Source organism: Micromys minutus (genome assembly GCF_963924665.1).
Source record: "Micromys minutus genome assembly, chromosome: 2".
Taxonomy (NCBI): Eukaryota; Metazoa; Chordata; class Mammalia; order Rodentia; family Muridae; genus Micromys; species Micromys minutus.
Genome location: NC_137971.1, coordinates 16587453 through 16729537, shown reverse-complemented (window position 1 = coordinate 16729537; position 142085 = coordinate 16587453). Strand labels below are relative to the sequence as shown.

The window sequence follows — 142085 nt, the reverse complement described above, 5'->3', positions numbered from 1 at the left end:
TGTCTGAAGTTCCTGATGCTGTGACAGACTATAACCTGACATGTTAGTCCAACTACACCTTTCCCTCTCCAAGTTGCTTTTGTTAAGGCATTTTATTACTGTGTGTGTGTGTGTGTGTGTGTGAGAGAGAGAGAGAGAGAGAGAGAGAGAGAGTGAGTGTGTGTGAAAAGACTAGTGTGCGTAGTTTCTGTCCTATCATGTGGGCTCCCAGGATTGAAGTCAGGTTATTCATCTTGGTGGCAAGTGCTTTTACCCCGAGTCCTCTCACTGGCCCTACCACTGAAGTTTAAATGATTTACCTAGATCATAGGCTTTTATTTGGCAAGTCTGGAAATAGTTGGCTTTCAGACTCCAAGTCTGGGAGCTTTCTGTTGTCTTCCCAGGATACTGACTCAAAGGTCACATCGTGCCTCTAAACGTACAGAATCATTACTTGTCAATGAGATTTTTCTGCATGAAATCCATGCCCTCCTGCTGCTTCAAGGCTGGCCGACATCCTTTGTAATGGTTTTATTTTTCTCTACTTTCTGGCTAAGCAGTTCAGATTCAGCCTCACCTGCTTCGGATGCTGTCTGTCTAAACGCCTCTCGGTTGTCTGGAATAGTTTCTCTTGTGCTGTATGTTTCTCTGATAATCTCCACACGCACCCCTCCTGGTTATTGCTCACATTTCAACACACTAGGCCTAGCCCACATGGACTCTCTCTCTTCCTCTAACAGCCTCTCTATTGGCTCTGTCTTTCTACGCGGCTTTCTCTACATTCTTCGGTTCTGCAGAGCTGTCACCAAAACCCACAACAACCATATACATCAGAATTAGATTCAGTTGCAAGTGACAGGAGACTTGTGACCTTTGGAGCCTCTGTTGCCCAGGCTCCAGCTGACTTGCTGGTCCTTAACGTGCATTTTCCCTCCTTGCTCAAGACAGTTCCAGACTTGTCTTGTGTTCACGTAAGTCTTATGTTCTGGCATGCTCTGCCACCAGGAAGAAGGATATGCTCTCTCTTTAAGAAGGAAATACCTTCTCTTGCACAGTTAGTGCAGGGGAAGAAACGGAGCAGCAGGTGTGGAGCAAAGGTCTGAGAATTCCTAAGGCCTCACCACAGAACATATCATAGCCCACCAACTAGCCATTTTCTTCTGGGGTATTTACCCAAGACTCATAGGAATGTGACCCCCAACCCCCAAGGACTTGTACATGAATAAAGCAGAATTATCCAAAACACTACCCAAGAACGGTTAAGATAAATGTCTGTCCACTGATGCATGAATAAATAGAATGTTTCCTATGCAAACAGTGCCTCCTTTGTGTACTGGCTAGTTTTGTGTGTTAACTAGACACAAGCTAGAATCATCAGAGAGGAAACGAGCCTCAGTCAAGAAAAGGCCTCCATGAGGTTCAGCTGTAAGGCATTTTCTTAATTAGTGATCAGTGGGGGAGGGCCCAGCCCATTGTGGGTGGTGCCATCCCTGAGTTGGTGATCCTGGGTTCTATAAGAAAGGCTAAGAAAACCACGGGAAGCAAGTCACTAAGCAACACTTCTCCATGGCCTCTGCATCAGCTCCTGCCTCCAGGATCCTGCCCTGTTTGAATTTCTGTCCTGACTTCCTTCAATAATGAACAGCAATGTGGAAGTGTGAGCCAAATAAACCCGTTTCTCCCCAACTTGCTTTTCGGTCACGGAGTTTCATTGCAACAATAGAAACCCAGATTAAGACAATGAGTAACAACAAAGAAATTAACTGCAGGCAACAATGTGGGTGATCCTGAAAGACATAGTGAGAAAAGGAGTCAGACAGGGGAAGGCTTAGTGCATGACTTTATTTACCAGAAGTACTCAATATAAGCAAGTCTGTAAAGCCAGAATGTGGACTAGTGTTATCTAGGACTTGGGGTGTTGGGGACTGGAGAATGATAGATATAGGATCCAGCACTTCTTCTGTAGGTGATAGAAATGGTCTAGGATTGTGCTGATAGTTATCTAACTCTCTGACTATGATAAAAGCATAATTTGTTTTGAGACATTCTCTGACCTGTAATCCTCCTGCCTAATCTTCCCAAGGGCTAGGATTTTAGGCATGTGCTACCATGCCTGGTATGCCTTTCTACAATCACGTTTGTTTAAGTGGCTGAATTGTATGGGAATTCTATTTCAATGAACTTCTTAGAAGAATAAATCTCACAGTTTCCACCTATAACCCATGGGCTTGAGTTTGGTCACATGGCCATGCCTACATGCAAGGAAAGCAGATAAATACAGTCATGGTACTATATGGTACAGGCTAAAAGTCAGAGATTCTATCATGAGGGAGGGAGCAGATATTGCAAAACATTCCCCATCTCCTTTCATCCTTGGTCAGATCTGATACCATGCCCATATATACTTCTACCCACAGAGGACCACTCCATCAAGTTGTCAGGAACAGGACACTTGGCATTAGGGAAGATGGCCTGCCTCAGCATCTGTACTTGGACGAACCAGCTCTGTACGTCCAAGTATCCACTTCATTTGGAAGTCATTTTCCTGTTTTTAATTCTATGCTTTTTGTTTTGTTTTGTTTTTATAGAAGGCAGAAACTTCTTTTCTTTCTTTCTTTTTTTTTCCTTCTGCACTTCTGTTTTGCTTCTGATTGGTTTCAAGAACTAAAGGTGAATCTGAAATGCTTGTCGCAGGCTGGCATCTGCCGTTACTGCTGGCCTGTTTGTGTCCCTCAGTTATGATATAAGGAGGTTCTTCAGGACTTTGTATCTGGATTCCTAGCTCCCAGCCTATGCGTAACATGTTACAAATATGTTGAAAGCAGTAAAAACCAGTGAACTTAATATGTAAATATGTATATTACCCTTAACACTAATTCTTTAAAATATTCTTACACACCTTTTCCTCTACACACTCCATGTTCACTAGTCTCAATGTGCTCCGTGTGTGACATCCTGGTTTTCTGTTTTGTTTTTCCATCCAGCTCGAGCTCCATGGCTTTCAAGACTCTCTCTAAACAGCTTGCTCCTCTCCAGATAGCAGTCCCCAACACTCCACCCCCACACCGCCTGTGTCAGACTATCTCTGTTTCCACAGTGGCTTTGTATAAACTGTGGAATGCTGTGTGTGGCAGCTTTGCGTCTTCTTAATGTGGGGGCGAGATGTTTTCTCTTGTTCTTCCGGGATGTCAGTTGGATCTGTTGAAATTTGAAGGTGCCATCTTGCCCTCTATAGCAGCTTCTCCGGGAAAATGGCACCAGCTGTTGCCAGTCAAAACCACTTGGCACCATTCCAGTCCCCAAACCCTCTGTGTATTCTGTCTGGAGGTATCCGCTGGTGTCCCTTACCCTACCCGTCAAGACTACTGACTTGTTCTGAATCAGCCTTGCCTAGACCATGGCAACAGCCTCCCACCTGTCTTGTGTCCAGGGTTCCACTCCCATCTGCTGTACCACGTTCCCTGAACATCTTTCCACAGTGCAGACCCTTACCTCTTCACCCTCCCAAGTCCAGAATCCTTAACCTGGCAGGGGCCTTCCAGGGCCTGAACTGTGCTGCCTTTTTACCATCAGACCAGACTCCCCTGCAATAGCCATACCTCTCGCAAGCCTCTAAAATCCTTGTGTGAGTTCAGATTGCTCGTCCCTCTCCAGACACCTATATATGTAAAAAAAAAAAAAACTCAAGTACTATTTTCTGAAAACTTGCCCTATCACTTTTCTGGTCACTGTCCTTGCCTGTCATGTCCACGGCACTCTTGGGCATAGTCCACAGATCCCAGCCACTGCTGTTGTCACTGCTTTATCCGACTCCCTCAATTATGATGTAAGGTGCTTCAGGACATTGTTTCTGCATTCCTAGCTCCCAGCTAGGCATGTGACAAATGCTGGTGTTGAAAGCAATTAAAACAGTGATATTTTGACTTCCTCCCTCCCAATTTTGTCCCTTTGATTTCTTTTTGTTGTCTAATGCTATATATTGCTTTTTATTATATTTAGGGATGCACCTTGCATTCCTGATCTCTCCAATACTTTTAACATGAATGGGTGTTGTATTTTGTCAAAGGCTTTTTCAGTATTTGATGAGATGATTATGTGTTTTTTTTCCTTTGAGTTTGCTTATATAGTGGATGACATTGATGGATTTTCATATATTGAACCATACCTGCATTCCTGAGATGAAGCCATAGAGCCAAATAGAGAATTCTCAACAGAGGAATCTCAAATGGCTAGAAAGCACTTTAAAAAATGTTCAACATCCTTAGTCATCAGGGAAATGCAAATCAAAACGACCCTGAGATTCCATCTCACACCAGCCAGAATGGCTTAAGATCAAAAACTCAGGTGACAGCAGATGCTGGCAAAGATGTGGAGAAAGAGGAACACTCCTCTACTGTTTGTGGGGTTGTAAGCTGGTACAACCACTCTGGAAATCAGTCTGGCGGTTTCTGAGAAAATTGGAAATAGTTCTACCTGAGGACCCAGCTATACCACTCCTGGGCAGATAACCAAAAGATGCTTCAACATATAACAAGGATACATGCTGCACTATCTACATAGCAGCCTTATTTATAATAACCAGAAGCTGGAAACAACCCAGATGTCCCTCAACAGAAAAATTCTGAATACAGAAAATGTGGTACATATACACAATGGAGTACTATGCAGTGATTAGAAACGATGACTTAATGAAATTTGCAGGCACTAGAAAATATCATCCTGAGTGAGGTAACACAGGCATAAAATAACACACATGGTTTGTACTCACTAATAAGTACTAATAAGTATAATTAGCCCCAAAGCCCACAATGCTCATAATACAAACCACAGAAAATATGGAGTATAGAAGGAAGAGTAGCGTGTGGATGCGTCATCCCTGCATCGAGGGGGGAACAGGACGCCTGTGGGAGGTGGAGGGATAGGGGGGGCAGGGAGGAAGGAAGGAGGGGGAAATAGGAGTGGCAGCATCAGGATCTGGAGGAGATGCGAAAGAGGTACAGAGGGTCAAGAAATTGAACAAAGATATGTAGCAGGCGAGAGGAGGAACTGAGGATAGCCACCAGAGGGTCCCAGACACCAAGAAAACCTGAGGCTCCCAGGACCCATGCGCAGAGAAGGGGAGATAGATCCCACAGAGACCTCCTCCAGCAGATAGGCATGGCCCCCGGGTTGAGGGGTGTGGACACCCACCCATCTCAAAGTTTTTAACCCAGAAATGTTCCTGTCCCAAGGAAGAACAGAAAAAAAAAAAAAAAAAAAGGAACAGAGACTGAAGGAACTGTCCCACCTGGGGATCCATCAAGTCTGCCGACATGCAACCTGACACTATTGCTTTGGTCAAGGGGTGCTTGCTCACAGGAACCTAGTGTGGTGGGTCCTAAGGAAGTCTGGCCAGCAACTGAGCAATGCAGATGTGGATGCTTGGAGCCAGCCCTCAGATGGAGCTCAGGGAACCTGATGGAGGGCTGGCGGAAGGACTTGGAGGAGCAGAGGCTTGTTGCAACCCTACTGGAAGAACATCGGCTGGCCTGACCACCCAGTTTTCCCTGAGTCTAGACCACCAACCAAGGAGAGTACCTGGAGGAATTCATGGCTCCAAACACATATGTAGCAGAGGATGGCCTTGCCCAACAGCAATGGGAGGGGAGGCCCTTGGTACTGGGGAGACTTGATGCCCCAGCATAGGGGGATGATGGAGCTGTGGGGTGGGGGAGTGTGGGTGGGGGAACACTCTCATATAGGCGAGGGGGAGGGGGGCTGTGGAGCTGGTGGAGGGGTAACCAGGAAGTGGGGTATTATGGGTTGGGGGTTTGTGGAGGAAGTAACTGGGAAGTGGGGTCTCATTTGAAATGTAAACGAATGGAATGATTAATTAAAAAAAAGAAAAGAAAATCAATAAAAAGAAGGAGCTTCTTCTTGCCTTACGTCAAGTTCTGTTGGCTTTAGAGTAGAATGGGAAATGGCCATGCAGGATTTAGAATCCGAGGTTCTTCCACATGCCTCCACTAACCCTCCTTCCAAGGTTGTGGCCTTTGGATTGGTGGCATGTGGCCTCAGACTGCTGTCTAGCCAATAGACAGCTTGTGGGCTGTGGACTCTGAATCTGTGTACCAGGCTTGCCTAATTTGCAAATAGTCTGTACTGCGGTAATCTTCTCTGCCAGGAATAGAGTGCTTCTTTCTGACTTTGGGGTAAGGAACGTGATGTGTGTTTGCCGATTTGACTCACAGAAGCTCTCAGGGTACCAGGCAGAAGGTTAATGGGAAACCAGGACCACGGCTCTCAATGATCTGGCCCTTTGAGCGGGTAGGGGCCATTGTCTGCCAGACTCTGAGCTGTCCTGTTAACTAAAGCAGGTAAATGGATCTTTTTGGTTCTAAGATGATGTTTATTGGGTATTTTAATGTCTCTGGAGCAGAGATGTGTTTTTCAATAGTTGCCTGCCTCTGCTCAGAGAAATGCAGTTTTCTAGTAAGAATGTATAAAACAGAGATCCAAATTGTCTAGAACCCTCTGTGGTTAGGGGATGGATTAAAGAGCCATGAGGGTCATCAGTATAGACCACTAGCAGTTTCTAAAGCGTCCTGGCCTCTAAGGCGGGGCGATCCCTACAAGTCATATTGGATTTGGTTTATAAGCTTAGAGTATCTGAGAGTGTGTGGATCCCAAGGAAACTAAGGACTCAGGAGCAGCACACAGCAGCGCCGGACATCTCCAAAGGAGACTTGGAGGGGACATGTCCCTTCCATCTGACTGAACACAGCAGAGCTGGTTCAGGCCTCATATTGATGATATTCAATTCTTTAAAATAAGATAACTAACGTCAGCTGAATGTGGTAGCATGCATCTTTAATCCCAACACCCGGAAAGCTGAGGCAGAAGAATCATATATTTGGGACAAGCCTGGACTTTATGTTAATACACACACACATGCATGCAAGTACACACACCGGGGTGGGGATGGAGAGACCCAGGTGACACTGTGTGACCTTATCTCCAAGTTATTTTTGATTGGTGAATGAAGATGCCAACAGCCAATAGCTGGACAGACAAGACATAGACGGGGGGGGGGGGGGTGGTAGGGTTTTTGGGCTTGGGGGTTGGAAGAGAACCATGAGGGAGGGAGAAGAGGTGGAGGAGGAAGGAGAAGCTGCCATGGGATAGGGCGGTCATGCAAATGTAGCCTTAGGGGGCTGGCCAATTGGAGTTAAGAGCAGCTCAGATGAACTTGGTAAATAATAATTTGGGGTTATTGATAGGATAATTTGGGGTTGTCAATAGGAAAGCGGATTCTAATAACACAGAGGGTAGATATCTTCCCAGCTGTGGTGCTGATTAAGACTTATTGTAAAAAATAAAGAGTGTGTGTGTGTTTTATCTGGGAACAGAAGGATCAAGGTGGGGTAGAAACCCCAGACTGGGATTAAAAGTTTCTACAACAGAGAAGACCAGTGTCTCCTGACTTGTTTGAGAAGGTCCATGGATGGATCTCTGGAAGTTCATTTGATAGATTGGGACCAGTCCTCTTGGCTGTGTGGATAAAATGGTTTCCTCTCTAGTGGGCTGGATGGTAGAGTGAGAAGCCCGCAGGCTTTCTTGTCAGAGGCTGGGTTTAAGCCCGAGATCTGGGTAAACGGGATCAGCTCCTTGTGATAGACCCACACCTCCCTGTGGGAGAATACTTTCAGAATCTCTTGAAGGTATCATGATGTGTCACAGGATGTTCTTTGCAGCTAAGAGATGCTGTAAAATTATATAATAAAAGTAACTATATATAACTTCATAGTTATCCCTGACTCACAGTCAGAGAGCCTGTTGTCGAACTGCTCTGCCATTGCTTCTTTGTTCTGTTGCGATGCTTTTTCATGAGCAATCAGGGTAGACAGAAACTAAGAAGCCAAGGCTCCTGAACGAAAGGAGAAAGGACAACAGGAGAGAGTCAGCTCAGGACAGCAGAGTGCGAGGGATGGAACTCAAGTCAGAGAAAGACGAGAGTTCAAGGCAGGAGGGAGGTAAAGTTCTGGGCCATGAGAGATGTCCACCGGGAGTTTTATAGAAGTTTAGTTTTGCAATATGCGTGGTTGTTCTTCCTTTCCATATGCTCAAGGATCTTCAGTGAAAATCTCTACTGCACGCATGTACGAGCACACACACACACACACACACACACACACACACACACACACCACATGCTTGCACATGGGAGACTAGAGGTCTTTCTTAGGTATATTTCTTGGGTTCTATTCAACTTGTTTTTTGAAATAAGGTCTCCCACTGGCCTAAAACTCAGTAACTTAGGTTAGACTGGCTGGCCAGCTAGTTTGAGGAATCTACATGATTCTGCCTCCCCAGAATTGCTATTACAATCCTATCACTACATCTGGCTTTTTTTTTTTAAACAATGCAACCTGACCACAGTTATCCCTCCCAACTTATCCAGTCCCCCCTCTCTCCCAAATTCACTCCTCCTCCATTTCCTTTCAGAAAAGAGCAGTCCTTCCAGGGACATCAAGGGAACATGGCATGACAGGCTGTAATAAGACTAGTCCCCAACACCTATATCAAGGCTGGGCGAGGCAACCCAGGAGGAGGAAAAGGGTCCCAAGAGCACGTGCAAGAGTCAGAGACACCCCGTCCCCACTCTTCTGAGTTCTCCAAAAACACCAAGCTAACAACCATAAGATGTTTGCAGAGGATCCGGTGCAGAGCCTTGCTGGTTCATGACTGTCACGTCTGTGAACCCCTATGAGTCCTGCGGGCCATGTTCTCCTTGTGTCTTCAAACCCTCCAGCTCTTACAGTCCTTTCCTTTCTACGGGGTTCCCTGATGTCCAAGAGGGACCCTATGAAGACTCTATGGTGACCTTTGATTTGGTCTCTCACTCTCTCCCTCTCCCTTCCCCTCTCTCTTTAATACAACTGGTTTCATAATATGGGTTTTTGAGTTCAAACTCAGGTCCCTACGCTTGCATTAGGAGCATTTTACCAATTGGGCTATCTACTTTTTGATACTTTGAAGCACATTTTGTGCTTTAAGGGAAAAAAAATGTATCAAAATCATGTATATACCACAAAATAAATGTGATTAAAGAAAACTTTAATTTAAAGATTGATTAGCAAAAAAGAGAAAGGCTTTGTGCCTGTTCATTTTTTTTTTCTGAGATGGGGTCTCTCTAATAAAGCCCTGACTGTCCTAGAACTCACTCTGTAGACCAGGCTGGCCTAGAACTCAGAGATCCACCTGCTTCTGCCTCCTGGGTGCTGGGATTAAAGGTGTGAGCCACCATACCCCGATGAATAAGTATTTTGTTTGCATATCAATGGTGAGGTCTAGTTAAAACAAATAAAGCACTTGGTCTCAGGAAACCCAGTAGGCTGATTCCAAATGTCCAAGTACATGGGAAGAGAAGAATCTTTGTGAAAAGAGGCAAAATTCCCAGGAGCTGCAAAAAAAAAACAAGGAGGGTAGGAGGAAGGTAAGAGTTACTTAATATCAGGCACAATCTAGCCTGGCATGGTACTTTTGGGATAATCCCAAATCCCAGCATTCAGAGGGGAGTGGAGTAGGAAGGGTGGGGACGGGAGGATCAGGAGTTCAAGGTCATTGTTTTCCACCTCACTCACCAGTTTGAAGCCTAGTGAGCGGTGTGAGAACCTATCACAACAAATACATGCCAAGCCACAGTGAGCATCCGCTCCCGAGGGAGCTGTTCTGAAATCACCGCTAAAGCTAACGTGCCTCAGGTCCACACTTTACACACACTGAGACGCACCATTTCTGGGACATTTGTGGACATTCCGCTCTACTATCTTTCTGCTCCCGTACACACATAGTCCCTCACCCCGACCCCACCAACAGCACATCAGATGCTCCTTCACTGACATAGCATCATCATCCGGAACCAGTAACTTTCATTAGGGCTCTCTGTGGGTGTGGCGCATTCCATGGTTCTGGGTAATGTGGGTACCATATAGAACATTCTCACTATCCTAAAAGTCCCGTCTTTCCTCTAGCCACAGCCAAGGACCTTTTCTCTGTCTCCAGGGCATTGTTATTTCTTGTCAGTACCAAATAGTATCCGGTTCTTGGGATGTCCACTCATATACTAGAGAACAGCTTGGCTGCTCTTACATTTTCACAGTTATATACTGGAGTTGCTATAAGTGTACACATGTTGTTTGTTTGTTGGGGTGGGGGTATGGTCCTGTAAGTGCAGGCATGCCCATGGAGGCCAGAGAAGGCATCAGACTCCCCGAAGCTGGAGGTACAACTGTTGGGGTGCTGGGAACAGAACTGAGGTTCTCTGAAAGAACTGTGTGTGCTTTTCACCGAGACATCCTCTGGCCTTGTGTGCATGTGTGGTTTTGGTCTAGCTATAGCTTCAAATTTCTTGAGTAAAGGCAAGGTCAGCAATGCTCAGTTGTATGATGGTGCGTTGTAAGAAACTGTTAAGCTGTCTCTAGGGTGGCTGTATGATTGATTCTGTCTGCATCTCCCTTGGTGTGTGTGTTCCAGATTTCCTTGTTTCTAACCTGTGAGCCAGAACTCACTGTTGCGTTAAATCATCATCATCATCATCATCATCATCATCATTTTTTTAAAGGAAATGGTTCCATACCACATGGTACCAGCAGGCTATTCTCACATCTGTAGACTCTCTGACCCTTTGCTCTAAAATCTCTCCACCTGACTTGCTAAGTTCCCGTGGTGAGCCCTGCCATGCCAGCCCCACGCATCCCAATTCTGAGGCAGCCTTGGTGTGTCAGCCACTGTACCTTTCTCTGGAACTCAGATGAGTCACCTCGTGAAGGAAAACATGATACAAACTTCGTTTAGAATCAGTGGGTAACTCAATTGCTGGGCACAACTACTGACCTCCTAATCAGTAAGCCATACTAAATTAAATTCTCTGATGGTGGATCTAACGGGGGGGGCGGGGGGGGCTCTAGTTCATTTACATCTGTTACCTCAGGCTCTCTCTCTGTCTCCAAAGCCACAAGTCTCTTTTCCCTCCTCTCTTACCTCTTCTGACCTGGAAGTCCCACGTACCACCCAGTGATTAGTCCTTGCCACAACTCACCTAATCCTAGCTCATATTTCTTTGATGAGTTGTGATATGAAACACCTTCTCAGTGCTTTGCATGCTGTGTGTCTTTGGGGGTTGAGATCTCTGTTTAGCTCTTAAGCCCCATATTTAACATCCATTTTAATTTGTTTCCTTTCTTTCTTTCTTTCTTTTTTTTTTTTTTTAATTTTTGAGACAAAGTTTCTCTGGCTGCCCTGGAACTCACTCTGAAGACCAGGCTGGCCTCGAACTCAGAGATCCACCTGCCTCTGCCTCCCGGAGTGCTAGGATTAAAGGCATGAGCCACCACTACCCATCTCCGTTTCAATTTCAAATTGAGTTTCAAGAGTTGAATGTTTGAGGTGATCATTCTTTATGAGACGTGTCCTCGGAGAACATTTTCTCCAGTCGGTGGCTTGTCCTTTCATTCTCCTGCCTTAGCTCCGTCTTTACAGGGCCTCTCGTTTCCAGTGCTGCCGGAGTGGTCAGGTCTGCCTGTTGGATTTTGACCCAGTTGGTGGCAGCTGCTGCACTGACCTCATCTCAGCCACCATTGCTGTTCTCCTGCGTGGTCGCTGTTCTCTCGGCAAGGTGCCGGCGTTTGTCTCTTGCCCCCGGTTCCACCCCTGTGTCTGTCAAGAGGGCCCAGTCACGAACGTCTGCGCCTTAGTCCTAGATGTAGTTTAACTTCTAAGAACGTTCTTTTGGGCCACAATGGCTGCAGACAGATGGAGGAGCAGGGTGAGCTCTGGGCCAGGGGATTACCACTGGAGTCTGCTATTTATCTTCTTGTAGATTACAGGCCAAAGAAAGGAATTTTTTTTTTTTTTTGAGACTTGAGATAAAGTCAAACATACAAAAAAAAACTATTGTTGGGGTGAGAATTTATTTTGTGAATGTGACACAAACCACACAAATGCTTCTAAGTGAGACCAGGACAATGTGTGTAGGCCATTAGATTAACTTCTCTGTTGAAACAACGACAGAAACTATTCTGTTTCTATTTCCAAAGCCACAGAAGAGCTTGCGCGGCTACTTGTAGGCGATGTCCGATGAGGGCCCCGTGCGTCTGATGTCAGTTGTTCTTGGGGCCTGGCTTATAGAGCAGGTGAGGAACATAGACATGCCGCCTGTGTCCCGAACGCTTTGAAGATCTAGATGTTTAAACTGAAACAAATGCCCAGTGCTTTTAGTGAATGATGCTTCTGGCCTAGGCACACCTAACATAAAGAGAGTGTTTCTAGAAAAAGGAAACGATTACTTTGATTTGCGTGATTAAAAGGGTAAACTCTTATCTAGGAATGAGGCACAGCTTGTAAGGTGGTGGCAAATTGAAAAGCCCGGTGGCAACAGGCTTGATATCAAGGTCCTTTGGCTCCACCAGAGTCTTTAGGGAAAACTTCTGCAGAATGGTGGTGAAGAACAGGAACAGCTCCATACGGGCCAGACTCTCGCCCACACAGGACCGCTTCCCTGGAAGGAGAACACACCGCATTAGCTCTCTTTATGTGCAAATGAAACCTGAACACCACAGAAAATACTCATCAGAACCCCTGGGAGCACTCAAGGGGCCAGAGATGGGCCAGCGGTAACGATCACTGGTTGTTCTTGAGGACCCAGGTTCCCAGCACCAACATGGTGGCTCACAAACAGCCCCAACTCCTGTTGAAGGGGACCTGATGCTTTCTTCTGGCCCCTGCATGCACATATATACCCATATACACAAAATGAAAAAAAATTGAAAACTTTTTTAAACACTGAAGAAATATTCATCTTCAGTGCACTTCCCTGGGGTTATCTGAAGGAGTTAGCAAGGCGGTGAAGCTGGCACTTGTGTCTTTTTCATGATAGTGTGGGACTGAGTGACACCTAGACCTGGCTCTATAAAGACCTGGTTAAGCAAATTCTATGAGTCTATTACGCAATGCAACTGGAAGGTTTTCGTGGAAGATTATTTACTGTCTTTTATCGCAGCATACTGTGCAAAAGCAGATTATTACAGAATAAGCCACGTTTTGTAATAATAAAAACCCTCAACCTGTGCATTACATATAGCATGGTACTGTTTGAGGTATCTGTGGTAAGAGTGGGTGATTATCTCGATAATGGGAAATTGCAGGTAGTTTTACTTCCCTTTCTTCTTCTAGTTTATGGAATTTTTATTTTGGATATTTATTATTATTGTAGTTGGAAACCACGCATATTAAACTTGCTGATTTGTTGTGTATTGATTTATTCTTGCAGGCCTACAGATCAAACCTGGGGTCTTACAAACTAAAGACAACTGGTTTATCACTACAGCTCCTCAAACTGCTTATGATAATCACATAAACACACAGACCCACATTGAGAAGGAATGAAGGCTGATAAGGCCAAGTGGTTTTTATGACTTTCCAGTAAACATGGCTGGAGGCCAAATTTGGAGAAGATGATGACTTTTTTTTGATGGACTCTGGCTCTGAGAATCATAAAATTAATATTATTAGTAATAATAACAGTTAAATGAAGACATTTTTATCTTGGGATATTTTAGAAAAGTTAATATTACAAAGGAAAATCAGCAGACAAGATTTGCAGCAGTGAGTTTCTTCATTGCCAGGCTATAGGTGACATCGGAATTTAATTAATGTCTGTTTTCTGTAAAAATTTGCATTCTTGGCCACAAAATAGCTTTTGGGTGACTTAGCTGATGTGACTGGTATATAGACTTAAATGTCTCTAGACTTGGGAAGTTAGGACAGTTTGATCATCAGTGGGTCACTTAAGACCTAATTCAATGAAGCCTGAAACGTGCATATTTACCAAGGGAGAAAGGAACAAAGTAGTCTGTTTTCTTGAAGCAGCCATTTTTATCCAGAAAATGTCCTGGGTCAAACTTCTCTGGGTTGGGAAACTCCTTTTGATCCAACAAGATGGAGGACAGTAACGGGAATACAGCAGTGCCCTGGAACCAAGAGATGGAGAACCAGAGGTGCTCTGCGTCGAGTTAGCTGTTAAATCTGAGTAACTCGGATTTAGCAGAAAGTACTCATGTGCTTCCCGGACGACTGTCTCGGGTTACAACTGCTACACACTTACCTATCATGACGGTTCTTTTTGGTTAGAGTGGCAGCTGCTGAAAATCGGAGGCAGAGGCTCACAGTGAACACACATTGGAGCTTTAGCCTCAATTGGCTTGTTTGCTTTCCTCCCGCCCCCAGGCTTCTCCCCCTCCCCCCTTCTCCCCCTCTCTCTCCCTCTCCTTCTCCCTCTCTCGCCCTCTCTCAAGCAGCTAGAAAGAGGATCTTAAAGTCCACCCCACAGTACCACACCTACTCCAACAGGGCCACACCTTCTAATAGTGCCAGACCCTGTGCCCAGCGTATACAAACCATCACAATGGGGTAATAAAAACAGGCCTTGTAGGATTTTTGTGATGCTTAGATTCTAGCCTCTTAGACTGTGGGTTTCAGAGCCACAGAGAGTCATGAGCGTGAGTGTCCTAGTTAGTTTTTTGTCAACTTGTCACCTGAATAGAGCTCGGCTGAGAAAGTACTCCAGTCAGACTGGCCTGTAAGCAAGTCTATGGGGCATTTTCTTGAATAATGATTGATGTGGAGAGGCTCAGCCCACTGTGGAAGCTCCGCCCTTGGACAGGTGGTCCTGGCGTGTGTAAGAAAGTAAACTGGACAAGCCATGAGGAGCAAGCCAGTAAGCAGTGTTCCTTCATGGTTTCAGTCTCTGCCTCGAGTTCCTGCCTTAGCTTCCCTCAATGGAGTGTGACCTGGGATATGTAAGCTAACTGTCAATAAACTCTTTCCTCCCCTAATTCCTTTCGGTCACAGTGTTACCGAAGCAATATAAAGCAAGCTGCCAGGGTGGCGAATGTACAGGAGCTAGCAACAGTATCGAGTTTCTGAACACACAAGGACCAAAAAATGTAATCAGAATCCAACACGTAAGGAATCTGGGGTATTTCTGGTGCTCCCTGCATGGGTGGCATCCTGTGGCTTCACTGCAGTCTTGTTCTGAACATCACGTGTGCCCCACACTGTCACACCACACAACTCCAGAGAACACGTCCTGAAACACCTCAGCTGAGATGCAAGATCGCTGCATGCTACGGCCTGCAGTCCTTCCGCACACACAGCTTTCCTGCGCTCTTAGAAACGATGTTTTAACTATGGAAAACAAAGACTTTTCAGGTTTCTGCCTTGTTTTCCTTCCGCCTGCAAGTCTAAAATTAATGTATCCTTAAATTGTGTTAGAAAGGATGGCTGGTTTTAAAAATTGCTGTTTGAGTCACCGACTTGGGTGCCATTAGGAAACTGCTAAAGCGGTTTTGGTTTCAAATTAGGGAAGGATTTTTAATAACTTCTGAAGTAGCAGTAAACATTCTCCTGCTTCTTTGTGCTGAACATTGATGCGAAGTGGTACGCTCAGCATTGACAGTTAGAAGATCAAAATACCAGTGAACTCTGAAAGTCACCAGAGATGCTCTCCCACCTACAGGACCAAATACACAACTCACATCTCATTTTTCATGTAAGACTAAAAAGTACGCCGAGCTCACTAGTGGCCAAATGTGGCCGTCTTTAATACATTGTAAAATTATACGTATAGCAAAATGGTTTTAAGTACATGTGTGATTTATCACCCGAAAATGTTTCCATGTGTATACTTATCTTAGCAAAGGTCAAAGGTTCCCTTGGTAGAGAAGGGGTGTGAGTGGGGAATGTTCAAGCAACTGCAGCTAGAGGGCAAAATGCTAATGGTGGCCACTGTTTATACTGGAAGCCTCGAATCTGCCCTGCACTGTGCTGAGCTATTTATAAACCTCATTTAACTTTCATGCCAACGGAGCGCCGAGGATGGTTTTTTGGCTCACGTTATCTAAACAGGGAAGCTGAGGATCAGAAAGGAGACATGCTTGCTTGTGGCAAGCAGCGCAGCTGGAACCTGGATCAGGCTCTGTCTGGAGCACCCAGCTTGGCCAAAATCTAGCTCTTTCTACTTTTACCTCCAGTTTCCTTCAGCGTTTGTGCAAGAATTGGAAATGACGTTGCAGTGCGAAACTGAGCAGAAGACTGTAAAGTAAAAATGTTTCTCTCTTGTTCCCTTAAATTATTATTGACATTTACTGTAAAGGTAGCTTTTTTTTTCTGCCTGATGTAATTGTCATCTCGGAGGCTTACTGCTGAAGAAGCTCACCCTTTCTAGCTTTTTCTGAGCTCGGGTTGGCTGGTTCAACTCTGCTGTTCTGGCTCAAACTCCTCTCCAAGCTCACTGACTCAGTTTGGCTCCTCTCAGCTTCTCACTGAATTGCTTTGCACAGCCTCCCTTTATTCTCCCAGTGTTGATCTTAAATAGCTTTTCTCCCCAGAGTTGGGCGTGCCCTATCTCTGACTCATTTTGTCAAACTTTTCTCTGATTTGTCACTTTGCCCCTTAGACTCATATTTTGGGACTGAACTTAGGGCCAGTCTGCCTTCCTGCCAGATCACAGACCTAGAAGGTCCATGGGTATGATCAGAGCAGCCATGTTGCTGGGTTAAAATTCCTCGACAGTGTATCTGTTTGTTTCCATCCTCCTGCTGTAGTGTGCACATGGTGGTCAGAGGGTAGCTCTTTCCTTCCACCGTGTGTGTTCCAGGACCGAACTCAGGTCATCACTTGGCGGCAAGCATCTTTACCTGCTGAGCCATCCCACTGGTCCCTCCCCACCTCCTGTACGGATTCTTCACTGGCTTCTAGCTTGATATGGTCACTGTTACCAGATTATAGTCATCCTCTGGGAGACACCTTATGAAATGGAAATGGGCTTGGCCCACTGTTTCCACAGAGAACCTGTGGTATTCTGTAGCTTGTGCAATATTCTACTTTATAGAAACAGCAGATTTTAAATGTCCATGGTTAGTGAGCATCTTTAAAAAGTCTCAAACTAAGTATGTAACTAAGGCTGGCCTTGAACTCCTGATCCTCCTGTCTCTGTCTGCCAAATACTGGGGCTATAAGTGTCTGCCTCAACATCTTGCTTTTAAATATATACATTTATCTTAATCTATTATATAAAATAATAATTATTAATAACTAATTCATATCAAAATTGGAATCTGTTAGTTGGTTCCGGAAAATCTATTGTTATTTTTATTAATATATTATATTATATCTATTTTATTATATTAGTATAAATATATTAAAATAATAATCTAAGCATGTAACTTTATTTGTAAGGTAAATTTTTCAAGCCTAATACTGAATAAGTCTTTTGGTTTATTAAAAATTATATAAGAAATTCTTATTTTCAGGAAAATCTAAACAAATCAAAGGTCTTAGCAGTAAGGATGCTGTTCTGGAGCAGTGACCTTTGGCGCTGCGGTCACCCAGCCTTCTTCAGAGGTTTCCTTCGGTACTGTACCAGCAAGAATGCCTCTGGCAGTTCCTCCACAGTCTGGACTACACAGTGAGTTCAAGGTCAGCCAAGGCTACGTAGTGAAACCTTGTCTCCAAAGAAACATCCCATCAGCATACTACAATAAGTTAAAACATGAATCCTTATCATTTTAATTTTTAGTCTATTCCATTCTGTGGGTGTATTCTATATGCTATTCACCCTAATAATCGTACATAAAAATAAATAAAGTATACAAATAAATTTTTAAACTGTGGATTTGTGTTTTATTTATTATTTATTTATTGCTCAAACAGGTTTTTCTCTGTGTAGCCCTGGCTGTTCTGGAACTCACTGTGTAGATCAGGCTGGGCTCAAACTCAGAGATCCGCGACTAAAGGTGTGGCCACCACCGCCTAGCTCCTATAATTTATTTTAAATATTTAAAAATTTTTTCATATCAGAATTGAATTCTCTTAGTTTGGATCCAAGGGAATATATGGTTATTTTTAGGTGTTAATATAAATACATCTCATGCATGTAATATAAACATGTAATTTTATTTGTAGATAACTTATTTTCCTAGTCTAATGCAGAATAAGTGTTTTGACTAAAAATTGTATAGTTTAGCATTCTATACTTGAAAATACCTTTAAGTCTTTAAACTTTTGCAAGCTTTCTGCTTACCCCTGAGTACTTTCACCTTGTAACTTTTCTTTTCTTTTTTTTTTTTTTTAATGAAGGTTTTCTTAGCTAGACTTGCAGTGAACACCTGTCTTCGCAGCACACCAAGGATTAAGGCCGAAGGATTGAAAGATGGCAACAGGTTAGGCAGTGTAGTGAGGACTCGTTCTATTAAAACATAAGGAAAGACCCAGTGCCCTCCTGCCTTTGCCCACTAGTGCTGGGTTACACATGTGTGCTGTGCCTGGCTTTAAACATGGCTGTCGGGATTTGAACTCAGGTCCTTGCGCTTGCACACCAAGTGCCCTCCCTCACCCACTGAGCCCCTTAGTTTTTCCTGTGATGTATATCCTGGTTTTAACTACCGAAGTGTTCCTGCTCAAGGTCCAGTCGCATGTCAGCTGACTAGACAGGAAGGGTTCGAGTTTGGCAGTGTCTTTTGTCACATTTGGTATCTTTTCTATGCCTTATGGTCCACTGAACCCTTTAGATGTAAACGCAGAAGGCTTACTGCATCCCTGACTGAGGACAGCAATCGCTTGGCAGCAACTGAAAACTGGGATTAAAGGCGATGATTTGCTCAACTTGGAGCCATGGCACCTTCACAGTGAGGCCCTTTTTAAAACTCACCTTGAAAACTCAGGCGAGCTTCTACGCTGCAGGCTCTGCTCATTTAACGCGTGTGACATGAATGCAGGAAGGGGCCTGGAGAGCTTCAGGCTTCCCACATTCTACAAGGCCCTTGACAAGGCCCAGAAGTAACAGAGTATCCGTGGCTCTTTGTGTTCTTTTGGTGACTCTAACCTGTTTCTCTTCCAGCCCCAGAACTGAGAGCCATTGCTCAACTCTCTGCAGGTACCATGGTATCCCCTCCCTGCCCATCACCTTTCCAAACACAACTAACCTTGGGGATGACGTACTGTCTGAATTTTGTGTCCTGGACCACGGCATGGGGCAGACTGGAAGGAAGAAGAGTGATGTATCTCTGAATCTCATGTAACACAGCATCAGTGTAGGGCAGCTTCACCTTGTCCTTCATGCTGGGGGGTTGGTGGCGTCCAATCACACGATCAAGTTCTTCATGAACTTTGGCTGCAGAGACATGGTGTGGGCTCCTCAGGCCTATATCCTCGGGAGACCTGGGAATACTTGCAAGGAGTGATGGAAAGTGGCCCAGAGAAGGCTTTGGTAGGGGGTGAAAGGGTTTGGGGAGTTCAAAGGGGTACTGCTAGGCAGCCCTGTTTTCCTGCAAATCCCAAAGATGTGGCTGTGGAAACAAAGGCTGGGGCAGGAATGTGCACTACTGTCATTGTGGTCCTCACTGATCACGTGATTCCCAGCAACTCAGCCACAGAGGGGAGATGTTTGATCCTTATGCTGCTGGGCGGGGCTTTATCACCATCTCTCACTTTCCCATACCTGCTGTGGGGACGGCAACTGTATCTCATTGGGAAGTAAATACTGACTTCCTACCGCTTGCACTCTCAGAAATGGCTTGAGGGTGGTATCCTTTGAATTTTACTTTAAATTCATGATTAAGACCCAACTGATGATCTATAAGTGAGTGGTTGCTGTAGGAGGGAGAATTTCCTTCAGCAGTGTAGCGGCTGGTAGGCCACCCAGTCTCCTGTTCCCTCGCCTGTTCCCGGATCAAAGGAGTGGGAAGCGGGAGAAGTAAATCGGATCTACGTATATTGTATACATGCATGTAAAATAAACAGGATCGATATACATTGTATACATGCATGTAAAATAAACAGGATCGATATACATTGTATACATGCATGTAAAGGCATAATGAAATCCATCATTATATGTAATTAGTATATGCTAAGAAAAAGAAAAAGAAAAAGAAGAATTCCATCAGAGCTAAGAATCCCCCATGAGGGGTTTGGTGCATTTTCAAGTTTCGAAATAGAAGCCCAGAAGATGAGAGAAGTCGTGTGCAATCACACAGCCCAGTGTTGGGCAGGTCCGAGAGTGGCTTCAGCACGGAACATGTGACATCTTTTGCTCAGTTACAGCTCCATTTTTGCCTCTTTTTCTGACAGGTGAGGTTGAGAATCATAAGTTCTATTTTTGAATTTTAATGAGAGTCTTTTCATTCCTAAACGCCTCTCTTCCTTAGCAGCACCACGGGACATACTTCTGTTCCTCAAAGGCAAGGCCCTTCTCAGGAGGCAGGGCAGCCCTCACCCCCTTCCCCTCCCAGGGTACCTTGCACCTCAGGATGCTTCACAAGGAGCAGAAGCCCGAATCTCAGGGTGGTGCTGGTTGTCTCGGTGCCGGCCGTGAACAAGTTAGACCCACAGATAGCCAAGTTCTCCAGATCGAAGTCAGACTTGAGATTGTGCTTCTCCTGCAGGCGCATGGGATTATGGGCTCCGTGAGCTAAAGAGGAGGCAACCGATTCCTCAAACCCCACACAAGAGGCCACTCCTTACACGGTCCCTTTCAGATCCTGTGCTATTGGAATAGAGCGGTAAGTCCTGAAGCTGGATCTTCTGGGCTCGAATCTCAGGTTAGCCAAGACACAGTCCTGTGGCCAGGCCCTGTTACTTGGCATCTCTCCCCTTAGCCTCCTAAGGCTAAGGCAGAGGTTGGAGAGTCAATGGGCAGGAAGTTCTCAGAACAATGCCCCACATACGCAAACACTTGGTGAATGATAAACTCCGGTGCAGTATTTAATGAAAGAGACTAGTTTGATAAGCTCTGAGCCTAGCGCAGGGAGGTCCCTGGCACGTGACTGGCCGGCTTCCCTTCTGCCCAGCTCCGCGGCTCTTCTGTAACACCCGCCATTGTTAGTAGCGCGTCTTTGCTCTGAGGCTGGCCTCAAACCCTGAGATTTACCCACCTTTGCCTGGTGGGTGCTGAGATTAAAGGTGTGTACGCCACACCTTGACGGTTTTCTTTTTCCCAGAGATTATGGTCCCCTAACGTTCATCGGAATGACTAGGCCCTTGTGGGGACCCTAGTAACTGAAATAAGCATAAATACCTTGACTAGGTCAGGGGACTCAGGGGAATGGAAGTACAGCATCCTCTCCTCAGACATTTTTTCTAGGGAACCTGGTTAGACATGTCATCCCTCCCGGGAAGTAGAACTTATTGTGGAAATATGTGCTCTCAGGATAGAGTCAACTGGTGTTTTCCTCTTACCCATGTAGCTGGCTAGGGGACTCTATTTGTTTTTCTTTGAGTCGGGGGTTTCCCTGTATAGTCTTGGCAGCCCCGGGAACTTACTTTGTAGACCAGGCTTGGCCTCTAACTCAGAGATTCACCTGCCTCTGCCTCCCAACTGTTTGGCTTAGCTGAGGGACTCTTAACGTGGACAGTGCTAAGTTTCAGAGCTCTGGTTTTCAGAGATCTGGAGCTCTAGATGTGACTATGGGACCATACTGTTCTCTCCAGTCCCATTGTTTCCGGTTCAGTAGCGGTCCAAGTACAAATGCTACCAAACAGCCATTATTGGGTATTCCTGACATCACTTATGGTTTATTTAGAGTGATTTTGTTTCAAGTCCTTTATCTAGCGATCCATACAGTACCAGAATCACAACTGCCTTCATGTGTGACTACTTTCTTGCATATTCACGAGAGCTAAAATACATAAAGAGGTCTCTCCTCCCATCCCCACCTCCCGGGACCCTGTACCTCCTCAATCTTGCTGAGGAAACAGTCGATGTAGTCCCGAGGGTTGGCAGGGTCCAGGGACTCCTGGTGCTCCTTCACTTTCTCTAGAATGAAATTTTTAACATCATCAAGTCTTTTTGTGAATTCTTTATGCTTTCCAGGAATATACCTCATGAAGGTTGGCCATAGGTTGTACATCTAAAAACGAAAGCAAGCAAACACAAAAAAAAAAGTTGTCAGTAATTCACGTATGAGGGGTGTTGTGGCTAGAAAATAGGAGAGGAGGGTAAGCAACATGCAAAGAGGACTGTCTTTCTCATCTGTGCCTTGTCCGACCTCTGCTCCACCTCAGAGTTGGGGAGTGGAAACGTACCGAGTGGCTGTCGATGGAAGAGACTGAGAAAGCCCTTCTGGGATCCCTCCCTCCTTTCTGTCTTTAGTTTGCAGCTCAGGGCATCAAATCCGTGGCCTTACAAACATTAGGCAAGAATCCACGACTGAGCCACATTCCCAACAGACCAGCTGGAGCAAGCAGAGAGGGCAAACTTCCCCAGTGGCTCGCTAGATGCTACTCATTTACCCTGCAAATGTGGATGGAAGGATGCTATTGTTCATAGGTTAAGGGAACCCAGAGCCTGTGACTGCACAGGAGGCGTCCGGGAGACCAGTGAGGACCGTGACAAACACAGGTAGAACCCAGGTCTTACCTGACACCATATGGAGTTCACTTGGTGGAAATTTTTATTTAAAAGATCCATGAGCTTGAGGAATGTCTTGTCGTTGTATTGGAATCGCTCGTTGAAAAGGACGGAGCAGATCACATTGCAGGGAGCACAGGCCAGGATGAAGGTGGGGTCAAAGGGCTGAGCTGGTGGGGGAAAGAATTTCAACGCTGACACTTGACGGCAGTGCTAAGGATTGAACTCAGGGCCTTGCTCATGCCAGTCAGGTCTCTGTCACTGAGCTACAGTTCCAGCGCCTTAACAACAAGCATTCTAGTGATCCTAAATTAGGATTTCAAGAACTGACCTCTTTTCAAGTATTTACGTATAGCTTATTCCTCTAAACTTCCTTTATTGGGATGTAAGCATCTTCTAGTCATCTTAATTAACACACATATATTATCATATACAGTGCATATGCTGTTAGTATGTTCCATTGATCTGTGCAAATCACAGATTTCTCCTGTGTCATTAAAATCTTTTTTGTGATGCTATGTAATTTTATTTTATTTTTTCATTTTTTAAATTAGGTATTCCCTGTATTTACATTTGAAATGTTATCCCCTTCTCCCACCCAGCTCCCACCCCCCCTTCCTCCACTTGTCTTCACAAAGGTGCACTCTATTCTGATCTCCCTCTCCACCTCAGTGCCTTGGCATTCCCCTACATTGGGAAAACATGCCCTCCCTGGACCCAAGGCCTCTTCTCACATTGATGCCAGACACGGCTATCTTTAGCTACATATGCAACTGGAGCCATTAAAATCTTTCTATTGGGTTTGATTCGCAGCCTGATTTTTTTTTTAATAATGAAAATGCAGCTTCAAAAAATGTACTGATTTGTCCAGATGTACACCTAGTGAAGTACCTTGGGTTGGAATGTGGCTCCACCTGAGGTACTGCAGAACCCCAACCCACAGCCTTGGGGACGATGTTCCTGTTCTGGATGGTAGGCCTTGGGCCAAGGGACCCCCCCCACCTCAGGGAGGAGCAAGGATCAGGGCCAGGCTGTAGGTCTTACCTTCTGTTCTGTGTAACTCCTCCACGAGGCAGAGGGCTTCCTCCTGAACCCTCTCCTCAATGCTTCTCTTCCCCATCCCAAAGTTCTTCAGTGTCATGAGGGAGAAGCGTCGCATGAGTTTCCACCTCTCTCCGTTACTAAAAACAATCCCTGAGCAGAAAAAAAAAAAAAAAAAAAAAAACCAGAACAGCTCGTGTCTTGTATCACAGAAACCAACCTCCAAATGGCCTTCTCTCGCCTGGCCTGACTGTGTCTGGACTCCTGCCTGTGAGGCTCCTCTCAGGCCTCTGCTGCTCTCTTCATACCTTCCAAACCAGCACCCCCCTGGGTGACTCTTGCACATGACTAAATCCAGCTCCCAACATGAGGTACAACCATGGCTGCCTCTGGATCATAGCTTCTCTGTGCTCTCACAGAGCTTCCCAGAAGATTTCACCTCAGTGATGCTGGTCTCCTCCTCTTCCTCCTCCTCTTCTTTTCTTCATCACTTTTTAAGTTATTGTTTTGTTTTTATTTTACAATTCCAGCTATTGTCCCCTCTTCCTAGTTTCCCCTCCCACAGTTCCTCATTCCATTCCTCCCCCCCCAAGGCCTCCCCCTTTCCTGGGGCCTCTGGTGCAGACCAAGCAGTCCTCTGTTATATGTGTGCCAGGGTCCCAATCACTGCTAATTTCTTAGCTCCAGCTAACCGGCACCAACTGTTCTAGTAACACAAAGGCTTCACTTTCGAAGTTCTGGGATCTTGTTAACCACAGCTGATTCCTCAGCCAACTAATGGCAACTAATTCTGTTGATCAAAAGAGTAAACTAAAAGATCTGAGCGTTTGCTTCTAGCAACGATATAAATGTTTAAAGGGCAAAGGGGTAAGGAAAACATTGAGGTGGTAATTACCAGGAAATACTTCGACAGTTTGATAAGTTATAGATACACTGTAGCAACCTGCAGCAGTACTATATTTGTTCAAAGGCAACAGAAAGCCAGTTAGAATTTCAGCAGATACTCCACTGAGCAAAATATAATTCACTGAATTGCTCCCTTCCCTTAAAATACTTTGGTAAGCTAACCCCCAGTATCAGTGAATGTGACCTGACTTGGACAGGGTCTTTACAGAGCTAATCAAGATAAAATGAGGTCACTGGATAGTCCCTAACCCAATGTGACACACACACACACACACACCATGTCACATGAACATGAACACAGAGTAACCTAGGTGACGTAAAGAACACAGAGAACACAGGTGACGTAGCTACAAGCCAAAGTGTATCAAAGATTGCCAGAAAAATCAGCAGGAGCTGGGGGCAGGGATGAAATGGATGCTCTTCCACGCTCCTAATCTCTACTATGGGACAAGGTTGTTTTGTTTTAAACCATCCAAATTATTGGTGCTTCGTTATGGCAGAAGTAGGGAACTGAGACACAAGGGAAAGAAAAGCACTAACTAATGGCAGGTTTGTCAGGTTTGTCTTCAGAATACCGAAGGTAGGAGAAGGAAGAGCTCACCGTTTTCTTCCCGCTGCACACAGGTAAGGGGCAGTCGGGAAGTTTATAGAAAAACTGCAAGCTGATTTTTCTCAGACTTGCAAAACCTGCACATTTTAGGTCAGTGCCTTTCCCCTGCCTCAGCTCAATCCAGCCACCTGCTCCCACCTCCAGTCGAAACTTAACAGAGAAGCCCAGAAGCTCCTGAGCTGGAACTGATTTGAGTTTCTTCCCTGGAGGACTGGCTTTCATGGTACCTGAAGGCACCTTCCAAAGAAGGGAGACAATCAACAGTATACCCGTCTATGTGGGAACCATCACAGCGAACATGGAATGATACCCCTAAGGATGCGGTAGCGGCATACATAACTGTATAGTGGCCAACAGCTCTCTAATTGGACTAAGACCTACCTCTTCAGCAAGAGGGAGCTCATGAGTGGTACCAGAAAGCTACCTACTCCCCAGGGCTGGAGAAATCATGGCTGTTGGGGGAGAACCTACACCTGGCATTTTGCTAAATCATCATAATCCCTAAAAAGCAATCTCAACATTTGTGCTGAAACCCACGGATAAGTGTAGTTATCAACCCTCATCAAGGACACTTCTTCGCACCAGACAGAGACCATTACAGAGCCACAACCAATTAAGTATAGAGTTGTGAAGCCCAGTCCTACCTGATGTACCCACAACACAATTCTGAACCTAAACCTCAGGGATGATTTCAAAGAGTGGGTGGAACCAGGAGTTTTCTGTGAGATTGTGTCTCCAGGAATGTCAGAAGTCACACTCACAACGTTTTAGCAATGTGGCTGAGAAACACAACCAGAACAGGTGTCCCTGTGATAGCATCAGTGAACATGCTAACATGGATGGGGGGGTCGGGGGTGGGCATGGGGACCACGAGGCCTCAAGACTGCATAAAGAACTACAGGCAACTAAGGAATGCAGAAAACAGAAGAAATAATCTTCCCCTCAAAAAACATTTTGGGTTATCCAGTATCAAGTGGTCAGCCTGGAAAATGGATATTAACAAATAACATTATTCAGACTGAGGGGGTTATATTTATTTAGGAACACATACACACGCACACACAAATACACATGCGCGCACACACACACAACAAATGACTGTAACAATTAATGAGAAAAGGGTCCATGAATTTTTAAGAGAGTAAGACGTATATGGCAGACTTCGGAGGGAGGAAGGGAAGGGAGAAATGATGTAGTTTTATTATAGTCTCAAAGAAAATGAAGAATATTAACAGAGACGGACACAAACAGCCAATGCAATCAACTTGTTTTGTCCAAAGGGTGGCTTGGCTGCTGCTTTATTTGGACGGATGTACTTTGATCTTGAGAGAGGGTGGCCCAAAACTCAATCCCTTCGTACAACCACCATCCAGTATCATTATATGTCGCTAGGGAATCGTAATACACTTTGAAAAGAATCATTGCTCTTTATCTGGGACTCGAAGTTTATCATTTTAAATGACTCAAGAGAGACTCTTGGCTCTTCTTTTATTGTACAACACTCAGTCCATATAAAGCTTTGTGTAGCACATGCCTAAGTCTTGAAATACACTGAGATAAACTCTCTGAGACTTCGAATGTGACTGGGATTGTCATGGCGACTCACAGGCTGATCTCCATCCTCCCTTCTTCTCCACTGTCCACGTTGTTGCTTAGCTCATGGTACCTGCCCGTTCTAGACCTTGTTAGCTGCCGCTACCACTCCCCCCTCCCCATGGGAAGTGACACTCCAAGTACTGCTTCTCTCCAGTTCCAGATCCCTGAGTAACAGCTCCTGCTATAAAAGCGCCTCATATGGGTTTTAGCTCAGCCATGTTCACAGAATTAATTTACAGGTAACTTAGGCTGACTTGATGTTCATCTCAGAGGCACTGTACAAATATGTAGTAAATAAAATTATGTCCTGGTCTTCATCCTTGTCTGTTGAAGTAAATAATAAAAAGGAGGCCGTATGGTCTTATCGCCCCCGCAGTCTCAATCCGAGGACGCCGCTCTAGTGTGGAGCCGACCACACGGACTCCATCAGACAGTTCGCAAGCTGTACTCTCCCCACGATTCCTTTCCCAGGAGGTTCGTTCCGCCCACCCTGCTGCTTCTGTCCTGGGTGGATGCAACTGCCCCGGCCTGGTCCTTTCCACTGCCGCCCAGCACAAACATTACTCTCAAACCTGATAGCTTTTTATGGTTGTTTTATGTACTAAATTCTTGGTCCACAAATGCTCTACACAATATGATTATATCCAATGGGCAAAGATACAAACTGCCCTTCTACATGAGATTAAAAGACCAATAAAATCCCTTTAAAATATTCATAGCTACCTAACACCAATTAAGTCCACCAGGATCCAGCTCATCCTTCTCCAGCTCCATCTTGATTTCTCTTTTTTCTCTCCACCCCCTCTTCCGTTTTCCTACCTTTTCTCCACCTACCTCTCCACTGTCCAATCATGTATCACCTTAACATCAATCTTACACTTTTTTTTTTCTTTTAGGAGTTTCTGAATCCCATGTGTTTTCTGGGTATAAGAAGCCTTTGTTTTACTCACTGTAGATATTCTAGATCATGCCCTAGTTTATGCTAATGAACTAATTCAGTGTGAGCCCTGAATAGTTCCAAGATGAGGGAGTTGAAAAGGTTATGTCACTTGGTTTTGACCTTGGGAGGATGCAGGGGATAGAGGAAGCTCTGGGGATAGAGTTAAGACCGGAGACTCATGAGCTGGAAAGCCGGCTCAGTTATTGACGTGCTTACCCCACAAGCATGAGAATCGGGACCCTGAACTAGTCCCAGTACATCCCAGCAGCAATGCACACCTCTGATTCCAGCACAGGAGTGGGAGGAGGCAGAGACAGGAGGATTCCTGGGGCTTGCAGACTGGTCTCATCTAGCCAATTAGCAAGCGCCAGGTTCAACGAAAGATGCCGTCTCAAAATATAAAGTAAAAAGCAAGGATGACAGAGGACTGCTACACACACACATACACAGACACACAAACACACACACACACACATACACACACACACAAACACATGCACACAAACACATACACACAGACACATACACACACACAAACACATACACACAAACACATACATACACATAAACACATACACACACAAACACATACACACAGACACATACACACAGACACATACATACACACAAACACATACACACATAAACACAGACATACACATACATACAAACACAAACAAAAACACCAACACATGAAAACACACACAAACACATACGTACACACACATGCACGCACACACACAACTCATGTAATGAAATTTCAGGCTACAGTCTGGACACCAAGGCTACCGTGAGCTTCCCAATGTGCTTCGTTTTTTAAACTCTCTGCATTTGTGATCCTCTAAGATCCTTCTGAGAAGTCTTCTCACTATGTAACGAAACCATGCCTAGCACCTTTCTAAGTTCTATGAACTATTGTACAAACAATTAAACCAAAAGCAGTCATGGTTTAGCTAGTTGATAGGAAGTACCAGTAACCTGACACTTCTAAGGGTCTGTCTGGCATTTGTAGCGAGGTCAGTCTTGTTGGGAACTATGCCTGTCACCTGAGGTATCTGTAATGACTCTGGGTCACTTGCGTTGGAATCCCATCCCAGCGTTGCAAGCATGTGGTTAGTTGCTATGTGCAAACCAGACATGGAACAAGTTAGTGATCAGATGTCTTTCCCCTAAATATCCAGGCATCAATGGAAGCTAACCTGAGTTTTGGTTTGAAACATACCATGTCCCTTCTGGCTATCGTCGACAATGGGCAGAGGTCCTCTCCCAAGGAACTCATCTCCTTGATTGAGTAGCGCTTCCTTCACCACATCATAGCCATGTAGGACCACAGTAGGCCAGGATCCAAAGTACAGAGTGTAAACAGGCCCATACTCTTTGGCCAGCTGGAAGGAGACAGAAGCACTTGTGTAAATGGTGTTGTGAAATCTCTGTATTGGAAGCTTGTAACTGAGTTTTGCACAGGCCTTGGCCTTTGCTCCATGAGTCACATTTTAGGAATTTAACCCTAAGTATCCTGTCTACTCTATTTCTTCATTTGTACACGCAACCTTGGTCAGGTTTTAGTGAGCAAGGGCTGCTGCAGACACCAGGCACCCTAGGAGCCACTGTAGAATTTGAAATCTATTAGAAGGGAGAGGAAAGAAACAGTCACATTTGGGGTAGTCTATATCCAACACACACTCTATCCATGAATGAAAATGTCCTTATGTAGTACAGGACATGTGGACATGGCGGATGTGCAATGACTGTACACAGTGAATTGTTTTTTTTTAAAAAAGGAACAGCCAAATGATAGCCAGTTCTATGGTATTGATAAAGAATGTGGTATTGGACACCAAAGAAGAGCTTAATAAAACAACATAGTGAAAGATCTAAAAGGTGGCACCACTTATATTAAATGAAAAATGTAGTATACACACGGAAGAAAACATTTTTTTTTTCTCGGTCAGAAAGAAGAATGGAGCTATGTCATTGTAGGAAAACTAATGCAACTGGAAATAGTCATAGTAAAGTTAATTGAGGCTGGAAACCATGTCTGTGGCTCTGACCTACATTTCTATCCCCCCAACAAACTTATAGAAAGCTCGTGTGCATATATACATATATCTATTTATTATATATATGATATATGTATGATCTGTGTACAAATATGTGGGGGACTGCATATTCCAGAGCATATGTGTGGAGGTCAGAGGACAGTCTTGTTTGAGGCAGAGTCTCTTTGTCATTTGCCACAGTACTGTATCTGCCAGGCTATCTAAACCACAAGCTTCTGGGGAGTCACCTTTCCACCCTCCATCTCACTGTAGGAATATGGCGGTTACAGACGCACACCACTGTGCTCCGTATAAGTGGTTCTAAGCATCTGAACTCTGGTCCTCAAGTTTGCTTTGCAAGCCCTTCACCACAAAAGCTTTTCCTCGGCCCCAACAAGCAGATATTTAAATGTGCATTTGTGTTTCAAAAATTCGTTTAAAAGCTTGAGCCTGCTTTCTTTCATTGGTGAGCTCCGCATTTATACAGACACATAAAATCTTATGTGTGCAGATGACATTAAAGAAATGAAACTGCTCACGGAGATAAGGGGGATTAGTGGGCTGGGGAGGAGAGAGAAAGAGAACAGTGAGGTATGGGAGGAGTGTGTTCAAAGTGTATTATATACCTGCATAGAAATGACCTCCTATGACCCAGTATAGTAAAACAGTTTTGTTGGCTGGTTGGTTGGTTGGTTGGTTTTTGTGGTGGTTTGAATGTGCTTGGCCCATGGGAAAGTGGCACTATTAGGAGGTGTGTCCTTATTGAAGGAAGAGTGTCACTGTGTAGGCTGGCTTTGAAGTCTCCTATGCTCAGGCTCTGCCCAATGCTGGAGCACACCCCCTCCTGGCTGCCTGTGGAAGACAGTCTCCTTCTGGCTGCCTTTGTGTCAAGATAGAACTCGTGGCTCCTCCAGCACCATGACGGCCTGCAAGCTGCCATGCTTTCTGCTTTGATGATAATGGACTTGACTTCTGAAACTGTAAGCCAACCCCAATGAAATGCCTTTTTTAAGAGTTGCCTTGGTCATGGTATCTCTTTGCATCAATAAAATCCTAACTAAGACAGTTGCATTGTTGTTTGTGATTCTTGTTTCTAAGAGGCTCACAGGAGTTACAACTCCTTCATTGTTCTCCTCTGGCTCCCTGGGATTTCTCTTTTGTTCTTTTCCTTTCTGTTCTCCTTTACCCATAACTCCACTCACCTCCCAGCTTCCTTTCAAACGGTGTTCTGACATCTTATAGCATTCCTTTGTATTCCCAAAGATGAAGTTTACCTGCTGTAGAGAGTCCTGCTGTACTGTAGAGGGCCAGCCTGTCTAGCCTTCCTCTCCTAACCCCTCTTTGAGGTGATGACTCTTCTTTGTAGCTTCCAGAGATTATGGAGGGGATGGAAAGTTTCCATCTGCACCCACATCAGCGGCTGCTGACTCACCTGAACCTGTGCCCATGTGCATAGTTTTCTATAAACAACTCACCATGCTGAGGACAGGCAACTTCCCAACATGTGCACTGGGTTCTCATTTTTGAAGCAATAGTGCAAAATACAGTGTCTCACAGCAAAGCTATAAAAAGTTGTCAAATCTGCTATCTTGACCCCCCCTCCATTCCTTCCTGTAACCTCAACACAAACCCTTACACTACTGTACTGAAAACATCTTTCCTAAAGCTCCCTTAAGAGTTTTATTTCACTGTCTCATTTGATTGGGCCAGCCACTGGTGTTGACATGGTTAAACATAGTTCATTATTGTATCCTTCCTTTGGGTTTCAGGACACCCCACTCCTTGGTGGATATTTTACCTCGCTGGCTCCTCCTGTTTAGTTCTCCTGAGACTTCTGTCTGGCTGACCCTATTGTAGAGATTATGCTCCAGTCTCCCCATTCCCATATGATCTTATCCAAATTCATGGCTTTAAGTACATTCTGTCTCCCGAATTTTAAAAATGTAAATTTGGGCTCATCCCACAACATTTAAGTTTCATATATATTAAATTGTCTGCCAATCATATTGACTACAATCACTAGTAGGCTTTTGAAAAGCATCACTAAGACTGAGCTTTTCATATTTTCTACCTTCCTAATATCAAACAAACAAACAAACAAACAAACCAAACGCCTGATCTCATGGTCCATCTTATTTTGTAGCAACCTGCAGAGCTGAAACTTAGCAACCATTCTTAGTATTTTATCTTGGACCTCTCAACAAGCCTGTGAACAGACCCTGTTGCTGTCTCCCAGATATAGTTGGATCTAGCCACCTCTCCTAACATCCTCTGTTAGCTCAAGACACCGCCATCTCCCCTAGATTACTGCTACACAGGTACCCTGCCTCTTTTTAAGCATATTTACAATCTACCCCTACCTACAAGTCCACAGAGCTCTGTAGTTAAAACATAGGATGTATTACAGCACTCCATCTAAAGCCTCTGATGTCCTAACATTCTTCCAACAGCCCTCACAAAATCACGACACCCACTTTTCTGACTTTAGCACTATGGCTGACTCCTGCTCGTTTTCTGCACTTACCTCCTTAATACGCCTGGACTCTGCTAAGCACCCTTTGTTACGGAGTACTGGACTTTGTTCATTTCGTGCAGAATACACTTTTCTCGGGTTAACTTTATGGCTTTAACTGCCCTATTTGGCAATTTCTTACACAGCTAGGCATATGATCCAGCAATCGTGTGTCCCTGGTACCTCCAAAGTGCTGGTAACTTAGGACAACACAAAAACCCACACATGGATGTTTATAGCCGTTCTATGTGTAGTTGCCAAGGGTGAATGAATACACAGACTGTGATGAGTCAGACAGAAATAATTGCTAAGCCATGGCAGACAAGGAGGACGTCTTAGATGCTTATTATTAAGCAGAAGAAAACAACTGGAAAAGGTTTCCTGGTGTGTGACTCATCTATATGACATTTTAGAAAATGCACAACTGGAGACAGTAGGAGAGCCGTGGTTGCCAAGGCAACACAGGGAGTTCTAGGACAGTGAAACTATTCTGACATTTTACGGGCAGACACATACTGCTATACATGTGTCCAAGTCCAGAGAGAGCAAACGGTCAGCACTCAAATGTAAACTTTGAACTCTGGATGATAATGATTAATTGATTCCTCATTTATAAAAACAAACAAGCACATTCCACCTGTGTGGGCTGTAAACAGGCGATTCTGTGCATGGGCAGGAGCGGGGACAGTCTTTGTATCTAGGGTTCAATGACATCATACAACTCACTGTTAGAGTGGGACTAGGTGCATTCTCTGTTGAGGCTAGAGAAGGCAGCTCAGTTAAGGCAAAGCAATCGGAAGGCAGGGAACAGAGCCAGACACAGCTCCTGCTGGTAAGTCTGTTACATGTGTGCAGGGAACACACTGGTTGGTGGTTCAGTCTCAGTGAGGCCCTAGGGACCCAGATAAATTGATTCTGTAAGTTTTTGGTTTTTTTTTTTTTTTTTTTCGTTTGGTTGGTTTGTTTTGTGGTGTTCTTGACCTCTCTGGCTCCTTCAATCCTTCCTCCCCCTCTTCCACAAGATTCTCCAAGCTCCACCCAATGTTTGTCTGTGGGTCTCCGCATCAGCTGCTGGGTGAAGCCCCTTAGGTGACAGTTACATCAGGCTTCTGTCTGCAACTGTAGCAGAGTAGGACTGATAGAGCCAGGGATGGGCTCTCCCTAGTCCTACTGTAACTTGATCTGCCAGGGCAGGTTGCTATCCATGGGTGGTCTCCCCTTCTCTGAGGAGAAAGAGAGGGGAGGCTGGAGGGAGGGGCTAGGAGGGGGAGGGGCAGTTGCCATTGGATTGTGAAGGAAATTAATTAATGAATGAAAAAAGTCATCTACCAATCTCTGAGGGGAGGGGTAAAGTTGGGCCAGTATGATGACTGTGTTAGATCTTTGGTGGAAAGAAGAAACAAGGCCTTCAAGGTACATCCTAGCTTCCACACGAGTCCTTGGCATGTGCTCTCAAGCCCAGAAACACACATCCATGGACTCAGAAACTAAGTGAATGTAATAAAATATAGTTTTAAAAGTAAAGGATATCAAAGGTTTGCTTCTTCCTTTCTCTGCACTGCTGTTGGCTATAGCAAACGTGGTTTCATTCGGTCTCAGTCGCCCTTATTAAAACAATCCAGTCAAAGGGGGGGGATTTTTATATCATTGGGCATTAATATTCTCAGGATCAGAAAAGCATCTTGTCATAAAATATGGACTAATCTGTTCATCTAATAAATTCTTGAGTTCAAAGGTTTATAATCAGAGAAATTTTTATGCAGTTTCTCCATCTTGAAGAATGTATTGTCACACAGTGAACTTATGGAGAAAGGTTATCACTACAACTACAGCCAGGGCAGCCAAGCTGTGCTGTTCCAGGAGAGTGTTAGGGAGGGGAGAGGGGAGAGGGAAAGGGAAGAGAACCTCTTTAGAAGGAGAGTTTAGTATAAAATACTAATGTACATATTTACGTTTGCCGAGCTTGCCTTTTGGTGTTACATACTAATGGGGCTGGCCTTTCATTTCAAATATGTTCTGATCCAGAATCTTCTTGCTTAGAAGCTAACTAATTATCTCCAGGTAGGCGGAGGTCCCTCACTATATGTTCTGAAGGGATCCCGCTCTAAAAAGATGGGACTATTTGCATTTCTATAATACCAAAAAAAAAAAAAAAAAAAAAAAAAAGAACTCCTCCAGAGAGACTGTGTGATAAGCCTATGTGAGCAGGCAGTGGGAAAGCCAGTCTGAGCAGAACCGAGAGATGAATGCTTAACCTGAAAACAAATGCCCTAGGAAAGAAGCGCCTTACCTTGGAAAGGGATGCAGGGATGTCCTTGAGATTCAGTTGCAGTATATTCCCAATAATGGGAAGTGGGGTTGGGCCCGGGGGCAGTCTCCCCCCATGGCGCATTTTTGTCCACACTGAAAGGAGGCTGAGGCAAGTCACAAAAACCAGGAGAGCAAGTGTAGTGAGTCCCAGCAGCTCCATTGCAGCCCTGGGACGTTAATCATGGTTGCCTGTTGCAAGCAAAGTTTAAGAGGAGGGCTGGAGTGTGGAGGGGGGGATGGTAGGTGGGCGTTCCCTGCTGGGCAAAGGCTGCTCAGAGTTTTGGACTTAGGGAAAAATCAAAACAAAACAGAATGGGGTTGGTTTTGTTTGCTAAAGCCTGAGATCAAGAAGGGCTACTGCCTTTCCTTTTACTCAGAAAACCTTCTTTTTCTTTGTATATATAGGATGTGTGTGTATGTGTGTGTATGTATGCAGATGTACACTTTGTGTGTGTACATATGCACATGTGCACTTTGTGTGTGTGTGTGTGTGTGTGTGTGTGTGTGTGTGTGTGTGTAGGACAGAGGATAATCCTTGGATGTTGGTTCTAGCTCCCACCTTGAGTTACATTCTTTATTGTTTGCCTTTGCATATGCTAAGCTATCTGGCACTTGAACTTGTGATTCATCTGCCCTCCTCCTCCCATCTGGCTAACTGAACACCAGGATCACAGATGCACACCACCACACCCAGTTTTACATAGTTGCGGGGATTCAAACTCGGGTCCCGATTGTGCAGGGAATGCTTCTCCCTTGAGCCACCTCTCTAGCTCTTGTATTTTCTAAGACTCTCTACTGCATATCCTTCTCAGCATTGAGAGCTCATTACACACAAAGCTGTACAATATGTATGTGTCATAGGTTTCTAAGACCATGAAGTAATTACATTCATAGAAATAAGAAGCTAAGCTGCGTGCTCTGAGATGGTGTGGAAGTGTTCTCCTTGGCAAACAGGTCTTTTGCTTCCATTACCATGTAATTGAACAAAATGTGGAATATTCCATTTGTCCTTAAGAAGAGATGACATCCTGACCTGTGCTACAGGGTAGAGGGAGATACAAAGGGAAGATTCTTGCGTGATTCTACTTGTATGGGGTATCTCGAATGGGCAAACTACTGTGCTTGGGGAGTGGATACGAGAGGTTACTGTGGGTTGGGAGGAGGAGGGACTGGCAAGCTATTGAGTCATAGGTACAGAGTTTCTGTTTGGATGCTGGAAAGCTTCTGAAAATATTGATACCATTAGTGATTCATAGATAGTTCGTGTACATAATGCTACTGAATTATACACTATAAACATGGCAAAAATGGTCCCTTTTTCTTTAGATGAGGTTTTGCTATGTGGACTTGGCTGCTTGAACTTGTAGTAATCCTCCTGCCTCAGACTCCTGAACAATGGGACTACCACTACATGTCATCATACCGGGCTAAAATGGCAAAACTTATGTTAAATTTTACAACACTAAAAAAGTGTTAATAGTTGAAAAGTTACTTTGTTTTTATTTGTACCTAAAGCAGTCAATCTCTGTTGAGGGCCAGGTTGGCCTTGAACTCACCCTCAGTTGTAGGCTTCTGAGCATTGGGATTGCAAGCATGCCGCACACTATGCTTAGCTCTTTAAAGTAGTAAATCCTCTGGTGCTTCTTCCAGTGGACGGTTGCTTCGTGGTCTAATCTACTGATTTTAAAAATCTCAAGGTAAGTCCGCTGCAGACATAGAAGGCAAATGCAGACAGCAGTCGAATCTCGGTTAAATGGTTTCATCTTGGCTCATGCCAGCTCTGTACTGCCCAAAGCAGATGCTTATTTCCGCCCTGTGGACGAACTTATCTTGGTTTTGTTTTTTATTGAAACAGGTGAATCCACAGAGTGGTAAGGCGCTTTAAAATTAACAATCTATCGAGCCTTTGCTTTGTTTCCGAATTTTCTTTCTAGCCTTTGGAGGAACTCAGCAAGGTGTGACAAGATTTAGGAGGCCCTCCGGGATCTCTGCTGCCCTTCCCTCCTGACCCTGCCTTTGGGGCACCTAAGATGAGTGACCTGCAGAGTGTTTCCATGGAATTGCTTTCTGTTCATCAAAGGAGCTGGTGCTAGGATTTTCATAGCATCTGCTCCTTCTTCATGCAAAAGAAACTACAGCCAGAGATATATCTTAAATATCACACACTTTGTTCTTTTATAATGACTAGCAGTATCTAAAATAGACATTACATTAAAACTTAGAATGCTTTCGTGACTCTTAAAGGAAATGCCACACTCATTTCTCTCGATGAAGGCAACCAATAAACTACTTTTATATGTATAGATTAGCCTGCTTGAATATTTGATATAGTGGGACTCTTACAGTACATGCCTTCCACTCAGCATGCCTTCAAGAACCATCCGTGCTGCAGCATGTCACTGTGCCATTCCTTTTCATGACATGACAATGGTCTGTCTGGTCATCCATCATGGGATCTTGAATAGATATTTGGAAGCGGACTCTCTGGGTCATATTTAACATTCTGAGGAACCGTCAAAAAGTATTCCAAAGTAAATTACAACCTGCCAGCGATGTATAAGGATTCTAATTTCTTGCCATCGTTTCTTATTGTCATTATACAGCAGCCTACTATGCTTCTCTAAATATGAGTCACACTGTATTACTGTATTTCTGTTGCTGGGATAAAACGCCATGATCAAAGGCAACTTGGGGAGGGAAGTTTGTTTCATCTTATGACTTGTAGTCCATCTTCCAGGGAATTCAGGGCAGGACCTTGGAGGTAGGAGCTGATGTCCTGGAGAAGCCATGGAGCAATGCTGCCGTGGGCTTGCTTGCCTTGCTTGCTCAACTCATTTTCTTATAGCATCCAGGACCACTAGCTCCGGGGTAGAGCTGCCCAATGAACTGGGCCCTCCCACATCTACCATCCATCAACAAAATGTACCACAGGCCAATTATTGGGGATACTTTTACAATTGAGTTTCCTTTTTCCAAAATTATTTTATCAAGTTCACATAAAAATAGCCAGTGCAGACACTAAAACACTTAAAACGTTGGCTTTATGAGCATTTGCCTATAGGCATGCAAGTGCACACCTGTACAGTGTCCACAAAGGCCAGCAGAGTGACACGTCCCCTGGAACTGGAGTTACAAAGGGTCGTGAGCTGCTGTGTCAGTGTTAGGAACCAAACCCCAGTCCTCTGGAAGAGCTCTTAACCACGGAGCCATTTCTCCAGCCCCAGTACTGAACATGATACACACTCTTAGTGCACATTCTCTTACACACTCTTAGTGCACATTCTCTGTGTTCCTAGAGATCCATGGGTTGAGATAGTTTTGTCAACCCAATGCAATAAGCTTGCGGTACATGGACTGGTTTTTCACCTTTCTAACACTAGGTTCTTGCTGCTTAGTTGGTTTTTACCTTAAAGAGTTCACTCTCCCATGAGACTGCTGAGTTCTAAGAGAGCAGAGATTGTCTTGCTGGGTTGACCGTTGGCCTATTAACTTTACATCTAGCTTTCCGGACATACACCAGGTTATTCTTTAAGTGTTTGTTGAAATTTAACTTCATGATCAAACTGTTTCTTCTGTTGTGTAAGGAGGATTGCTGTCTCCATTAAAAAGTTTTTTTGGGGGGTCACCTCACAGTAATTATTTATGCTCATTTCTTACTAAAGGCTGCCCCTTGGGGTACTAACACTTGTGCTGGGTTGAGCATGTGGACTGACTACAGCTTTTGTATGGTCTTGAGGGAAAACCGCTTGCCAGAGGTGGAGATGCAGCCAGGGGAAAATGAGGTGACATCTGGTGGAACTGTCCAACAAAGACATAACTCAAATTCAAGAGGTAAGGCTAAACAGAACTTGGGGAATCAAATACCCAGTTTCTCTGAATTTCCCTTATATGCCTGAATTGCAATTCGGTTTAATAGAGCTATTAAGATGCAAATCCTGGCTTACCAGTAAGTGGAGAAATTTTCGAGGGAAAACCAGGTCAAACAATTCTGTTTTCTGTTCATGCACCACACACTTATTTTGTATAGACTGTCCCCAGGAAGGGCATGTGATCTGCGGAAGGGGACTTTTTCAGCCAACGTAACTATACTACCAGAGCAGGAAGGCTTCTTACCTGAACACTATATCTACAATGACCAATTTTTATGCTATTCAGTTCCATTTGGTTCATATAATGGAAGAGCGCTGCTTCTCCAGGCTCCAAAAGGCTCGTTTCTGCAGTCAGCTGTTTTGACTAACTCTTCTAGAGAGCACTTCTTCCTAGGCCTACATAGGGCGGAGAAAGCCAACCCATGGGTCACTACTTAACATGCTAATCAATCACTCATCCCTTTTCCTGTCCTTTATGTAGACTACACAGCCCTCTGAAAGCTTTCCTAGTCGATGCGTGATTGGACAGTGGAGAGGTAGGCAGAGAAAAGGTAGGAAAACGGAAGAGGAACAGAGATTGGAGATCAAGATGGAGCTGGAGAAAGCAGATTTAGATCCTGGTGGCTTTAGTCGGACATAGGTATTGTAAGGGTTTCTATAGGTCATTTTATTTCATATAGAAGGGCAGTTTGTGTCTTTGTCTTTTGGATATAATCTCATGGTATAGCAGGTTTGTGGATTGAGATTGTAATATATAAACCTATATGAAAAGCTATCGAACCTCGGAGTAATGTTTGTGATGAGCGGTGGAGGGAAGAAAGTACCGGAGCGGTAACCATCACCCAGGACAGAAGCACCAGGGTGGGCAGAGTGAATCGCCTGGGAAGGGAATCTCGTGGAGAGTGTAGCTCGTGGACCCAGTGAGAGTGTGTGTGTTCAGCTCCAAATAGAGCAGCACCCGCCAAGTGAGACGGTGGGGGCAGATACAGAGATAAGCAGTCCATTTATAATATTTACTGCAACACCCCTACTCTCCTAACCCAATCAGTGAGCCAGGTTAAGGGCCGTGGTAACAACCCTGGATCTACGGTATAGCTCCAATTGTTGCCTTGCACCTTGTTATTTATGTGATTTTGGGGTCAAGTGATGTTTGCAAACCCCAGCTGCAGGATGACAGCAGAACCTCCTAAGGCTGTGAGGATTCCAGAGAGAAAGCCTGCAGATGAGGACATGTGCTAGTAAGCAGAAACAGTTATCAATAGGGGCTCGCAGTGAGAAGGCTCTCATGTCTACAGGTACTGTAGAGGTGAGGGGATCCAGGACATTGCATTTTAAATGTAACATGACTTTCCTATTGTCTCAAACACGTCACATTATCACTGTTCTCATCTGGCTGCCTTCCAGTCATTCTTTGAAACTTGCCTCAGATCACACATCGCTTCCCAGAAGCCACCAGATCCTACCGCTGTTCACTGAGCCTGCTGTGCGACTCGCCGTTAGATGTGTACTTATTTTCTTATAAACCATCTCACCCCATCACCATGGATGCATGCGGTTTTTGTTGCTTTAGCAACACAGTAGGTGTCTAATAAATACTTACATGTGACTACATTTTTGAAGGTTAAAAAAAAAAACAGAAACTAGAAAAAAATATATTTAAAGAAATAACAGAAGAGACAGGTAGTATTTCCAAAGAAACATGGTTATCACAGTCCCTCCTGTGCTATAACAGTATCTGAAACTGGGTAATTTATAATCGATATAAATTGGCTCTTGGTAATAGGGACTAGGGAGTTCCAAGACTGAGGGGACAGCACTTGGCTGACTTCTACCTGTATGTCAGCAAACTCCCATCACTTTGCATGTGCTAGGCTAAGGATACTTCAAATTTCTGAGTGCTATTTTCTTTTAAAATTCCATCTTTATATCATTTCCTGCCTTGAGTTTTGCCTTCTGCAGCTAGAAGGAGCAATGTGGCTGTTCCAAGAACACACACTGAAATGTCCTCAAGTAGGCTGGGGAGTAGTTATCGCTGGAGTTCCTACTCTGCATGTGCTAGGCTCTGGGCTCAATCCCCTGCATGACAAAGAAAGGAAGTGATGTCTTCCCTACATCTTTGAGAAGGACCTTAAGACTTCTCTTCCAGAACAGCCTGCCACACAGTGGCTTTCTCTTCAGCTCAGAGTGATAACTTCCACTCAAGCTCCCCGAAGTTAGTTCCTATTTCTGCACCGTCCCCTCCCCAGAGCAGTCTCCGCCATCCTGTCTGTGCGGAAATCCACTTCCCTACAGTTCTCGCAAGAACAATCTTGGAGTTCTGTTCACGGCAACCGAGCTGCTCCAGGCCGCCTCTCCAAATGCCTCAACTCACTCAATCCAAAACGACGTCCGTGTCTGAAGATGTTTATTACAGCAACACTCCAACTCCTTTGCAACCAGTTCCTTCTCTTTGTTTGTCTTGAGTTGTTCCAAAAGAACACTGTCACCTGGGAAATTAATGGCAAAACAGCAATCTCTCACAATTCTGGAGGCTGGAAATCAAAATTGAGGACAACACCAGAACATGTTTCTTGCTGTCATCTCGCAGCAGAAAGCAGAATGTAAAAACAGTAAGAGGAAAAGGGAAGGAGGAAGGAATGCAAGCACACAAACAGAACTGAAATCCCCCTAAAGAATGAACTCACTCTTCCATTCACTGCGCTGTCTCCATGCTTCGTCTCTTCTCTGGGCTCTTAGAGATACTGCTGGACTAGAGGCTGTTCTTTTTAAAAAATCATTTTAAAAATGATTTATTTATTATATACAAGTACACTGTAGCTGTATTCAGACACACCAGAAGAGGGCATCAGATCTCATTACAGATGGTTGTGAGCCACCATGTGGTTGCTGGGATTTGAACTCAGGACCTCCGGAAGAGCAGTCAGTGCTCTTAACCACTGAGCCATCTCTCCAGCCCCTAGAGGCTGCTGGTAACACATGCTTTTTGAAGAACATACTCAAACCATAGCACACAGTAAAAACAAGAAAAGTGTCATTGTGAGTTATGATGTGTAACTAAAGGACACCAGGAGTGAGAAATTGACTGTTCTAAATGGTTACACGAAGACAAGAGAGCAGGAGAAGACTGAAGACTGAGATGCTAGCCTGGGTTACTGGAAGGTCCCTTGAGGTTGTGGCCAATGTTTAAATCTACTTATCTTGCACCTTGGCTCCTGAAGACAAATAGCAGTGTGTTTTATTTCCAGATGCCCTGCAACAATGAGTAGACCATTTAGAAGTGGCTGGTAATTTTCCATGATGGTTTTCTAAGTCTTCCTTCATATGGACTTAAACTCAGCTTTGAAGTCCCTTTGTTAGACTCTATTTCCTGCACTTCATATTCATCTCTTTGTTTTCATGAGACAAACTGATCAAGCCTCAAGGATCAAACACCATCTCAGCAGCTAGAACTACATATGGTCCCCGGGCAACAAGATAGCCATGGTCACTGCCTTTATAGAGCCTAAGTTTACGTGATGATAAACCTGAGGCAGGGTGACTATTCATAGGGTAAATGGAAAATGCTAGGTCTGAGCACAGTTCAGGGTGAACTCTCTGAAGTGATCAAGGATTATTAGGAGTTGGCAAAGGAGAGCTGTTGCCACGAGAGGGGAGAAGTAGGCCAGGACGGAACACTGCAAAGGGAAATAGAAGACACGTTCACAGACCCTGGAGGAGAGTAGCTGGAAGGGACCGAAGATTATAAAGCTCCTGGGCCACATATACTGAATTAGTCATTTTAAAGTAGGAGCCACAACTGATAATTCACACTTTCTTACAGGAGTGGGCAGAACGCACCTTATTACCAAAACCTATAGGATGATGAGTTCAAATTAGTAGCTACAGCTCCCTGGTCTGTGGCAGCTAATGTGGGATAGTATGGTGGAGTCCCAGAAGCCAACTAAAGGGGACTCCTTCCTGCGAGCTCAATAGCACCGTAGCAACTGTCTCCCTGCGAGATGTTCCCCATGAGAATGTAGGTCCAATCCCGACTCTGGTGACTCTGAATTAATGAAGTTAGTTATGCCATGATACTGCCCCTCACAATGTACACAAGCTGCCTCACGCCTTCTTTACTGTAAATCTGTTTTCCTTCTAGGAAGACTGTAAGGGGCACAATGCCCATCTTCCTTCTTCTATCCTTGTTCCCGATTTATCCCACAAACAGTAACAAATTTGATAACAAATTCTAAAAGTTAGGGAAAGTGGAAAAATTTCAAATATAAATTTGAAAAAATTATACCTAATAGGCATTATTTTGGAAAAAGTACAAACCTCTACTAAGCTCAATTAGCAAACACACTGGCCCTCTAGTTGAAATGGGCAAGACAGCCTTGGAGCACATTACAGCAACAGAAAAGTAAGATGTGAAGAAAACAAAACATACACAATCACTGATAGGAAAATAATTTTATTTAGGTTTTTTAAAAAAGTTAACTTTCACATATAAATTTAGACTTAAAGATTACAGTGTATATTTACCAAAAGGAACGTCCCTGAAGGATGGTCAGGTTTAGTTCACTGAGTGGGCACAGGGAAGCTCACTCCATAAGGAGCTCAAGTGGAAGTGCTTTCTTTAATCTTTCACATGGCGCTTCCCTGTCCCTTACCAGGGCCTATGTCTGGTAAGAAAACCCACAACCATCACTTTGGGGCAACAGTATTTCACTACATGGGAGTAAGAAACATCTCTAGGAATGAAAGCACAAAGCTCAATGATCCAGATATCCCACAACAATCATTATTTATCTGCAGCAACAATAGAACAGGAGTATTTGTATAGTTCAAAAATTCTTATAAGGGCCAAAGAACACAAAATCTGTTTAAAGGTAATTTCTATAATTAAATGAGAAAAATGATTTTCTCCATATTACAAATGCCTCTACACTGTAAGACCTAGGGTAAAAAACCCATTCAAATCTGGGCTCTCCTTTCTAAATAAAATGTTTGGCACAATCCTTTAGCTGCTGTGAGATCAACAGCTGAGAGGTTTCAGGAAGTGGCTCCATTAACTTTGTGTGGCTTCCACACAGTATACACAAGAGCTGTCAACAAGCCGGTCAGACTCAGGTCTACCTGTGCAGCAGATATTCCAGGAAAGTTAATGTGATGGGCAAAAAGATCTGGATGAGGCAGATCTATAGCCACAGGCTAACTTAGTCATCTTCTCATGGAAAACAAATTCAATGGTGGCCCAGGACGTCAAAAGAATTCTGGTTTCCTAGATAAGGTGAAAGTTGGAAAAGCAACTTTGATATCTGCATCCCAGGGTAAGAGGAGATAAAGATGACTAAGGATGCCGTCTGGGTCACTTGGTTCTGCACTTTGGAAACTACTTTAAGGAGAATCAATGTGTTAGTGACCATGGCAGTCCTAGAACCTTGGCCTTTAGACAGAAGTGCTGGGGTGAGTGAATGGGCCCCAAATCCAGTTTTAAAAACAAAAACTTCCTGCAATTATGATATAATACTGTGCAGTGAATTAGGAATTGCACACTGCTCCTATGTCTGGTTAAAGCCTTGTCCCAGCTTTGGTCAGCCAAGAGGTGACATCTAAGCAGTTGTCTGTAGCTAAAACCTGACACTCACACATGGGCTGGGGCAGTGAGGCTGATGACAAACAGAGGAAACACGGGCCCACAGCTTTGGTGCAGTGCAGGCTTTATCTCCCTTCAACTTCAGCTGCTTTCTCTATCTCAGAGTCTACTAATGCAACATATGAGTGACTGGGAATCTCTGCAAGGAACCTCTGGTTGGGTGGCAAAGTGCGTGTCCCTGCAGGCCACCAACCTGACTATAGAAAAACAGAAAGGTACAATTGTATCAAGTAAATGGTTGTTCAACTGGAAGATGATTTCCTAGGAACCCAGAGGTCTGGATGTTAATGACAAGGAGGAATGCTGGGACTAGGCTTTAGAGAGTCTGGGTCCCAAGCATCTCACGACACTTGTCTTCTTTAACTTTACTTTTTTTGAAGGTCCTCTCTCTGGCCTCCTAGTTCTTGAATGTCTGAGCACACATGTCCCCAGGGACCAATGTAAACATTATTCAATAGACCTCAGCTTTTAAAAAACACAGCTTGTTATATAGTGTTTGACATTCCAGTGCAGGCAGTATCTTAGCATCAGACTTCCCTCATTCATCAGTACCGGTTTACAAAAGAAATCAGACAGGATACTTGATAAAACTGTGGCTGCAGAGACCATCTGAGTGCCAGACAGCTGGGTCTATCCTGTAGTCATCTGGCAAACCAGGACTATGACAAGAGAATCACAACAGACCACAAATTCCCTGTGAATCTTAGGAGTCCATATAACCAGTTCCCACTTAGTCCCTTGGGTCGCATCTTGATATGGGAGAATATTTCCACCTCTTGCATCAACCTGTGTTCTCCTTGTTTTGGATGGGGCTCTCTCCAGAGGGTTCAAGAGTCTCCTCGGGGGGAAGGGAGCCTTCTCTTCCAGTCCTAACATCAGAGTACTTCAAAGCACAAGAGGAGTCCACAAACATGTTAGGGATGTTGCTGCCAAAGTAGATCTTACTGTTGGAAGCAATGGCCTGGTACTTCTTGAGCTCCAGATATTCTGGGGTCAATTTGTGCTGTGTAGGGCAAACAAGAGTATAAGAATTAGAACCGTTTGGTGCAACAGTCATCTCTTTATCCCGAAGTCTGTTTCTCCAGTTGCTCTCCTGAGTAACATGACTCAACTTGGAATATTTGCCAGTGACCCTATTTCATTTTGGAATGTGTCTATCCTATGAACAACTAAGTTCTTGACTAAAATTCTTTACCAAACTCCTGTCTTAATGTAGGATAAGCCCTATTTTTAAAAAATTAGATTAGCAATCAAATGACATAGTAATTCTTTTGTAGCTTACAAAGTAGTTTACATGCATTTTCTATTTCATGTAGCTCAACTTAACCAGGAAATGACACAGAATTTCTGATTCTCTTGAGAGAGGTATACAATTCAACTAATTAGTGTTAGGGTTTCCAAGGAAAAGCCTAGGTTCACAACTGTTTAACCAGGTGTGTTAGTGACAATTTTTCAACCAAATTTGAAAATTAGAGTATGTGTAGAAATCACCTAAGCTGGCATCTTGCCTTTACCCAGAAGTTGGCTGTTTAAACCATCTGTGAAAGTATGGATGCCTGTCAACCAGCAGAACTTCAGCCAACAGCTAATGTTTGAAAAAGGGCCCCACATATATCAGGCTGGCCTCAAACTTGCTATGTAGCAGAGCTAGAACTTGGAATATTCCTGTTTTTACCACCAGATTACTGGAATTCTAGACATTTGTCACCACACCCAGGTTTATGTGGTGTTAGAGACCAAACTGAGGACTAGCCATGCACTCTATCAATTGACCTATACGATCAGCCTCTCTATCAGTATTTTATGTCAACATTTTCAACCACCCAGTGTAGGTGCTGGTCAGTGAACTCTGACCCCGAGAGCACAGCAAGCACTCCCGACCACCAACTTGTACGGTAGATATGAACAGTTCCCATGCTGCTTTCACCTGACAGAATTCCACTCTCTTTTCCTGAAGTCAAATTTGTTTCTAAATTTATAGTATGGAAATGTGTGTGTGAGAAGATATTAAATTAAGTAGTACGGGCGTGCAGCAGGAACGAACAGGGATACAAATGTACCATAATACACGGACAACCTTCAACGGTAGAGAAGTATCTCACCCCAGAAACTGCAAGACTGTCTCTGAAAGCAAACAATACTCTTAAGTTCAGCCTCTATCCTGAAAAGCTATCTGGAAGCTGTTCTAACTCAGTTTTCCTCTTTTCCTGTCACTTTTCAAGAGATCTTCAACTTTTCAGAGCCCCTCCTTATAGGACAAATGAATGGTTTTATGGCATTTGACCTGTGCTCGTGCATCTGCTGGTCTCTACTCCTTACTTTTATAAGAAAACAATGTTCCCTCCCTAACAATGGGTATCAATATGTCCTGCTACATAAGTGGTTGAAGACAGGTCGGCTACTACTCTTCCCTGACATTGAATACAACTACTTCTACCACACTAGAGCCCATGAAATGGAGTGCACACCAGAAACAGTTAGTAGGGAAGGGATGAAGAGCGGTCACCTTGTTTGAGGTGGCGTATTTGTGTGCAGCATAATACTCAGCATCTGCTTTCGCCTTCTCTCGGGCCAGGAATGCAGCATCTAGCAAATGAAACCATAATAGCATGTTTGAAATGAAAGAGCATGGCTGCTCTATCCCCTCATTTGGATAAGATCATCTTTTTACTGCTCAATAGTTCAATTGTTTGCCTCATTTAAGTTACAACTTTAAGAATTATAAAAAAACTCAATCCTCAGGACAGCTCCTTTTTAAAGGAGATTAAAATTCATCACTGTTAGACAACAGCTTTTCGAGTGACTCATTCTCTGCTCTAAGTGGTTTCTTAGTCCTCTGCCTCCCTCCAACTTCCCATCACCTACAGCCTTACCCTCCACCCAGGCAGGGGTCAGGCAAAACAACCATAGGCATAATCTAGACTCAATTAACACAGAGATAAGAAAAAGCTATATATAAGCACAAAGACTGTGATCTAGAAACATTTGCATTAGCATATGCTAGGCCCTGGCTCAATAACAGACGGATCACTGTGTGATTACAGAGTTTTAGATTTTTCATTACAACTGGACCGTCAATTTGTTGTATTGCTGTTTCCATGTGACAAACTGGTGGTGGTGAAGTTTATTATTTTGAACATTAAAAATTATGTGTGTTTAATTTATATACTTAAATTGTGTGTGTATGAGAGAGTGAGAAAGAGAAACAGAGAGTAGGGGAGGGAAATAGAAGGGAAGAGAGAGAGAGAGAGAGAGAGAGAGAGAGAGAGAGAGAGAGAGAGAGAGAGAGAAGAGGAGAGAAGAGAAGAGAAGAGAAGAGAAGAGACTGATTGATTGATTGATTATACCCAAGAGACAGTGACCCTAAAGACAAGAAGAAGGTATTTGATCATCTGGAGCTGTCGTTGGAGGCAGTTGAGGACTGTCTAACATGGGTTCTTAGAACCGAAGTCAGATTCTCTATAAAAACAGTATGTATTCCTAACACTGAGTTATCTCCCCTGCCCTTACCATGTACATGCCTAAAGCTTTTCCTTTCATTTTATTTCATGTATATATGAGTATTTTACCTGCCATGGGTCTCTCTGTGCATCATGTGTATAGAGAGGATGTTAGGTCCCTGGGACTGAAATTATAGACAGTTATGAACTATCACGTGGGTCTGCAGACTGAACCTGATCTGGAAGAGTAGCCAGCGTTCTTAGTCACTGAGCCATCTCTCTAGACACTTATTTTGTTTTGACAAAAGATTCTAAGGAATTCTTATACTTTATCAGAAAATAAAGTGAGAACTAAAACAACCCATTGTAGCAAAGGGAACAAAAAGCTGAGCTACCTGTCACAGACTAAAGAGAACTAGATCATATAGGTTTTGTTGCTTGCTTGCTTGTTGTTTGTCTAGAGCATCAGGGTAGCTACCATCCTTCAGACCAGCATGTCCTATGGCTTTCCCCTACAAGACAATCTAGAACTGGTCCTGAAGCAGAGAGGCAGTCAGGACATTCAGAAGTTCAACCTTTCCCTGTTGTACCTTCAATCTCAGAAATGCGTTTTTCAGTTTCTTTCTCCATCACTTTCTGTTGAAACCGGATTTTTGCTACTTGTGCAATCTTCTCTGCTTCTACAATAAACAACAGAGAGAAACACACTTAGAGTCATCAGTACATGGTGTAACATTAATTACAAGTGGCTTTATGGCTAACTGGTTTTATCTGTTCTAGAAAACTCGAGAGGAAGGGAATTTCCTTCTTTCTTTACTGTCCTATTTTGGTAGTGCAAGCTTTGTGGGAAGAAGGTCACAAAAGGTTAAGTTTCAGTCTTTCATGAGACTACAAACAATGGTTCACAGGCGAACAGTAAAGATCCGTACAAAAGTGAAGCAATACAAGCTCATGGCAACACAGGACAATGGCATATAGTGGCAAAAGAAAAACAGAATAAGGGAAATTAAACCAAAAAGACATTTTTGTAGGAAATAATGGACATGATCTGGTAGGGATATACCATGAAGCATACAGGAAATGACATAGGGATAAATGAGAAAGAAAAAAAAACAAACCCTATACAGAGAGAGTGCACAGTCAGTCAACAAGAAAAGACAGTAAAGAACCTGTGATTTGAGTGGCAGGCTAAACTGTTTAGTTTTAATATCTTCAGGATCTACTATTAAGGGGCCATCAAGAATATGATATAAGGAAAATAATAAAAAGAAGGAAATGGGATCAAATGTTCATAGTGAACACAGTAGCTGTCACATCCAAGTGCTCACAGGAAAAAATAAACACCTTTTAGTAAACATCTGTCCAAACCAAAGGTCCCTGGACCAAACAAGCAAGGTTCTAATTACACTTGAAATTCTATCACCATAATTCTTAAAACAACATCTTAATTTTCCTTTTCAGACAAAGATTATGAGGGCTATGGGCCTCTATGGTCACAAGTTTCTCATCTGAAGATTTAACCAAATACAGATAGAAAATAGTCAGAAACCGTAAACTGTGTACTGAACCAAATATTTTTCTTGTCATAATCTCCTGAACGCTACAGTATAACAACTGTTTGCTAAGAACTTTCATTTAATGAGAACGTGGCCTGGAGGTGGTGTAGACCGTATGGGAGAGCACACCTAAGTCAGAGGAGACACATGCCATTTTCTATAATGCACTAAACCACCACCGTATGAAACCCCCAAGGCTCTAAGAGATACTTTAGCATATTTATCTCTGGCTTCTGGGGCAAAAGAGAATTTTTCCAAATACTTTCTTTTTTCAGAAGGCAGTATATCCTTTATAAATTACCCCAGAACTCAAAAGAGTGAAATCAATCTGTATTATACTAGCTTAAGACTAGACTGTGATACTCCCCCCACTCCGCAATTCACAGGAAGACACTAAAGAACAACAGCATGACCAGACTTGGGGGTTCCAGACAAGTGAGAGCAGACAAATGAGAACATTCCTTTAAGGTATACCCTAAGCTGTCATGTAAAACAATCAATTTGCTTTAAAATGCACAGTGAGTTCATAAGCAAGAATGAAAGCCCCCAGGAGGCACAGAAGAGAAAGAGGAGGATTGTATGGCAGCAGCTCTGGGCTGCTCATCTCACAAGAGAGGCATGAGGGCAATGCTCCAAACGGGCCCAGGGAAGGCTTTGTACGTGACTTCTGAATCAAATCAAGACCTCCAGAGGCTACAACTCTAGAGAGCCTGGACTAAAGAACTCTACCTGGTGCCTGACGAGAGCTGGAGAACAAGTCATTTCAAAAGCAGAAGAATAAGGACCCAAGAGAACAAACAACCAGTGCAGTCGCATGCTTACAGCCACGCTCAGGAGGCCAGACAACAATGTAAATTCAGTGTGGTGCGGAACTGTGAGCTCTAGTACCATCCGAGGATGAAATGACAGCACTTTTGACCAAGGAAGACTGAAAAAACTTTGCCTATACTAGAAAAACAAAACAAGAACACAACCAATTAGCAGAAAAAAAGTAAACTGTCTGAAGCAGAGGGAAAGATTACTTACCACTTTTAAATGAAAGCAAATGTTCACTACAGGAGTCCTTAGCAATGATGGGATAAGTGGCAGGCGAGAGGATAAGAGAACATGGGGACAAAGACAAAGCAACTATGGCATGTGACACTGGAGAAGGTGGGTGAGAATTAAAGCTTTCAAAGTATAATTCAAAAAAAGGACAGAAAAAATGATTAACTTTAGATTTTACTGAGTCAGATACACAACATTTCACAAGTAATAACTAGTTGTGCATTCCAGACACAGAATGTAAAACTTCCAGTCAAGTAAAAGAAATAAAATGAATAAAGATAATTCACAATGGAAAAAAGAAGTAGAGAAAAAATACATGGTAAATGGCACACAATTGAGTGACAACAAATCTCAATACAGTAGCAACTACAATAAATATAAAAAGACTAAAACTCACCAGTTAAAAGACAGATTCTCACATTGGATAAGATAACAAAATCCAGCTATATGCTGTTTATAAGAGACACACCTAAAACATAATGACATAGAAAAGTTGAAAGTAAAAGAATGAAAAGATACACCAAGAAAACAGCCAAGAGAACACAGCTACGTTATGAGGCATAACCACAGAGCTGTCATTAGACAGCGTGGATCTTATGCCACACAATATGTTCAGGGGTAAAGAATTTATTATAAACCAGTAACTAATCTCCTGAGAAATTAACAATCCTGAATATAAATATCCTTCATGATATAGACTCTATGAGTACTACAGAACTTTAACACCATGTTCTCAGTAAACTGATAGTACCAGAAGACAAAATGAGAACACAGAAGATGCAATCAATCAGCACAGAAACCTGCATCCAACAAAGACAATATATATACACATGGGGCATTTACAGAAGAGGACTACAGAGCAAATTTCAATACACAACTTGATGACCCATACAACAAATGTTATCTTCTGACTATAATTGACACTTAAAAGAGTCAATAATTTAAAAAAGTAGATTCTCAAAACTCACTGAGCCAAAAACTGAAAAAAAAAAAACATAACTCATGGATTAATGATGAAATTATAATGGAAATATCTTTAAAAGAAAACTAAATACATTTAAGCAAAAGAAGAACCACTAAACAAATTACCCAAGACCAACACAGTACTTAGGAGAAAATATATATTCCTATATGCTTCCACTAAAAAACCAGAGCAAAACAAAATGAAAGAACCCCAAACAAAACAAAACAAAAAAAAAAAAAAAAAGAAAAGAAAAAAGGAAAAACTTAATGTCAATGTTTTTAGACATCTAATTCTAGAATTTGTTTCTTAAAAAAACTGTTGAGTAAATTCACAGTGCAGAAAGAAGGAAAAAAAAATCATTAAAATAACACTGAAAAGCAAGCCAAAATCAAACACTGTTCTCCAAAAAATAATCAATAAAATCAAAACTGATCCAACAAAAAGAATGTACAAACAACAACAGCAGTGTAAGGAAAGGGTGGGGACGGCAGATGTTTCAAAGCTACAGTGAAGGCTACAGATCCATGTCCCCATTTGAGGTGTTATATAAAGTAGACAATTTTCAACAAGAATAAAATTACTAAGTCTTAAAAAGAATTTAATAGTAAACATGTGCAATAGAGAAACAAAATCAGGTCAGACATTACCAACGTACAAGCAAACGAAACAGCACAAACCATAGTAAAGCACAATGTTTTATGGGTTCCATGAAACCCATGGAAAGGAAACAATACGCATCATACACAAACATTCTGGGAAATAAACGCTCTCAGGTCATTCTGTGGTTGGAAGAAACATGGCACACAACAGACAGTAAATCCCAACACCAAACAAAATACAAATAAGCAAAATATGGTAAGTGTCTCTATAAGAAAACTGTACCAGCTGATCTCATACAAAAGTAAAAAATTCTTAGTAAGCCTTACAAGAGATTATGTGAACCTTTTACATAGTGACTAAGTAGGTTTAATAGAGTAACACAAAGATAATCCAGTAATATAACATCTAACAATACAATCTACCATATTAGTAGCTTAACAATCAGCTCCATATATACAGAAGACAGTTTAGTTTCAGTCATTCTTACTAAGGGCCCTTGGCAAGCAAAGGGCAGAAGGAGACGTCATTAAACAGCAGACACTAAGACAGCAGTTGTTACTGGAACTATAGCAGCAAAATGCCCACTCTGCTCCTCTCGGAGGCCAAGCTTAGAGTGTGAGACAGGAAGAAATGAAAGGTGTGATTTTTTATGCAGAAAAAAATAGACTTACTGATATCTAAAAACAATAGGACTGGTTCTCAGAAAAACCCAGAACACCACTCTGGATACTAGCATTTTCAGTACCATTGCTAACTAAAAACCATTGGATATCTATACAAAAGCAATAGTGAGCTAAAAAAAGTTTCTTTGTAGAAGAGTGTACTTATTACAGAAACAAAAAAATTTTTAAAGAGCTACACAGGAATAAACTGCTTTCTTTTTTTGCTTTTTGAGGTAGAGTTTTTCTGTAGATTTGTCTGTTCTGGAACTTACTCTGTAGAGCAGGCTGGCCTTGCCTCCCCAATATCAGGACTAAAACTGTTCATCACTACACCAGGTACTAATGGAATGGATTTCTATTAAATATCAGGGACTTAAGAATACTTTTTTTTCCAGTTTTCAAGTGTGTGTGGGCACACACGTGCAGACCACATGCATGCGGGTGTGGGCACACACCACATGCATGCGGGTGTACAGCACAGCGAGGATGAGGTGACACCAGGTGTCACCTTTGACTCTTCCATTTCATTTGTTAAGGTGAGGTCTTCTCAATGAAACCAGAGCTTGTCTATGAAGTCTTGCTGCCAGCTTGCTCTGGGGAGCCCATCTATGCCTAGTGAGGCTGAAAATACAGGGGGGGTCACCAAGCCCACACTCCCATGTTTTTATGTGTTTCTGGTTTACACAACTGCTTACACTTTACACCCTGAATCAGCTCTTTAATCTTCAATAATAATACTTCTTAAAATTTCTCATAAATAGAAGAGATTTGAAAGACTTGGTATCATAAATATTTCTACTCTCTCCAAATCATTGTACATTCAATGTAGTTCCAACAGAAATCCTGGCAATATTTTACAGAAGTGAGCTGGTCCTTATAGTCCCTGGCTGAATATAGGGTCTAGTTAGTCCAGGCTAATTTCAGAATAATTAAGAATAGTTAACAAGTACAGCCAAGAAGAACAGCCAAGGAAAAAAATCTAGCAGCAAGAAGTAACAGGGAAGACAGAGCAGAGTTAAAACAAAACAGAGATCTTAGCATCAGAACAAATGACATGCAATATTTCCCTACATAACATGAATGGCGTTCAGAAAGAGAAAGCAATGAACTAACTACTCAATAGTCTGAGATAACTGGGTTGACATTTGGAAGAAGTAAAGCCAAATCTCTGTCACATTAATATTAATGTAAGTCCTTGTGAATGAAAGTCCCCCCCCACACACACACACATACAACCCAGAACTTTAAACATTTAGAATACATGGTACTGGTGGAGGCAAAAAACTGGTCAACAAAATAAGGCACAAACCACCAGATGTGTGATGAACTAGACTATGTGAAAATCAATTATCTGTATTTCGAAGAGACCTCAATTCAAAGACATGTCACTAATCAAGAAAAGATCATTTGTAAAGCATTCTGGGAAGGGTCAGCACTCAGCAAATACAAAGAACACCATTGCAAAAGCCTTCAGAGAACTGGCATAAGGCACTCAAAGGCAGTAAACCTTAAAGGGTTTACTTTAATCCTTAAATCCAATAAACAATTACCAGTAATCTAGGATATTAAAGTTGAAACTATGTGATCCTCTGTCCATCACCAACTGGCATGCACATTTGAAGTCTGGCAACTCCAAGGGGTAAGAAGGACACAGAGAAAGGAGAACTCATCACGGAGTACAAAACCCAGAACTCAAACTCTGCTGAAGACAGCTGAGTTGGAAGAAGAACCAGGGAGGCAGCAGGAGAAACATGAACACACCCATACACTGGACTCAGCAATTGTGCCCCAAGGGGTGTTTTCTACAACACCGCTTCTCAGTACCCTACCCCAAAGTACCTTTTCCTTGAATTTCAATCTATTAAAAACCAACAGATTACAAACTATATTTTTTAAAAAAAACTGTTAGAACTGGACCTCTCAGAGCTCCCAGGGACTAAGCTACCAACCAAAGAGCATACATGGGCTCCCTCTACATATGTAGCAGAGGACTGCCCTATCTGGCCTCAGGGGAGGGGGTGCACTTGGTCCCATGAAACTCTGATGTGCCAGAGAAGGGAGATGCTAGAGAGATGAGGTGAGAGTGGGTGACTGAGTCAGGGAGTACCCTCTCAGAGGCAAAGGAGGGGGGGAAGGGGTAGATGTTGTGGAGAGGAAACTGGGAAGGGGGATAACATTTGAAAGGTAAATAAAATAATTAATAAAGTAAAACATAAAAAATTAACAGTGTGAAAATGCTCTCAGGAATTGGACAGTTTCATTACGGCTTAGGAAACAGCTGGTACAGGCCTGTCCCACCCCCTCCGCTGAGTCATGCTGCTTTAGTAAACTCCTGCACGTGTGCACAGAAGCACTGAAAAGGTGGTCAACACACAGTGGTCCTGTAGTAAGACCACACTAGAAAGTAACTCTCCAGCAGGAGTTCACCGGATGAATGGATTCCTGCTCAGAGTGAAATTATACCATAAACTGAAAATGGGCTAGGCTACATTTCATTACCTACTGGCTTCACTTACTTTAAAGGTTTAAGGACATTTGAATGTACAATAAAGGTTCCAGAATTCTCCACTACACATAATGCTGTCTTATGTCTCCTCTCTATTCAACATGAAATTGATGATGAACAGGACAAAGTCACAATACCTATAGTCAGAGCCATTCATTTCACAAATAAATCCAAGTACCTATGACAGCCCTTTTCCTCTCTGTCTCAGCTTCTTTCTCCACAACCTTTTGTTTCTGTGCAGCTATAAGAAGTTTTGTCTTCTCTGCCTCCCTGTGAAGTAAAACATACAAATCAGAAAAGGTTCTGACTTTCCCTTCTTCCCTGCTTTGTGGTCCTGGGATACAGTGACATGCAGTTTGGGAGTGTAACTCAAGCTTATCCTGTACATGTCTCTTCTGAATAAAGAGGGAAAGGAGGGATAAGGGGGCAGTGAGACATGGAGGGAGGAAGGAGAGAACCCATGACTTGTCTATTAGCAGAAACAATCATATCAAAAGTTTAAGAAACCTTCCTGATCCTTAAAAAAATTATGTCTATTAGCAGCTCAGATTCATAATCTACCTCTCAGCTTGACACTTCATGTTTTATAGTTCTAAAGAATAGCTCTACAATCAAACAGAAAAGAAAACTCTGCACAACAAAGACAGACTAGAAACAAAGGACTAAGGGTTATTATAATTACAGAGCAGAATTATTATCCCCTTGGATACTGAATCAATACACTTGCTATATTATATTCATATTCTCTCTCTCTCCTTCTGTGTGTGTGTGTGTGTGTGTGTGTGTGTGTGTGTGTGTGTGTGCACTCAGCCCTGTGTATATTGGATCAGCACTCTGCCATGAGTAACATCCCCATCCTTCATCTACTGTAGCCTGATTTTTGTAGTTATTTTTCATTTAGTATCTCTTATTTTCTTCCAAACAGCCAAAATTTCTAAACTTGTTTATTCTTTTCATATGCACTCTATATGAATATTGCTATTTCAAAATTTTAAGTATCATCATAAAGAGACCCTCTAAAACACTTAGAAACTAATTCCATGTCAGGCAGGTAACTTCTTTCTTTCCAGTTCTGAACATATTAAAAGAAAAAGACTTAGGAGTCAACTCAAACTCAGGCAAAACCTCCCTACAATTATCACAAAATAATAAAAAGAGTCCCTAAGCTTTATAGCAACTAAATATCTACTCATTAAAAAAAGATTTTTTCCCCTTTAAAAATTAAAAAAATTTTAATATGGGTGTTTTGCCTGAGTGCTTGTCTATGCAGTGTGTTTGCAGTGGCCATGGAGGCCAGAAGAGGGCACTGAATTCCCTGGGACTTACCTATTCTTATTGTTATAATAAGGTTTATTAAAAAGGACATTCTTTTCAACATTAACAGGCTTCTCTGCTTTATTAATATTTCATTCAAGGCTCTATCTATACATAGGTCATAGCTCCTTATATCTCCAACAATCATTTCACATCAAACTGCATCTTTGAGCACTGCTTTGGAAATGTCCATACATAAAGAGAAATCTAGTAAGAATTTACTGGAAATTAAGATACAAAAGGTAATATTACTAAAGTACAGAAAACAGCCATCCCAGATTAAGCATCTTCCATCTTTCCCCTAGACTGTTATACCAATATGTAAACAGTTCTAAATAGAAATATTAGGACCCCATGAGTGTTACTCACATTAACTCAAAATTTCTTCTTATGGCTTCTGGGATTTTGGGTTTTGTAACACGCACAGCCTAAAAAAAAAAAAAAAAGGCGAAAAGCCAAAATATATATGAAAAATAAGTATTCAAACTAGGCCTGGTAGTATACACATATCTAATCTAAGCACTAAGAAGATAACAGCCGGAGGACTGGGAGGAGTTCAGGGTCAGTTTGGACTTCACGGGAAGACTTACCTAAGAATAACAAAACTCCAAACAGAGGGTAACAACAAGGGAAGCCCTTAAACCACGCCCGCCTTCTAAAGGAGAGCTCCTAGGATGACTCTCTTTAAGTAACAATTGTAACACAGTCCCACTGACTTACACAAGGATCCCACTGGCAGGCAAAACTACCCAGTCTGTTGTCATACCAAGAGTCAAAGATGAACAAACAGCTATGTTTACTGAAATGGTGCCCAGCCCAAGAGAAAACCACCTTATTCCTGAAAGAAATCAAACTGGGAAAGTTCCTCTTAGAAAATAGTTTACAAGCCTCTGTGGTTGGAGAGTTTTGCTTGCCATTGCAAATTTGCAAACCAAAGAAGAAAAGTTAGTCAAAGGAACAAGGTTCAAAGGTAAAATTATGTTAAAAGCAAATAAAAGTCCCAGGCCAATGTGTACAACTAAATTCTGTGTCCAGCAAGCCAATGATCACTTCCTAAAGTTACAATCTGTTAGTAGTACATATAAAAGCGGCCCAAAGCTTTAGGACAGTGGTTCTCAACCTACAGGTCACAACTCCTTTGGGGGCTGCCTATCCTTTGAGTCTCACAGGGGTCATACATTTCCTACATTATGATTCGTAACAGTAGCAAAATTACAGTTATGAAGTAGCAATGAAAGAATTTTATGGTGGCATCACTACAACATGAAGCACTGTATTCAGGAGTTAGGAAGGTTGAGAACCTCTGCTTCAGAAAACTAGCACTCAGAGCTTGCATTCTTTCTTTCTAAAGTTCATTCAGAACAACACTTATCTGTATTTGTACATTTTCTTTACTGATACTTTGTTGTTTAATCACAGTGGACTTTGGCATAATTATCTATTTGGAATCTGTTGCTTTTGAAGGCTTGACTTTCCTACACTAAGGACTTATCTCTGGAAGCTTTAGCATTTGCTAACCAAACATCCTGCACCTACTATTGATACTGTATACACATAACTCATGATTTGATCTCTCTTTGAAAACTGGCTAAATGTTTAACTAACAAAGCCTTTAAGCACATGAATCTTATATTTTTTAATGTTCGAAACAAATTTTAATTTTTAAAAAGACATTTTTACATGCATTTTGTGTGTACATGTAGGCAGAAGTCTGAGGAAAACTTTTAAGCAACACAGCATTTTCTATATGAAAGAAAAGAATCAAATCTGTAGGCAATACCAAGGACTATCTTACTAGTATGAGCATCTAGAGCATCAATCACAGTGGGACAGAGTAAGGCTCTGTGGGACAACATCAAACATCAAAGTAAAGCCTGTGAGGTCATAAGGACAGTCCAGTGGCAAATTCAGGAATCAAAAATTTAGAAGCAGAACTTATGAGATAACAGGTTTCACAGTGTGAACACCAGACACAAAAGAACTTCCATTCTGGATGACTATGATTCACAGAAGCATAGGTAATCTATATTTAAGGACTTGTCCACTATCTTTTCAGCCATATAAAAAGATAAAATAAGAATACCTTGTGTGTGTGTGTGTGTGTGTGTGTGTGTGTGTAGTAATTGTACAAATAATTGGTTTCATTGAGACTTTCGTAGTGGACCTGTTAGAAGAATTTGATGTTTGAGGCGGAAGCTTGCCAATCTTGGGAGACATCATACGCAGTATAGCAGATACAATGAGTTAATTGAACCATAAGATACTTAAAGAAAAAAAGGACAATGTATCAAAGAAATGACTAATAAACACATACACAAGGGTGCACATGTGTATGCATGTATGTACATACAGTGGCAGGAATGGTGAAGCAGCTGATGAATGAATTTACCTGCTTTAAACTCAAGTCAGAATATAACTCATTCTGTTAAATAACACAGAAAGCAACCATAACCATTTTCACTATTCTATCTTGCCACCATATAATTTTCCAGAAGAAAAACGGGCACATAATGACAGGAAAAGGAAACAAGAATTGCCGATTACTTGGCAACAGAAATATTCACCAGGAATCCACTCTGTACCAACTGCTGTTTTCTCTAAACACTGGACACAGTAGTGAACAACAAAGCAAGACTGCTATTGTGGAATTAAAAATTTTAGAGACAAGAAACAAACAAACAAAAAAGGGAATGAGGGTGCTTTCCCGGGAAGGTGAACAACATTTGAAATGTAAATCAATTAAAAAATGACCAAGAAAATTTCAAGTAATTTTGAGTACAACTAGGATGACCTGAAGACCAGGGAATCACTAAGTCTGGAGGAAAAATAAACCAAGACTTTGACATAACTATATTAATTAAAAAAAACTAATGTAAAACTTATTACAGACAGTAAATTCAACAAGGTTATAGATATTTTAAGTTTCATTTAAGATATAAACTTTTCCCCTGCATCAAAAATTCTAAAAGAAACAAAAAATGGTGAGATCAAGTAAACCCATAACTATACTTTATAAATTATACACCAATTTAGGTAACTGATAGTTTAAAAATATCAATAATAATGGCAGAAATATTAGAGGGCATTATTTTTATATGCATAATATACCTAAGTTTTAAAATTCAGTAAAAAGTTAAGTGAGCACAACAAACCTGAAGGTCTCAAAGTGCATTCCAAATATTGTAAGAAAAAAGTATTTTGATAAAAAGACAAAATTAATAAAAACAACACATTTCAAAGCTACAGTAATTTTACATAATTTTTAAAAATAAAAAGTAAATAGAAATAATTTCAAAAGATCGTTGCTGCTGGCAGAAAATGAAGTAGAAAAGGGGGAAGGACCCTCCCCCCCAAAACCCAGAAGATCACGCAGTTGGGATAGGGAGGAATTGAAGCCCTACCTCATAATTAATGCTAAAACACATTTCACATGGATCAAAGACTTCTAAGAATATTAGTATAAAGTAATGATTTCTTAATGTTACCTAAGTTAGCCTTACACAATGTAAGAAGCCACTAAAATGCTGTAAGACTTATCTTTTTGCAGCAGACAATTACAGAGAGCTACAATTGGTCAAAAGGCAAAGAGAAACTTATCATGGGGTGTCCAGGCCCAATTGATACACTTACAAAGTAATTCCTACACCCAAGGTTCAGGGAACATGCAGAAAAGGCGGGCAGAAAGATTGTAGAAGACAGAGGACCAAGAAGTCTGCTATGAGAATAAAGTATGGTATCCAACTTCTTCGCTTTTGCACAGAAATAAAAGGTATACCACAGGGATAGAAGTCACCCACATACCAGCTAACATTCATCTAACTCCAACTCTAGGGACTCTGATGCCCTATTCTGGCCTCTGAGGGCACCAGGCACAAACACGGTGTAGACAAACATGCAGAGAAAACGCCCATACATATTAAAACACAACAAGAAAAGCAAAGCACAGCAAATCACCTAATCAACAACTGTTTGGCTAATTAACTGAACAGACTGCTCTATAACACATCCACCAACAAATAGAGAAAATACATTGAGACACTCTACACCCTTAGCATAGTGCTCCAAGTCATAACCTTCTTGTTAGAATTCCTTTATCAATGTATTATCCTTAATAAACAGATATCAACACAAAAGAAGTCAAATAACCAATATTTAAAAGATTTTAAAGACTCTCAGAAACTCTTAGGCCTTATAAACATTTTAGAAAAATAGATGGTTATAAAACTGACATACAAGAACTATTATGTTTTCTATAAACCAATAACAAACTTCTCAAGAAAAAAAATTGGGAGAGGGAGCATGGGATAACATTTATAACAGAATAAAACAACACAAAACAAAATTAGGGATAAACCTAACAAGAAAACGAAAACTTGGTGACACACTAAAGAAAGTAACTAAAAACCACTAGCAGGTGGAGAGGACCCCCCCCCCCCCCCCATGGACTGGGAGAAAAGAACATTGTGGAAATGGCTGTATCACTAAATCAATCCACAGACTTAAATCAGTGCCTCAATTTCATATGGAAGAATTATCTCCCATCCTGCCACCAATAGCCGAAGGAATTAGTAGTAGAAACAATGATGTTCAGATGTTCAGTTTGTGTATAAAAATATCCAGAATTTATGCAGAACCACTATACATCAGTCGGTTAAAAAAAATTACCAGAAAACGGGCAAAGGATATGAAGCAACCACTAGCAGAAGACAACCATTAAAAAATATCAAAAGATGTTTGACTTCATTAATAACCAAAGAAATGCAGATCAAAAAGAAAAGGCTTCCCATGTCTCTCTCTGGGGAAAGCCAGCATGTACCTCACTGTGTCCAATGCTAGTGATGCCAGAGTGGCATTGATTCTAAGCACGTACATGCGCAGTCTCTTTAAAAGACAGTTTGTTTATAAGGAGAACACATCACAGTTCATAATACTAATGTTGATTAATAAATAGCTGGGAACAAGGAAATGTTGAAATAATATGAAAAAAGGGAATTCTAAGAGCTACTGAGATTTTAGCTGCATCTGAGTTAACACATGCCTGGCATGAAATACTTTTCTCCTTTTTTTCATAAAATTTAATGAAAATTTCCAGATTTATCTAAAATCTTAATGGAATCAAAGTATTTCGGTATGCTTTCTTGAAACAGCCTCTTACTCCTACAAACACTCTTCTAGCAATTACCTGTCAACTAACACCCTTGACACTATTTTGTTTAGAACTGTTGTTTAACTCTTATATCTGAACTCCTTTTTTGTGATGCTATTGAAGGCATGATATACTTTTATATTGACTAATAACCATTATTGTGTTTGAAAATAACTCATGGTTGGTAGAAATAAGAACTTAGTTCCTCTATCTTCCTAAAATGCCACAAGAAAACACCACTCAGCATGCGTCCATCTCTGCACGGACACACGGACAACTGACCACAGTGAATTGGTTTTAAGTAATCAAATAACCAGTCACATAAAAGCATCCAACTGGAAACTCTGGAAGCTTCCCCAGAAAGCTTAGGAAGTAGCTTACCTGGATAGTGAGACCTGGGGCCATGGTGTTTAAATCTTTTTGCAGGGCCTGCTTCAGGTTTTCATCTATTTGATCTGTTTTTGGAGCCAAGAACAACAAATCTTATCATATTTGGTTATTTTTAATTAACGCCAAAACTAAACCAGTCAGGAGACCTTGATTCCAGTCTTACTCTTTCACAGAGCTTAAGCAACTTGATAAATTAAGTATATATCATGTAGAAATGAGGCGAATGCAAAGCATTTTTTGAGAAATGACCTACTAAGAAAGATGACAAACAGCCATTCTAAGTTCACCCTCGAAATGTTTACTTAGTGAGTTCAATTTAACTTTGCGTCAATGTTTATTGACTAACTTAACTTATACTTTTACTAGATTAGTAATTATTGACTAAAGCAGTTTTTTGAATAAATGAAGGAGGTGAGCCATTAGTTTCTTAATGTCTTTTTCCTTTAATAGCTCAGATTGGTCTAAACTTACAATCGTCCTGCCTTAGCTTTCTAGGTGCTAGGATTATAGATGTACTACCACATCTAGCCTATGTATAATCATTTTCATAATTTTTAAAATTAATCTTTACACAAATAACTAGATGTCATTTCTGTTGGTTACCACCTTACTATCACTTTGAACTTAAAAAAAAAAAAAAAAAGAATTTAAGTACAGGCAGTGTGGTGCATACCTTTAATCGTACCACTTGGGAGGCAGAGGCAAGTGGATCTCTGAGTTCAAGGCCAGCCTGGTCCACAGAGCGAGTTCCAGGTCAGCTAAGCCTATAGAGAGGCAAGACTTTGAAGAACAGATTAATTAGACCATAAGAAGCTATCACTTTACTTCATCTCCCAATGGGTGAATTCTTAATCACCGCAAGGGTAGTTTCACTACTACCAAAGAAAGCAACTGTGATGTGACAAGTGCAGTAGCTGTCAGTCATCAAAAGCAAGCAACTGGTTTAATTACATTTTACTTATATTCTGTGTTATTGGCTCTCCTTCCACTGTGTGGAGTCCGGAGTCTGGGGACTGAACTGAGGTCATCAGGCTTGATGGCGAGCACCTTTACTCCCTGAGCAAACTTGTCAGTCCCTCAATTGGTGAATAAATTGGTTAACCATTTCTAAACCCCATTCTGAGAAATAAACTACAATTCCATGAAGAAATGAACACCAAAGGCAATAAAGGTGATTCCTTGGTTATAACTTACATAATCTCAACTGAAAACTTTTACAGAAGAAAGGTAACACAGCAGGCCTGAGACTGTGGCCCTTTGTACTTGGAAGTTTGAGTCTGGACAGAACTCTCACACTATGACAGGGCTGATAAAAGTGCCATGCTATGCCTGTTTATACAAAGGAGTTTGTACTGAACACTCTATCCTTAGAAAGCCTAGAAGTTTGTTTCGTGGTTGGCAGAGGGTGTCTAACTGATCAACCCCCAGTGAAATTTTGAGTGACTAATGAGCTTGCCCGGCAGTCAACGATGCACATGTGCTCACAGGCTGCTACTAAGGGAATTAGGCACACCCTGTGACTCCACAATGAGATGATTCTTAGAAGCCATGTGCTGTTTCTTTTTAAACTCACACTATACCTTTTACTTCGGCTGGTTTTTATCCTTATCCTTTTTATGTAATAATCTTAGTTGTGAATACAATTACACGCCAGGTCTTGACTGTTCTAACACATCCTGAGTCCCAATTGCATGCAAGCAGATCCTGAGGAACAGCTCTGTCTTGGTTCTACTTCTGTGATAGAACACCATGACCAAAAAGCAACTTGAGGAGGAAAGGGTTATTTCATCTCACAAAGTACAGTCCATCATGAAGGAAATCAAGGCAGGGCAAAAACAAGGAAGCAGTAATGGAAGCAGAGGCGACAGTGAAACACTGCTCAGGGCGTGCTCACCCTGCTTTTCTATAGCTTCCAGGAACACAGTTAGCTATACCTTCCACATCAATCATCAAGCAAGAAAAGACTCCATAGGCTTACTCACAGGCCAATCTTGTGGGGTCATTTTCATTATTGAGGCTCCTTTTCCCAAATGACTCTAGCTTACGTCAAACTATACAACTAGTCAGCAGACTCCCAAATATATCTTTAATAAGCTAGCAAAATAAAAATAGAATATAGCACATGAATAATGATTTTCTAACTCCTACCAAACTGTATAACTTCACTGAAGTATCACTTCAGTGGGGGCATGGTGGTGCATATGTTTAATCCTAGCACTTGGGAGGTAGAGGCAGACTGGTCCCTGTAAGTTTGAGGTCAGTCTGGGCTAGATAATAAGATAATGTTTCAGGGGAGAGAGAGCATCACAAGACGAAAAAAAGACCTTCAAAGATACTTGACCTATTAAAAATACAGAAAAATGCTCAAGTGGCCCAAGGCTTACTAATATTACAGCATCAATACTTAAGTTAACTAATTCTAATTGTTAAATGTCTACTTATATATTTAAAACAAATTAACACTTACCAAACAATTCTATGTAAACTTCTTGAAGTGTGTGGGCACTGCAAAACTGGTTCAGCTCATGGTGGATTTTATTGAAGATTAAAGTCTTGTCATAGTCTGCAGTATAGTTCCTCACAATGTCAAACACTGAAGGAGAATAAAAATCCATGTTTGTTTCACCCAACAATGACCCAACTATCTTTCTGTTCACCAATGAAAGGTGGTGTATTATCCATGAGGAAAAGAATCTACACAATAGTGAAAACAAAGCATGACTCACAGACCTTACATTCCTGGGCTCCATTTACCATATTTCCTTACATTCATAACATTAACAGAAGAGCCCAAATTCCACACTAAGGAAAGGACAGGTGCCCAGCACCAAGGCAGGGATGGGAGTCAGTCAGATGTATACTCAGGCAGCAGCAGCATGAAGATGAACTGAGAAGCAGGGAGAAGCAAAACAAAACTCCAGTCAAGAGAGAAGACAGACTGAAGAACGGCAGGAGTTAACGGGAGCTGCTGCAATACACACACACACACACACACACACACACACGCAAGTTCATGTAAAAGTTAAATGTGCATATTTAATTTTTAAAAGGTGGTTTTTACTTGAACAGACTCAATGGAGACCAGTATGGAAACTTTTAACTATTACAGGACTTAGCCCGAAGGACTCCCTGTCAATATCCGTGCTTATTGCTGTGCCATTCACAGCAGTCAGACTATGGATGTAACCTAGGTGTCCATCAACAGATATATGGATTTTTAAAGTGTAGTAGATATACACTATGGAGCTTTATGTTAACGGTAAATTAAAATGAAATGACATTTTCATGACGAATGGAACTGGAAACATTGTGTTAAAAGACCTAAACCAGATTCAGAGAGAAAAACACTACATTTTTTCTCTCATACTAGGTTAATATTATGTATATCATAAAACTAGAAAGAAGATCATAAGAGGTGAAGGAGAGATCTAAGGAAGGGGAGAAAGGTAAGAGTAACAAAATATACATGACATGAAAGAAGGGAGGGTTCTCTAGAAGGAGGGAACCAGCTGGAGGAGACAGGGCAGTCGGGAGGAGAGCCATGAGGGATGGGAGGTAATGAAAATAAAGTATAATGACATGGATAAAAATGACATAATAAAATCAGTTACTTTAAACGCTAACTAAAAAATTCTTAAGCAGTTTTTAAATGCTTAAATTTTTAAAAGACTCTGGGATAGCAGGGGAGGAGCTAACATTACTAGAGTGGACTGTACATTAGGCAATTTATACACATTGGCGTTTAATTACCTCCATACTCTCCTCATTTTCCATCTTAGGAAATTAAGAACCAGAACTTTCAGAAATACCCCTAAAGGTAACATACCATACACTGTGTCAGAACCTGTGTTCTTACTATAAAACATGCTGCTTTCTATATTTGTCTTCATATTCAAACATTCCCTCAACTGGTCTTCCTACATAGAATATTAGATACAACTGGATTCTAGATCATAGTTCATAGAACATTTGTTGATAAATAACTGCTAAATATATGGCCTCATCATCTTCCAAAGGCGCCACTGATCTAAGACTCCTGTCTATCTCTAGGGACAGCTTTTCTCCTTTTCAATTCTAAATCATAGTTATTCCATTGGTTTACGATCAGAAAACAGTCAGTCACTCGTCTGTTGCACTCTGTGAGGGTTCCAAGATCCTTTGGAGACACTGAAAGTCAACAAATGTCTAAGTCTCTTCTATTAAACTGAGCAGTATCGGCATATAAACTGCACATACTCCTGTTTACTTTGCCATGTCTAAGTGATTATACAATATCAAATATAATTACCATGTAAATAGTCACTACACTGAACAGTTTGTGGAATAATGGCAGAGAAAAACCCACACATGTTTAGTACAGATTCAGATTTTCCCCTCAATGTTTGATATGTGCTTGGTTGGACCTGTGGATGTATTAGCCACAGATACAGAGGGCTGACTGTAGACAAGAAACCATGAGGAAAACACCATAAAAACATCATTCAAAAACCACTTGAAAATAATATACTTGCAGCTCTTTGATCTGAAATCTTTCTACTATCTGTCTAAGTGATATGGCCCTTTATTTCAATATATGTTTCCCCTTTCTATTATGTCTTCTCAGCACAATGAAAACACCTTAAAGGTGGAGGCTACCATCTTCATTTTTCTGATGCTCTTGCAAAACACAAGGCATTGATTTACTTGGCATGCCAATTTGTTAACAAGGATGAAGACCAGATTTCTTCAAAATTTTGCAATTAAATTTTCGTGTGTTCATGTGCTACACACACACATACTCGAGGACACAAATTAATCTCAGGTACATCCTGAGGTCCTTCATTAATTAGGGTAGAGTAGCTGGTCTCTGCCTCAACACTGGAGTTCCAAGTGCACACCACTATACTAAGCTCATGGGCATTTATGATTAAATTCTGGTCCCCAAGCTTGCACAACAAATGTTTTACAGACAGAGGCATCTCCCTCTACAGCCCAAACTGTTTTTAAATAGCATGTATCCATTTTGTCTCTAAGGTGTTAATCTTTTAGAAAGAAAATGCTTCCTTATACTACAAACTTTCAGACTGCTTTGCAAGTTATGGCAAATCACAACTAGAAAATGACAAATGAGTGTGTCTCAAGAAAATTAATCAATTAAAGATCTTTAGGATACAGAGAAATTCTTCCCCAACAAACTGGATACAATACCATTTTCTTTTTCTAGAAACATTTGCTTTCAGAAACAGTAAATTTAAGGAGGAGTAGTTCATTAGGTCCTGAAAACTATTTCTGTCCAGAACTTGTGGGCCGTTTGTACCTCTATCTCCTCAGAAATGAAAACCTTTCATGATCATTTTCCTAGAGTCATCAGTAATCACTGAGGGAGTAAAACTTTAAAGTACCTTCTCTCCTTCCTCAGTTGTAAATACCCGGGTTAAAAATTATAGAAACACAGTAGACAGTTAACATTACCTGCATAAGGGGCCAACATATTAACCACTTCTATTCGATCAATATAGATCATGACTCCACCACTTTAAAAAAAGAAAAAGGAAAGTGTGAGCCAAAACCACAATATAAATAATAAAGTACGACAAAGAAGTTACAGATAGACCTAGGGAGAACTTGACATAGTAGTTTAAAAATAAGAGAGCTTGGTCCCCTTTAAAATGCATCTCTCCCTCTATAGGTGTCAAAGATGCCTTTGTAAATTTGTAAAAGCAACACTTAAAGTCATTTAAACTAGGTAATTAAAAAACTGCCTTGTACTTCACATTCCTCACTTGATACAATTTAATACAGTAAGTATATTTTAGTGACATACCAGCCTTGTTTCCTTTCTTGGCCTCAACCTTTTTAGAACAACAATTCTTAGAGTCCTTTGGACCAAAAGTGTAATTAGGAACTTCATTAGAAACATAACTCCTATTAAAGACCTACTTACTGACTCAGAAACTCTCAGATGTCATTTAACATTATAAGGAGAAGAAGTGAAACGATTTTTTTTAAAGTAATTCTTTACTGGACATCAATTCAGAGCCAAGTTCTGGGCCATATACACAAATTCTAATTTACAGTAATTCTAACATAGGTCTTATTCCCTGATAAGAGAGTTAAGCCTGGAGAAGCTAATGGAGGTATGGGGAGGGCAAAGGCTATGTGGAGCCTATACTTTCTGCTTCACTTTCTTGTCAATTAAAATAGCAACATGGAGTGATAATGCTAAAACACGATCAGTCTGCTAGCTCTGAAATTCTGTTTCAGTAATGCCCTCAGATGGAATGCTCTAACCTGCAGCTTCCTGAAAATAACTCACAGCACACAAGTTTTTGTTGCTATCATGTCTATACAGTAGTGTCTTAGTCGGGCATGGTAACATATACCTATAATTTTAGTGTTTTGGAAGCAGAGGCAGTAGGGTTATTTCAAGTTGATGCCAGCCTAGTCTACATACGAAGTCTTAGGCCAGTCAGGGCCATATAAGAGTCTGTCTGATTCAAACAAAACAAAACAAAACAAAACAAAACAAAACAAAACAAAACACAAACAAATTGTACAGGTCAATGAGTCACGAAGGAGGAACCTTACCTTGTTCCACAAGGCACATTTTTAACTTCATCCGTTTGTAGAGTTGTCTGGAAAGAAAAAAATAGTTCATCAAAATTTATCTTTAAAAACAAAAGAAAACAGTAATAACCCCCCCTCCCCAGCAGGCCAGGTCTAATGTTGAATGACTTTAATCCCAGCACCCTGGAGGGCAGAGACAAGTGGATCTCTGTGAATTCAAGGTCAATCTGGTCTACATAGTAAGCTCTAAAACTACGTAAAAAGACTTTGTCTCAAAAACAAATGAAACAAATAAACAAACAACAAAACACACACAGCTGATGGCAGGGAACAATCTCTGGAGAGCTGCTGCCAGTAAGTACAAGAGAGCCCTGCCATGATCTTAAGCCTCCAAAGATCAGCTTAAGATTAAGTTAGCCATTTCTCTATATATCTAGAAAACCTGAGCACTACATGTCTTCTAACAAAGACCGGACTAAAAAAGCACTAGGAATATTCAATGCCCAGTCTACTAGGAGGCTGGAAAGTTTTTCTTAAGTATCTTATTTGTTGAGAGTTGACCTGAGATCACAAACTACACACCTCACTTTCAGGAGACACTATGACTAAGGTCTGTGTTCTGAACTTTGAGTCCTGGCTATTACTGTTTACAATGATGATAAGTGAATATTTTTCCACACAAGTACTTTATGAACCAAAGTGATCCTTGAACTCGACTGCACAGCTAGTCACTGTTTGCTTCAGGACCTAGTGCTCTCTCACAGGTTTTGTTTAGTTTGCCTTTAATACGAGTGCCAACCCCACCACTGCTTCCTTCTAGTGAACCAATAATCTGGCTCTTAAGGGCTGTGCCATATCTCACCTTTCTTTGTAACCTAAGGTTTCAAACAGGTTAGCAGTATATTCCGGGACACATTATACATACACAAAATATGGTCCCTGTTATCTAAATATCACAATCTAGCATAGGAAACAAAATTCTTACAAAGAAACAAATCAGTGGGTATATTGAACTCTTGGGTATTAAGCTACAAGGAATGAAATACTAGTCTTAAAAGCTCTCTTAGATAGTTCATCAATTAAAAGTACTCAACACTCTTCCAAAGGCCTGGTTTGGTGTCTAACCTACATACAGTGGCTCACACTGACAGTAACTCCCATTTCAGAGCATTCAACTCCTTTTCTGGCCTCTGCAGACACTTCAGCATGAAGTTCACATACAGACAAGTAGGCACACATGAATACCCAAATTATAAACTAAAAAATTTAGAAGATCTCTAAAATTAAGTATTAATAGGCAGATCTAGAAGAGAAGAACTTAAGAGAAACATCTTAAGTTTAATTAATGTCCTATTCAAATACACACAGCAAAGACAAAAGTATACACATAAATTAGACTTGCTTGCCTAAGTCAGAAGGCACTATTCAGATGAGTGGCAAATTCTGGGGAAAAAGATACAGTATTATTAGGCTGAGGGCCTAGAATATTTGCTGATCAGTTTATGCGATCTTTAATCCATCTTATATACAATCATAAAATGAGTCTTTAAAAAATATTGTCAGACTGGGAGTGGTCATGCAAACCTATAATCCCAGCTATGTGAGAGGCTGAAATGGGAGGAGTGCAAGCTCCACACTAACTTGGGAAACACAAAAGATGTAGGCTCAGTGGTGGAGACTTGCCAAGTCTCAAAGCTCTGAGTTTAAGCCCTAGGGTTGATCTCTTAGCACTGGAACGGAAAATGCGTTTTCCTTAATTCCTCTGATCATGTAATGCAGGTGTTATTCAGCTTACTGAGTGAGGGGCAAGAAAACCAGCTAGCAAGCTAGAGAAGTGACTTGTCTAGGGAAACAGAAACTGGAAGACTGATCTTGGAGACAGCAAAGGAAGGAGGTGATCATTGGCTCAACACAGAATTCCAGCACAGAAAGAATAAAATGTAATTCTTCAGTTGAGAGATCAGCATGATGGTAATATTAGAGATAATTCTGGATAAAGTGAGGGGAGAAGGCTGATACATGAGTTCAGTATATTTTATCTTTTAAAGCATCAAACTAAGGCAATTTTCACTATTCTTTATCAACTTTCAAATCAAGAACAACTAGGAATTAAACAATAACCTCTTCAATTTAATATCCTATATTCTGCTATACACCCAATTATTTTCCAAACATGAGAGATCTATGTTGGCACACATGTGCACTCAGCCTTAAGGAGACTGTGCTGCGAGCTTGGCTCTAGCCTGTACTGAAGAACAAATGCTAGGGCAGCTTTGGCTACACAGTGACTGTAGGTTTTAATATAATTTCTCTAAGCAATGATTTGTCTCTGTACTTATATATGGTATTTCCCATTAATGAATATTAGTCCCTTCAAGTATTATGTTAAATCATTTGTTTAAATAGAATTGCGGCCTCTAATGTGCCCCAAATTCCAAAACATAAATTTATGGGTCTGTTCTTAAGAAAAGTTTCTTAGAAGGTTTTGTTAATGTACTTTCTGCCTAGAATGCTACTTTTTTTTTTTTTTACATAAAAAGACATTTCTATTTTGTTACACTGCCTCTAACATTTAATTTTTAATTAATAATCTAGACAGAAAATTATGATAGTTTATATTGAAATCTTTTTATTCATTTCACTTATTTCTGATGATTACACAGTATATTTGCTATGTATATATAGTTAAAGATCTATTTACTATTATTGCTTATATCTACTTTATGTTACTGCTGTACTATGCTGCTTTACAGTGAGCTTGGCTTTGAACAAGATCTAAGAAAGAGCCCAGTCTCTCAGTCTGATGATGCCACTGTTGATTTTGTTACTATCAAGAACTGTTGCTGAGCTACGGTCCAAAGAGAGAGACACTGGGATGAGCCTAAAACAGACCAGCAAGACATAGGAAGCACAGGAGGGAGGAGACATCATCATCAACCAAGACATAAACGAATACAAAGTACTAGCCAATGGATACATTTGTCACACTAACCCACTTAGAAAAATTAACATAAAATAATTGTTCTATGGGAAGAGGTTTTAAAACCTAAAACATTTCCCTGTTTTCATTTGTTTAAAACTGCATCAATTCATTCTATTATTTAATGTGTTAATTGTATTGCTATACATACAATATGTTTAAAAAAAAAAAAAAGTGGCTTCAAAAGTCTGAGTAAGCTATGGGAAGCCAATCTGGAAATCATTGTGACTAGGAAAAGAACAGTGTTCACATGTTTCACTTCAATATGCAAAATCCTTCCCTAAGCCATTAAAAAGGGACCACAAAGAAACCTAGGAGAACTCATGATTCATAGTTACTCTCACTTAGCAGACCAAGTTAAAGACTAAAATGATAATATTAATAATACTGACTTCTCCCATTTCCTGAAAATTCTGCAGATTTTAAATAAAACTGAATTCAAAGATTTATGATCCCACTGAGTTTACAAAATTAGTTAGAGCCCAATTCTATTTTGCAACCTTGTTATATCAAAGTATATTTATTAAGTATGGCATATGGCCAAGAAACTTTTTGCAAGAACCAGATTCTTATTTCAAACATTCTGAAGTGTTGTCAAAGTACCACATTCATTCAGGTTTTTCAGAGATTTGTGTTTAATGTACTAAGCAAAAACGTGAGGCTGCAAAGCTGTGTATAAAACTTAATTCATGTTAACAGCAGGCTGGGAGCCTGCATCTATAGAAGCCAAACAGTTCTAAACCAAGTAATCACTGATTTGTATTCCTAACTGTGTCCTTAATTCTTATTTTGTTTTGGCTTCAGTAACAGAAAACCTGCTAATACCATTAAAAAGATGGCAAATTCAGTCTTGACAAGCGACCTAATCCACACTTTCATTTCAAGGCAAGGTGGTTTGAAGTTATTACATGTGCTGTGACAGTTGGTACTATGAACTTTCACTCCACATATGAGTAAATACCAACATTTGCTTAAGCAATAAGGAAATTCATCTCCACCCACAAGTGTGGTAACTCCTGTCACACCTGTCTATCTGGAATCCCTAGGAATCACTCACCTGCACAGATCTGAATGTTGTAATGAACGGCAACATGATATGATAGCCTGGTCCACTGGGGCTAGTTAGCAAAGCTCCTCCCCTGCAAAAAATATGTTTCAGTTGACAAAACTGTTATGATCTCTTTTCAATTTAAAACGCTATAATAAACATTCACTATTACTCATGTTACTGACCTACTACCCTCACAACAGTTAGTCAACAACTGCTACCTAAAACATCCATCACGTTGAAAATGTGACAATTCATCAAAGTCCACTGCCAATATTGCACCCTGTTTCATAAGCTCCACCAACCACACCTCTGGGTCTCTAGCACTGCTCTTGGGTTCAGAAGATCCTCTCTGGTCTTTAGCTTTCCGATAAATACTTATGGAAAAATTCTAATGACTCTTAATTAAGATACTTAATTGCACATAACAAGAGACAAGTCAAAATAATACATTTAATCACCAAGTTTAAAAAAAGAAGAAAAACAAACTTTCAAGGAAGAAGAAACTTTCTGAGGTCCATGGTTCTTTCAACACATGAGTAAAATTCTGGGAACATGGTTTCTGTATAAAGGTAACAAAACCTAGCATGCATGGAAAGGCAGACAGCAGAAGGGTTGAGTTTACAGCCAAGAGATGGGTCTGTTTATCAAACTCTGAAATACATGAACTAAGAAAATACCCCCTGCAAATACAACAAAAAGTCCGATTTTACACAACAAATAGTAAATTCACACAACACTGATCCTTGTCCTGAATATATGAATAGGTCTGAAAGTCATAATAAAAAGATGAAACATTTCATATTCACATTTGTGGAATGGTATCTCGGTATGTTCTCTTCGTGGTTTTTCTTGTCACAAAGACAACAACAAACTGGATGGAAATGTGTTCTAGGCTGGCATTTCTTATGCTAGAACTCCATCTGTTAAGACACAGCACCAAAATTGTGTATTTTCTAGGATTCTGGATGGATCTAAAAGTAGAAATACCAGTTTAGGGGGCATGATGGAAATACTCAAAAATCTGCTAGTTTCAGAATAAACCATTATCCCAGGTTCTCCACAAACTGGCTTCTCTTACCAGTCTATATCATGAGGAGCTGGTGGTAATTTATAACGAATAGCTATGGCAAATCAAGTGGACGGCAACTGAGTCCACAGTCTTCCTCACCTTGACTTGAAAAAAAAGTAAGAAAGGTGGTTTTTGTCTCTTAAGCTTTAGGAATATGATACTGCCGTGGTCATTAAGACTTTGGGGGACACAACCAGACAATGGGAAGTTTTTAATGAAGAAAAAAAAAAACTTATTGTTGGGGGGAACTGCCATAAATAAGACCAGAGATCCCAAAAAAGAATTTCACATTGGCAAACTAAACACCTGTACAGTTGTACGGACGATAAGCAGTCATCTGGTTTGCAGTGACTACTTCTGTACGCCCTAAGGTGTCTTCACTTCTGCACAGAATGAACTTGTCACTAAACTGCCAGACACCAGAAAGGTGCCCCGCCAAAGGTTAACTCCCAGCAGCTGGGATGAAACCACTTCCCAGGGCTGGAAGCGTTCCCTTGACGCCGCGGAAAAGAGCAACTTCCCAGACTCCACGGTGACCATTGGACTCTTTCTCCGGGTCTAGAACCATCGCTGGCTGCACAGGGCGGCGCTCACCTGTAGTACACGGCCAGGTGTCCTTCCTCGATCTTGTGGATGGAGGCGTAGAGGAGGATCGCCACCAACCCCACCACTGCAGCCACCAGAAGCCGGGCTTGAGTCATATTCATCCTTGTTCCTCCTGGGCATGGGGAGAAGAGGAACCTCAGTCCCTTGACTGACAGGCCGGTCCCCACCCAGTGAGGAGCCCGCGTACGGTCGCGGGCTGAGGCGGGAAGCCCCGCGCTCTGGCCCCTGGCTCTCACTCTCAGCTAGAGCTCCCCACGCCAACCCCCTGCACCGGCGCCCCCGGCTCAGCGTACGTCGTGACACCCCTTCCCCGGCTCCCCAAGCGGAAGGTCCCGACTGAGGACGGCCTTGGTCACAGGCACCCGGAGAATCGCGACCCCTGAGCTTGGTCTCACCGGTCAGTGACGCATCGCCCCCGCCCGCACGTGCAGCCGCCACCCGGCCCCACCAACTGCTGCCAACAGCCGGCCCCGCCCACCTGTCCGGCACTGCGGCTGCGCGGGGACGCACGCGACGCAGCCCCCGCCCGCGACTCGCTAGACGGTGCGCGGGCGGGACAAAATTGGACCGGGCGCGCGCACAGCATAGGGTTTCTAAATCCCCAGACCAGGACTAAGTCGCCTGGGGTGGGCATGCTAGTGCACACAACCAGCCCTTCAGTGTAGGAATTGTCCCTTCAACTTTTTGTGGTTTGTACCTAGTCTAGGCAACTACATACTCTGCACTAAGGAAGACCAATCTCAAGGAATGAGGGATTTGATTCAGAAGAGAAAGCTATTCGACCAGCATTAATCGTTCAGATTTGCGTTGCATATTTATTTTGTGCCAGAACGCTACACCCGAAGGTTTTCTGAAAGCCACCCAGAAACAGGATCAGAATGATACACATATGTTGAATGTGGGGGTCGCAGTTGTCTTCAGGAGGCCAAAACGAACAGTGAACGCTTGATTTTTCATGATGCCGATATGGTTGAAAGGAGTTGTATGGCAGGCTAGGCTAGAACCAAATTTACCAAGTCTGGGATCCAGTTTTCTGCTGATAGAGTAAATGGATGGTAAGAAGACAGCGACTTCATTTATGGGTGTTAAGCCTGAATGTATGTGTGCCTGGTGCCCTCAGCAGTCACAAGAGGGCATCAGACACCCTGAAACTGGAGTTACAGACTGTTGTGAGCTGCCACATGGGTGATGAAATGGAACCAGGGTCTCCAGGAAGAGCAGCCAGTGCTATTAACCTTTTCTCACTGTGTTTTAACATTCCACACCACGTGGACCTGGTGAGATGGCTCAGAGGGTAGAGGAGTTTGTGGACATCCCGGTGACTTCACTTGAGCCTAGATGCCACACAGAAGTGAAAAGCAGAGAACTGACTGACTCCACAAGTTGTCCTCTGATCTCCACACGCAAAGACCCATGCTCCACATCACAAGCCAACACACACAATAATTATCATAAAAGGTTTAGGGGATAAACACATACCACGTTCATGTATTACAAAACAAAAATGATAAGGGAAAGGATAGAGCTTAGAGATATATGGGAAATAAGGGCATTCTGTTTCACAAAAACAGAGACAACTAGACAAGATTAACAAGGTTGGAAGAATAACCAAAGTCCTGTGCAGGAAAATATCAGAAAGCAGTGCTTGAGGGGCATTGCATGTGAAGACAGGAAGCTGGGAAACAGATAAACAACAGTAGGCATAAAGCTATGATGCTAGTAACGAAGAAAATGACAAGCAAGAGAATCAATCCAGGGCTTTGTTAAAGCAAATCTAGCCACATCCTTTCAACTCATGCACTAACCTGTATCATACATCTGATTTTTATTACCTAGGAATGTCTGGGACCTTGTCTGTTGCAGATTAATATTACAGTTTAGCTATTTTCACCTCCTCTGGACCCCTTCCCCTCCCCCCCCCCAAAAAAAGCAGGTCATGGTAGCACATGCCTGTAAACCCAGCTGGGAAGTGGAGGCAAGAGGAATGAGAATTTCAGGCCAGTCTGTCTCAGAAATAAAACAAAAGAAAAAGACGTTGCAGATGGAGATCAGCAGTAGAGCTACTGCCCAGCACTATGGGGGCACAAACTTGCTTTGAGTCTAGTACCGGTGCTTTCGGGCTTATTCTTAGTTCCTCCTAATGTTGCTTATAAAATAAAGTGTATACAGTGGATGGCTTTGATTTTAATTCTGAAAGTTCCTAATGAACAAAAAATAAGAGTGGTCTACTACTTCTTCAGAAGCAAGTTTGGGGTGATCTTATAATGTGACCTGCCTCGTATCATCTGTCTAAATCATGTAGATTAGAAAGTCCTGACACCACTTCACTCATGCCCCATCAAAATGGGCCTCCAAATATGGGAAATCCTGGTGCCTATGATTGTGATAGTTAAAAAATGATTTCTGGGGGAAAAATGAACGATACTTATATGTTAAGACTCCATTACTGAATTGCCAGTATTAACTTTCAAGTCAGCCAGGTGAGGTGGCACTCTCCTGGGAGGCGGAGGAAGGAGTATTGCTAAACTTTGAAGCTAGCCTGGTTTACATAGGGAGTTCCAGGCTGTCCAGTGAGATCCTTTTTTAAAACAACAGAAACAAACCCGAAAGCTCTTCTGACCTTTGCATGTAGGTTAATATGTTCTGAGCAAGAAATACCCAATAAATGGTTATTTATTATTAAGAGCCTCTAGGCTGGAGAGTTAATGAATTGAGAGTTTGCCGATCATTCAGCTGACAGGGATGGAATTGCCGTCTGGAACGAAATCTTAACACCTGATGATTTAAAAGACAGAAGATAGCCATGTATGCTACATATCCGTAGCCAAGACTCTGGAGATTAAAGAAAGATGGCAAGTTTGAACTAGACTAGGTTAGTAGTGAGACCTTATCTAAAATTCCAAACCAAAAGAAAAGAGACAACTTGGAGCTTTCAGATATGGGTGCTAGGAAAATGACAGCATGATAAAATGGGATGGGAGGGCCATATAATCAGTTTATATGATGAGATCTTTATATGTTTAGACACAGAGTCTGGTACTAGTACCTCCTAGTTAAAATAGTAAGGAAGTTACTGGTACTTCCCAGGATGTCTATTAAATTCCACAATAAAGTCCAAGTTTGGGGAAATGGCTCCATCAGCAAAGCATATGATTTGCAGACAGGAGGATCTGAATTTGATTCCTCAGAACCCATGTAAAATGCCAGGCATCGTGGTAGGCGCTTGTAGTGGCCAAAGTGGACAGGAAAAGACAAGAAGACCCCAATGACTTACAGTCCACCCAACCTACCTTAATTGGTAAGCTACAGGCCACTGCCAGAAACTCAGGCAACTCTCAAAAACTACGGCAATCTTCCTGAAGATTATACCCATAGTTGTCCTCTGGCTTTCACACATGTGCACACACAAAAATAACAAAGAATAAAGAATCTATCTTGGACTGGAGAGATGGCTCAGCGGTTAAGAGCACTGACTGCTCTTCCAGAGGTCCTGAGTTCAATTCTCAGGACCACATGGTGGCTCATAACCATCTGTAATGAGATCTGATGCCCTCTTCTGGTGTGTTTGAAGACAGCGACAGTGTACTCATACATAAAATAAATAATTTTTAAAAGGTTTATTTCATGTATGTGAGTATGCTGTCACTGTCTTCAGACACACCAGAAGAGTGCCTCAAATCCCCATTACAGATGGTTATGAGCCACCATGTGGTCACTGGGAACTGAACTCAGGACCTCTGGACGAGCAGTCAGTGCTCTTAACCTCTGAGCCATCTCTCCAGTCCAAATAAATAATCTTTGTGTGTGTGTGTGTATGTGTGTTAGCTGGGCACTTTTTTTTTTAAGATTTATTATTTATTTTATGTATATGAGTACACTGTAGCTGTCAGACACACCAGAAGAGGGCATCAGATCTCATTACAGATGGTTGTAAGCCACCATGTGGTTGCTGGGATTTGAACTCAGGACCTCTGGAAGAGCAGTCAGTGCTCTTCACCGTTGAGCCATCTCTCCAGCCCATAAATAAATCTTTTTTAAAAAAATCTATCCTGTTATTTGTGCTCCTAACCTATCACATGACCCTTTACATTTTCTCAAACCATAGTAGCCTATGGTATTACAAACTGCATTTTCATAATAAGTGAAGATTCAAAAATAATTTAAAAATCATTTAATATGCAAAGTGAAAAACTAGAATATAAAAGCATTTCACATTTTTAAAAACAAAATACCTTCTAAATTATTTAACATAAGGCAGAGATCCACAATCTTTTATCTGAAACCCCTAAGTCTAGATGTTTCAGAATGAGAAATTTTCAGATTTTAGAAAGGTAATTCAGTGCATATAACATACTAGATCAACCCTCAAAAGAGTTTGTGGCAGCACACCCCAATGTTCAAACACATTAATATCTATGCAGCAAAATGAATGAATATTCACACTAGATGGGATAAGCAGATTCAGTGTCAGATCAGAATAGATCCAGAAGCAAATGACTTTTGTTATCAACCCTATGAAAACCTTGTTTTCAGAACGTCTTGGATTTTGAGACTATAATTACAGATAAAGGAATGCAGACCTTTTGAAACTTGTATGACAAGACATAAAAGATTGTTTAAACAAGTGACCTATTTTTACAAATGCAAAAACATACAACCATCAAATACATTATAAATTAAAAGGCATCTTCTCTTTGACATTATTAAATGTACACCTTAAATACATATACATATAGCATACAACACAATTCATTATGGTCAGCTGATATCAGAGGCACATATGTTCAATCCCTTACATGAGAAAAGGACTCTATTAAATGTGCAATTAAAGATGGGATTCATCTGACTCCATTTGAAAAGCATTTGCTGAGGGCAATACAAGGAGGTGGGGCTTAGTCTTCAGGTAGCACAATTTTACTTATGAGCAGTCTCTTCCACAGAAACTTGATAGACAAATTTTATTTAAATGAACACAGGTTGAATTTTTCATCTCTGTATATTAATACCACGTTGGGCCTTATGCCTAAAATTTAGACCTTTAGAAGATTATCTTTTCCAACTGTATAAGATAAGCGGGTCACTAACGATCTCCCTAGATAGTTTCAATGTTAAAAAGAATTAATTTTGCTAATTTGTTATAAAATCCTATCTGTTCAGAGACTGCAATTATTTAAAAACAAAACAACACAACAAAATGCCAAGGTCCTATGCTTGTAAAGTCATTCGTAGTTTCTGATCACGGCCATTTCCTCCACGAACTGGTGTATGAAGAATGGGTTCAGCAAGTAAAGATGGCTTTAGAGTAAGTTCTGGAACAGCTTCATGGGCTCGAGAACCATGGACAGATGGGAGTCATTCTGCTAACCAACTCCAATCAAGACTCTGAAAGCAGGCATACAAAGCCACAATTAGCAGTTATCTGAATGTAGAGTTCACTTTTAAAAATTGTTTTAATGTTTGGACATTTTATAATCAAAATTTAAAAAGTTAAAATCTACAGTAATTACAGTTTCAATTTAGTTTACTTTATCTTCTGGGAGTCTCAAAAATATTTCAAAGTTATCATAAAAATCTGAGTAAAATATTCGTAAGTGGAAAGACAGAGTTGGTATCAAAACTAAATGCAGTGAATTTGCTAAGATTTTAGAATACCTTCTCCCAGTTTTAACAAATTTATAGTTCAAAGCAACTAAATCTTGACACAAGCACTTTTATTATTACCTTAATTAATTTATATACATTTTCAAATACAGTAATTATAGAGTGTGCTGGTTTGTTTTGTGTCAACTTGACACAAGCTGGAGTTATCACAGAGAAAGGAGCCTCAGTTGAGGAAATGCCTCCATGAGATCCAGCTGTAAGGCATTTTCTCAACTAGTGAACAAAGGAGGAGAGCACAGTCTATTGTGGGTGGTGCCATCCCTGGGGTGGTTCTACAAGAAAGCAGGCTGGGCAAGGCTGGGGAAGCAAGCCAGTAAGTGACATCCCTCCATGGCCTCTGCATCAGCTTGAGTTCCAGTCCTGACTTCCTTGGGTGATGAACAGGGATATGGAATTGTAAGCTGAATAAACCCTTTCCTCCCCAACTTGGTTCTTGGTCATGATGTTTGTGCAGGAATAGAAACCCTAGGTCATAGAGTAAAATTATCATCTTACTGAAAAACTGTATTGCTGAAGCAAAAGGTACATGCATTAATACTTCAAAGAAAGCTTAATCTGACTGCAGACAATACTGTGATGCCCACTGATGACATGATGCTACTACACACAGAACAGTTAGCTTTGTAGAGTCAACATAACCTAGAATCACCTGGGAGGAGACTCCCAGGGACAGCTGGGAAGAGTCTGCTTTCATTAACTGATGTGCAAACACCCAGCCTAAAAGTGGGCAGCCCCATGCTAAGCCCTGTACTATATAGGTATGAGAACAGTGAGCTGAGTACGGCCAGGAATGCAGACACATATTGTTCTGTGCTCCTGACTGGAGCTGTTATGTCTACCTATTTCAAGTTCCTGCCTTGACTTCCCCAGAATGGTGGCCTGTAGCCTATAATTATAAGCAGAATCAGCCCTTCTCCCCTAAGTTGCTTTTTGTAAGGCTAATTTATCACAGTAACAGAAACCAGGATAAACATCCCTGCATAATAAAAAGATGGCAACTTGAGGTTCAAAATATTTTTTAAGTGTTCCTTCCTCTAAGTTTTATTTATTTATTTACAGGTATGTGTATATGTGTGTGTATTTATCCCAATATATGTATTGCACACATGTACACACACACACACACACACACACACACACACACACAACCTCCCAAATGCCAGACATGGCCAACATGGAAAACGAACCTTTTGTATCTCATGTATCTAAACTACATACCATCTCCATGCCAAACTTACCATCATACTACTGCTCTGGTCCTCACTGGCCTCACGAATAATAGTACTTAAATGGCCAAGACAGTTCAGATTTTCTTCTACCATCTGTGCTAACGTTTCTCTGATGGATGAAAGAACAAAACCATTTCAAGTTCAGCAAAGGAGCCTGAGTGTTGCCTACTTTCTGATCTTCTAGGTCAGGATGACCACTTTCTGCAACCAAGCCCCCCAGCAAAGTTGACTGCTGCTCTCTTTTGTTTCCCTCCCACTCAGAGACAGCATCCCACCTCATCCCCGCCACTGCATCTGCTTACTCTAGTAAGTCCACTATAACTCTAGTCAGTTTTCTTTTGAAATAGGTGGTACTGGTAGCAGCCTCCCACCCTCCCTGCTGATGAAGTACCAGGTTAGGGGAAGGTCCTTTGGTACAGACAAATGGAATACATTTTTGTTTGTTTGTTTCTGGATTGTTTCCTTTTTCTTTTACAAACAGTAAAACACCAGTATGCCCACTTCACACACAAACATAGGGGAAAGATTCAAAGTGCAGTCTTGTCTCCAGAGATCCAGGAAAGAGAAAAATGGGTTCGAAAACACAGACAGTAGCAATGAAAGCAAGCAAGCCAACCAATGAAAACAGCAGACGAAAACCATGAACCACAAGTATCACTGGGTTCCTGTATGGGAAGATGGCCTCGACTCTAGCTTATCCCTTCATACTTCCTCTTCCATATTCTTTGGCCATAATCCTTTGCCAACCCTGAGTCCCTCCTTTATCACATTGTAGGCCATGGGGAGCAGCCATTGTTAGCTTAAAACTAAGTACTGATTCAGTTATTATAAAACAGATAGAAAATTTCATGCTAACAATTTTCAAATCCTTGGTAATTAAGTACCAGTGGTATATTATAATTCAAATTAGCTTTCATTTATCAGGAAATGTATTTTCTGATAAACATATGCTACTGGAAACAACCACAAGCTCAAATTGGAAGTTACCTAGAGAGCTGATATTTGCAATTAGCATTGCTACCAAGCCTAAATGCCTGGAGTGAAAACAAAGGATTAGGATGTACTAAATTTTATTTCCTTCAGTTCTAATAGAGAATTTCCTGCAGTCAGTAAAATCACAACCTCTGCTATGCTTGGTTATGTATTCATACTGGGCCACATATTTACTGACCAAGATCTGGAACTTGCTTTCTTTAAACATGGAAATACCTGGTATCAGCTGCCTTCCTGCCATGTGCTTGTTCTCTCATAAAGCAGTAGAGTATGCCACTGCGTGACCTCCTGAGCAGCCATGTAACATGAGTTCATGTCTGCAAAACTAATTATGGGCAGACTTCCGGGGAGTCTGTGGAGGCGCTGTGGAGGTCTCCATGAGTTGTGAGAAAAGCGATTACACAAGCTAGCAAAGAGCCTCTTGACCACGACACACCTTATGCTGAGAAAATAACAGAGACGGACAGTCACTCAGCTTTTAGCAGAAGAGTAGGAACTAAAGACAAACTGCAGGGCTGCAAATCAAGTTCTTATTTGCAAAATGATTTAAAGCAGTGAAAAATTTAAAGATATAGACCTCACTTCTGTATTAAAAGAGAACCAAAGAATACAAACCACAAAAAAGCATAATTTCTTGGAGATAAGTGGTTAAGGAAGGAGTACAGTTTGGATAAAGGAAATTGGTAAGTGGGGAATGGCTTAGAACTTGGATTGAGCTAACACTTATTAGTAACACTTACTGAAATTTATTTCCCAAGCTTTTACATACATTGTTCAACTGAATTTTCACAATAATTCTATAAGACATTCTGATTTTAAAGTTAAAATATATGAACACTAAAACAACAACAATAATAAAACCCAAGAAACAAATTACTCAGTACTATTAGAAAGAAATATTCAAAACTGAGCCCTGGTCTGATGGTACCATCAACCACCATGCTTGCTGCCTCGCTCCTACTTTCTCCCCTGAAACACAACTGCCTATTGTTATAAAGTAAACCCACCCATCTTGAGGAGTTACCACACATGTCAGAGGATGTTCACGGTCTGCTAATGCAGGGGGCAGCCATGCAGATACTGGAGGGGTTACTGTGCCTTCTAGACTGGATCCTACAAGAGAGCGGGCAGAACTCTGTGTCTGAAGGAAAAAAAAAAAAACACATACACACATACACAATAAGTTGCAGGCAAGCACCTTTTAATTCATACCATTTTTAAAAAAACAATACACTTAAGATTTATAATTCAATTATTACTTGTATAAAAACTAGACTGTGAACAAAACTATTCTCACCTCTACTAACTACATCATTTCTGGTCTTTTTCTTCAATGACTAAAATTGAGTGTATCTAACCACATAGACTAAAACTGAATGACTAATTCCTCTAATCCAGCTCTTGTTTGAAAGAAGGAAACAGCTGAACAGGGGTTAATTTATTAACAAGTCAGATGCATTTACTTCAAGTGGGGTTGGGCAACCATAGTGATCCAGGGTAGGGAGAACTATAAAAGTGGAAGACGGAGCTGGGTGTGGTTCAAACTTCTAATCACAGCAAATGGGAGGCAGGAAAATTGCTGTGAGGTAGTTTAGCTTCCAGTCTGGGCTAGAGAGCTTTTGTCTCAAAAGAAACAAACAAAACCACACATACCACCACCACCACCACCAGCAGCAGCAGCAGCAGCAGGAGGAGGACTAGAAAGGAGAGTAATAATACAAACATCCTATGTCTGTAATTACTTGGACACTGAACAAGGAACATGTGGACCCAATGTAAAGTATAAATATTCAAAGGACATACCTTAATGCCATAAAAACCCTCTGGCAGAAAATAAGAGTAACTCAGTATTACATTCACTACTAATTACTTACACAGGCAATTTTAAGGAGGTGCCAAATTTCTTTCTGCCTCTTTCCCTGCATAAACATGACAGTATTGTCAGCTTCTTTGATGTTACTGAGGGCCACTTCCACCTTGGGGAGTAGATCAATAATCTTCTGTTTGCAACCCAACAACTTGCTGGAAAGATTGAGTCAGTGTCAGATACTTGTCACATCTGTCAAAACTGTATAACATACACCCAAACCCAGAGGAAAGAAAGCACAACCAGCAGACTATTAAACCAACAATTTCAAAAGCAATGAATGTAGGAGCTAGACAGATAGCTCAGAGGTTAAGAGCCGGCTGCTTTTCCAGAGGACGTGGGTTCAATTCCCAGCACCCAGTCACAACCATCTGTAACTCCAATTCCAGGAGTTCATATGCTCCTTTCTGGTCTCACACATATGGAGCAAACATACAAGCAAAACACCCATACACATAAATAAAATAAAAAGTAATGCATATGTTTAGGGCTTACATATCACCATGTTTTGTAAGATACTGACAGAATTATTTACCAAAGAGGAGTATTATAATTTTAAAGGAGCACAAATTTAGGAGGAAATAAAGCAATTGTTCTACCTCAGGTGGCCAAACAGCTCCTTGAGAACACGGTCCTGACTCTGCACGGTGTGCACAATGATCTTCACCATCTCTGTACTGTCACTGTAGGAGTGATCTAGAAAGGACTTCAGTTAGTACGTATAACCTCTCTGTTGCAGAACATACCAATGTCCAAACAGGAAGTTCTTTAAAGACTCTTAAAAAGCCACAGTGGTCTACAACATTTGTCCATTTGTAGAACACTGTCCTTGAAGTGTGATACGCTGTTGCCTTAGCGAGCTCTCATAAACTGTGATTACACAGATAAGGCTAGTTCCACTAACGGTCTGCCATGAAACAGAGGGGCACAGGAGGCCTTACCGCTCTTCAAAAACCCAAAAGAGGTTATTTCTTGCAGAGAGAGAGAAAAAGGAAAAATTTTCTTCATAAGTGTAGCTACTGAAGCTCTTCTAAATAATCCTGATAAAACTCAGATTTGCCAAACAAGACCAGGACAAAAGCATTACTTATCTATCACTGGTGTCCTATCTGGGGTAAGTGTACTGTTCACATCTCCCCATGAAAAAGTACAACACTATTTAAATTAATACGTGGCTTTAAACATTTTTTCAAATTAACTATAAATTCTGAGGCATTGAAGTATAGTTCAATGACAACTATACTTCAAAGAGTAAAGTTACAAGGTTAGGTGTAATTGTTGAGCCCTTGCTGATCTTCCAGAGGACCCGAGCTCACAAGCGCCTGTAATAACATCTCCAGGAGAATCTGATGCCCTATCCCTATCTCTGCTGCTGACTGAAAACTTCCCTCACTCAAGGTTCTTCTGTGTTCCCCCAAGGAAAGAACTATGAAGGAGTTTCAAAGGATGTTGAAAAGGTTGCAGGACTGAAGCTCAGGGGAAGATCAGTGACTGTCTGGCATATACGAGGCCCTGGGTTAGATCCCCACTATGACAAGAGAGGGTGAGGGAGAGAAAAGGAAAAGAAAAAAAAATCTGTTCTTTCTTAATCATTCCAGAAACCTCCACAGTCCAGCTTCATTCCCAGAATCTCTGTCTCTCTCTAAACACAAAGACACACACACATACCCACTGAGTAGACACAAGGTTCAAAACACCCACATGGCCACCTATAGCTTCAGGTCCAGTTATCCAACACTTTCTTTTGGCCTACATGGGCACTGCATACACACATGTTGCACTGATACACATACAGGTAAAACACATACACACACACACACACACAGAAAGTAACAGTATAATCTCAAAACCAAAACCATCAGTGAACTCATGCTTTTTTAAGAGCAGTATAAATATTACATAAAGTTGCATATGTTGCTATATGTTTATAATTTTTCAAGTCTAAAACTTAAAAACTATGTTAAATAAAAATTTTTAAATAAAAACATTCTAGAGCACAGATATCCCTTACTACTACTTATGTAGTCCTTCAAAATAAATACATTTTGAATAAAATAAAGGTGTTCTGCATGTACCTACCACCTTACTGTTTTCAAAGCATTTTTATAAACACATTCCCAAAAATACTGCCAAACTTACTGAGTTAGAATAGAAGGCTAGGATTTGACTTGTTTTGCACAAAGGGGAGCAGAAACATGGAGATGTACTGGAGATTATTTAGTCAGTAAATACCCAGTTTAGAATTCAAGGCTTCTGGTTCCCAACTTACATTCCTCCCAACAACAATGCTCTGTATTTGGCAGTGTTCAGTATGAATGGTTCCCCTAAGGATATGAGCAGTGACCAATGCTGGTGAAGGAAAGGTTTGTCTGGACAAACTGCTTCTGCATCGATATGGCTTCTCTTCCCATCTACCCAGAGCCCACTGTGCTCAATTCTTCCCACGCTCTCTAAGCTAAGCAGTATTCTTCCCCAACTGTAACACCCATTTTGGGAGAAGTGGGGAAGAGGGTGCTATTTCTTCCTTTTTGTTGGAGAGAGAATATATGTACAGAGGTCCAAGGTCACCTTCATGTATCATCCTGGATGGATCTCATCTTACTTGTTGACAGGCATCTCTCTGGATCTTAAGCTTGCTGTTTCGGCTCAACTGGCTGGCCACTGAGTGCCAGGAACCCATCTGTCTCTGCTCTCTAGTACTGCGGGATCACAAGGGTGTGCTGCCAGGTGTGTGTTTGTGTGAGTGTTAGGAATCTAAACTCGGGTTTTTGTGTTATCATACCAAGCGCTTTACTCACTGATCCAGTGCCAAATTCCCTTTTGTTCTTTTTTTCTCCTCTACTTTATTTTACTTTTAAAACTTTTATACTTCAATATCCTTATTACTTTCCCCTTCTAGTCTTTTAAATTCTTATAAATTTAAAGCTATTATGCCATAAATGTTGCAAAAAGAATACCAAAACAGGACCTTACTATGAAGTTAAACATTAAAATCCACCCACTTTGTTCAGTTAGGACGTTTCCTACAACACCTTACATACTGTGACTGAAGTGTCTTACCAGCAGGTCTGTGCTTCAGCTGCTTATAGAGATCAATGGCACGCTGTTCTCTGCAAAAGAGAAAAACAAAAACCGTTCTGTATATGGAAGTAACTTAATGATTAATAATACATGACTTGAATAATATTGGTTATTAGGAAAAGATGCAATTTGTTAGCCAAGTACAAATCAAAAAATATTTTACAGAGCATTTCACTGAATACTAAGAATAAAAGTCCCTAAAATGTGGAGCTTTAAAAAACAAACAAGCAAACAAACACCTGTGTCTCTGTGTGTGGGTATCTCTGTGTGTGGTTGTCTCTATGTGTGGGTGTCTGTGTGTGGGTGTCTCTGTATGTGGGTGTCTCTGTATGTGGGTGTATGCTTGCACATTTCATGTGAGGAGGTCAGAAGATAGCCTTAGTGTCAGTCCTTGCTGGCTGCCTGAGTCAGGTCTCTGTTGTATGCTGCTGCCTGTGCTAAGCTAGCTGGCCTGCAAACTTCCTGCGACTCTCCAGTTTATGTCCCCCTTGCTGTAGAAGCACAAGGGTTGCAGACACGATACCACACCTAGCCTTATGTGTGGGTTCTAGGGAATTCAAACTCAGATCCTCAAGTTTGAGCAGCAAGTGTTTTGACATCTCCCTAGTTTCTAAAACATAAAGTTTTTATATGCTTCAGATCTGCTCTGCTCTTCCACCACAAATATAGTACCCATGCACCAGAAATATTTAAATGAGGAAAAATCATGGCTTGTGATCAGAAAGGAAATCTGAAGGTTCTAATCTAAACACGTAGGAATTAACCTCAACAAAAGAGTTAGGGGATTATACCTTGGACCAAAAGTAAATGGGGAAATCATTTAAGCATATACTAAACACACACACACACACACACACACACACACACACACACACACACACACACACACACAAGATTTTCTTTTAAATAGTAAATAACAATCCAGAGAGTTATTTCCCAAACTCCCTATAACTAAGAAATAGCCTCCCTTTAAGATATTCTAAGGGCTGGAGAGATGGCTCAGAAGATAAAGGTGCTTGCAGCGAAGCTTACAACCTGAGCTCTATTCCTGGGCCTGCCATGGTAGAAGGTGAGAACTATCATCCCACAATTTTGTCCTTTTATTTCTACATGTACATTGTGATGTGCTGCATGACTCCTCTTCCCAACAAAATAAACGAGTGTGAGAAAAATGCAGATGTAAGTGAAAGACTAAAACAAACAATTATAGAACCAAGACCAATAGCATAGATTCTTTCTTACAGAGATTCCATCAAGTCTCCCTGGCGTCTTCCATAGGGGCTCTTCTGCAGCTCCATGATTTCAGTGTGCAGAGACATAATTTGATCCTCAAGGTATCCAATGACACCAACCTAAAATATGAAACAAACCGAGAAAATGACAGGCTTACCATCATATAAAAAAAGGCTCAGGTCTTAAAGGTAGAGTGTGGTCTGCTGTAGTATTTTACTCAGGTAATTTTGTTAAAGCTAATTGTCTGTTCATTTAATGAGACAGTGGTATTACATAGCCTAGGCTATTTTTGAACCTGTAATTCTCCTTTCTTACTTTCCTGAGTGCTGGGATTACAGTATAAAGCACATTATGCTGGTTAAAGCTATTTAAATAACAACAATAATGATAATAGCTTACTAAATTTTTGAGAATTTCATAGGTCCATATAATGTATTTTGGTATCTACTCCCCACTATTCCCTACTACTTCTCACATTTGCTCCTCTGGTTTTTTGTTGTTGTTGTTTTTTTAATATAATCCACAGGGTTCAATATGTGATGATCATATACTAATGAATGTGAGGCCACACAACAGGACATAGTCAAAACTACTAGGGTCCACCTCCTTAAAGAAAACTGACTCTCCTTCCCTCAGCAGCCATAACTGTTAATAGCTACTCAGCCATAGTAGGGGCTTTATGATCCTTTTGACAATCTTTTATATAAAAACACCTTATGCTAGGTACAATGGTGCACACCTTTAATCTCAGCACTCAGGAGGCAGAGGCAAATGTATTTCTGTGAGTCAAAGTCAGCTTCATCTACACAGTGGATTCCAGACCAGCTAGGGCTATGCAGTGAGACCCTGTCTCAAAATATAAATAAAAGACTCCTATGTCTCCCTTCTAACTACAGTCAACTACTACTAGCATTTGCTTTGGCCTCCGGAGAAGCAAATTAACAGAAGTGCCACTCACAAAACAAACTAAGTAGTCACTGAAACCACTGCCATTTTTTGCAGTATCAGCCCCACAATACCAACTGCCCCACTCACACCCTTAGTGTAAGTATGACTTGGCACCAAGGAAAGCGGCAGCACAGGACCATGGACATAGAGGAAAGGAACATGCCACCCAAGGAATGATCTGTACCTCCCTTAGATGTACACGTTCTCTAAACCTACATCGTTTGGAGAACGAAACAGAACTATTGATAATGATAAGACATCAGGTATAAATAGAACTGTCCCACTTAAACTAGATGTGAAGCCATCTTACTTAAACCACTAGCTTCCATTTAATGTTCACAAGCTGATTAGAAAAGATTGCCACCCCTAATGTGTATAAAAAATGGAAACTAAAATTTAATGAAGCTAAAAACTTTACCCAATGCCTTTGGTTTCATAGCCCATGATAACCTTCCTCTCTCTATTCAAAGCATATACAAGATATTTGTCTAGAAATGAAAAGATAAATACTTTTTAAATGCCCAAATCAAAGACAATTCTAATGGAGACATTAAACACACAGAATGGCTTAATGGTCTTACCTCAGAATAGTGAATGGCCTTTTCTTCCATTTCCTTCCATGCTTTCAGCATTTTTTCTGAAGCTAAAAGAAGAAAAAAAAAAAAAAAAAAAATCAAGTCTAAATTGACCTCTCCTTAAATAATTGTATCTTTAACTGTTAGCCTGGCTACTTTCTTGCTGTCTATCAACATCAATGATACATATGGGTTGAAAGTGTCTTTCTCAAATAGGCATCCTATACTTCTAAGCCCCAATACCTTAGAGGGTAACCTCACGAGAAACAGGTCAATTTTAAAGTTGTCACCTAGGATGCACTTACACTAGACTATGCCAGGCCCTTTCCACAGTGTGACTCTTAGAGAGACAAACCTGGGGAGGAAGGTATACAGAAACACAAAAAAGTGCTGAGCCAAAGAACCGTGAGCACGGCTGGTAATCCTAGGGAGTTAAGAAGTGATCTTTTCTTGCAAGTTTCAGTGGAATCATGGTATTGCTAGCACCTTAATATTTAGATTTCAGCCTTGAAATTCTGAGCTTTTATATCTCTGTTGTTTTAAGCCACAGAGCTATTATGGAAGTTCTAGGAGAATAGTATATGTTTTTCTCCTCAAAAAAAAAAAAAAAAAAAAAAAACTTATCCTAAAGCAATAATACATAAACATGTTTCATAAAAGTTAAATGTTAGCCAAGAATGTAGCTTAGTAGTAGAAGAGTTGCTTGGTGTACACAAGGCTTTGAGTTTCACTGCACATGTTATAATTCCAGATTGGGAGGCAGAAGCAAGATCTCTGGGAGTTCAAGGCCAGCCTGGTCTATGTAGTCAGTTCTAGGCTACCCAAGGCTACATAATGAGACCTTGCATCAAAAACAACACAAGGATCTAGATTCAATTCTCAGTCTGTAAAAGTGAATAAAAAGCTATAAAAAGTATGAAGAGAAAAGACTACCCTACACACAGTGTTCTCTGACAAGTAAGCAATCTAATCTATGTACACTTTCCCCAACAATTTAATTACCCCTGTAGTGGCTTCATGTTAATGGCTCCCATAGGCTCATATATTTGAATGTTTGGTTCCCAGTTGGAGAACTGTTTAGAAATAATTAGGAGGCGTGGCCTTGTTAGAAGAACTATGTCAGTGGAAGTGGACTTTGAGGTTTCAAAAGCCCATGCTAGGCCTTGTCTTGCTCTCTCTGCCTCCTGTGGGATCAGATGTAAGCACTCAGCTACTGAACTGGAGCCATGCCTGCTTGCCTGCCAGTCACCACGCTGGTCATGGACTCACCCTCTGAAGCAGTAAACAAGCCCCCATTTAAATGCTTTCTTTTACAAATTGCCTTGTTCACTACAAGAGAAAAGTAACAAGGCAGTCACTGTCAAATATTCTATCGATATGTTAGTATCAGCACACCTAGATCTATTTCACTACGTTAGAGTTGTATGGTATGCCTATGACAAGTCAGATGCTTTAATGAAATAATGTTTTGTCATTTGCAAGAATGCTGATAATATGCAAACACAGAAATAGCACTGAGGATAAACACATTCACTAGCTGGACACTTCTGATCACTACCTGGATACTAACTGGATATTTCTGAGATATCCACACCTTTGTCAAACACAAATATAAACAGAACCTACTTCCTTAAAAGAGATACGTTTCATGAAATAAGTAAATTCAGTTTATTTAAATTTTAACTTCTTATAAATCCTTAACACATCTCACAGAAGATAAGGTTAAGTCAGAAGATTATGTACAGTAAGAAAACAGTAGCTAAAACTCCACAGATAGATTAGAAAAAAAAAGTTAGAAACTGTTTGTTTATATGTATGTATGAATGAAAATATACAGATTTTTAAACAGAAAACAAATTAATCTTAGATTCCCCTGGCTGTGTTATTCCATTTGAGCTGCTACACTGCTAGAACAGAACTAGAAAAGAAAACCGAATGCACTCTAGGTGGTACATACAGCATGGAGATGTACTTCTCAGTGTTGGGATCTGACAAGGTCTGGCTCACCAATGGCTGCGTTTTGTTAAAGGAAATAACATCCATGAAGGTTCCTTTGGGACTTAATCATTTCCCAGAGTTCCTACCATTATCTTAAGGATGATGATTTCAGTATCCCAATTGGGGAAAACACACATTTCAGTACAGTTTTTTCTAAGAAGTCATCTTAGTATAGACTGTATGCCTTTTTAAAATAAGACTTAAAATTCAGTCTTAAGTCTCTTCTGTATTATTCATCGTCTCTAGAGTTAAGTAATTTTAATACAATTATGAAATAAGTTGCTCAATTAAGGGATTAAATGAGCTAACCCTCAAAACTAAAACAGTTTGATGACTTAAGTTATCCTGTGTGTTGTTCTGATGTGAATTTAAATAACTGGCTATGTGTCAACAAGACAAAAGGGCAGATGGTTTTGAGAGACTAGACAGGTCTTACAAATTCATTACAGCTGGGTACTTACATATCCCATAAGTCATCTGCTCACTGTATCTCTCCAAGTCAAGCTGAATGCTTTTTCGAAAAAACTCCAATTTAGCTTTGAGTTGTTGTGATGCTGAGATCAAAGTATTCTTCATTTTTGTCAAGTTAGCATTGTATCTAAGAAGACTTAACCTAAGCCATAGCAAAACACAAGAAAATTATCAACATTCAGAAATACTGAATAACAATTTACCAACATACAGTATCCAAACTTCAAAACCTACATTTCTATTATCAATTCCTGAGAAATAGCTGACCTATTTCCTGCCTTTGATATCTGTGATAAACAATCTTCTTCAACTAAGATCATCCAACAACTACTACTTCCAAGTAATTACAGCTGAATGATTTTACACTACTAATAAGAAATCTGTAAGTCTGGTTGGAATATTATCAGGGTGACAGGTCAGTAGGCAAAGTGCTTGCCTTGCACACATGAGAACCTCAGTTTAGTGCATGGCAGTGTATGCTTGTAACCCCAGTGCTGAGGCTTGGGCGAACACAGATCCTATGAGCTTACTGGCTAGTCAGTCTAATTCAAACAGGGAGCTCCAGGTTTAGTAATAGATCCTGCTTCAAAACTTAGGTGGGAAAATAATTAGGGAACAATACCCAACATCAACCTCTGGCTTCTACATGTACACCCATTCACATGCACACAAACACATTATTTTTTTTAAAAAAATTTAATGCTCAATATTTTAGCTTTGTACACAGTCCTGCTCAGTGAAACCTGGCGAGAATAATTCTTGAGTACATGATACACATGGCATTGTGCTAAAAAGACCAACCCACTTACATTGCTGCTCTTTGTCCCTGAAAGAGCCTGCTGTAGTCTTCCTTTAGCCCAGATACATAGTGCACTGCTTCAGCCCATACTTTCCGAAGCTGTATAATTGGAAGCTGTATCTTACTGTCTTGTACTGTAAGTGAGATGGTATTACAGGAGGTAAGCTACTTTTAAGAACATTATATTTCATTCTTTGTGAGTTCCTTTCCAAATATTAATGCCATAGATGCCAAAATAAATTTACTGCCTGATTGCAGATGGGCTGTAGGACTGATGTAACTGCTTCTCTCAAGGAGCTGGAAATTATTTCTGTACATTTGTTTTAAACATTGCTTCCTTCCAGTCAAGAATCTGCGTTCTCTCTCTACTAATCCAAATTTCTTTGCTTCTTTCAAGTTTTAAATCAAGTTCCATCTCCTCCATAATCCACCAGTTTTTTCTGTTTCTGAAAAACAGCTATTATCTCCTGAACCATTTGCTCAGTTTCATAGAAGTTATAGGCTAAGCCATGTGTGTAAAATCTGAATGCATATAATGAAAGAACAATTAAAGAGCAAGCTTAACTAATAATGGCTTTCCTTTCTCCTCTCTATAGAGCCCTAGCTTTGGGAAAGGAGGTCTCCTACATGAGCTATGCTGATTTAAATCTACCATCACACCTCCCAAACTACATTAAATCCATTATTAACCATATATAGAAACTTCAGATACTGATACTAAACAAACACATAAAAGATCATATCTACTAATCATGTAATTTACAAATTAAAGTCCAGTCACTAACTGGACTCTACTTACCAATATAATTTACACAATCAGATAAACTTCTGGATGCAAATGGTCCTTCATATACAGTCTTACTTTTATCAAATAAATAAACCATGTAGCTATCACAGCCTCTCTAAAAAAGAAATAAACCAAAATTTGAAGATTCTTGAGAACTCAAAATTTTATAAATAAGCACCAGATTTCCTTCTTTGAAATGCAATGAACAAAGTCAATGTGCATTCCAATGTACTTTATAGACTTAGGGCCCAAGGTTTACTCTAGGGGATAAAAAGATATATTGGCCAAAGTAAAAAACAATCAGCAGACCCAAAAGAACAAAAACAGAAGGTGTGGAAAAGGGGGTAATGGAATTCATGTGACAATGAAGCAGGTAGGGGCTGTTCTGGCAGAGGAAGACCAGCAAAGGAAGGGCAAGATATGGAAAATAAGTATACATTAAGATGCTATAACAAACATCATCGTTTTGTTTGCTAAAAGCTAAGAAAACCAAAAAATAATAAAAGTTTTTCTAGTTTTAGCAATTAAGAGACAAAAAAACAAAAAACAAACCACCACCACCAAAAACCAAATACAAAAGGTTCTATCCCCAGAATAAAACACTATGTAGTAAGAAGGAAGGCCAAAAAGTGGAAGCCTCAGTTCTTAGGAAAAAAAAAAGTGTATAGCACCCTCTCTGAGTGGGGTACACCTAGATCTTAAATCATTAATAATTCAAGAGCTAAGAATGCAGCCTTGTGGCAACTCCTGGTATTTAAAAATCATTATGTTTAATCTTTACACACCAAGAAAATTTTGACTATTTCCATTTTATATTTTGTTTTCCATGTACTTTATGCTCATTGTAACTAGTAAGATTTCAATGTATACTATCAAACCTTTAAAAAAATCAAGTACCGACAAAAATAAATTCATATAGTTTTATGCAAAAATGCTTTTAAAATCTGTACATTTATCTGTTTTTTAAAATAAAGTTGTTTAATTAAAAAAAAAAAAGTTGGGTATGGTGTTTCCTCCAACTTTGCCTTATCAATAAGTTGTAGCCTATGAGAGAGCCTGATCATTTAGTAAGGAATGGCACTGAGGTTGACCTTTGTCCTCTATAGGCACAGATGTACATGTAGACTCTTACAAACATACAGGTATGCAAATCTACAGAGGCAGAAAATAGGTTAATGGGATGGGTAGAATAGAAATCTAAGAAGTAATGGACATGAGAAATAGAAATATTTTTATAATGATTTAAATGTATTTTTATAAAGTCTACGAATTATAATTGAAATGGGTATATTATATGGCATGCAATATATACATCGATAATATAAGAAGAAACAAAATACAAGTTACAAGAAACCTTTTTGAGACACGGTCTTTCTACATAGCCGTGGTTGACCTCAAACCTACGACGTAGACCAGACTGGCTGGGACTCACAGGGATCTACCTGCCAAAGGTATATACCACAATCTATGTGTGTGTGCATCACATTTTTATCCACACTTTCCACAGGATGTAAGGATAACTGCAGCCTATATAATAGCTATATATTTAATGTAAGTAAAGAAAAAGTTTTCAAGTTCCAACAGAGAGAAATGGAAACAGCCAAGGGAATGAAACTGTTTTTCTTAGAGTTTAATCCTTGCGCCATATACACATGCATTGAATAACTATAATGTAATCCATAAATACAAACACTAATCGACTAAAAACAAACAAAAACAAAAAAAAAAAAAAACAAAAAAAAAAAAGCCCTGTGCAGGAGGCTCAAGCCTGAGACTTCAGTTTCATGAGGTAGGAAGATTGGAAGTTAGAGGTTATCCTAGGCTATACAGCAAAACCCTGATCCCCAACTCCTCCTACCCCACCAGAGAACTTACAACTCCATCTAGAACACATTGAGAGGCTGGTTTCCGAGGATCCAGAGAAATTCCTGTCTCTGACAGAAGTTCTTGAGAACCGGTATTTATTCCTGTTTCACGCTCAATTCGAGACTGTAGTGAATGAAGACTTTCATCACATGGTAACAGAAAAGAAATGATTTTTGCAGAAGTCATATTTAGAATGTGCACTATCTGTAAATATAAGAAAACATGTTTACTGACCATTTATCATATAAACAATTCTGTGAAAGATACCAAAGGGGAAAATCTAATAACATGAATTATTTCAGTACTAGGTAAGGTTCACTCCTTCTCCAAAGCAATAAAACCTTCTATACTTACAAAATGACACTTTACATGAGACAGGCTAAGATTTGTTTTTCTAAACAACAATATAAGGTTGTGGTTTTGGTGTTTTTGTTTGTTTGACTGGTTGATTGTTGTTCTGTGTATGTGGGGGAGGGTGCATTTTGGCTTATTGATACAGAATTTCTCCATGTAGTCCTGGCTGTCCTAGAACTCACTCTATAAACCAGGCAAGCATCAAACTCAAGAGAAATCCTCTTGCTTCTGCCTTCCTGTGCTGGCATCAAAGGCATATACCATCAGGGCCAGCCAAATATTAGTTTTATCAAATAATATTTTGAAGTTCTAGGGATGCACAAAATAAAAAAAAATAGTTTAAACAACTTATTTCAAGAAACATTATCACCTACCTAAAAGAAAATACTCCCTTTTATAAAGTATCTTATAAATGAAACCCAGAATAAAGAACTTTTACACAACATCCCTGTACTTAGGGCCTCTGATCTCCTTTTTAGCAAAGGAATAAATCAGGCTTCTAAGAAGGTAAACAGTTTGCCAGGGATTATACAACTGATAAATAATAGAGCTTGGATCTGAATTCTTAACTACCTCACATTGCCTCAAGAAATAATCATCAGATAGAAGACATGGGTTTCTCTTTCAACAGGAAAAAGTATTATTCTCCTAAAGCAACCAAATCCTTAGGCAGGTTGGTCATCTGCCTAAGGGCCAAAGTTGAACAAGAAAAGAGTCACATGCTCAATTAAAGGCACAGTGAGAGAAATAGATCAGAATTTTAGAATAATTAATGGTAATAGAAGAAAGCTCTCTCTCTCTCTCTCTCTCTCTCTCTCTCTCTCTCTCTCTCTCTATATATATATATATATATATATATATATACACATACATACAGACTATGTATATATATATATACATACATACAGACTGCCTACAAATGAAAAAGCATTTCAGCTAATGCTCCCATTGGGTCCTGGGAGCCTCTTACTTTCCTGGCATCTGAGACTTTCTAGTGGCTACCCCAATTCCCCATTGCTACACACCTCTGTTCAATTTCCTGACTCTCTGTACATCTCCCCCATCTCCTTCCACATCCCATCCCAATAACAGTAAACTGCTTTGTAGCTCATGCTTCTGTATCTCTGTTCATTGTACATCTTGCCTATAAGTCTCTCCTACTCTTCTTTCCCTACTGACTCTAATCCTACAAAACTTAGTCCTAGTTCCAGCCTAGGAAATATGTTTAAAGCCTCCCAAATTCTATCAACAGTACTCCACAAGTTCCTTACTTAGCTTATGTAGCTCTGGCTGGCCTGGAACTTGCTATATAGACCTGCAGACCAGATTGACTTTGAACTCACAAAGATCTGTCTGCCTCTGTTAGCCTCCTATGATTGATGCTTTGAGAAAGGTATCAATTTACTCAAAATAAAGAGAAGGTAAATATTTGCTAAGATTCCCTGACAGGCAGGGAAATAGTGGTACTGTAAATTGGAAGCTTATGAACCACAAATAACATGAGATGGGCTCCTTCTCCACACTCTTCAGCAAGCAAAGGCTCACAGACCCCTTCGGAGGAGGGAAGATGATAAGCACCAGGCAGATGTTTCAGACAGAGCCAAACACTCATATAAATAAAATAAGTAAGTCAGCTGGGTGTGGTGGTACACTCGGGAGGCAGAGGCAGGCAGATCTCTGTGAGTTTGAGGCCAGCCTGCTCTACAAAGCAAGTCCAGGACAGCCAGGGCTACAGAGAGGGTTCTCTCTCAAAAAACAAACAAAACTAAATTAAACTATAACAGAAAAACAACAAAAAATGTAAATTTAAAAACAATTGTTTTAAAAAGCAGGGCTGATGCTTTGATTAGTGTAAGAGACGGACAGGTGTGTGCAACTAAATATTTTTAAAGACAACACAGAAATAAGAGACTAACCAAGCTCTGTACTGCTTCCACACCAAGCAATGATTTTTCTTTGGCACAGTACAAGAGAACCACATTGAGAAGCCAGTATCAGGCTAGGCATGGTGATGCAGGCCTTTAACCACAGCACTAGGGAGGTAAGTCAGGTGGATCTTTGAGTTCAGTGTATCCTGGTCTACAGTTAATTCCAGGACAGCCAGGGCTACATAGAGTAATGATTTAGAAAAACAAAATAGAAGCCAGATCTTTTCAGAACAATATGCCCTCAAAATCCTACTTTGAGTTGATGTCAAGATTGGACTTTACACACTTATGAGTTCTCAATCCAATTTTAAAGCCTGACTATGGGTCTCAGCTCCTTAAACTGTGGGTCATGACCCCATATATAGGAGCACGTAACTGAATGTCCAGGTCACAAAGAATGTGATACCATAAATGTGCATTTCTGAACACACAACAACCGTAATACAAATTCAAATGCATAATTGCTTCACAGCACTCTCAGCAGTACACATTAGTGTCACACTGTGTGACATCACTGGAACCTTGCTTCTGAACGTGAAAATGTACAGTTTACACTGTGCCCGCCCTCCCTTGGCATGAAGACGATGACTGCTTCTTGGAATATATAAGCTGAGATCTTAGATGACGACATGCTATGGACTGCAGCATCTTTTGTTGTACATATAGTCTTCTGGTCTTATAAAAGCATAATGGCTTAATTAGAGAAAACAAAAATGTTTAATGTTTTCCTGCCATTACTCCTCATCAAGTAAGTATCAAATTATTATGTTTAGATTGTATTTACTATAAACTTTTGATTTTTAAAAAGTTTTAAAAACATTATTAAATAAATTTTGGTTTGAGATTACAACAGAATTTCCAACTTCTGCAATGTTCCTCAATATCCATCTGTCCCTTTGTACTGAATACTTATGTGAAAAAGCTTTCTCAGCAACAACCATATAAAAATCAAGGCATCAATCAACTGTAAAAATTGCTGATGATGTTCTCTCCTGTAGTAGCAAATACTCAGCCAAGACTCTTTATGTAGAGATAAATAAGCCCATCCATCTCATTAATATGTATATTTTCACATTTAATAAAAGGTAAAATTATATACGCATATCAAAGAAACATTTTAAAATAAATTCCTGAGCAAATGTCTGCTTTCATATGTTTTATATATACCTATATTTTCTAGCCAGAGAAAAAATTCTCAGACAAAATGTGACAACTGTTTAAGAAGTTCTGCTATATAGTCAGTAATAAATGAGTGCGAAGGAAGTTGTTTTCTGACATATGGTAATAAAGAACTATCTGTATCTGTCATTCACATCAATAAGTATGTACTGAAAACTTGATACACACCCTTTCGGTACTGAATGTCAGCATATACAACTATTAATAAACCAAAATTAACCAGCAAATCATTATAAACACTTATTTTTATACAAATATAATTTACTTTAATATATCATATTTTTGTTATAAAATTTATATACACTATATATTGTAAGATAAAATGATTTATTCACATAGGTATGTATTATATATATTTTATAAATGAAATATATTTTACATACTTATATACAAATGTATGTTTCTCTATATAAATATATATAATACATGAAATGTAATAAATAATATAGAAATATGAAAATGAATATATGAATATATTATGTAAATAACAAAAATAAAACAGCATTAAGAAAGAAAATCTAAGTAAACAGTTGCAAATAAAAGGTGGGAAATACTTAGAGAACATAGAAAATATTAAGTGACTGTGTGACAGAGACCACCTAAGGAAAAGTAACTGAAGACATACTAATCGACACAGGTGACATGTGCACAGTGTAGCTCATCCTGGGCAGAGGATGGCATGTGTCAAAGCACGAATGTAGACAAAGGGTCTGAAGTCATGGGCAGCAGCGGGTGACAAGATGGTCCTCCTGACTGAGGAGGGAGAGGTTAAGAGATGCAGGTATGACTGACTGTTCTTCCAAAGATCCTGAGTTCAAATCCCAGCAACCACATGGTGGCTCACAACCATCTGTAATGGGATCTGATGCCCTCCTCTGGTGTGTCTGAAGACAGCAACACTGCACTCACATACATAAAATAAATAAATAAATATTAAAAAAAAAAAAAGATGCAGGTATGAGCTGGTCACAAGCAGCTTTTATCGGTTTAAATGTAACTTGCCAAGCAAAAAGAAAAATGTGTTAGTTTCTTGGACACAGAAATAAAAAAGATTTCTCAGAAGAGCCAGTTCATGATGCATTGCCTACAACGGGAGCCATGTGGGAGCCTTCCTCACCAAGCCAAACCCAGTATGAAATGAAGTGGTAATGGCACCGACCAATGTCATAAGGGGAAATCCCACAGACACCTGTGTAGAGGAAGTTTAATCCAGCAGTATTGCTGCTCTGGCAAGGGAACACATCCATAGACCTTCAAGGTCTACCTGATCCAGCTAGAATGCAGACAGTCTCAGGATTAAAGCAGGTCTGGCTGGAATACAGACATGCCCTTAGTACACACACCTTCAATCCCTAACAATGTAGGTAAAGTCAGTTTGTGGATGGAAGCAGTCATGTTGGAAAGTGACATCTAATATAGTGGCAGACAAAGAGTCGAATCAGAGAATGATTTGACAGAATGAGACAAAGATAGGATATATATATCCAACTTGCATGAAAACAGACAGAAAAGAGGGAAAGAGAGAAAGAGGAGGCCGTTTTACTGGGACAGTTTTACAAAGACAGGTTGCAGGTGAAGACAGAGAGAGCCAGAGAATGAGAAGAAGCCAGAAGATTAGAAGAGATTGCCAGAGCTAGTTTGAGGCCAAGCAGAGCAATTTAGTCAGAAGCAGAAAGAAGCCAGTTTGAATCAGTCAGCTTAGCGAAGGGTTTGCAGCCCATGAAAACTGACCTTTAAGTTGAGAATGTGATCCATTAATACAAAACATCTTGGCTGCTTCAAAGCAAGATCAATAGGTCCCCCTCTCTGCTGTGGGTCCCAATTCAGCATTAACTGTAGCCAGCTTTCCATTGGCTCTACTATTAAACTAGAAGATTAATAAAAGCCATGTGAGTGTCATTATGTTCCTATTAAACGGAGAACTTTACAGGTAGTCCATTGCCTTGCAATGACTTACCAGTTCATATCTTACTTTCAAAGAATTCATGTAATAACAAGAAACAAAATTTCTTCCATAAAAAAACAGGCACAATCCCTGCACCACTTTGGACTTGCAAATCCAAAACTGAGTCCAACTTTTATTCCTCAGGGAAGCCATTTAATTCTTTAGTCCTTAGATTTTCTTAGCTTCTAGGGCAATCTGTTGACTGACAATTGTCTCAGTTCCACATCTGTGTTATCCAATAGGATAATCACTAGTCACAGTGCTATTTATATTTACTGCTTACTTAAAATTCAGTTTCTCAGTCACATTAACCACTCTCCTCCACCAGCCCAGGCATGTACCTCTTATGACAGACAATTGTTCAGTCTCATGAAAAGGTCTACTGGATAATGTTACCTCAAACAGACAACCACAATCAAAACTTGTCTCATCTTCCACACCTACCTACAAAGGCTGTTTGGCTGAGGTAGATGGCTACTAAATCGAACTTCTCCGGTCATCTCTTCACATGCAAATATACACTTTGGATCTTTCTTTTTAATCTTTTCATGCCTATAAGAACAAGATACATTGGTTGACAATCCGATTCTCACAAATACTCTCAAGGTTTCTCACTATGTAACCTCTCTCATTCAATTCTGAGTTAAAAGATCATTTCACCACTATAGAAAGAAAGAGAAAAATAAACAACCCAAAACTTTCCATTACCATTAATTATGCCAAAGTTCTTATATCTTACCAAGTAAATGGCTGCAGATGATGCAAAAAAGGCCTATATCCGGCAATACATTCAAACACCATGGTCCCAAAACTCCAATAATCCACAGTGGCTGTGTACGGCTTATTTTCAAAGAGCTCTGGGGCCTTAAAATACAAAGTGTCAACATTGTAAGAAAAGATCTACTATTGTTTTTTGAACTGATTAAGAAAGAACAAGGAGAATTTTAAATAGTCAAATCAAAGAAATATTCTTACCAAATACTGCAATGTTCCCACAAAAGATGTACAGAGACTTCCTTGATCAACATCTTTGGCATAACCCAAATCAATTATTTTATGCATTATCTGTGAATAATAAGACATACTGTGTATTAAATTGTTGAAATATATGCAAAAGGTTGGGGTGTAGTTTAGTGACAGATTGCTCCCGTTGCATGTATAAGGGGCTAAGCACAGCAAAAAATAAAAAGGTGAACCGTTGAGAGGGCTCCGCTGAGAGAGGGCCTAACACCAAGTCTGAAGACCTGAATTTGAACCCCAGGTTCCACATGAGAGAAGAAAAACTAGCTCCTGCAAGTTGTCCTGTTACCTAAACACAAGTTACAGCACATGCATGCACACAAAGTAACTAAAATAAATGTAATTTTAAAGAAAGGTACCAATGACTTTACAAAACTGGAGAGAGGATGGTAAAGAACCTGGGCTCTGAAACACAAGTGTTAAATCTGACAGCCTGACACTATTTACACCTGTAATCTTTCTGTTGATAATTTTTGAGACAGGGTCTCACACTATAACCCAAATTGGCATCAAACTTACATCAACTCTCCTGCTTCAGCCTCCCAAAAGCTGATATCACAGATGTCAGGTTAAATTCCTGGATAACCATATAACCTTGATCAACTTTCTTAATCTCTGGCAGTTTCCTACACAATCAGGTCAACATTCCTAGTCCAGAGATGAGCAAGACAGATGCTTCTCTAAGGAGCCACTGTCCCATAGAAAAGAAAAAAAAAAAAAAAATCTAACCACAAAACTATAGTTCAGGGGATGGACAGTTGGCCAATCAGTTACAAGCACTTGTTGCTCTTGTAGAAACTTGAGTTCAATTCCAATCACTCACACAATGGCCACAGCCATCTGTAATTCTAGACCCATGGACTCTGATGCTCTCTTCTGTGTCCTCCACAGATACCATATGTGGTATACATACACAGAAAATAATAACAACAAGAACAACAATATGTGTAGAACATGAATAAATCTAGAATTAGAAAACCCTACAGTCTAATTCAGTGAAGATGCAAGAGAAAAATTATAAAGTACTATGTGTAAATAATTAATAAGGACACTAAAGTCTCAAGGACTTAAGTTATCAGGGAGACTATAACAATAAGCATGAACATTCTTCACCTACCTTCCCACCAACATCTTGAAGAACTATATTTTCAGGTTTTAGATCTCGATGTATAATTTTGTTTTCATGCAAATATCGAATCCCAGATCCTAAATAAAATTTCAAGTATTGTGAAGTAATAGAAAATAAAGCTTAAAAAAATCATATCACATTTTGTTTTTATTGCTAGTATTTTAAGACAGTCTCATGTGCCCTGTCTGGCATCCCTATGTAGCCGAGGATCACTTCCAATTCCTAATCCTCTTGCTCTACCTCCCAAGTGCTGCGACTGCAGGCATTTCCAGCACACTCAGTCCTGGCTGGCCTGCTGGTCTTGATCTGACAGAGCTTCTTCTACCTCTGCCTCCCAGTGTTTGAATAAAAGGTGAGAGCCACCATGTCTAGTTACAGTCAGGTTTTAGCTTTTATTTTGCATAGCTCTACACTGATGCAAAAATTATGTCCAGAGCCGTCATGAAGATAACTCGGTGGATAAAAGCAAGTGTTGTGAAAGTCCGAGGACCTGATTTTAAACCCCACCACCCACATAAAAAGTCAAGTATGACTTTGTGTAACAATAACCTTAGCAGGGCTAAAAGGGGGGGGGAGGCAAATCTCAGGAGCTAGCTGGTCAGCCATCCTAGTCAGAACATGGAGCTTCTAGTTCAGCCAGAGACCCAGTCTCAAAATAATCAAGTGAAGAAAATGAGAACACTTGCCATCCTGCCCTTGTCTCCAGATGCATGCTCCTGTGAGTGTGAACCAACAATCACCCCCGTGTACCACACACAACACCTCATATTCCATACACATACCACAACATCCTCCCACCCTCCCACATTTATACGATCTATCACAGCTGCATCACCATTAGAGTTCATATTTTCTTCATCAGAAGTTCAGTAACATCAAATAAACACTGAAAATTATATTATATACTCATTTAATTTATTGGAATCAACATTAAAAATGGAACAATTAATTTTTGAGGAAATAACCAGTAACTCCTATGGTCTTTTTCTCCCACCTAAATCACATTCTTAAACTAGACTTTACTGCCCATGATCCAGAAAAAGAAGCAACACCTAAACACATAGGAAAATTAACTCTTGGTTTTAAGGTTTCTCTAAAGGTCTAGATCATGGTTATTTTAAGAATTTTTTTTTCAGTAGTAATTCTGACAAAAAGGAGAATTTCATCCAAAGATAACTTGAGGACCTAACCCCTGAAAGATGTAATTCCTCTATAAACAAACTACTGTGTCAGTGTTGGGGGGAGGTATGAGAGGGGATGAGATGAATGCTATTTCATACCACTTTTGTTATCATTGGGACAGTTATCAGACAACGATACACAGCCAAAACCAAACAACAAACAAACCCCCTCATATAGAAACAAATGCCAAAATATACTAGTTTTCACTAGCGTCATAAGAAATGGATATTTCTGACTTTTCAGAGATGTTAAAAATCTACATGCTTTTAAAGTATATAAACAGTTCTCCTTCACTTCCAAGCAGTAAAAGAAGTTTCTGTGGACCAAAGGGGCATTAAATCACAATATTTTAATATTGTTACATACCTATGTCACTCAGTAAAGAAAGTATCTGGCTTTCTTTAAGTCCACAACAATTTTCTGGTTTATTGAGTAGCTAAAGAAAAAAGAAGTCTATAATTGGTGAGTAGCAACAGCAAAATCATCAATCACTATATTCAAGTAAAAAGTCACACTAAAGCCATGATAAGGATTGGGGCATAGTGGTGCATGTCTATAAGGCCAGCACACAGGAAGATGAGGCAGGACCATGAGTTCAAGGCCAACATGGGCTACACTGAAAGTCTGTTTCAAAAATTGTATAATGATAAGAGATAGAAGTGTAAAAAATAATCACAAAATCCATACTGAGGTTGAATAAACGATATGAGAAGGCTCATAAGAAGTAAAGACAAGAGCAATAGCATTGAAATTGAAAAATTTTAAATTAAATAGAAAGAATGATTATAATATAAAAGACAACTTTTCAATAAGCCCCACAAATGTTGATACTTTTATTTAAAATGACCAGCATAGTCCCACCTTGGAACAACAATTTTAAAAAAGCATGTTCTAGGCCAAGCATGGTGGTACATGCCTTCAATCCCAGCACTCAGGCAGAGGAAGGCAGATCTCCAGGCCAGCCTGGTCTACAAAGTTGAGTCTTAGGCCAACCAAAGGGTCCATAGTGAAATGCTGTCTCAAAAACAACAAAAAACAAAACCAAAAACCAAACCAAACCAACAAACAAAACATAAACAAACCTAGAATGGCGATTAGTTTTTTGTGGTTTGTTTGTTTTTGCCAACTTGGTACAAACTAGAGGAACCCTCATCTGAGGCAATGCCTCTATCAGACTGGTCAGTAGACAAGTCTGTGAAACATTTTCCTGATTAGCAGTTGATGTAGCAGGGCTTAGCCCACTATGGAAAATGACACCCCTTGACAGGTTGCAATCCTGGATTGTATAAGCAAGGAGACAGAACAAGCTAAGAGCAAACCAATAAGCAGTGTTCTTTCATGGTTGCCATTTTAGTTCCTGCCTTGCTTTTCCTCAATGATGGACTGTGATCAGTACACACATAAACTTTTATCTTCCCAGGTTGCTTTTGTTTGTGGTCTTTATCACAGCAATAGAGAGCATTAAGACAAAGGTTAACAAATATTTTCTGTAGAGATTCAAATATTAAGTACTTCAAGCTATGGACGTTCCACTACTGAAATCTAGAAGTGTTCATTAGCAGCCATAAACATGCACGGTGCTGTGTTCCAGGAAAGGTGTATCTACAGAGTGGGTGGCAGGATTACAGTCACCTATCCTTATTCTCAACGACGGCACCACGTATATCAGAAACTGCTAATGTCTACGATTCATTATCTCAAAACATCCACACTACCTTCCGGAGGTCCCCTCCAGAACAGTACTCCATTGCTAGAAGAGGCACATCATTAATTAAAAAATTCAATTCCTCAGGAACATCACAGGCCTTTACAACATTTGCATGGTTCAACCTAACAAGGAAAAAGACATTACAATAAAAAAAAGTTTTCCAATGAAGAGACTGGATTTGAAATGATGACTAGTGAGATAAGACTGGTTTTATTAAGAAAGGCCAAATTCTGATTGTGCTGCAGCTAATCTTAGCTAAAAGGCTATTAATTTCTGAACTGTCTGATTAAAACAAATGAATTTATAAAGAAAATACCATCACTGCTACTATTACATTTCTGTGTGCCAAGCAGTATGTTCTTTAAATATATCAATAAATTTACCTGTCACAATACTCTTAATAGAAGTATATTTGTTATGGTATCATTCATGAGAAAACGGAAGCTCAAATTGTTTAGGTAACAAAAGATCATGTGGCAAGTAGGTTGTCAGTGAAGATTTAAATCTGACCCTGAGTAATACTAAAAATTTAAACAGATTTCCTTCCAGTTTTAAATTTAAATACAAAAATATTTGTTTCAGTAATTATAAATCACATTATTTACTGACTTCAACAGTTCTTAATTTTTTTTTTTTCTTTTTTAATGTTAGAAAGGGGCATTGGATCCCCTGGAAACTGAATTATAGATGGTTATATAAGCTACTGTGTGGGGACTAGAAACTGAAAATAAACTTGGGTCCTTCTTTTAACTGTTTAACTTTTTCTTCAGCCCCATTTCTTCTTGGTTGATTGGCTGGCTGGCTGGCTGATTTGTTGGTTGGTTTTTAACATAACAATCGTAACTCTGTGCTCACCATCACAATGTAATAGAGCCTTAAAACAGTAGAGTCTCCTGTCCCAGGAACCAAAGAAACTAGTGCTGTATACAGGATCTGAGAATTTATTTACATGATTAGGTTTTCCTAGTGACTCTGCCACTTTGCCAAGCTTGAAAGTCAAAATAAAGTGAGTTGAATACCAAACTCAAGTCAGAAAATGCTCATTTCAATTCCAGTACCAGGCTACCAGCTGTGTGACTGTATTTCTTCCTTCTTATCTACGAAACAGGGCAATACCCAGAACAGAGGTGTGGTGACAACTACAAGAACGATCCATAAGGCATATTACTTGTGGGATCACACTCGTCAAGTTAGACTAGATCCACTGTCCCTTCAAAAGCTCAATTCTCTTCTTACGTATGTGCTCTCTTCTTAGTGACGCATTTCTAACAGAATTCAGTGGGAAACAGAAGGCAGTGGGAAATGAGATCCGATCTCTAAGGCAGCCTTATGAGAGAGATGTCAGCTTTTTCCTTGCTCTCCTCATTCAGAGCACTGTTCTGGAAAAACTTGTTGCTATGCTATTAAACCACCTGCATTTCCCGACAGAGAGGCGCCATTACTGAAAAACTATTGCTTCTGACCACCAGCTACATGAGTGAGCCTGGAAGTTAATACTCTAGCCTTTTTCAAGCCAAGACGATGTCTCAGGAGAGCCCCTGAGCTAGAACCACAGCTAACTCAGTCACAAACTGAAGATACTAAATATTCAGAGTTTTGAGCTATGAAATTTTGGAATAACTATCTACAAAGCAATGGATTCATTACTTAATAAAAGTTAAATACAAAAAGAAATTAAATTTTTATATACTAGTCACAAAGTTGCCCAATATTCCAAAGAAACCTTTAAAGAAACAGGTTGGGAGTATTATCTAGCTAATGTAAACTATAACTTCTTTCGCTGTAATATGACAGACTGTCTAAAATAAAACACAATATTCAGTGACAAAATCACATTCCCAAAAAGGTCTTGAGGAAAGTGGACCCCTGCTCTCCCTGCTACTGAAAACTGCGGGGCTGCAGAACTGAGGAACCTACGGCATAACATACACTTACTTTTTCATGATCTGGATTTCATGGCACCATCGCTCTCTGTTTTTGGTACTTAGCTCTAAGCGACAAGACTTAATTGCTATTTTGAGATCAAGTTCCTGTCAAAATAGAAAATACAAATACATTAGATTCTTCTATAAGTTTACTTACAAAAGAAACAAAAGTCAACCCAGGGAAATAACACTCTTTTTAGCATAAATAATACTATCCACATCTCTCTTTAGTCAGTGTTAGTTACATGAACCATAATACTATTATACCAATGATTTGAAACTGTCAAATATACCACAGTACATAAGCAAAAACTGACTGAGGCAGATCCTACAATAGGTCTCTTCAAAAGATTAGATATGCTACTTAATACTTTAGAATACTGTCTCCAACATATTACTAGAAATATATCAAGATCTCCAACAAGTCCTTTCTCAAGCTTAGTCAAAACAACAAACAAGGGTTCTAAACTCCAGTATAAATGGAATAAAGAAGATAAATCAGGGCTCCCTAGCCTCAAAGCAAAAGGAATACTTTTTATATGAGCAGATCTACTGTATAACAAAACCAAACAAAACCATCTAAAACTAGATCCCAATCTTTACATTTCAAATGACATGGAAAAATCATCCAAAGAATGGTACATCAGTTCACACATCTGTGTTACAAACCAAAGGCCTCTTTCCTGAGACTAGTAACGTTACTGATTCCAAGTGAAAATTAAACTATCCTACGCACATCACAGGAATTAGCAACAGAAACCTGGCAATACCAACAATGCAGTAAGGACAACAAAAAAGACCATACTATGTTAAAAAGAGCTTCACAAATGTGGTGTCTCTGACACAAGTGAAAAGTGTAGTAAAAGCTGTGTTAGTGAAAACAGTACCCAGGAGCCATAAGAGAAGAAGGGAAGCAGGGTCTGAACCAGGAGGAGGAGAAAGCTAAAAAGTAAAACAGTTTCTAGTGAGGGGTTGGGACTAAAAGAGACTACAAGTTAGCTTTACCACAGGGATCACTCCTTTTAGTTTCTGTTATAAGCAGACAGGTATCTGATAATAGTTACATTCTATATAAAGTGTTATCACAACAAAGACAATAAGCCCGAAATTCTGATATGTATGAGGCAGAAAATTACCTATTTGATATAGGTCCCAACCACAAGAGATCCTTCAACCCCTTAGTTTATATTTTACCTAATCCGAGAAACTCAATCTTTTCATAGAGAATATTCTCTTGGGAACTTTGCTGTTGCCAAACAATAGCAAAAAGATGTTTTTGTTTTTAGATGAGACTAAGTTGCGTGTAATGACCCCCACAGACTCATGTGTTTCAATGCTAGGCCATAGAGAGTGGCACTATTGGGTATGACTTTGTTGGAGGAAGTATGTCATTGAAGGGGCAATCTTTAAGGTCTTCTAAGCTCAAGCTATGCCCACTGTGGAACACAGTCCTTGCTGCCTTTGGATCAAGATATAGAATTCACAGCTCCTTCTCCAGTACCTTGTCTGGCTGCATGCCACCATGTCCCACCATGTGCTGACTAAAGCTCTGGAACTGTAAGGCAGCTCCAACTAAGTGTTCTTCTTTAGAAGAGCTGCCTTGGTCACAGTGTCTCTTCACAGCAATAAAACCCTAACACATTAGCCATGGTAATATAAATCTACTGCCCCTGGTGTTTGAAAACATGAAGCAGGAATAAAGTTTGAAAACACCAATTTCTTTACTTTTGGGAGCTTTTAAATTGGATTCCTAATTTGAATCATGATTCTCCAAGCATAAGGAGTAATATATGCAGCATTATGTGGAAACGGTGAAGTTGTTCCTCAATATGCAGATCACAGCTTTCAGGACCTCCGGAGAATACTGAAATCCATAGAAGTTCAAGATAATTACACCAAAGAGCACAAAACTCTGCACAAAACTTAGATAAATTCTATATCAGTTTAATATATGTTTAATAGATGCATCTCCTGCAATCCCAAGACCCACCCTACCCATGATTATTTCCAATGTGTGGAAGGTTGAATCTGTAGTACTGAGGATAGAACTTTAGGCTTTGGGCATGTATGTTACCACTAGGTTATAGGAGTGCCTGTGGCCTTGTTGGAGGATATGTGTCACTGTGGGAGTGGGCTTTGACGTCTCCTATCTGAAGCTGCATCCAATATGGGACATAGACCCCTTCTGCATCATGTGGATCAAGATGTGGAACTCTTGGCTCCATGTCTGCTTGTACGCCGCTATGCTTCCTGCCATGATGATAATGAACTACACCTCTGAAACCAGCCCCAAGAAAATGTTTTGCTTTATAAAAGCTACCTTGGTCATGGTGTCTCTTCACATCAATAAACCCCTAAAATATCTTTCAGTGTCTAGGGTATCAAACTGTACTTATGTTTATTTCTGAGACACTGGCCTTGAGCATGATGTGAAGACTACCCAGGCAGGCCTCAAGCTCAAAATCCTCTTGCCTCAGAAACCTTGGTACCAGGATTACAAGTTTATACCACCATGCCCAGCTTACCTTGTTCCTATGCTCATCTCTCTCTGAAATGGAAAGCTCCTTCAGGGTAGAAAACATTCTTGTTGATCTGGGCACCATCAGCACCCGATAAAGCAATCAACTAAATCATTTCGTGTCCTCTTTTCTCCTGTCCTCAAAGGTATATATGAAATACTGGAACTACCTTTACCAGGGAGTAGACCAAAAGCAGGAAGCCCAACTTTAAGATATTACTAAGATGTCTGGACTTGGCTTATTGTTTTTTCTAATTAACACATATTACTCATATATGAAATTCCAGATAATCATTTTTATTTTACTGCTCCATTTGTAAAAGTTCAATTAATGAAGGATACACTAGCATGACACTGGGGAGCTATCAGCAGACAATTACAGTAGCTACCTAGTACTTACTAAAGTCTCTAGTACCATCTGACTTAGCTTTCAAACAGACCCAGGATATATGTATATTCTTTTAAGTATTTTACAGTCAACAAACCCTATACTGCAATTATTCGTGTTCAAGATCTATTCCTTACATCCTTTTGGAAAGCAAAACCCTCAATAATAATGCACTGGTTTTATTTATATGATTTTTCTGGAGAAAAGATACATAATTTTTTATTGACTTATCAAAAGAGCCATGACTCAAACATGATTAACTAGGGCTGAGGACGTAACCCTGTGATAGATCATTTGCCTAGCATGTGCAAAGTCCTGTGTTTCACCCCTAGTATTAACAACAACATCTCTAAGTAATGTGTTAGTTTGAAAGTCTTTTAAAGGCACGAGTGACTACGGTTGCAATGGTTACATGTTTTTCCATAAATCAAAACAAATTTCCTGATCCTGAAGTTTGCTGTCTTCTACAGAATAAATCCCTCATCTTTCAGTCTATTTCCTTTCCTCGGAAGCAAAGATCATTTTCATCACCTTACCTTCAACCCCTGGTCTTTACCTGAAACGCTCCGATTCCAAAGTCTGTCAATGTTTCCAAAAGTTCAACTCTGGGCACAAGAAAGTTTCCTCGTCTACATCAGTCTCCAGTGGACCACACCGCTCCCGAAGGAGTGTGAGCAGGCACCCGGAGACCCACCCGCGCGCCCGTGCACACACACGCGCGTGCGCACACACACACACACACCACTGGACATTCACACAGACTCCTCAACACCATACACAGCTGCTACAGCTCCCTGTCACTCCCTGCCCAGGGACCTCAGACACATCTGGATCACGGCCACCTAGGCTCACAAGCACAGTATCACCCGCATCAGCTCACTGCCCCAGCCCCCAGCACTGCCAGGGTCTGGACCACCACCCCTCCCACCTTGACTGACAGCCCGTGTTCCAGGGACCCCTAGACAGACCCGGCGCCAGGGCTCCCGCCCCCCGCCTCACCCGGTGCTGGTACAGACTGACGTTCCCGAAGCCGCCGGTGCCTAGCCGCTCCCGCATCTCCCAGGGGCCGCCCGCGCCCGGCCGCAGCCCCGGGGGCCGCTCCATGGGGCGGGAGGGCCAGCCGCCTCAGGCACCGCTACCAGTCCAAGGCCGGTTCCGGACAGCCGAGCCTTGCGAGTCCTTCTCGCGAGACTGCGTCACTTCCGCTAGCTTCCTCAGGCAAAGTCCCGCCCCGAGCTCTTCGAGTCGCCCTGGGATTGGCGCAGATCAGTGGGCTGGATTGGAGCGGGTTGCCCTTTGCTGTTTTAAGTGCCCTGGCTGTGAGGAGCTTCGTGTGTTCGGTTATTATTTATTTTCATTTTATTTAGATATTTGTAATTAGTTCTTTGAGGGTTTCATACAACGTGTTTTTATTTTAAAATAGATCTCTCTTCAGACCCTAAACTTCGCACTGTTCTTACCTCGAACACTTTTCATCTTTTTGAGAGTCCTGTCCTTTTCCCCCTGAATCCTACCACACTCTCCGGTTGGCACCGGTTAAGGCCACCATAGATATGAAAGGAAACTGCATTAACCGGCCTGTTAATTCATTAGCCTTTTAAGTCAAAATCTCTCCTATAACCCCAAACCACCCAAGGATATGACGTTATTCTGGAGTGAAAACTCTTCCGGACTTCGGGAGTTTCCCTACCGATCTTAACTGCTTATCAGCCTTGTTCTTTCAGATTTGCCAAGGAGGTAGGTGGTTCTGGGTTGGAATTATTTCTGAAGTGCGCCACGGTGCTACAAAGACAAGCTTGGGGGAACTCTCGGTCCAGTAAGGCATACTTCTGAGTGGTGGGTTGCACAGGGAAAGTCAACCTGCCTAGCCTTTTGGGTGGGTTATCAGCTTCATGGACTCTAGGTGTCTTGTTCTGAGACAGGATCTCAATACAGTCCAACCTGGCCTAGAACTTGTTATTCCTCCATCTTTCCAAAAATGGGATTACAGGCTTGTAGCAGCGCCTCACCGGGCTGAAGCTACGGATGCTAATAACACTCAAAGTTAGCATGCAATTCGATGCTGTGCCTAAACTATATTCCATAAGCGGGTTTCTAGTATTTTTGTCTTCCGTGGATTGGAATATCAGACTCAAAGGTAATTGAAACGAGCCTCTGAGAGAGCAGAGAAGACTGCTGTGTAACAGTATGAAACCTCATTTGCTGTGTATGACAGAGCTAACAGTGGTAAGTGTGTCCCACTTCCTCGGGTGGGATGTAGTTTCATAATTTGTACTCAGAAGAGAGATGCTGAGAACTCCAGCCAAGATAATGTTGACTGGGTTAACCAAGCTGGTTTTACGGTGAGTTCACTTTTTAAATATTCTATTCTTAAAATGCAACTCAAGGTTTATTGGTATATTTTTTATTCTTGGGTTTTTGTTTTGCTTTTTTGAGACAGTGTCTATACAGCCCTGCCAGGCTTGGAACTCAGTATGTAGACCAGGCTGGCCTCACTGATCTGCCTGCATAATGCTAAGATTAAAGGCCTGGCCTTTTATTTTCTTAACTGTAAAATGGTTTGTGGCAGGCTCCACAATCTTCAGGTTTCCAAGAGTGTTTTAGTTTTTTTGTTGTTCAGAAAAAAAAAATGAAGGCCAAGAGATTCTTAGGAGAATTAAGTGAAACTGTTGGTGGTCTACACCAGAAGCGCCCAACAAAGAGCAATTCCTCTCTTACAGCTTCTGACACGCAGCATTCTCCTGTGATCACACTGCTGCTTCTCCCTGTGCTGCTCACTGGATCCGATTCCTCAAACCAGTCTTCTTTAGGGTCAGCTGACTATGTTTGTATAGAGACTCTCCTGTGTCTGGCATCACCTGTCAATAAAAAGCCTATGACCAATGAGCTGAGGCAGGTTTAGAAGGTGGGACATCCAGCAGAGAGAGAAAAGGGCGCTTGGGGGAGGGGTTTACGAATAAATGAGAAAATTCTGGGAAATAGTCCGGTGGGAAAGAGTGGCCCTGAAGCTGAAGGAGAGAGAACCAACTACTTGGCAGGACTTAGGATAAACAATGATTACAGTATGAACTAGCTGGGGAACAAGCCAAAGCTTTTGGCCTAGAAATTTATTCACAAAATATTAAGTCTCAGAGTCCTTACTTTGGGGAACCAAGAGGCTGGGTGGAAAGGCTCCTGGTTAGTGTTTGCCCTTTTTATTTTGTAAGTTCACTTTGGACTATCTATACCTGATAATCCCTGAAGCCCAGTCATCAACCTAGATCTGCGTGAGTTTGAGAATTATCTACCTGCACTCTGAACACATTTGAGTTAACTTAGGTATCTTACACACATGAAACATCGGAAATGCATTCAAAGCCCTATTACCAATCCTCATCTGCATGAGTCTTAGAAGCATCTAATGGCAATCTATACACATCCACTGGGTAACTTGGGTATTTTAAACATTAAAAACAACACATTCAAATTAAACTTATTTTATGTCCTTAATCTGCTACTTCCTTTTAGAGTTAAGACTCTAAACTCTAATAAGCAGCACATTGGGGTACTCACTAGCTATACTCTTGGAACGTATGACCTAGCATACCAGAGGTAGATATCTGAAAGACAGAATAGACTCTTGTGTGAGTAAGATGCTGTAAGAAAACAATAGCAAGACCAGGCTTGGTTGCTGTGTTACTCTGGGATAAAACTCTGGTCTCATCACATACACATCATTTCATTTCAGTGGTCATAAGCAACATAAGACATTTGTTAACCTTAGAAAAGTTGACAAATTTTTTATTATTTACAAGATTTGGAGGACACTGTTTTTACATTTTGGGGGGGTAAGGGCAAGGATGGGGAGGTGAGATGGGTCTCACACTATAGACCAGACTGTTGTGAAACTCACTGTGTAGTCCAGACTAGCCTTGAATTCACAACAATCCTCCTGCCATAACTCAATTTCTGAGATTAGAGGCATGAGTACTGTACCCAATCTGAAAGGTTTAAGTTTGTGAGGATGTGGAGAAACAGAGCTGTTCTTAGAAATACATAGCAGACATTCTTTTAACATATCATTGTATCTCAGAATGACTTGTTTTAAAGGAGCCTCCTGCTGCAGGCAGGTCCATGGGAATATACTAAAAAGAGGCAGGGAGGCAGCCACCACAAGAGATGGTAGTTTCACTTTAAGAATAGGCTGGAACAATCTTCTGTGCCAGTGTGACCTGTGCTGTGCCCTTCCTTTTGGCTAGTCATCCAGAGTGAAGTCAAAGGGTTCAAAGTCTTTCCTGAAGCGGCGAGCCAGGGCCTCTTCCTCATCCTTACTGGTTTGACACTGCCTCCAGTCAGCCTTCTCAGGAATGTTGAGAATAGCTTCACTAGCCAGCACCTCCCTGCAAAGAGTACAAAGAAGAGAAAATGGGAATAGTAACTAGAAGCCACCCTTCCTATGTTCCTTTCCAGCCACGAGCTATCCTCAGTGTCATCTAAAGAGTATGCAGATTGCTTACAGCTCACACTGGTCTCCTGCCCTGATGACATCTCTGCCATCCTATCTATTGAAATCATTGCCATATTAAGTGTCCTCTTCCACCTCATTTATTTCTCCTTTCCTGGAACAGCACCACATACAAACTAGAGGACAGGCCCTGGTGTCCTAAGTCAGAGACAGTTCCAGTTCACGCTCTGGTACTTCATGTCTATGACTTGAATACTACTTCATCTCTTGGCCTTGATTTCCCCACTTACAAGAGCACCTTCCTTATAGGATTTGGTACTGAAGCTATATAATCAAAGCACATGCCTTAAGCTATAGTTTTCACATACTGAGTAGACTGAGTTTGCTGGGTCACATGTCATACTCATCCTCACTTAAAGTTCTTCTACCTGTCCTCCTAGCCCCTTCACTGTATGAGTACACAAGAGAAGTTCAATGTGAAGAAAACAACTTGTATAGCTACATATACAAGCAGCTTCAAAGTTCTAACCATATATTTTTACTTTTAACTTACTTTAATATATTAAAAACAATTCTATGTGGCTCATTTCAACGTTGAAGGTATAATAAATAGAAAAGGCAGAAATGAATCACAGTATCCACTGAAAGTCAAAGGACCTAAACTCAAACTTGGGTTTGCCTGGCAAACCATAAGCATTGTTCCTTCATATGTAAACTGAAGATACAACCATTTTCTCTATTGGGTATAAAATGAATCAACTTACATTTGTATTCTGAAAGCTTTCAGGGTTGAAACATAAACAACTACGATGATGACAGAAAGATGTGGACTGTACAGAGCTGTGTACACTGGCATTTCCTGACTATGTCCCCACTGTGCATAGCTGCATCTGTTACTAAGGCAGTAAGATTAAGAAAGGATAATAACAAGAACAGATACGTGTTCCCATTTATCAGTTATTTATTTTAAAAAGAACTATATTTGTTGGACTTATCCAATGGGGCAGTCTCTTGGAGACTTTCCAAATTAGTCTAGGATTGGCTGAAGGCTCATTCAAAGCCCAGTATAAACCACTGGGAGTGGTCAGAGAACAGCTGCAAATCAGAGATCATCCTCAAGACAATGCACTGTGTGCATTTTCTACTTCCCTCCACACAGGCTTTCAGAATGCTACAGAATAACAAGGTCAAAGACCATCTTGTTCACCACACTAAGGTGTGAACCTTCAACTGTGTGACCAAGGGCATGCTACTTAACTCACCTTAAGATACAGAATCTAGTAGAGTAGCCACAAGCTGGGTGTGGCTATTTAAATTTAAGCTCACTTCCATTTTCTCTTTTTTAAACTTTATATATTTATTTATATGTGGGTCCGTGTACGCCACAGCACCTGTGTTCAGAGAACGCACAGTTGGGCATCAATTATCTCCTACCACCAAAGTCCCCAGGATCAAACTACATCACAGGTGTGGCAGCAGGCTGTCTCTTATCACTGCCCCTCATTTTCAAGAATCCAACAGCACATGTAGCTTGTGGCTCTCGCTTTCATGTCTGTGTGGGGCTATGCTGGGAAGGCAGGACAGACAACACAGTGGAAGGGAGATGGGAACAAATCCTGGAAAGCTCTTGCCAGGGTCTGACCAGCACCAGTGCACTGCCCGTGCTTTGTTCCACCCGCATGCTCTCATGGTGTGTTTCCCTCTGCAGTCTCAGCCTTTCATGGAGCCCTTGCATTTGGTAGAAGTGAGCCCTTCCTTCCTGCTCTAAGTTTCTAAAGAATAATGTTCCTCGAGATTTGTTCATGGTACTTCCAATTCTCCAGCCCACAGCTGCATCAGTAATCTGGTCTAAGGCTCTAAGCTTGGGGCTGGACCATTCCCTAGTTGGTTTTCACTGACTGTTCATGTAGCCTGTCACCCTGTTTATAACAGGTTAAATGAAATACATTACATAGAGTGAAAAAATACAAACCTTCCAAATTGCAAGGGAAAATTCTTTTTAATTCTGTGAAAAAGCTTTTCTCCTGTGTCGAGTTCAACATAAAAATACGCTGCTCCTGGCTGTGCAATCTGAAGTAAACAGAAATGTGTAAGGACAGATAAGAAATTTAAAAACAGTGTAACACAACATAGGAACTAGCATTTAAAAGGCTAATACATTCCGAGTGGTACTAACCCTTCTAAGTCCCATCATAGGAAGTTGTTTCGGTAAATATTAAAAAGGAATCTGCTGCTACCAGACCTGCTTGGTCTCTCTTGGCAGCAGCGGCTCCACTATAAAGCCTTGCATCCAGGCTCTTTCTCTACCATGCTGTCCCCATACCGCCCTCTCTCAGCTGTCTCTCTTTTGGTCTGGAACTTTGGCTACTCGTTCCCGAGCGGGGTTCCCACCCTGCTGAAACTACTCGCCCTGACTGCTCCTTTACCAGCTTAGAACTTAACTCACATTCTCCACAGCCCAGGAAAAGCATGACTCGACAACCATTAACTTAGCAAGCAGGTTTATATGTTAAGTTCTCATTCCACAAACCCTCTACACAATAAGCTTACAACCAATGGACAAAGATATAAATTGCCCATCTATATGAGATAAATTAGAACCCTAGAAATAATCATAACAACCTCATCAAGTTAGAGAATCGCCGAGAGGAACACACACATTAGCTTCCATCCTTTCCTCCATCCACCTCCACCTACAGCCTCTTCCAGTTTCCTAGACCTTTCCCCACCTACCTCTCTACTGTCCAATCATGTATCACCTAACATAAACCTACAGGAAGTGTCTAGTTTCTTTGTTTAATTCATATGTGCTTGTTTATGTGTACCTATTCCCGTGTATGGGATTACATATACAGGTGTGTCCACATGCCTGTGGAGGCCAGAGGATGATACTGGGTGACTTTTTCAGGTCTTGCCACCTCATTTTAGGCATAGTCTTTCTCGCTGAGCCTCAGCTTTTCAACTTAGGCTGAGAAGTTCTTGTCTCTACCTCCTCAGCACATGGATCACAGGCACATGCCCTAGCTCATGACCCTTACACAGCTGCTGGAGATCACACCCAAGTCCTTGGAGCCATCTTCCCAGCTCCAGGAAAAGTCCTTAATCTTCCCAGGAAACCACTGAGATTTTGCTATGATGACATCTTCATCTCTAGTCTTATCAATATCATGTGGTATTTCTAGTACCAAATGGCCCACTACTTAGTATCTCTGATTCAACATGTCAAAAACGAGATCTTAAGTCCTGCCTAAACATTACCACCCCTTCGTGATTCACCTGCTTGATGTCTGAGTGTTCTGGAATTTCCAACAGCTCTATCTGGTGCTCCTGTGCCTGGGTAATGAAGGCATCTTTAATGTCATCTGTAACACAGCAGCTGATGGGCACAGGAATGACCTGGGTTGGTGTGGGAGGAATACAAAGAAATTCTTTGTATTAGTTCCAAAGAAGTTGAGTCTTTAAATCTTGAGGAAGTAGCAAACCCATCACTGGGGTGGAGAAACACCCCTCAGCATAGATTTTCCTCAGGCCAAACAGCCTCCATTGGATTGGCTGTAGGACTTAAACTTATGAGAGCTGTCACATATGGGAGCCAATCTGTTATTAGGAAACACTCAAGAGACTTCTTTGTCTCTAAGCCTTTGCCAGCTCCTGCATAATGTATGTGGCAGAGTCAGGCCCATTTGAACACTTAACAAATGCACCAGGAAGACACTACCACCAAAGAGATAAATCATTCAACTTCCAAAGGACTAGCCCCATGCTAGCTGGAAACTATTTCCTACCTGCAAGCCTCCATTCATGCTGGGCTTCCACATGAACTAGGCACATCTTACCCAGCAAATCCATGCAGTCACCTTCCTTGGAACCTTTATTAACTATCCACTCTCTCTACACAGGGCACACACCATCCTGTTGTTCAACTACCTCCAGCATGAACTTCTCTGGGATTATCAGCAGATATATCCAGTCCTCTAAATGACAACTATTAAATATTATCATGGAAATAATATTAAAGGCCCTAATCATTAAATTAAAGTTAAATACCAAAGTTATTATTTAAATTTATCAATCTCAAAGTCTCCACAGTGATTTCCAAGTTCTGGGCAGAAAACACGTACCTGGAGCTGGAGGTGATGGCTCCTATAATTTCTTTCAAATAGAATACAACGCTTCCCTCGACTCTTAAAGAAGCGTTTCAGAGTAGCCTTATATTTCTCCACTTCTTCCACAACCTCTGCCGAAAGCTCCACAACTGACTGGTAGTGTCCAATGGGTAGGATGAGGACATGGTCATCAGATAAGCCTCCTTTGGCCAGGGCAAGATAGCACTGAATCACAGAACAAGATAGCAAGCCTGTTTGTATGATCATTCAGATAGAAAACCCTTTTACACACAGTGTGCCTGAGGTACACTAAAAAATGCTCAAGATGTTGCCCCCTTCCAGCCAGGACAGGATGACAGGCTCTTGCTATGTTGTACAGGGCAGCCTCAAATTCAACCCTCTCAGCTCCGAATCTAGCTCTGGGACTATAGCCCTGGACCAATACAATGCAAGATAGTCTTTTGTTTGTTTTGTTGTTGTTTTAGTTTGTTTGCATAGTTTGTGTGGGGAGGGCGGTTGGGGGAGGTAGGATTTCTCTGTAACAACCCTGGCTGTCCTAGAACTCAAGTTATAGACCATGCTGGCCTTGAACTCAACGAGATCTATCCACCTGCCTCTGTCTCCTGAGTGCTGGGATTAAAAACATGACCTACCATGCCTGACCCAAGATAGTCTTAATAGAAATTATATTTTTAAAAATTTGGTTTTAAAGGTTAGAATAGGAGCTGAAGAGATGGCTTAGTGGCTAAGAGCACTGGCTGTCTTCCCAAAGGACCCAGATTCAACTCCTACCATCCTCATGGTGGCTTGTAACCATCTGTAATGCCAGTTTCAGGAAATCCAATGCCCTATCTGGTCTCTGCAGGCAACAGACATATATATGGTGCACCGACATACCCATATACTTAACTAATACATACATACATACATACATACATACATACATACATACATGATTTTAAGGACTAGTACAGCATTTTAAAGTATCTTCTAAAGAATGTGATCAGTTTTAACAAATTTCCATGAAAACAGCATATGAACTAGAGGCATACAAGAAGGTTTTGGTTTTAAATGCTAGAGTTCAAAGACTATTTGGGGTCTCCCTCCCAGGATCTAAACTTTAAAGCAATTTTGTTACTATCACTTTCTCTTCAACCACAAAAAGATAATACTTCTTGTTTCAAAATGACTCCTTCCTTCCTCCCCCAGGATATCAAACCCCACTTAGCTATCCCCAATAAACTTCTAGGCTCACAGAAAGACTAAGGTGACATTCTCAGCATGAGTTTTCCTACAGCTATAATGTACTAACTAAATTCCACAAAGTTAAAGGAAGGAGGTATACAACCCAATAGTATGAAAAGAAAAACCTCAAACACAGAGTCAGAGAACTGTTTTCCAACAATGACTGTCAGTCTTTAACAGCAACAGATATAAGCATGCACACAAAATAAATAAAAAAACAAAACAAACAATCCTGTAAATCAGGTGAGGAGGCTCATGCCCTAATCCCAGCACTCAGTCCAGCCTCAGCCCTGGCAAAACCAGTAACAATAAAAGAGAAAACAGAACCATCCAGACACATGGTGCTGCTCTAACAGTCATTGTGTGAAAGGAAGATGTTCAGAGTGAGCAGGCAAAAGGCCAAGGAATATCAATACAGGCAAATACATAGGGACTTATAAAAAAACTATACTTTTAGTGTGGTGGCCCCAAAGCTAAGGCTGAATGAGAAAGTCCAGTGGCTCCTCCTTGATCTACGGACAGGGAACTAAAGCATCCACAGCTGGTTTCCCGTGGGATTTAAGTTCACCAAAACCTCAAGGAGCAGGAAGTGGTGACACATTCTTACAGTTCTACCTACTCTGGAGGCTAAAACAGGGGAATCTCAAATTTAAGGCCAGCCTAGGAATAGAGGAAGAGCCTCACTACCAATAACCAAACAACATCCTTCCCAAATCCTCAGAGGCATTGAAAGTTTATTAATATCCAGTTTTATCACATTTGTTTGAAAAGGTTACTCTAGAAACCTATATTTTCTAGCCTTTACTTTGTCACAAACCACTGGCATGGACATCATCTTTATACTGTGATGCGTATTCTTTAGCTATTTAAAGGCTAGACTAAGCAGCTGTCCCCACCTCTAATGTACAGCCAGTTCTTGTACACCATTTCCCACTTTCCCAATGTCCTGCTGTCAAGCTCTTCTAACCTGTTTGATTCTTGTGTGGTCTCTAATCATGTAAGTAGATAAAAGGCCATAAATGAATGTTCCCCATGAGGAACATGGACTCGCAACTGTTGTTCTGGACTCAGCAGACTCTCCCCTTTACCACCACAGAAGCATACTTTATAAAGGAAGGCACAGCACCAGCAGAGAAAGCCCCGAGCAAAACGTAATAAAACAAATGGCTGCAAGAAGAGACTTGGAGCTGTTTCCTAGGGACTCAGAAGCCCAGAAAAAGTACAGGGCAGTGTAGATTTGACTACTAGGCAGGCACTAGTCTAAGACAAAATGTTCAAGGCCTTCTACTTTGCACTTGGGAGCTTGGTCAAATACATGCCTGAAGACACCTTTTGCAGGCTTTGGACACAGAGGAACAATTTCCTTCATCTTTCCCAGGCCCATTTCCTGGGGGAATAAACTATGGGAAGCAAAGAAAGAACATTTCTCCCCAAGGCCTAGAGAAGCATGAGGCCAAGCCATCTGCTCCAACCCCTCCTGCTCTCTTATGCTTCCCAAGCAAAAGGCAGCTCAAAGCCTGCCTTCCTATAGGCTGTGTAAGAGAGAAGACTGGCAAAAGGCAATCCAGAGAGGGGAGAGCTGATCTAAAAAGAACACACCCACAAAAGTAAAAGCCTGTCAGCTTGCTCTCAGAGTTCATTCACGGCCTTACAAGAACTGTGTGTCACAGACCTTGACTCCAGAACACCTCCCTGGACAGAGTGCCAAGAACTAAGATGCAAAACATGAATAAGTAAGTTTAGGCCTCTTCAGTTTGAAAGAAAGTCAAAACCAAAGTGAGACTCCACTTGGTCTACAGGAGGCCACAAAAAAGAAACTCTCAGATTCATAAGATGAGGAGGAAAGTCACCTTTAGAAACCAAAATTAGAATGAAACCAAAACAGATGAACATCACCAGTCTGCCTTAGTGTAACACAGTAAGCTGACAGTTTAGCCATGGGGAATAGAGTATAACTGGAACTCTGGGGGTTAGTGACTTCACTGTAAGTAAGAGAAAAAAACTTACCTTTACAGAGCCTGAACTGCACCCTCTGAGAAAAAGTATAAAACTGAATGACTTCCTGAGACACATGGTGTTTGCCATCTGAAAGGATTTCAGATTAAGTTGAAATGGAAGATCTACTTCTACTCTCTGGACTGGGAAAAACCCACCTGGAATCTGCCATGCAGAAGAAGGAAGCGTTTGCTCTTTGTTAGCTTTCATGTTGATAACAAGTCTATTCCTTCACTGGCATTTAAGTCTACATCTTTGTGATTCCAGTGTTATGCTAAAGACCAGCTAAGATCCAGCCTCAAGGCCTGAACAACTGGATTCTTTGACCTGCCATAAGTAAACAATTATTGTTGGACTAGATGGACCACAGCCTGTACGCAGTTCTAATAAATTCCCATTCTATACCTACTGAGACTTATTCTATGTTACTCCAGAGAACCCTCACTAGGTACAATCTTTGATTGGCAAACTGAATTTATCACTTTAATCTTTCTAATGCTTAATGAACTTCAGTTCCTAGGGGTATTTTTGGTTTGTTTTTGTTATTTGTTTGTTTTTAAAGAAAAAGCCTTACTCTGAAGCCCAGCCTAGCCTAGAATTCTTTAGGTAGTCCAACCTGACCTTGAATTTGTACAATCCTCCTGCCTCAGCTTCCTGAATTCTAAGATTACAGGCATTAAGTCACAAGACTATGATAACAATATCAACATTTTAAATCTAGTATGCATATATAAATGACATTATCCCCTTCTGTTTTCAATATTTAAAACAGGGGAAAACAGAGGAATATTTAAAACAGTGAGAAATTAAAAGAATCAACTCAATATTTCATGAAACACAGACGAATCCAAACATACACAGAAGATTTATCCTCTGGAGACAGAGGAGTGCTTATGAAACCGATTCTATAAACCTACAATGCCTATAGTACACAGGCAGCCAATGGCTAAGGGTGGATCTCAGTGGCAGAGTGTGCTTGCCCATCATGCACAAGACCTGGCTTCAGTCTCGCACACTGTCAGGAGAGGAGGAAAAGCCTTTAAGCAATAATGACATGAATATGGAAAGGCTAAACATTCATGCTACTGGGAACATAAAATAATGTAGTCATTTTGGAAATCAGTTTGACAATTTTTTAAAACGTTAAAACAGAGCTGGAGAGATAGCTTAGCAGTCAAGAGCACACTACTCTTGCAGAGGACCTGAGTTCAGTTCCCAGCACCCATGTCAGGTGGCTCACAACTTCCTATAGTTCCAGCCCAGCAATCCAAGGTTCCAGCACTCACATGCACATACAGCAACACACACACACACATGATTAAAAACAATATATCTTTCCCTTGTTAAGTGTAAATACAAATTTACCAAATTATTGAGACATTCTACTTCTTAGTATCTATCCAAAAGAAATGACAATATGAGTTTATGTTTCACAAACACATGCAAATATTATTATACGCAAACACCAGAAACATTATTCCTGAGAGCTATAAAATAGTAATTAACCAACTCTCTATAAAGCTGTAAGTGACTAGATAAACAATATATTTGTATAACACTAACTGGCAATAAAACATTTATACATGAATTATAGTATGAATAAAACTTAAAAACATGATGCTAGTGAAAGCAGACAGACAGACACATACACACACAATGCATTACATGATTTCAGTTAAATGTCTAAAACTGCACAGTCCTAAAAAGATACAAAGTATGCAAGTGGTGGCCAAGGCTGAGAATGGATACTGAAATTACTATACATGTGTTTAAGAGATTTTACTGGACTGATGGAAATGCTCTATACCTCTCTTTCATATTCGTTTTTCTGAGACAAGGGTCTCTTTGTGTGGTGCTGGATGTTCTGGAAGTTGCTATGTAGACAGATGTGCCTTGAACTCAAGCGATCATCTATCTACCTCTGCCTCCTAAGGACTGGGATTAAAAGCATGCAATATCACATTGGGCATCTAAACCTCTATTATGTGATTGTTGCATAATTTATCAATGAACTGTACACTTGAAATGTGAAAACTGTCAGGGAGTATTGGTTCATACCTTTAATCCCAGCACTTGGCAGAGAGAGACAGAAAGATCTCTGTGAGTTAGAGGCCAGCTTAGTCTAGTGAGTTCCAGGATAGCCAAGGCTATGTAGAAAGATCCTGACTCACAAAGAAAGGAAAGGAGGGGGTGAGGTAAATTTGATATGTAGGTCATTTACCAGGTAAAGTTAGTAAAAACCAAGTAAGTGGCATTTCCTTCTGTGCTGCCCATCTATGGAAGTAACTCACATGTGTGCCAATGTTGACCACCAGATGCTTTTCCACTTCAGGGCTGGCGAGGCAAAACCAACAAGGTCCTGGGGGCTGAGCTTCATAGGAAAGAAGGCCAAGCATTATTATGATCCAATCACAACAGATAAAATCACCCTACACAATCATCCTTGTGGCTAACGGGATGGTTTAGCAGGTAAAATGCTTGCTACAAGGGCCTGACAACTTGAGTTCCATACCCAAAGCCACAGTGAAGGAGAACCCACTACAGAAAGTTGTCCTCTCACTTCCACAACACAGCACATGTGCACACACATACACACACCAACAATAGCACTAACTCAACAGAGAATTCATTGTTATTCACTGTTGTCTTGTCTACCACACCACAAAGGCTGCAAAGACTTCCACAATGCACAGGACTTGTGGTTCTCACTATGACTGTCAACGCCTCACACCACTGTCAATGAAACTAAACTTCCCTTTGAAGCCTCAGAATTGATAATGGAACCACAAGTAGGTGATCCACAAACAGATCATCTAGTGACTAAAGCAGCATACAAACTGGCAACAGGCTACAGTGAGAACACTGATCTGGGTGGGGGGCAGTTAGGCACCCCAATTCTAGTCCTAGCTCTGACTGCGGCTAGCCCCATAACTGTGGGTTTACCTACCTTCCTAAGTTCAGATTCTCCTCTTTAAAACAACAGGGTAAAGAAAGAGGATCTCAATGAGGCGCCTAGAAGTCCTTCTCCTAAGCCTGGGTCTGCTATCATTGCAGGAACTCACATCAGTTTTATATGCTTATTTACACAGACAGAGCTTTTCTCTCATCCTTACAGGAAGAATCTCAGCCCAGAGTCAGGGCATCTTTATGCAATTCTATTTTTACTTTGCTCCTAATGGCTCCAAAGTTTTTCTTTGCCAGAAGATGCTCTTAGCAATGCAACTTTCCAAACAATCCCCCAAAGAGTTACTGTGGAGACCAGGGTACTTACGAGGCTTGCGAGGCTGCTTAGCATGAGGAGGCTTGTTATCCCTGCCTGTGGATGACCGTTTCCTTCCCTGCTTTTCATTCAAATCGAAGAAGAACTGACAGGCTGACTCTTCCTGCAAGGGTCAATGGGGAGGATGTTACTTGGTGAGCCCGTAGACAAGTAACCAAGCAGCGACCTAAAGGACGCTTCCTTGCTACTCACGTTTCCTCTCAGCCCCTTCTAGGCAAGTCTAGGGAAGACAAGTATATCCCAGCCCTGATGCCTGTGGGACTCTCAGTCCTATAAATCAGCATACTTATCCAAAATGAAACGCAAGCTATAGAGCAATTTTTCCTAGGCCAGAGCAGTATGAACTTAATTCCATTTATCTTCTTTCTCTCCCAGTAATGACATGAGCAGCCCTGAAGTTTCAGAACGAAGCAAGTCTGATCCAACTTCAACTGAAGGGGAGAGAGGATGAGCCACTTGGGGCAAAGGCAAAAAGAGGAGGCAGGGAAAGGTTGTGGAGTGAACAGAGAAGGAAATGTGATCAATAGGTCTTGCTTTAGTAGTGAGAAAATTAATTTCTAAAGTCTACTATTAACAAACTTCTTCAAGGTAAATCTTATTTCTCTACTAGAAATTATCATAAAATCATAAATCTCTGCCACCAACATATCCTTGCCCCCAAAACTGAGAATAACCAACTGCAGACAAAAAAAAAAAAAAAAAAACAACAACAGAAAAAACCCAATATGAATCACCTTAGACAGACTCAGCATAGAACTGTTAACCCCAAATACAATTTTAAAATTGAGCTTGATTTTTTTTTCTTCTTCCTTTTCCTCTTCCCTGAGATGTATTTCTAAATAGCCCTGGATAGGCTGACCTGGTTTTTCAAGATAGAGTCTCTCTGTCTAGCCCTGTCTGTTATGGAACTCACTCTGTAGACCAGGCTAGCCAAGAAGTCAGATTCACCTGCCTCCACGTCTGCGACTAAAGGGTCTGAACCTACCACCTACCAGAATCTTCTAAATATTATGGTAATTTGCCAAGAGGAAAAACATTAAAACTCAAAAACGGAAGTTGTTAAATGGATGAAACTATAAGCAGGAAAGGCACGCCAATGGAGAGCAGCTGGCCTGAAAGCCAGCCCACAACTGGAACTTACCTGAGGGGCAGGAATTTGTTTTCCTACAGTTGTTTGCTTCCCAGATTCTCGGTAAGGGTTCTCAGTGACATCAGGAGGCTGTTTTACCAGCTCTGCCACAGCCATCAGCTTCATAGGAACAATACTGAAGGCATAAAGATACTTCGAAGAAAAAGAGTGTAGCATTAGGGAAAAGGCTGTCTCACTGTCATCAGCCCACGTTATGATGACAACTTCAATGAAAGCCTCTGACACTAAGTAAAATCACAAGCCTGTTGTGGTGCTACAGAGAAGTGTAGCAAATGTCCATCTGGTGGCTTCTGAAATGGCTAAGGAGGGCTCAAACAGTAATGAGTAGCAGATCAAAGCTCCAGCCCTTAGGCAGACTAGGTTCCTCACTTGGAGACAGGTATGGTGACAACCCTTACTACAGGGACAGGGGAACTTGCTCTGTAAGCCTTGAAGACAAACTGTTCCTGTCACTGCACCTTTTGTTTATGTGACCTTTGTCAATAGAACGATGGAACTCTAATTCCATCTTCTTAATGAACATTCCAACTGGAAAAGATTAAGTCTCCCCTCTGACACAATTCTCACACACGCTGATACGTTTCCTTAGGGACTAGCAGCAAACAAGAAAACATACATATTTTATAATTCTTGGGCTAATGATATAAGATCAAAAACTTTAGGCAGAAACATATTTTACCTCAATGAAATAATGGAAATAAAATTCGAAGTTGTGAGCATCTGTTTAACTGAGGCGGGAGGATGGATATACCCGGACAGAGTACGGAAAAGGGTAAAAGAAGAACATCTACTGATGAGAAGGTCATAGATCGGAACAGTTTTGAGATGGATGCACTTGTCAGGTTAACACTGTGACTCCAATGAGCTGTTTATGGGTCTCCAAGACTCAGAAAGGACTGAAATCCCACAACTTTGCTCAGCAGGAAAGGTCAGCCCTGCTAAGAATGGGCTTTCAAACCTTAAAAAATAGAGAAGGGGCAGGAGTTTGCTTATCTGATGTGCCTTAGAGGACAATCAGCCACAGAGGACCACAGCCTATCCCCTCATCTCACTGCTTACTATGGAATCTCACCCAGCAGTCCAACTTAGCATTAGCAAAGCATTCCCAGGGAAGTGAAAATACAACCTAGTTTTCTGGTCTTTCTTTTACCATCTGCACTATTTTCTAGATTCCAGGTATAGCTACTAATTCAAAAGCTAAGGAAATACTAATATACATACATATATATATACATACATGCACACACGTTTTGTTTTGGTTCTTGTTGTTACAGGGTCTTATTATGTAACCTTGGCTGGCCTGGAACTCACTCATGCTGGGATTAAAGGCGTCCTTCACTGTGCCTAGCTTGAAAAATATTCCTGATAGGATTTTATTATTTCAGCTAAATGAAGCTGCTAAAAGGAGGTATGCATGTCAGCTGAGGACAAGCTCACGTGTAGCAACAGAGGCAAGCACATGGATGTGGAATGAAAGGAAGCCCATTTCCCACACTGCCCCAGGGAACCACGCCTTTCTCTAAGACTTCCCACAAGCCACTCAGGGCAACTTAACTTAACCTTTACAAGGAGTCACTGAAGCTGCTGGGACTACAGAGGACTTCTGGAGGCCAGAAGCTCTGAAAGCTGAGTAACCAACCAACCACCCAAATCTTTACCTTCTTCTTTTCTGGATTTCCAACATTTGCCAGAGCTATGAAGCGAGTGGCATGCTGCGCGCTTTCTTGTAGAACAACGTGGTTTCTGAAAGGTAACAGATCTCCATCTTTATCTGCTTTACAAACAATGGGTCTCATTATGGCATGTGCTTACAGGAGTCTTTGCTCTGCATTAATTCCTCCCCGTCCCAGTACCACCTGCCCCTGGTTCTCTTCCTTCCTCCTCCTCCTTTCATGTCACCCTAAAGGGATGGAAAAGAGGACTTTAAATGCTGCTGGGGGGAATGTGAAGTTGAGCAGCGCTAAGGGGCATCTCACATACCAAAGTCCGAGCCACCACATAACCTGCGGCACCACGAGGCCTATGTCACACCTTGTTATGTTTACCTCTACCCTCTTCCCCTGGAATAGGGGAACCACCTAGCTATCCAACACAGGAGTGGGTTTTAAAAATGGTGCACATACACAATGGGATTTCCAACTTTAAATTAAAACAAAAGTACAACGTTTGCAAGAAAATGGGCTGAACTAGAAATCATTATATAAAGAGACGTAGCCTACTCAGAAAGACAAATGCTACAACTTTCTCTAAAACCTAGATTTAAAAGTGTATGTGTGCGTGCAAGCGATGTGTGTGCTTATGTGGAACCAGAACATGAGAGGAAGGACTCTTAACTGGAAAGGGGGCAGACAGAGACAGGGTTGTTCACCACCATTTTACTTTTGATTTACTACTGTGAAGTAGATAAGATTCCACAGGGTCATGAGAAGAGCAAAAGTCTTGAATTCACCACAGGTCATATGACCTTAGAAGTTACCCAGCATTTCGGTAGTTACATATCCCTAACTTCATAGGGCCAATGTACCCCTCTCTCTTATGTAAGAAAGCATGAAAAAGTGAGACTAAAGGAAGCATGTTCTAAATTGAACAGATATGCATCAAACACTAATTCACAGTATACTTTGATTTTTAAAAATGGTTGACATGCCATAAATGCATGATCAGTTTTTTTGTTTGTTAAGTTTTTCTGTGTTTAAAAGTACTCCACACTAATCAACATCGATAACTAAAGAAAAAGAAAGTGAGTAAAAGAAGATTTTAAGGTGCTGGAGGGTGAGTATTAGTACAAATTCTTGGTGGGCAGAGATAAACACAATGTCTCAGTCTATAGTCCAGGCTGGCTCTCAACTCACTGAAATCCTTCCAATTCAGCTTCCCAGTGTAAGGGATTCCAGGCAAGAAACACCACATCCAGTTCAATGTAAGTTCTGATTCTCAAACTGAAATTCCACATTCCAAAGTGACTGAGCGGACAGCTGAATATTCAAGGCTAAACAAGAAGATATATTGATGTGGCCTGAGAAAGCAGGACCTAAACAGGTGCAACAGCACACGCCCCTATCCCAACACTCTGGAGACAGAGACAGATGGATCTCTGTGAGTTCAAGGAGAGCTTGATCTACAAAGTTAGATCTAAAACAAGTAGGGCTACATAGAGAGGCCCTGTCTCAAACCAACAAAAACAAAAAACCAGGATCTAACACTCTGTAACAATCACCACGGAGCACTATAATAGTAAACCCTAAACTTTTAGAGTCTTATAGTCTAATTTCTTTACTTCAAGTTAGGAAACTTATAAGTGTGGCACCTGGGTGGGAAATGTCCTCCAGCGGGTCACATGGTTTTGAACACTTGGTCTCTAGTTGGAGGTACTATCTGGGGAGGTTTCTGGAACTCCCTGGGAGATGTAGCCTCATTGAAGAAAATATGTCACTGGGGATGGGCTTCAAAGGTTTATAGCCTTGGCCCAATTCCTGAGTACAGATAAAATGTGAACAGCCAGCTTCCTGCTCCTGCTGCTACACTATGCCTTCCCCACCAGGATGGGTTCTCCTGGACTTATAAAAACAAACCCTGTCTTCTGTAGGTTGACATTTTACTACAGCCAACAAAAATAAAACTGACACACTGTCTTAGGACTCGAAGGAACCAAGATACATGGCTAAAAGCAAACAAGAGGCAAGCTTATGGAGACCACCCATGAGATGTAACTCACCGGTAGGGAAGTCTCTCGTAATACGACTTTTCCAAAGCAGCAAAATGATACCTTGGTTTCAAGCTCAAAGCAAGGCTGGAGATCAAAGCAGAGCCACATTTTTTGGTATCCACTTCTCCCTAGTAATGGAAACCTGGTTATCCACACAGACTCAAGAAGTATAAAGAAATATAAAGAAACAAGAAAATGTTTTGAAATATCTTTCAAATTAATACACAGATGCAAATTTGCAGTGAACTGCATACCTAGGGCAATCATAAGAACATTGGAATATTATAATTACAGAAATGGCACAATTGGTGGAAATTAGGCAGCACAAGGCAAGGCAATCCCTCCATAGTAACCTCTAAGACTCCTTTTTGAAAAGAGCTCTCTCCCTATAGCAAATAAACTACATCTACATAATATGCTCTAGAGCGGACGAGTATCTAACACAGTACGTCATGGTCAATGCAGGAAGTAAACTTAAAACACTAGCACTCGGAGCACCCAGGGCCCAGCAAACATTCAAGGGCCTCATAACCACATACGCTGTTCTTTTGTTCAGTCAAGGAAATGGCACAAACACACCTACGTTACAGAGCTTACAGATGCTTTAACCCAGCACTCGGGAGACCAAGGCAGGCAGATTGCCTGGTCTACATGGCTAGTTCCAGGACAGCCAGGGCTACATAGAGACCCCGTCTCAAACAAAACAAAGCAAACAGAAGCTTGCAAGTAAAATATTTTGTCATAGTAGATTTATTCACAGAACATTCCTAGCTTTTTTCTTATGTTTGCCATCTTTAAGCCTCTGTTAAAGAAAGGTGACCGACCTTGAACTTGGTTGTAGTATCACAAAGATAGCTAAGTATATTGTTTCTTCCCCCGAAAAATCTTATACGGCTGTTTACAAACTTTGACGGAAGTCTCCACCCCTACTGCCCTGTGCTGACTGTTGCTCTCCCAGAATGAGGGGCTTCCTTTCTAGAAATGGAGGAACCACAGCTTGGTAGGGAAACTAGGTTCTTTTCTGTTCAACACTCTTCTTGATGACACTGACATCTTGCTGACTTTTATGGTCACAGACATAGTGCTAAGTCAACAAGGACTGATCTACACACAGGATGCTCCGGGGCATCACTGAATTTGGGATCTAGTTGTGAGTGTTTATTCCCAAATTCAGTCTTAGTCTTACATTTCCTTCCACTGAGGCTCAGCTGATGCTTTCCACCCTTACTCAACATCCCAAGGCCTTCTTAGGCCATGTCTATGTCATAGTTTCCCAGTAACTGCCCCTTCATAGGACTATTTATAAAAATACAGGGGTGGCTTCCAAGGCATCCCAGATAAGTGTCTGTCTGTTAATATTTACACTACTAGACTTTATCTCACAATGACCCAATTTTGAAATATATTTTGGTAGCCAAACCCAATATTCTGGAATGAAAGTAGAAAATGAATGCAACTGGAAGTATGCCCAATAGCTGTAAATCTTTCCACTGGGAATTAATAAATTTGCAAAATATATAAAGAAGGCTAAGGGAGGATACTTGTAGAGAACATAATTTCAGGAACCATTTGCTAATAATTAAGATTCAGCAATCGTATCTACAAATTATATTTTTATGAGATCAACTGTTTTTGTCAGTAGATGTAGCTTATATAATCTTGATTTTTTTTTCACAAAATGTTTCTAGTAAAAGGCACTAAGAGTTAACATATTCAAAATAAAGAGACAAACTTTAAAACCCCAACTTAAGCCAGTGTAATTTGCTTTAAAAATTGCAACTGAACAAGCACTACTCACAGAGGAATTCCCAAAGCTCCCCACGTACTTGGGCCATGGGGACGTGAGTAAAATATCAACACCCTTGAACTGGGATGCAGAACACAGCATTGTTCTCAGGGAAGACACATCCTTGGGACTAAAGCTGTAAGCTGGGATTGGTTCATCTAAGGACTCTGTCCCACTGAGGTATACAATCTGCAGCCCCGAACTTCCAGTAAAGACACCTTTTCGACCTGGGTTCAAAGAAAGATGAACGGGTTTCAGTCAAAGCTGCAGGAGAAAATGTGGCACTTCCTCTCTCTCTCCCAAGCTTCCATCTCCTGGCTCTCTTTACTTTCCTGAATGTGACAGCTCTACTCTGGCTGCCAGGGATCCAGGTTGGCTCTCACAATGTTGCTGTTCCCTAGGTTTGAAGAGCTCTTCTGTGGCAGCTGCTGGTCACTGACTGCAACTGAAGTGGCCTCTTCCCCTGCACTCAGATTCTATAAATCTGGTGTCTAGACCCTAGATCACCTGTCCCCCACCCATGACAGCCAGTCACCACAGTACTGTCACCTCCAGGCATTACCTCTCTACCTCCTTAACAGCTTGACTGTCTTCTCAGTTTTATTTTTCACAGTTACCAACTCCCCAAATTTTAATTTAATGGATCTACTCTAGAAAGAACTATCAAATTATATTCAGCTGCAGTGCTTCAGGTCCAACAAGACCACTGCTGAAAGACGTGACCAAATAGAATGGCTGACAAATACAGTGGTGTTCTTAATGCAAACTGAGAAAACACACTGAGGATAGCGACATGTCGGACCCATGTTCAGATTTCAAACTGTCTGTCTCAACTGTAGCTAAAAATAAACACGCAGAGGGCAGAGAAGGCGCAGGCATGGAGAACACTGGCTGCTCCTTCAGAGGAGCTGGGTGCGGTTCCCAGCACCAACAGGGCGGCTCACAAACGTCTGCAATTCCAGCTCCAGGAGATCTCCGAGAGTACCAAGCACACATTTGGTACACATACGTATATGTGTAGGCAATGCACCCTTATACAGAAAATAATATAAATCCTTTTGTAAAAGCAGGGCTGGTGAGTCGGCTCACGAAAAGGTGCTGACTTTGCAATCTAGAACCTGGGTTCAGTCTTTAGAACCCACATAATGTAAAAGAAGAGAACTAACTCACAAAGCTGTCCTTAGACATCCACATTCACACTGTAGCAAATGTACACACACACACACACAATAAGCACAGAGACTAGAGATACAGTTCAGTGGCCGAAGACATATTTAGCAAATGTGTGAAGCCCTGAGTTTGATCGCTAGTAACATAAATAACAATATAATAATAAATTTTATATCATATTACAAAAGTTTCCCTAAACCTTGTGCCTAAAGGAGTCTCACGAGTGGAGAAGCTAAAACTACTTCTATGAGGGCTACGGCTGCAATGAGACTATGGTGGGGATGGTGAAGAGCATTTCTAACAGAGGAAACAGATGCTTTCTACAGATACAAGACCACAAAGAATGTAACGGAGCCATTTTAGAAAATACTGAGGTAAATGATCATCAGGTAGACAGCAGACTAAGGCAGACAGTGGAGAGGGAACAACAGCAAAACCTGACAACCCCCGTTGTCCTGAAGCTGGAGAAATGCAGAGAGCTATGAGCAGCTTTCCCTGGAATTAGAGTGTCCCTTATAACGGAAAAAAAGACAAAAGGAATGAAAAAACAAGCAAGGATGAACACTACAGATCTGAGCTGCCAGAGCCTTAGACTGAAGCCTAGAGTAAAGCTACTTAGAAGTCAAATTATCAAGTAATGTATAAGTCTCCAGCAAGGCCATTGTAAGGATGTAGTTTCTTTGATTCAAATGTAGTGTATAGCTTAAGTTCTCCATATATTGTGGGCAAGGGATTGGTCACTCTGGTTGACTGAAAAAGTGGTCCAGGGCTCAGGAACACAAGGAGATTGAGGGGAAACAGAAACAATGAAGAAGAAACATCACTGTCACAAAGGGCTCTAGACACAGACTGTGAGGAAAAATCTTCCCCAAAGGGAAAAACAAAACAAAATTCTCACTCTCTCAAACAGCAATGGCAGAAGAATCTAGTCAAAACTTTTCCTGAGAGAAAATTCATTACAAAAAAAAAAAATTAACTCACCCAGGTAAGTGATGTTTTCAGCCAATTCACAGCCATCAGCATCCTGGAAATAATTTACTGTTTCCTGGTTATTGGCACCGAGCACATATGTCTGAATAGGAGCTAAGGGGAAAATAGACATGTCACCATAGGGTTACTGGATCTGCTCTGAAAATTGAGAAACGTTTCCTCATAGGAAAAATAGTCATGGCAAAAATCCCTTCCATAGCCAGCCTAAATGTGGAACATGTTCATCACTAAGGATTCCTAATCCAACACTATGACTTGACTACTAAGTAATGTCACCAGACCAAAAAGTTGCCATCTTAAATAGTCAATGTATATAAAATGAAAAGAAACATAGCCTAAAATAAAAGCACTTGATAAAAAAGCATTTAAACTGAACAAAAGAGGAAAAGAAAAAAGAAAGGATATGTTTAGAGGTACTTATCTGGTTCCTGCCACTCTAAATGAGCATGCCTTCTTTGAATGAAACAGAGCAAACTTCAAACATGAAAACCACAGATCATATATATACATACATACATATATATATATGCATGCATTCTTTTCAGCTCAATGCAGAGTTTAAGAGGGACATAACACTCTTTGTTATTTTACTTTAGACTCTAACCACGTAGCCTAGGCTGGCCATTCATGGATTTGTGACACTCCTACCTTAGCCTCTCAAGTAGTAGCATCATGAGCATTATGTGCTACCAAGACCAGGAGAAAAACTCCCCAAAGCAGGTGTGCTCACCAATGCATGAGAAACCTTCAGCAACTGATATGTGAAAAAAACAACCCAACAACCACAGCTCCAAAGATTTAGTAAGATACCATAACATTAAATAACAATAAATTCTGTACCTTTCTTTTTGCCAGTCTTATACTCGTCCCACTCAGCATCTTGGGTAGAGCCAAAAAAGTTTCCTACACACAACAGCAGCTAAAATGAGTTTTGTAAAGATATATGAGATTAAAAAACCAACAAAAAAGTTAAACATTACATTATTGTCTGTAGTACTCAGCTAATCATTCTATTAAATAGTCTCTAATCAAGTATTTATTCATTCACTTAATTAATTGGTAGTTCTATGAATTATTAAATGTTGATGCACTGTCAATCACTCCAAGTTGAGGATGGATGAGCATGAAGGAAAGGAGCCTTCAGAAGGCAAAATTTATGTGCTTTCCAAGAGTTCCTAGGGCCTCTTTACCCTCCTTCCTTGGAATACACAGTAGTGTTGAAACAGACACTTAAAGAATCCGTCCATCCGTGAAATACAAAACTTCAGTATTAGACTTCAAAAGTACAGGGTATGAGAACACCACATTTGCTGCCCACTGTTTTTACTTATCCCTTAATCCAACAAACAAATTTTCCCTGTACCTACAATACTCTCCTGTGTCTTTGGAACTCATAATCTCCGTGGCAACCACACACAACATTCATTTCTAGTTTTCTTTAGTAAAGCATTTGCACATCTGTTATCTGATTGAATCCAGAGTGCACACTCATGAAGCAGATCTGGGTTGATAAAACCCAGGTCTCAGAACTGGCTAGCTCTGTCAATTTGTTTGCTTGTTTTTGGTTCAGTAAGAAAGTAACAGGATTTCAATTCCAACAGTGTAAAGCAGTGAGCAGGCCTCCCCTCCTCCTATCAATCCACAGCTTCTTAGTGTTCATATGAAGGACAAAAAAAAGGGAAAGTCAGTCATAAAGTTAACAAACAATCATTACTTTAATGTCTGATTACAGTAGTAAACTGTCAACTGTCAGTAAAAATGGCCATCTTACGTCAAAGTTCCCACTTTTCTTCTGAATTGTCCGAACTCTATTGAATAAAGCATCGAACTTCCCTTCAACATCTCCACAAGCCAAGCTGCAAACAAGAGAAAGCAATTCAGGAAACACAAATGGATCTGCTAGGCTTGGTATACATGCATTTGTCTTTTAGAGTAGATATACGATCCAATCCCAGCAGGTATCTTCTGATTTTTGGTTAATACCAACTATTACAAACCACCGGGCAGATTTCTGAATCTTTCACCAACACCTGCAACTCACCATATCTATAATCTAGCTCTTCACGTCTTGAGCCAACTCCTTCCGAGTCCTAAATTTTGTGGGGTGGGTTTATCACCAACTTGGTCATTAAGAGTCAGCTAAACCCTTATTTAATGAAAGTCCAAGTGAGTTTTCAACCATGTTTCATGCCTGTTCTGCTCTCCTTACCTCTGGCCTGTGCCTCACCACACGGCTGCGGTCATCATCCAGCAAACACCAACTAGACAACTACACTATGCACAGCTCAGCGTGTCAGACGCTATCCTAAGAACATGTTAGAATTACAGAAACAGACATATCTAAAACCTCAAGGAGTTCACAAGAAGGGAAAGAAAGCTCCAATCACATGTTTATATGGAAAAGGCTATGATGGGAGGGACGGAGGGAGGGAGGGAGGGAGGGAGGGAGGGAGGGAAGGAGGGAGGGAGGGAGGGAAGCATAACATGTTATAGAACAGGAAGGAGAAGAATGACAAGAGCAGAGGTTGATAGGGTGGACTATCCCAAGCTGTGAAGTGAGTTGTTCTAACATCAAGCTCTGACTTTTAAAATTCTGATTTACATCGTTTTTGTTTTTACTTTGGGGGATGATTGTATTGGAAGGGTATGTATGTGCCACAGTGCTCCTGTGAAGATCAGAGAGAACCACCAGAGCGCTCTCTCTCTCTCTCTCTCTCTCTCTCTCTCTCTCTCTCCCCCTCTCCCTCCCTCCCTCCCTCCCTCCCTTCCTCCCTCTCTCTCTCTCTCACTCTCTCCACCACGACTGTCATCAGGGACTATACTCAGGTCAGCAGGCATGGCAGAAGTGCCTCTACCCACTGGGCCATCACCGGCCCTTACTTATTTGTGTAACAGCTGTTAAATCAAAATACTATAGTTTCTATTGTTTTGTCAGCACATCTCCCTGATGTTCTTTTATTGTTCCTCCCATCAAACAATTTCAAGCAGCATAAGGATATGATTTATTGTACATGTTTCATCAATACTTCTAATAACAGAATATGATGGTCTGGAGGAATGAATAGTTAAACTACAATCGAAGTGTAAACAGGAGAAGGCTAAAGGAAACAGGGACGAGAAAAGCAGATGAGAAACTTAAAGTCTGAGGACAAGCTAAGGAGAGAAGAGGGATGGGAAATGAGGGAAACAAGTCTGAACAACTGAGAAGGGATGGCAGATGCAGAGAGACTTACTTTGTCTCGTTTGTGAGACAAGGTAGACTTTACCATCTCCTAGTGCTTTCTCTGCTTCGGTTTAATGTTCTGTCCTAAAAAAACATTACAAAGTGCCTCATTTCCTGTAGAAACAGTTTTCCTCTGGTCCTGGCCTGTTTTTCCAGCACTTTCTCTAAGTTTTCCTAACTGAACTCTCTCAAACAGCAGAGTGACCACTCTGTCTCTGCTAGGCTCTAGAAAAGTTCTCTTTCCTAATAGCCCCATTGTGCTCAATCTCAAAGCTTTTCCCATCCATCAAAGCCTAGTAAATGTCTGTAGCTTTCCTGGTGGACTGAAGATGCCACTTTCTCAAAATCTCAAAAACCATTTCAGAACAAACTCATAACTATCATGCAGTCTAATTTATTCTCTGAGAGCCTCTAATATCTTTTTGGTCCCTGTTGATTGTCAATTCCTGAGCAGTACACTCAATATTCACTATCTGATCTGGGCCCTTTTTCAGCATTTTCTGATCCTAATGACTGAAGACAGAAATCTATAACCTTACAGTAAAGTTTCTCATAATCAAAACACCAAGCCCTATGAGTACAGCTGCTTAATAAATGATCAATTCCTGAACTTTTTCTCTGCCATTACTTTACCTAATCCTTGTGGCCTTCTGCTTTGACCCCGATTTGTTTCACAACTTTCCGGCAGGTTCATGTTCCATAACAAAAACTGGATCGCACTAAGGAGCTTTTAAACGTTTCAGTAACTTCTCTAGGTTAATTAAATACAATAATATTTACCAGAATTAAATCCTCACCTCCTCAGGAAAGCCTTAATTCCTTCCATTTAGCCAAACATCATTATTATATATCCGCCAGAACCATCAACCTTTTCTCTTTATTTTTTCGCATTCGTTAACACTTGTTCCTCTTGTCCAGACTACCAGCTATAAAGGCAGGAACTCGTTTGTGCAACACTTGCCACCATGCAGGACACATTGCCGCTGCTCAACAGTCTTTCTGAATGAACTCTTGTCTGCGCTAGCCGACCCCGCAACATAAGTACGCCAGTGTAGGACAGTATTATCTAGTCTGCCAAAACCCATCAATGCACCGGATGTCTACAAGTATTTGACTAATCAACACATGCCACAAGGAGAGAAATGAAAGGGAGATGGTGGGTCGCGGGCAGAATAGGCCTAAGAAAAAGGAAATCCGGCTCGGCAAGTTTTTAGTTCTCCCGGGGAGACTCTGAAGACACCAGGGTGAAAATGAATTGGGACAGGAGAGCAGGAAACCTCAGAAGCCTCCACTCTTGCTCCCAACAGCCCTGCGACCTCCCCTCCGTCTTCCCCTTCCGGTCTGGAGAAAGAACCCCATCCCTCCGCCAGCTTCTAAGACCTCCCCTTTCTCCTAAGTGTCCGAGTCTGCCGATGCAAGGTCACTCACAGACGCAGCGGCTTCTGATCCATCGGTAGTGACAACCTGTGCAAACGCTAGAAACAGGAATGCGCGCTCAAGGTTGGAACGCCGGAGCGCAGAAATATGACGTCAGACGAGCAGCCAATAGAAAGTGCCTCTGTACGGGGAGTGTAGAGGGATAAAAATCTCTCCGCGGTTTTGTCTCTAAGGAAAGGAAACTCTGAATGCAGGATTTAAAAAGAAAAGGAATGTGTCTTATTTTGTTTTAGAAACATTTGGAATTACTGAACTGTGCGCGTGCGTGTTAGTATTCGTGTGTGTGTGCGCGCGTATGTTGGAATCAGAAGAGGATGCTGATTTTTTGGAGCTTGAGTTACTGGAGTTTGTATAGCCTCTGATAAATAGATCCTGGGAGCCAAACAATGGAGCCCATGACAGCAAGCGCTCTTAAGAGCTGAGTTATCTTTCCAACCCTAGCTGGGATTTTTTTGTTTGTTTGTTTTTGTTGTTTTAGTGTGCATGTTTGTTTGCACGTGTGGGCACACCCTTGTGTGCAAGCAAGTTCCTGTGGAGATCAGAGGTTGACTTAGGAGTCTTTCTCCATTGCTCCCAACTTTATTTAGTGAGATAGGATATATTGGATTAGACTAGTCTAGGAAGCCATGTTGCCCAAAAGATTCCCTAACTTTCTGGACGCTAGGATTACCAGGGGGCCCTGAAATTTACCTGTTCAGGTACTGGGAATCTGAACTCTAGTCTTTACGTTTTGTGATGAGGGTGACTGAGACATTTCCCTACCCCATAAATAATTTTTTTAACACATTGGAAGAATAACAATCCTAACTTTGATTCAGCGTGTCAGCATGCTGCCAAATTTGCTGTCTTGCTCACTTCTCTCCATGTCCCCAACCCTTTCCATTCTCACTGAGTTATTCAAAGTGAAGTGCAGACCTCAGTGTGCACCTCACAAGTAACTAAAAATGCTTCCTTTAAGTGACCTTAATCTTAGCACACTGAAAAAGAATTAGACCTAGGAATGTACACGGATGTTTAGGAGTTCTCTATAACTGACTTTATACTTGGGAACTATTTCCATTCAGGAATTACACAAATTTCACATTTTCATCAGGTCCGATCTCTAGTCTCTTTTTGCTTTGCTTTTGGGACGTTGATTTGTCTGAAGGGCCAGGCCAACTAGCAGCACTGTAATAAGTCATGGAAACCACTGTCCTGACAAAGCCAAGGCACCCAACTGATCAGAAATCAACTATGTTAAAGAATCTCAAATCTCTGATTTTCTCATAATTTCTGCAATGCTTTTGAGGGGAATATTAAACTATTTGCCTTGGACATACTAATACCCCTGCTTTGTTGGTAACTTAAGCTTTTTTCTTACTTTTTGTATAATACAGCACTCCAGGAGTGGCTTTCAAGACTGAATCTTGAAGACAAGATTTGCTAATATGAACAGCAAGGATTTCAGAGATGATAAAACAGTGGTAAAATATGAAAATTTGTCTGTGAAATTTGTCTGTATGATTGTTGCCACTTTCTTGTAGGTTCAAATCAATTCTAAAAATGAAAACTTATCCATATGAATGAAGGTAGCTGAAGATGGCTTAATACTGTAAGTGTAGGAATAACAAGGTATATATTTTTCTAAGTAGGGCCCTTGTATAGGTAAGAATTCTGTTCTGGGGGCTGGAGAAATGGCTTCATGGTTAAGAGCACCTTTGCTCTTGCTAAGGATCTGGGTTCCACTCCTAGGACTTACATGGCGGCTCATAAACACCCATAATTCTAGTTCCATGGATTCAACACCCTCTTCTGAGCCCCACAGACACCAGGTACACACACAATGCTATATACATGCAGACAAAACATGCACATACATATTTTTAAAGGTTTATTATTATATATAAGTTCACTGTAGCTGTCATCCGACACACCAGAAGAGAGCATCAGATCTCATTAGAGTTGGTTGTGAGCCACCATGTGGTTGCTGGGATTTGAACTCAGGATCTCTGGAAGAGCAGTCAGGGCTCTTAACCACTGAGCCATCTCTCCAGCCCATATTTTCTTATTTAAATAGAAGGCCCATCACAGACCAGAGAAGTAGGGATAAATGATTACAGTCTTCAAAAGCCAGTCGAAGTAAATAGAAGTAGAAATAACCTCTCTTGGTAACCTAGTTAGTCACTGTTCTAATGCTGGGAAGAGACACCATAACCAAGGCAACTCTCATAAAAGAAAGAACCTAATTTAATCGGGGCCTACTTAGTTTCAGAGGTTTAGTCCATTATCATCATGGCAGGAAGACATGGTGCTGGAGTGGATGAGAACTACTTCCTGATCCGCAGGAGTCACTGGCTTGCCATGGACTTTTGAAACCTTAAAGCCCACCTCCAGTGACACATCTCCTCATGGCCACACTCTATAACCCTTCTTTCTAATCCTTTCAAACAGTGCTTCTCCCTAGGGGTTCAAATAGAGAAGCCTCTAGGGGCCATTCTTATCCAAACCTCCATACTTAGGATGTACATGGAGAACATTAGGCACCTTGCTAGGCAATAGCATGTTAATGTAGATAAAGTTGTTTCTTCCCAATCTAACTGGTTCTTCCTTAACCCCTATCAGCTGATATTTGTAGGCAATCGAGTTCTCCAAAATTCTTCTCACCCTATAGATAAGACTAGGAAATATGTTACAAAATACTGTATGTATGAATGTTACTCCCTGCCTTCCCATCTAACACACAGGTGCACATGTATGTTCGTGCAAATGTGTGTGTGTGTACACACACACACATCTTGTCTCATACATTTCCAGAATGGAACAGATGTAAAGGTGTCATCTCACCCCCACACATTTGACTCAAGTAAAGAGAAACAAAGACTGAGCCCAGTGGCCCAGGCCAGTGAGCTCAGCTTCTGAGGCTGAAGCAGGAGGGTCACAAAGTTGAAGCCTACTGAATTCCTTAGAGCAGTGGTTCTCAGCCTTCTTAACACTGAGCCCTTTAATACAGTTAGATCCTAATGTAGTGA

At 41.0% G+C, this 142085-nt stretch overlaps 4 protein-coding genes across 6 annotated transcripts; all 4 read right to left on the bottom strand.

The window, feature by feature from the left end:
* Nucleotides 1-12319: 12319 nt before the first annotated feature.
* On the bottom strand, nucleotides 12320-34540 carry LOC308417848 (cytochrome P450 2C44; the record flags this gene model as incomplete). The annotated part of the gene is made up of 9 exons (XM_080913142.1): nucleotides 12320-12517; nucleotides 13847-13988; nucleotides 19002-19189; nucleotides 20315-20456; nucleotides 21750-21926; nucleotides 22436-22596; nucleotides 23471-23620; nucleotides 28742-28904; nucleotides 34361-34540. The coding sequence occupies 9 exons, from the start codon at nucleotides 34538-34540 to the stop codon at nucleotides 12336-12338; spliced, it is 1485 nt and encodes a 494-aa protein (XP_080769268.1). The 3' UTR covers nucleotides 12320-12335.
* Nucleotides 34541-42701: 8161 nt separating this feature from the next.
* ERLIN1 (ER lipid raft associated 1) lies at nucleotides 42702-74207 on the bottom strand. Its single transcript, XM_080913258.1, has 12 exons — nucleotides 74157-74207; nucleotides 73750-73873; nucleotides 72093-72174; nucleotides 68077-68123; nucleotides 66961-67022; nucleotides 63977-64102; nucleotides 61501-61574; nucleotides 56343-56401; nucleotides 54838-54929; nucleotides 47915-48004; nucleotides 46391-46470; nucleotides 42702-44887 (listed from the first exon to the last, which is right to left on the bottom strand). The coding sequence occupies exons 2-12, from the start codon at nucleotides 73860-73862 to the stop codon at nucleotides 44666-44668; spliced, it is 1047 nt and encodes a 348-aa protein (XP_080769384.1). The 5' UTR covers nucleotides 73863-73873; nucleotides 74157-74207; the 3' UTR covers nucleotides 42702-44665.
* Nucleotides 74208-78004: 3797 nt separating this feature from the next.
* CHUK (component of inhibitor of nuclear factor kappa B kinase complex) lies at nucleotides 78005-111698 on the bottom strand. Its single transcript, XM_080913580.1, has 21 exons — nucleotides 111545-111698; nucleotides 107650-107744; nucleotides 105722-105836; nucleotides 104373-104442; nucleotides 102813-102901; nucleotides 101651-101740; nucleotides 101415-101539; nucleotides 101120-101227; nucleotides 100462-100597; nucleotides 95279-95473; nucleotides 93416-93518; nucleotides 92627-92750; nucleotides 91808-91959; nucleotides 89355-89416; nucleotides 87835-87944; nucleotides 86572-86621; nucleotides 84111-84207; nucleotides 83519-83666; nucleotides 82652-82785; nucleotides 80661-80760; nucleotides 78005-79143 (listed from the first exon to the last, which is right to left on the bottom strand). Exons 1-21 carry the CDS (start codon nucleotides 111647-111649, stop codon nucleotides 79114-79116), a joined length of 2238 nt encoding a protein of 745 aa, XP_080769706.1. The 5' UTR covers nucleotides 111650-111698; the 3' UTR covers nucleotides 78005-79113.
* A 2651-nt stretch (nucleotides 111699-114349) lies between these two features.
* Nucleotides 114350-139151, bottom strand: CWF19L1 (CWF19 like cell cycle control factor 1). 3 transcript variants are annotated; one of them, XM_080911831.1, is made up of 14 exons: nucleotides 139069-139151; nucleotides 136189-136273; nucleotides 135258-135336; nucleotides 134409-134510; nucleotides 132270-132484; nucleotides 130481-130599; nucleotides 128424-128508; nucleotides 126757-126897; nucleotides 125607-125718; nucleotides 124627-124706; nucleotides 119111-119320; nucleotides 118266-118385; nucleotides 116962-117059; nucleotides 114350-114924 (listed from the first exon to the last, which is right to left on the bottom strand). In XM_080911831.1, the coding sequence occupies exons 1-14, from the start codon at nucleotides 139089-139091 to the stop codon at nucleotides 114780-114782; spliced, it is 1614 nt and encodes a 537-aa protein (XP_080767957.1). In that variant the 5' UTR covers nucleotides 139092-139151; the 3' UTR covers nucleotides 114350-114779. The 3 variants fall into 3 exon arrangements, with proteins under 3 accessions (XP_080767957.1, XP_080767958.1, XP_080767959.1); XM_080911832.1 differs by lacking the exon at nucleotides 139069-139151 and having other exon boundaries at nucleotides 135258-135320; XM_080911833.1 differs by lacking the exons at nucleotides 134409-134510; nucleotides 135258-135336; nucleotides 136189-136273; nucleotides 139069-139151 and having other exon boundaries at nucleotides 132298-132437.
* Between the last annotated feature and the right edge of the window lie 2934 nt (nucleotides 139152-142085).

Coding starts and splice junctions, on each gene's coding strand:
- ERLIN1 (XM_080913258.1), bottom strand. CDS start 73,862: ATGAATATGACTCAAGCCCGGCTTCTGGTGGCTGCAGTGGTGGGGTTG. Junction 72,175..73,749: donor CACCTGGCCGTGTACTACAG/GTGAGCGCCGCC, acceptor TATTTTTTGCAG/GGGAGGAGCTTTGCTAACTA. Junction 46,471..47,914: donor ACGCATTTCTGAGATTGAAG/GTACAACAGGGA, acceptor TTCATTTGCTAG/ATGCTGCATTCCTGGCCCGA.
- CWF19L1 (XM_080911831.1), bottom strand. CDS start 139,091: ATGGATCAGAAGCCGCTGCGTCT. Junction 132,485..134,408: donor TGAAAACATCACTTACCTGG/GTGAGTTAATTT, acceptor CTTTGAACCCAG/GTCGAAAAGGTGTCTTTACT. Junction 130,600..132,269: donor GGAGCTTTGGGAATTCCTCT/GTGAGTAGTGCT, acceptor TTCCATTACTAG/GGAGAAGTGGATACCAAAAA.
- CHUK (XM_080913580.1), bottom strand. CDS start 111,649: ATGGAGCGGCCCCCGGGGCTGCGGCCGGGCGCGGGCGGCCCCTGGGAG. Junction 95,474..100,461: donor ATCACATTCTCAACTTAAAG/GTCAGTTTTCAT, acceptor TTATATTTACAG/ATAGTGCACATTCTAAATAT. Junction 93,519..95,278: donor AATGTGTTCTAGATGGAGTT/GTAAGTTCTCTG, acceptor TTTCTTTTTTAG/AGAGGCTGTGATAGCTACAT.